This window comes from Trichogramma pretiosum, unplaced genomic scaffold, assembly GCF_000599845.2.
Source record: "Trichogramma pretiosum strain Unisexual culture from Peru unplaced genomic scaffold, Tpre_2.0 scaffold2, whole genome shotgun sequence".
Taxonomy (NCBI): domain Eukaryota; kingdom Metazoa; phylum Arthropoda; class Insecta; order Hymenoptera; family Trichogrammatidae; genus Trichogramma; species Trichogramma pretiosum.
Genome location: NW_019641687.1, coordinates 4,651,142 through 4,772,131, shown reverse-complemented (window position 1 = coordinate 4,772,131; position 120,990 = coordinate 4,651,142). Strand labels below are relative to the sequence as shown.

The 120,990-nt window shown below is 41.4% G+C and overlaps 9 protein-coding genes across 30 annotated transcripts; 6 read left to right on the top strand and 3 right to left on the bottom strand.

Annotated features, from left to right (window-relative positions):
- The first annotated feature begins 2,227 nt into the window (after positions 1-2,227).
- LOC106659086 (neither inactivation nor afterpotential protein C) lies at positions 2,228-14,723 on the top strand. Of its 10 annotated transcripts, none has more exons than XM_014381402.2 (20): positions 2,233-2,348; positions 2,440-2,585; positions 4,299-4,875; positions 6,134-6,238; positions 7,436-7,824; positions 7,896-7,989; positions 8,064-8,345; positions 8,420-9,366; positions 9,439-9,580; positions 9,651-10,148; positions 10,221-10,510; positions 10,569-10,849; positions 11,069-11,194; positions 11,360-11,544; positions 11,621-11,841; positions 12,017-12,114; positions 12,925-13,160; positions 13,239-13,405; positions 13,480-13,564; positions 13,624-14,723. In XM_014381402.2, the coding sequence occupies exons 3-20, from the start codon at positions 4,342-4,344 to the stop codon at positions 13,915-13,917; spliced, it is 4,974 nt and encodes a 1,657-aa protein (XP_014236888.1). In that variant the 5' UTR covers positions 2,233-2,348; positions 2,440-2,585; positions 4,299-4,341; the 3' UTR covers positions 13,918-14,723. The 10 variants fall into 10 exon arrangements, 9 of the variants coding, with proteins under 9 accessions (XP_023317077.1, XP_023317076.1, XP_023317075.1 ...); XM_014381400.2 differs by having other exon boundaries at positions 2,233-2,359; XM_023461304.1 differs by having other exon boundaries at positions 2,233-2,585; positions 4,303-4,875.
- LOC106659087 (elongation factor G, mitochondrial) lies at positions 14,533-17,835 on the bottom strand. Its single transcript, XM_014381407.2, has 9 exons — positions 17,655-17,835; positions 17,407-17,565; positions 16,838-17,336; positions 16,488-16,755; positions 16,245-16,416; positions 15,891-16,181; positions 15,606-15,809; positions 15,219-15,530; positions 14,533-15,138 (listed from the first exon to the last, which is right to left on the bottom strand). The coding sequence occupies exons 1-9, from the start codon at positions 17,727-17,729 to the stop codon at positions 14,872-14,874; spliced, it is 2,247 nt and encodes a 748-aa protein (XP_014236893.1). The 5' UTR covers positions 17,730-17,835; the 3' UTR covers positions 14,533-14,871.
- Positions 17,836-18,909: 1,074 nt separating this feature from the next.
- Positions 18,910-52,500, top strand: LOC106658987 (electroneutral sodium bicarbonate exchanger 1). 11 transcript variants are annotated; one of them, XM_014381227.2, is made up of 22 exons: positions 18,910-19,486; positions 22,007-22,306; positions 36,361-36,539; positions 38,095-38,229; positions 39,475-39,540; positions 40,418-40,556; positions 40,750-40,969; positions 41,031-41,154; positions 41,570-41,749; positions 42,984-43,082; positions 43,625-43,728; positions 43,807-43,992; positions 44,063-44,269; positions 44,724-45,302; positions 45,380-45,556; positions 45,627-45,776; positions 45,853-46,518; positions 46,580-46,687; positions 46,759-46,893; positions 48,830-49,008; positions 49,093-49,207; positions 50,178-52,500. In XM_014381227.2, the coding sequence occupies exons 3-22, from the start codon at positions 36,368-36,370 to the stop codon at positions 50,250-50,252; spliced, it is 3,816 nt and encodes a 1,271-aa protein (XP_014236713.1). In that variant the 5' UTR covers positions 18,910-19,486; positions 22,007-22,306; positions 36,361-36,367; the 3' UTR covers positions 50,253-52,500. The 11 variants fall into 11 exon arrangements, 10 of the variants coding, with proteins under 10 accessions (XP_014236713.1, XP_023317246.1, XP_014236716.1 ...); XM_023461478.1 differs by lacking the exons at positions 18,910-19,486; positions 22,007-22,306 and adding exons at positions 28,626-29,151; positions 42,201-42,263; XR_001339544.2 differs by lacking the exons at positions 18,910-19,486; positions 22,007-22,306 and adding an exon at positions 28,626-29,151 and having other exon boundaries at positions 49,093-49,363; positions 50,178-50,266.
- Positions 52,501-53,426: 926 nt separating this feature from the next.
- LOC106658544 lies at positions 53,427-54,687 on the top strand. Its single transcript, XM_014380548.1, has 2 exons — positions 53,427-54,539; positions 54,610-54,687. Exons 1-2 carry the CDS (start codon positions 53,427-53,429, stop codon positions 54,685-54,687), a joined length of 1,191 nt encoding a protein of 396 aa, XP_014236034.1.
- Positions 54,688-54,919: 232 nt separating this feature from the next.
- LOC106658546 lies at positions 54,920-56,332 on the top strand. The gene is made up of 3 exons (XM_014380549.2): positions 54,920-55,918; positions 55,999-56,085; positions 56,158-56,332. Exons 1-3 carry the CDS (start codon positions 54,920-54,922, stop codon positions 56,215-56,217), a joined length of 1,146 nt encoding a protein of 381 aa, XP_014236035.1. The 3' UTR covers positions 56,218-56,332.
- A 2,241-nt stretch (positions 56,333-58,573) lies between these two features.
- Positions 58,574-78,112, top strand: LOC106659142 (receptor-type guanylate cyclase gcy-3-like). Of its 3 annotated transcripts, none has more exons than XM_014381514.2 (11): positions 58,574-59,895; positions 71,977-72,080; positions 72,193-72,418; positions 72,498-73,935; positions 74,065-74,178; positions 74,263-74,661; positions 75,410-75,756; positions 75,825-76,349; positions 76,416-76,528; positions 76,604-76,811; positions 76,888-78,112. In XM_014381514.2, the coding sequence occupies exons 2-11, from the start codon at positions 71,990-71,992 to the stop codon at positions 77,426-77,428; spliced, it is 4,002 nt and encodes a 1,333-aa protein (XP_014237000.1). In that variant the 5' UTR covers positions 58,574-59,895; positions 71,977-71,989; the 3' UTR covers positions 77,429-78,112. The 3 variants fall into 3 exon arrangements, with proteins under 3 accessions (XP_014237000.1, XP_014237001.1, XP_023317070.1); XM_014381515.2 differs by lacking the exon at positions 58,574-59,895 and adding an exon at positions 71,684-71,750; XM_023461302.1 differs by lacking the exon at positions 58,574-59,895 and adding an exon at positions 71,762-71,915.
- Positions 78,113-95,898: 17,786 nt separating this feature from the next.
- LOC106658547 (vasoactive intestinal polypeptide receptor 1-like) lies at positions 95,899-97,788 on the bottom strand. Its single transcript, XM_014380550.1, has 8 exons — positions 97,689-97,788; positions 97,270-97,601; positions 97,111-97,205; positions 96,891-97,041; positions 96,676-96,829; positions 96,483-96,610; positions 96,188-96,415; positions 95,899-96,108 (listed from the first exon to the last, which is right to left on the bottom strand). The coding sequence occupies exons 1-8, from the start codon at positions 97,786-97,788 to the stop codon at positions 95,899-95,901; spliced, it is 1,398 nt and encodes a 465-aa protein (XP_014236036.1).
- A 2,686-nt stretch (positions 97,789-100,474) lies between these two features.
- Positions 100,475-103,072, bottom strand: LOC106658781 (UDP-glucuronosyltransferase 2C1). Its single transcript, XM_014380899.2, has 5 exons — positions 102,451-103,072; positions 101,792-102,211; positions 101,497-101,725; positions 101,204-101,432; positions 100,475-101,123 (listed from the first exon to the last, which is right to left on the bottom strand). The coding sequence occupies exons 1-5, from the start codon at positions 102,862-102,864 to the stop codon at positions 100,802-100,804; spliced, it is 1,614 nt and encodes a 537-aa protein (XP_014236385.2). The 5' UTR covers positions 102,865-103,072; the 3' UTR covers positions 100,475-100,801.
- Positions 103,073-103,702: 630 nt separating this feature from the next.
- Positions 103,703-104,677, top strand: LOC106658548. Its single transcript, XM_014380551.2, has 4 exons — positions 103,703-103,888; positions 103,962-104,141; positions 104,243-104,377; positions 104,474-104,677. Exons 2-4 carry the CDS (start codon positions 104,103-104,105, stop codon positions 104,675-104,677), a joined length of 378 nt encoding a protein of 125 aa, XP_014236037.1. The 5' UTR covers positions 103,703-103,888; positions 103,962-104,102.
- The last annotated feature ends 16,313 nt before the right edge of the window (positions 104,678-120,990 follow it).

The window sequence follows — 120,990 nt, the reverse complement described above, 5'->3', positions numbered from 1 at the left end:
TACTTATACATAGCTAGTGCTTATCTATCTCAATACATTGTTCAACTTCATCGTAGATGACATCCTTTTTTAATCGTATTATAATTGCCTTTGTACTATATTTATATAATACACACAATTACACATAAATATTACACACACCCATACACACACATGCACAGACACACAACAACACAGCACATATACATACACTTATTGGTGCCAAGTATTATATTATACACATTATAGTAAATATATGTCTAAGCGAATCTTCGAGATTTCGTACAATTTATACACTAACTAATTATCCAAACGTCAGTATTGAAAAAAAAGAAAAATAATGATAATAATGGAATATCAAAATAGTTGAAAATAATTATTATACATATTATACATATAGTTAATGATATAGAAACTAGGTGAAAAATAGTTAGATATCGAAAAAAAGGAATAAGAAAACAGAAGAAAATAAAAGATCGGCCGAGTGGATGATGATCTCTTATTTTGTTATCGCAGCTAATTCTTGGCTATTATTGTTGTAATAAATAAACAAAAGAAAAATTTTCTCAATCGAATTAACAATGAGCTAAATCAGCGAAAAATATCAATTTTGAATAAAATTAAATACCTACTTACACGACAGCTTGTCTATCTCTCTCTTTCTCAATGACATTCATTCTCTCAGACAAACAAAAATACCGTAAGTTTATATTTTTAGCCGAAGCTACAGCTACTACTGCAACTATTATACGTGAGAAAACGGATTATCCGTTAGTTATACAGAAAAAATCTGTTCTCGCGCGTGCGTATATATATTTATACATTTCCTAGAGTCGGAGGAGGCCGCCGCGCGACCTTATCGAACGCGTAATTCGCATTGTCCTGCTTTAAGATGGTATAAATTGAGCGACGCATAGCTCGCGGATGACAAATATCCTCCGTATACGTGCTACATACTAGAGGTGTACACCTGAGCGATCCGTACACGCATTCGTGGCTGCGAAATCCGTATGCATGTATTCGCGCAGCTCGCCTATGTAGGCGCGCTCTGCAACTTATTTATCCCGAAAGACGCGCGTACCACGGCCATCCGTCTTTTCCGTGTCTATACGTCGAGGAGTCGCGCAGACGACGACGAGCTGACAGCGACAGGATGGATGAACTGCACTCGAGCTGCGCTGCTGCCGTATATCGACGTCGTGTCTCGTCTCGGCGCGCTACTGCTAGAGGTGCCACCAGCTACATGTGTACCTATCACACAATGCCAATACGTCGCGCGCGCACTGTTGACCCAAGTATTTTTTTTTTTTTTTTTTTTNAGTTTTTTTTTTTTTTTTTTTTTGCTTGGCTATATAATAGAAGCCACATCGTTCGGGGATAAAAAAAAGAAGAGAGAAACAACAACGAATAATGTTTTTATCCGCGCGTATATGTACAATACGGCCCGGAGACGATCGGCTATAACATACTTAATTCGTGCGTCAGCCTAATCCCGTTCGACTGGCTAATCCAATCCCAAGGCGAACGACGAAATCAAAAGTCGCGGCGTAAAAAGATGTGCGTTTTGCCCGTGTGTACACGCGACGATCACAAAGTTTGCTTACGCCAAAATCGCGAGAGGCTATGGCAGAGCGCGAGTAAGCTCGAAATTGAGAACAAGCAGATTAACAATCGTAAGAGCGGATTAAATAAGCCGCGACTCGATCTCGCTTCGCGCGCGCAAAAAAAAATATGCGCAGGGGGCAAACGAGCGAGGGTGGAGAGTCGCGAACGGGGCGAAGAAGAAAAGTGAGAAGACGGTCAAGTTAAAAGGTGCATTGGCTCGCAAGTAGGCCACTGTAACGTAAAGCTCTGGCCGTACCAATACCGACGATAGAATACGAGAAGCAACTCGTGATAGTGCATAGGGCCAAGGGATACAGTTCGATTCGACGATCGTATGATCCAATCGAAATGGAACCTCGACTCGACCTATCCCGGGCGGGAATTTTCAAAACCGAAAGTGCATCTCTTCCGAGTAGTGTATAATGCACAATGCACGATATAGAGAGAGAGTCGTATAGAGTCTCGAGTCGCGAGAAATCAATGAGCTAACAGGCTTCCGAGTTAGCAGTTAGTTAATTAAGTCGCCTTTATTGGATCATAGAAGCCAACAACAGCGGTGCTGCTGCTGGCCATGCTTTCTCTCTCTCTTTCTCTCGGCCGTGTGCAAGCTCGGGCCGCGCAAGCTCGCTAGCGAGGGAGCCTCGTCGTCGTAGTCGTCAGTCAGCCAGTCAGTAAAGACACGGCGGTGGTGAGTAAGTGGTGTGTTGTGTGGACAAAAAAAAAAAGTAAAAAGAACTAAAAAGAGAAAAGACTCGACTCGAGAGGTAATATAATGGTAGGATCTTTTGGGGGCACGATTCATTCGGCGAGTCTCCTCCGCTTTTTCTTACTTTTTTTATTTTTCGTTGTGGCTAGAGCATGCACCGCGAAGTTAACTTTGTATCGTCGCACGCTGCAACGCGCCAACGCCAACTCGACAACGACACCATCGCCAGACGTCTTAATTAACGCGCAAGACGACGCGCAAGAATAAGAAGAGTAGCTAGCGGTGTATACACGAGGTAAGTTCAAACGACGCCGGCCTGTGCGCGCGCGCGCGCGCCGCTCTATGAAACAACGCCACCCCCATGCGTTTCTTGCCCCTTTTATCTTTTCGCTCGCGCGTGAATGTGCGTTGTGTCACAAAACACCTTACGGTATAAAGCTCCTGTGCGTGCGTGTGTGCGTGCGCGAGCCGTGGGGGGTGCAGGCGACTGCTGCAGCCACGCGCGTGGATCTTCCGATGCGCGCCACGACGACGACGACACACCACCATGTGAACTCGTGCACGTGCCTAAACGCGCGCTCTCTCTCTCGAGGCAGTTCGTTTGAAGTTGCATTGATTAACTAGACGACAAAAAGGAGGTGGGTGGAGAGAGGACAAAAAAAAAGCAACAACGACGACAACAACGATCGAGTCTGTAATTTCGTGTATATGTCCAACGCGCCGCGAGACTACAACTATACACGACAAATTCGAATGCTCCCGCCCCGTTAATCAGCTTATAACATTAACGAGCTTAAGGTGTAACGTTTAATGCGATTCAGCGGGGATTATTAGTAATCAAACGGCATGATATCATATACGCAATGTATGTATCGCGACACGCGATCTTTATACGAAAATCGCGCGCGTATAAATATTCATGGTCGCGCGTCACCGCTCGGAGGCAAGCACGAGAAACGAGAAAAAAGTGAAAACTTTTCTCTCTCTCTCACGAGGAAAAATTTTAATCGAATATAAACTTGTCGATGCTATGTACATTCATTATAAACGTTCGAGGCCGGGTGGTAGGAGGCAAAAAATAACCGCGATCACCATATTACAATGTATATATCGCTCTCGATATGCGATCGAAGTGATGGACGCGTATGGAACAAAAAAATGTACGCGGCTGCACATCGACACATCGTCGTTCCTTGCGTTTCTTACGTGCGCGCATCAATCGCTCGAGTATTCGAGGAACGCGAGATTTCAACACCGCGCGTGCGACAGCGTGACCAACGATGTATGAATGTGCACGCGCGGGTATAACAAAAAAGCCCATCGATATTCCAAACACCTATACGAGCACGATCGATGAACCTTATACATATAATACTCGGGCAATTGGAAAAAAAGCTCTCTATTCGATTGATTTAATTTATCCGGAATTGAGTTTTGCATATCGAGCACGTGCACGTTCTTTATATACCGATTTTTTCAAGTACCGAGCCAATCGTCCGTGCGATTTGAATATAAGCTCGCGACTTTCGTCGATGATACTCAACGAGCTGTCCAATTAATCAAAAACAAACGAGAATTTAAATGTAAAATTCGCGACGTCTGGGCAAAAGGAAATTTCCATTCGTTTGAATGTATCGCCCTCGTCAAGGGTCATAATAACTCGACGTAGGGCACGTATACATAACTGGAGTGCGACTATATTCGATGCTTATGCAATTCCGGAAATCCAATAAACTCGACGCGTACATATATATCGTGTACATGCGATGTACATGTGTACACATCGTGTGTGGGGGCAACCCCTCTCCATCTCCATCTCGATGAAGTCCTACAAGTGGTGTCCAACTTTCGTTTCTTGCGGTTAAGTAGGCCCTTCGTGTAGCTCTCGTCGTGTCGTAGTCGCGCAGTCCGCGTAATTCGTCGTCGGTATATTATATACATTCTTGTAGTTGTTGTTTCAGCTCGGAAGCGACCATTTTCCTAAATTTTCCGATACGAATTTCCACAGGTAGACTGGATCGAAGAACGAGAGAAGAGTCGAGGAAGCGAGAATGAGTTACCGAGGCGGAGGTGGTGGTGGCAGGCGAGGCCGAGACGACGAGGACGAGTACGAGGACGACTACGACAGGCGCGATCGTAGCCGCGACCGTGGCCGGGATCGCAGCGGTGGACGCGATGGCAGCGGCGATCGGGGCTACAACGATCGTCGCGACCGTAGCGGTGATCGGGGCGATCGCGATCGTGGCCGCGACAGGAGCGGTGGACGTGGTGGCGGCAGCGGCCAAGGGGGCGGAGGCCTGCAGCGACTCGACAGCATGCAGGACCCCGGGAAAAAGTTCAGCCTCAAGGAGTGCATAGGCCAGGGCGTGTGCGGCGACGTCTGGGAGGCCTACGACGAGGAGGCCAGTCGCAAGGTCGCCGTCAAGATACAGAAGCTCACGCCCGAGACGCAGCCACTGATCGTCGAGGAGTACCGAGTGCTGCGCGACTTCTCCAATCACCCGAACCTGCCGGACTTTTACGGCGTCTATCGGCGACGCTCCGGCAAGAAGACCGAGTACGATCAGATATGGTTCGTCATGGAGGTAAGCTTATATATACACAAAAGCTGCTTAATTTTCTTACTTTAGAGCTTGCTAGCTGTACACGACCTCGGAGGGGCAGTGGTATATACCGTGGCACTTGACTCTATACGCGCGATCAGCGTAACGTCACCGAAGCCGTCGTAACTCACTCGAATTGCGAAGGGGGCCGATTCGCGAGTAAAGAGCTGCACACGCGATACCTATGTATAGGTAAACGCACTGCACTCGCGAGCAATACGAGAAGTACTGCAACTTTCGGCCGCTAAATAATTTACGACGCGCATTCTCTTTTTCGGACCATTAAACAATCGTTACAACTCGTCCATTATTGTGCATAAATACATCATATAGAGCAGCGAGGCAGCAAATATCGAAAAGTGTACGAGCTATGAGCTCCCACGCGTCCGACGATAATTAATCGACACGCGGCTCCCGTGACGCGCGTCGAACAGGTGTATATCGATGGTAGCAGCAGCGGAATATTATAAATCGGCGCAGTGGCACACAATATAACGTTTATAAACACAGGCGCGTCTCATGACAAAATGCACATCGTTTCGCTCGCTCGCGCCTCTCTCCGACTATTATATACACGCGAAAGAACGCACGGGCCTCTCGATATGAAATATCGCCTCGGTCATAAATCTCCGACGCATTGTGTGTGTGTGTGCCGCGATTGACTTACAAAACGCGTCCCCATTATACGACGGCGGCGGCGGTGGGCTACCGCCGGTGCACACTGCAACTTTCTTTTCTCTTCTACCTGTGAGCTGCTATATAATATGCTATTCTACTCTTCTGTTTCTGCGGCGTGATTAATTGAAAAATATACAATTCGCTCTTTCTCGCGCCTGCGCGTGCGTTGATTGTTTTTAATCAACGCGAGACTCGACTCCGTTTCCAATTCTGCTCTGCTGCTGTGTAATTTAAATCTCGCGTGTCGTCGAAATAACGTATACGGGTGTTGTGAAACGTCGATTTATACTCGTTTGAAACGTTCCGTTATTGAAAGGATATTTACACTGTATCTTAGCGCATATAATACACTTATAAAGCACACCTTGGCATATAATAAATACGATATACATACATATAATATGATACAGGCGTGTATCTATATGTGCTTTTAAGTAAACAAGCCGCTTTTAATAGTTTCCTAACCACATCTAATGTGATTATCCTTGTGTGAGCATATATACACACACACACTAACGTACTGACACACACACGTACGCGCGTGTGTTCGTTTATTTTGCAGCTGTGCGAGGGCGGCCCTGTCATTGATCTCGTCAGAGGCTTAAAAATCAGCGACAAAAGAATGAGGGAAGAGCACACTGCTTACATATTGAGAGAAACCATTAAGGTACACCGATGCTTTAACCGCATTTTCAAACTTGAATTATTTGCGAGAAATGACTGTATAGTTAGAGCTACGCGCCTGCGCGTTAATTTTTGCCGTTTACGCGAATTAATTCGAAGCCAAGTATCAAAAAGAAAAAAATTTTTAATTCGATTAACGACGTAATCCGGTTATGCATCGCGCCTCGGTACAGCTTTGTCTGTTTCTTTTTTCGTACAGTTTGAGGGCAAAATTGGAGAAAAAAATATAGTCAGCGAGGCCTCCTCGAGATAGCGTCCTCGACCAAAATGTTGGAAATTACGATCGCTCGACGAAACCCGTCTCTGGCGCTTGGGGAGTACATCTCAATAATAAATTATTCAAACGCCGCAGCCAGCTCGCGACGAGTGGCTGGAGAGTAATTAAATCCTTTTTTTTTCTCCCTCGATCTCTTTCGGGGCATCTCGGGCTCGAGTCACGATTCTGCTGAGATCGACACAAAACACGCGCACTGTTTGTGTACGAAATACTTAATTTTTCACCTCTCGGCAACGCGTCATATTATACTCGGCAAGAATGCAACATCGTATATCACAATTTTTACTTGGCTTCTCCTCGGCATTTTTCGATTTATATTTATGGCCGCGTTCGCGAGCCAAGAGAAGAGAGAGAGAAAGAAAAAGCATTTCTTACTAAATCATCGATCGAGAAATGTGCTGCGCGCGCGCGCCCCTGACGCCTCGACCACCGAGCATTTGCTCTCGCGCAATTTTGCGCGATATTTTCCCCCCATTTTTTTTACCTCAGTCTCAATTTTCAAATATATGAATGTAAAAGTACGTAATATAACGACGATCAATTGTGCTCGATGCGCGTATTAACTTTAACGACGGCTCGTTAACCGACGCTAAATTATAAATCGTTCAATTTGCAGTAAATCTATAAAAGTGATTTCGGCGCGACGCGCTTTCATAAGGAGCTGCTGCTGTTGCTCTCTCTCAGCTTCTCTCTCTCTCTCTCTCTCCGACCACCGGACTAATGGAGAATTATATATTTACGCGCTAATAACTGCTGCGTCAGTACATATACGCGCGCACTAAGCTTTTTACGAGGCTTTCGGCCGGAATTCGAACTTACTCTTCGAGGATTTTTTCTCGAGAATGAAAAAAAAATTGCTTCTCTCTTTATTTTAAATTTTTTTCAACCTTCCCGACCGTATAGGCGGTCATGCATCTGCACGAGAACAACGTGCTTCACCGCGACATACGCGCCAGCAACATCATGCTGACGAAGGAGGGCGAGGTGAAGCTCGTGGATTTCGGCTTGGCGCGAGCCATCAAGGGCGAGCTCGGCAAACGCTTCACTTGCATCGGCTCGCCCAACTGGATGGCGCCCGAGACGGTGATGAGCAAGAGCGAGCAGAGCGCCGGTTACGGGAGTCGCGCCGACGTTTGGGCCATCGGGATCACCGCCATCGAGCTGGCCGACGGCGATCCGCCCTTTCAGGATATGCACCCCACCAGGGCTCTGTTTCAGATCGTGAGGAATCCACCGCCCACGGTTTACAGGCCTGCCAACTGGGGACAGCCTTTCAACGATTTCATCGCTGAGTTTAGTCATTTTACATATTTATTTATTGCATATGAGATTTCATATTACCTCGTATACTTTCCTCGTTTAGATGCTTGGAAAAGAATCCGGATAATCGACCATTCATGGCGGAGATAGTCGAACATCCATTTCTGTCGGAAGGATTACCGGAAAATGACTTTCCAGTTTGTATAAAATTTCAAATTACACAGTATCAGTAATCCACTCGAGCATAAAACGATATTCAATTTCCTTGCAGCTTACGCAAGAGATCAAGAGTTTGGTAATGAACTTCAGTGCCAAGGGGAAAAAACACCGAAAACCCGAGTCGATTGTACGCAAGGGATACCTAAAAACTCATCAGACTCAGATTCCTGAGCGTATGTATCAGGAAGATCTGGCAGGGCTGGAACAATTGACCGAGGATCGAGTTCTGGATGAATTGCAAGAGAGGCAGCGTCTTGGGCATTTTCATACCTTCGTCGGCGACGTATTGCTCATCATGAATCCGAACGAGGAGCAAGATATTTACGGACTACAAGTAAAGTCTCTTTTTCATAATGTCTGAAACGTTCCACGGGATTGGACCGTAAAATAATTGATAATCGTTTTCAGTACCACTGCAAGTATCAAAATAAATCTCGCTCGGACAATTCGCCCCACATCTACTCGGTCGCCGATAGCGCGTACCAAGACGTGCTGCATCACGAGGAGCCTCAGCACATCCTGTTCGCAGGCGAGAGCAATTCCGGCAAGACCACCAACATGATGCATCTCGTTCAGCACTTGATGTACCTGGGCAAGAGCATGAAGGACATCGGAGCCAGACTCATCAAGGCCATCAAGCTGCTGCAGGCCTTCACCAACGCCGCGACACCCTTGAATACCAATTCCACCAGGTGCGTCTTCCAGATCCAGACCACTTACGGATCGACGGGCAAAGCCTCGGGCGGCATATTCTGGGTCTATCAGCTGGAGAAGTTCCGCGTCTCGACCAGAGACAGGAACCAGTCCAACTTCCACATGTTCTACTACTTTTACGACGGTCTCGAGGCGTCGGGCAATCTGCGCCAGTATCTGCTGCCCCAGGGTCGTCGCATGCGCTACCTGCGAGTCTTCGACTCGGACTCGATGGGCGGCCGCAAGCGCTCCTTCAAGGTCCGCAACGATCCGCACGGCAACGCCAAGAAGTTCGAGTTCATCAAGGACTGCATCCGCGCCCTCGAGCTCGAGGAGCACTTCGAGACCATCTGGCGGGTGTTGGCTGCCATACTCAATCTCGGAGACGTGCGATTCATCGAGGGCAACGGCGGAGAGGCCGAGGTTCACAACATCGAGACGGCCAAGAGCGTCGCCGAACTCTTGAATCTCGATATCAAAAAGTTTACCTGGTCTCTGTGCAATTACTGCGTGATTAAAAAGGGTCAGGCGGTCAGGCGCCGTCACACTTGCGAAGAGGCCAAAGAGACCAGAGATGCTCTAGCCAATACCATTTACCAGAGACTCGTCGACTGGATCGTTAACAACATAAACGAGAAGCTCAGCGTGTCTCGAACACTATTGTGAGTTTTTGTTCATTTGGTTTACCTCAGCATTGATATAGAAGTTATAATTATTATCCAATTTTATTGCAGTGGAGACAAATTCTTGATTAGTATTCTGGACTTGTTCGGTTTCGAATGTTTCTCAAAGAATCGTCTCGAGCAACTTGCAGTCAATACCATGAACGAGCAGCTCCAGTGCCACTACAATCAGCGAATCTTTGTTTGGGAAATGGTAGGACCAACTTGCTTTAACTTTCTACAATTTAAACGCTCTATATTAACAATTTTGTTTTCGATTAAAGCAAGAACAAGAGGAGGAGGAGATCCCAATCGAGCGATTCCACTACTACGACAACAAAGCGGCGATCGACCAGTTGATGGGCAAGGAGGACGGTCTGTTCTACATCTTGGACGAGGCATCTCGTCAACTCCAGCAGACCAATTACATCTTCGAGCGGATAAATAATCGAAGAGTCGGCCACGGCACCAATCTCCACGTCAAGGTAGCCGGTGAAAAAGAGTTCAGCGTGGCCCATTACACCGGCAAACTGACCTACGACGCCAACGACATCGTCGAGAAGAATCGAGACTTCGTCTCGCCGGAAATGATCGAGACTCTGAGGCAGTCGACCGATCGATTGGTCAACCAGTTGTTCACCAACAAGCTCACCAAAGGCGGCGCTCTTACCATCCATTCGGACGAGAGCCTCAAGGCCAAGGATAAGCAGCCGAAAAAAACGACCGCCCGCAGCAAGTGGGGCGCGGCACTGCTGCAGTCCGAGCAGACCACCAATCTGCGCGTGAGTCGAGTCTTCCATTTGTCTTCGTGATGATTCTTGTGGATGACATACAAAGTTTTCTCTTCTTTTTAGAAATACAATACCGCTTCGAGAGGTCAGTACTCGCAAACGCGCAAGATGAGAACTTACGCCGCTACATTCCGTGCCTCGAGCCTTGAGATCTTGAAAAATCTCTCTGTCGGTGCTATCAACGGTGGTACACATTTTGTCAGGTGCATTAGGTCTGATTTGGAGGGTCAGCCTAGAGGCTTCTATCGAGAAGTCGTGAGACAGCAAATTCGTGCTCTGGGCATTGTCGACACGGCTAGAGCTAGAATGAGAGGATACTCGTCGAGAATTCCGTTCCAAGAATTTTTAAGAAGGTGATTTATTTAAAACTTAATTTACGCTGATTGAAAATAACGCTATTAATCACGGCAGATACAAGTTCTTGGCCTTTGATTTCGACGAGAACGTCGAGATGACCCAGGATAACTGTCGCCTTCTGCTGGTTAGATTGAAGATGGAAGGCTGGGTCATCGGTAAAACCAAAGTATTCCTCAGGTACTACAACGAGGAATATCTGTCGAGGCTTTACGAGACCCAAGTGAAGAAAATCGTCAAAGTCCAATGCATGATGAGGGCGTTCTTGGCTCGCAAGACCGTCGCGATGAAAACCACGAAGAACAAGTTCGCCGCTCGTAACGAGCAGAGGGAAGCTGGTAGGTACTTCCGGTACATCTCGAGCACCCACCGATCCCGCACCTACCCCCCGTGAATTTGAAAAGACAAGGCAATTTTTGTGGCTCGAAATATTTTGTTTTTCTCTCTTTTCCTGGCGCATGAAAATTTTTTGTCTATAATCATGTGCGAGCATCCAATGATCTTTTTTTTTGTCGCTTTTGAGTGTTTTTGCACGATGTTAAAGGGAAATGTTTCAGTGAAGAAAGGACCAATCAGAGAAGATACCACGAAGAAGTCCGAGTCCATAAAGAGGCAAGCTACCTTGCAGAGGCTAGCGAGTCGCGAAATGTCTCAAGACGAAGCAGCAGTAGTTTTGCAGAAAGGTAATACCGGTTTTTTCGGAAACGAACACACATTTTTTGACGCGTTTTATCATTTTTGGAGCCCAATTATTAAGATCCCTGATAGTCTAAAAAGTTGACGCACGATCCACTGGTCTCGTTCGAGAAGAAATTAAATCTTCGTTTTGTGGTTTCTCTCCCTCGCAGCTTACCGCGGCCGACAAGCTCGCAAAGAAGTAGGTCCCCTTCTCAGCAAGGATCTGAATCTGGATCCGGAAACGGAAGACATGATGAGGTATTTTTGCAACAAGTGGCGGTCGAAAAGCATATACCAAGTCCTCCTACATTACCGGGCAGCCCGGTATCACGACCTCGTCCAGTTTTCTCAGCAAGTCAGTACACGCTCCACAACATTTTCCCAACTCGAGTAAAATCGTTCTTTACCCCATCGAATTCTTCGAATTCCAGGTCCATCTATACAATCAGGCTGTAGTGGGAGCTTTGCAGATGAGCAATGAGCGCGTACCACTGGAACGAATTGACCACAATGACGACAATCCTGAAGCATTCTTAGGACCCCGAAAACCACCAACAGTTCATAAAATACCATTCGACATACACAGCGAACTGCCATTCTATGACACTACACACATGACAGATCCGAAGAGTCGTCCACGTAGAAGACAAGGGTGAGTCTCGTTCGAAGAGTTAACGCGACTTTCGATCAATATCACTATAATTTTATTTAATAAAAAATTATTTCGATCATCTCAACGTTTTTTTTTTTACATTTTTTTCATCTCGCGAAAATAATATTTAAAAAAAGGTAAGTCGTTTCACCCTGCGAAAATCTGCGTTCTACAGATCCGTAACGTCATCGGCGTCCGACGAAGATCAGGAGAATTGGGACGAGCCATTGAGAAGGCAAACGATTTGGGGCAATATTCGAAGAAACAAGAGAGGTGCTTATCATCATCATCATCATTATGTTTCATGATGATGGAGAATGACTGACACTCCACCAATAGAGCCTAACCGAAAAATTGCGATAAGCCATTTTTTCAAACATATTCATTTGCATTTGTCCACTTGTTTTTTTAGTAAAGTTTGCTTTTTTCTTAGATTTTTTAGCAATTTTTTACGTAATACTTAGCAGAGCTTCTTGTTCATTTCACTTTTTAATGTATAATTGCATGGCATTTTGCACCGACAAATTGTGTTGTCATTTTGATATCACTTTGCACATTTTGCGTGTTGTCATCACACCTTATCGTAAAAGATCTTTCTCAGTTATTTTCCAAGCATTGAAACCTCTTTTTCTTATACAAACTCAGGTTGACTCTGGTTTATACTTTTTTTTTGGATCATCGCATCTTCGCGTCAATTTTTTCGTATTATTACTCATCGATTTCATAATCAGATCTTATATAAGCTTTCAAAATTTCAGCAAAATAAAAACGCAGGATATTTTTTACCGAAACATGTTTTTGACGCGCATTAATGTGTGTAAATAAGTTTTGGATACATAAAGAAATAAAAGAGCCAGAGTCATGCCTTCAAGTAAAATGCACTAAATTATTATTATTTTTATTTGAAACACAGGTGAAATTGAAAGTAATGAATAATTATGATGAATTATTACAAGTTATTATTTTGATATTATACGATAAATTAACTAAAACTAGAAGTAGCTAACTACTGGGTAAGGGGAAAAATTGGGGATGCGAACCGATCGCCCTTCAAAACTGCAGAATCTGACTCTTTAATTTCAGATGTACAATGCCAAACGACCAACTCGCCCCACCGCGTTGTAAACGTCTCCCATACAGAGGGCCACAGTCTGATCAACACTCCGTTTTCCAGGGACCCAAATGTCCCAGTCCGCTGCCATCCACACGAAGCCCAAGCCCAGTCCAGAGGAATCTCCGGTTTTCAGGGCCGACCGCCTACAAGCGCTGAGAGCCACAGCTTACCCAGCAGACAGTTCAACGCTCATACTCCTCGCTCAGTGAGTTTCGTCGATTTGATTCCGTCGATCGCTACGTACCTGACGATTTTTAACCGATTTTTGTTCGTTTCGTTGCAGAATAACTACGATAGTAAAGGCTCGCTACGTTCTAGGAAAAAAGTACCACCACCCCCTCCACCAAGTATGCCAATGCAATCGCGTAGTAATTTCAATGACAATCGTGGTATGAATGGCTGGGCTTCGAACGACGACAGGAAGAATAAAAACACGTTCAACAATGATCGGTTAGTATATGATGAGTCCCAAGAACGCGTTGATACTTTAGAGAAATTCTTTTAACCCAAATGCATCTCAACAGGGCCAATCCGATCCATGAACTGCAGATGCTCGGACGAAGGAACAACAACAACGACAACGACGACGAGCCGCCTTTCAATTTCCAGGTAATGATTAATTATTTGTACACTAGAGCGCAGTTAACACCGATAACCCTATTTTCCAGGCGATGCTGCGTAAAACGGGTGTCCAGAGAAATTCCATGAAGCGTACGTACGACGGCGGTGGCGGCGGCTACGAGTCCAACTTCCGCGAGTCGAACGTCGTCTACCGCAGCGGCAACAACAGACGCTCGCCCTCGCCCGAGTGGAATCCCAACGAGATGGTCCGCATGTCCGAGCAGTACGGCCGCGAGTCGTCGGTCTTCGACGTCAGGCGCGGCGGCGGCAGGAACGACAACAGCAACATCACCGAGCTGGCGCCCGGCATAGTCGTTGAGGGCGAAGTCGCCGATCTTTAATCGGTTAACTGACCTGACTCTTTTTTACTTTTCGAGGCCAAAATGCCAACGCTGAAATTTAAAGTTAATTCGAATAATTTTGAAAAATTGAAAGTTCTTTCATTTGATCATTTATGATATAATATAAGCAGGATTAATTCGAATAATTCAATCATTTACGCGACGAACTTTCAGTTAACCGGTTAAGTCTATCGCTCGTCTGGCTTTGTAAAAAATCTAAATATCATCCGACTGTCTATAATATACTGTCAACTGCATCTATCACACAATATAACGCATCGCAGACATTTCTCATGCAGTTTTCATATTCGATTCGATGGATTGTATAAAATGTGGATCTAACATATTATAACTCTAACGATATATTGTTCCTGTTACCTGATTATTGTAATGTATGTTTTTTTTTCTTAAAACCGTGCACTTTTTCTTCCTCGGATCAAACATGCACGCGACGTGATGCAGCCCGAATGTATGAAACATAGTTGGCATTTCAATAGTATGCTTATAAATCCCGATTATCCCTCATTCGCGTTGAAAATTTGAAGAAAAAAAATTTTCAAATGCACTAACGAGTTTTGATTAGTATGTAAGAAATATGAATTATATTGATGCGAGTTTTATGAAAAACGAGTAAATAAGAGTTTATTGTTAGAGACTTTGTTTCGTCTAAAAAAAAACAACATCTCATATCGATAATGAAATCGATAAGTTTTAACTTTACAGGTTTTGTATTTACTCTTCAAGAGTAATACCATTAAAAGCTAAACTATTATTCTAACAGCAAATATATATGAGTACGATATTTACAATTCTTCAACATAATTTTCCTAGTTAATGATCCTTAAAAACATGATTCCTGTTTATAAACTGTCAATGATTTCATGACGTGCATCACAGAATGATCACGAACTTTCTTCTTTAGCGTCAATAAAGCACATGAAAACATTCTTCAAATTAATTCTTTTTCTTTTCTTTCTGCTCTATTCCCCGAGATTGCTCGTATTCCTGGATCAGACGCTCTTGTACTTCAGGGGTGGCCGGGCTGTACCTCGAGTACTCCATCGTGAATTCTCCCTTTCCTTGGGTCGACGATCGAAGTTCACTGGAATAACCAAACATATCGTTCAATGGTACTTCGGCGTAGATGGTGAACCACTGGTCGGCACTCTCCATGCCCATGATGATTCCTTTTCTTCGGGTCAATTGTCCCATCACCGTTCCCTAAAAAATTTAATCAAATTTTTAGCATATCATTTAATTGAATTGATACATTAACTACCAAAATAATTAATTTTTTTTACCTGAAATTCTTCAGGGCCTGTGATTTCAACTAACATAATAGGTTCCAGAACTTGCCAAACGCCGTTTTGGAAACAGTCCTTGATAGCTCCACAAGCAGCCAAATAAAATGAGTGCTCAGATGAATCAACAATATGATGAGCACCATCAAGTAATCTGAATTTCAAGCCAGCTAATTTATGGCCTGATAAAAGACCTTTTTCACTCATAGTTAAGAAACCTCGTTCTACACCAGGTACGAATGGCTTAGGTATATTTGTTCCAACAGTTTCGTCAGAAAATTCCAAACTGGTATTTTTGTGTGGTGGTAGAGGCTATTAAAATAAAATTTAGTTTTTTCGTTTTAACATTTGAAACAATACATTTAAAGAAGTTAAAAATCAAGTTACCTCCAAGATACCAATAACACGACCAAATTGGCCTGCACCTCCAGATTGTTTCTTATGTAAGTAATCAAATTCACAAGGTGCGACCAACGTTTCTCTGAATGCGACTTTTGGTTTACCAAGCGTAACAGGACAGTTATATTCACGCTCCATGCGCTGAGCATAAATTTCTAAGTGTAATTCACCCATACCAGAAACTATGCTTTCCTAAAATGTAATAATTTATGAAATGAAACGAATTTGATAGTTAAAATGTAGGAAGAGATATTTAAATCATGAAAATCTTACTCTGCTTTCTGGATCATACGTAAAACGATAGGTAGGATCTTCTTTTGTGAACCGACCAATAGCTTTTGCAAAATTGTCACGATCCTTTGAATTTTTTGGGGTAATAGACATAGATACAACAGGTTCTGGAACGTATATCGACTCCATAGAAATACCCATGTCGTTTTTAGTGACAAAAGTATCTCCAGATGCACAATCAACACCAAACAATGCAAATATGTCTCCAGCATACACTTCGTTTACATCTTCCATTGTATTTGAGTGAAGTCGAACAAGTCTTGCAACTCTCACCTAAGAAATCAGTTATTATGAGTTGAATTATTTCATATAGAAAAATAATCATTTCACACATACCTTTTTATTGGTTCTAGTGTTAAAAATATTATCTGCTTTTTTCAACATGCCTTGATAACATCTGAAGTAAGTCAGCTGTCCAAACTTACCAGCCTCTAGTTTGAAGGCCAATCCAACAAATGGATGATTAGCACTACGTTCTGGATTTAAAACAATTTCCTTGGGCTCCTCACTGTAATTAGTCATAAAATAATCATATAATTGAGCTCAAAATATTAATAAAAATAGGAAAATAATACATACTCTTTGCCTTGGTCAAGAAAAGCATAATTTGTAACTTCTCCTGGATTGGGCAAGTAGTCTAAAACAGCATCAAGCAGAGGCTGGACGCCTTTATTTTTTAGAGCTGTACCAAGCATGACAGGGGTGAATGTTCTGTTTAAACATGTCCTCCTCACGGCTTTTTTAATATCTTCTTCACTAATTGTATCTTCATTCAAAAACTTTTCACCAAGTTGTTCATCAGCATTGCTAAGATGTTCAATCAACTCTTGTCGTTTTGCTTCCATTTCTAATAAAACAAACAAAATTAAGTTATATTCTTTAATCTATATTTATCAAAGCTTTTGAATTTAATGAATCAATAATATTACCTGATTTAAAGTCTTGAGGTACTTCGTCTGGTCTAATTATTTCACCATAATCACCTTCAAAATACAAAGCTTTCCTATGGATTAAATCAATTACACCTTTCATATCACTTTCCAAACCAATAGGCAGTTGAAGAAAAGCAGCATTATGTTGCAATTTATTTCTCATTTGATCTAAAACTCTGTTAGGATTAGATCCCATTCTATCCAGTTTGTTGATAAATCCTAAGCAAGGAACACTATAGCGTTTCATTTGTCTATTAACTGTCAAAGTTTGTGATTGCACTCCACCAACTGCACATAGCACAAGTACAGCACCATCTAAAACACGGAGAGATCTTTCTACTTCTACTGTAAAATCGACGTGTCCAGGTGTATCAATAATATTGATATTATGGTCTTTCCATAGAGTATAAGTAGCTGCAGATTGAATTGTTATTCCACGCTGTCTTTCCAGTTCCATACTGTCCATCACAGCTCCAACATTATCTTTGCCTCTCACCTATGAAAAAATGTATCTTTTATTTTTACAAAGTTGACATAAGAAAATTCATAATCATTAATAGCTTTACCTCGTGCATCTGAGCTATACGACCAGTGTAAAAGAGAATTCGCTCAGTCAATGTTGTTTTACCGGAATCGATGTGAGCTGATATTCCAATATTTCTAATTTTTTCAATTGGTTTGTGTTCGGCAAACTTGGTGAAATTGGACATGTACTGTCCCTTCAACTGTACATAAGAACATTGACATAATTATTATAATTGCACAATTTCTTAAAATTGTATTTGGATAACCTATAGTAAGTAGTCATTATTACCTCAAAAACTAACGATGGAAGCCTCGACAACCTCGTAAGGTTGGCTTTGGAGTTAATTATCGATGCAATAGTCATATTGAATGTCTAACACTTTCGATAAAATAAACAAATCACTGACAAACTTAATTCGTCATAAGAGTAAAACTTTGCCGCACATCGAGAATTGAGATCAGCTGAAATAGGATCATGCGGCGGACTATCATACGTCTGCTATAGCGTTTGAAAGATAAGATGAAAGATGATCTGTAATCTGTCAGTCGATAAGGTAGTTCTGTAACTCTCCGACAACTAATTGGATAAATAAACTCCCCGGGTAATCGGTGCGCAAAATTTCAATCGAACTCTATAAATATTAGGCGCGAAAGATGATTTGCAAACTTACTTTGAAACGTCGGCCTTGTCAATTCCATACCAATGTCAAGTCAATAGGATGCTAAATTTTTTAAAACATTTACGCAGCTCGCAAGTGCATGAGCAATGTCAATTCCAACGAGGCAAGAAGTCAAATCGGTACGATTGTATTGATTCGCCGAGAGGGTTTAAGAATAACTACGCTAATTTGTAGCTGACAGTCCTTTCGCGCGAGGACCGGTGAGTTATTTTTGATCTAGGCCATTGCTCTCTGCCACGCCGCAGCAGCCAACGGGGTAAATTGCCGCTGATTGGCCAAATTTGGCATTAATTCTTTTAGCATCGATCCGTTTGACTTTTCGAGCGAAAATAAAAGCAAGCGATTATAATTTCGTTGGGTAAACAAAATCTTCGTAGAAACGACACGTCTCTGGAGACCAAAAAAAAAACAATTAAGTTATAGATAGATCAGACATGAAGAGCAAGCAGTTTTGGGATGAAATATCAAAATATATCAGCATCATAGTGGCGGAGAAGAAAAATATATCAGCAGCTGGGTATAGATTGCCCTCTCTCTCTCTCTCTCTCTCCGTCTGCTACTGTCTCCCTTCGAAAGTACGAAGCTCTCTCTCTCTCGCTTGAATGTATTGTGCGCGCTGCGAATCGTTGGCATATCGGTGAGACACACCCACACACTCTAGCTGCAGATAGTACAGGGGTAGTAGGTACATAGCTGCTGACTGGGGCGTCGCATGCGCGTATACGTACACACACACACACACACACACACACACACGTGTATGTATGCAGGGGCACACATGGATGGAACGACGTCGGCTAGGATCAATACCCAGGCGGGCAGGCAGAGCAGTAGGCAGCATCAGAGCCACCAGAGCTTTTCGCGATATGGTCAGCGTGTGCTGCCGTAGTAGCGCTGCTCCGTAGCTGGCACCAGCGCCGACGTCGTCGTCGTCGTCGTTTCCGCCACCGCCACCACCGCCAGCCAGCCAGCCAGCACACACCACCTCCGCCGCCTTCGCACTCGCAGAGTCGAGCCTCGACGGAACGACCGTAGTCTAGTCGCGTATCCGCTCGCAGGCACGCGCGCTCGCGGCCTCCTCCGGCGCACATCGTATTATATGTATCATCGTGTGATATCCGCGATATATATATGAAAATAAAATTCCGCTCGATTATATCGGGGAAACTCGACTCTCGAACCCAGTAAAGTGCGAGGATTAAACGAAAGTCACAGAGTTCGTTGTGTGCAGACCGGGCGCACAGACCCAGCGACCCATCGATCGTGTGTGCAGGCAGCAGCCGAATCAGCAGGAGCTGATTTTTCATGTGCTTTGCTCCGCTGACCTGCTTGTCGTCGGCTTCGATTAGCTGCTCGTCTGCGACTAGATCCACGTCGAGCTTTGTATCGCTTCTCTCCAGTCGGATCTCTGGGCTCCGGGGATAACACACAAGGACTGCCGGTTAGTTTTTTGCCCCCTTAGTCACACTCCTTGCCTCGGTTAATCTTGTAATGTATACGCGAGCTTGCAGCGATACACTTTCGTATGTATATGTGTGACTGAGTGCGTGCCCGAGTGTGTGCGTGTGCCTATATACAGTTATATCATCGCGTTCGCCCGATAGGTATATGTCGCGGTGGAAGCTGTACGCTTAGTTAGCGCAAAACACGTGGGATACTTTATGCAGGGCTGCGTATTCGCTCGTTATATATACAGGTATATGCGCGATGCATAACGACGTCGTCGTCGGCACTGCGTCACACGCATGATTTTTCCTTTCGCTCCAGTGCCGAACGCGAGCGCACATACACGAGAGCGCATATATATAGCTATCGCTGTACGATTTTTACGATGTGTCGGCGTGCGTCCGCTGCTACTGCATATGTATATATATGTGGAGCGCGTCTATAAACATTTTTCCTTGTCTTTGCACTCCCATAACACGTCAACTTATATATAACGTAACGTTATATATGTTTTATCGGGCCGCAGAGGGTGACATTTTTCTCTCTCTCGCATGCCTATACATACATATCGCCCGCGCGCGCGCGTATCACTTTGTAATACGGTCGTGTGCAGTGCGCGCCGCGGTTTCGACCGCTATGTAGTTTTCGAGAGATACGAGATAACACACCGCAACTCGCCTGAATATTTGAAACTGTTTGCGACACTCTTCATCTTTGACACGCGTGGAGCTCGAGTACGTGTGTGAACGAGAGCTCTTTTTTTGTGTCGCTGCTCCCTCGCTGCTTACGCAAGTTTATTAATATATTTTGGACATATTTAACGTATATAGCGAGATTTAGGTTCAAAATTATGATTGTAAATAACCGGAATTTGATTCCGTAACTTTGCACAATTTTATTCCCCCCTATCTCGCTCTCTCTCTCATGGCTCTCGGCTTTGCACAACGCGATATTATAATTCTATTTTTGCCGGAACAACCGCAAGCACACCGCTAGTTAGATTCGATCACTATATAATCCGTGCTTGGTCGTGGCTACTGTCGTCGCGAGCTTTTTTTTGCTTCCTCTCCTTCTCTCTTAGTTGATCGGTCGCCACGGTATAAATAAGCACTCGATGTAATAATAACAGCTTGCGCGCGCGAGAAAAAAACTTTATTTCCTCGGTGCGCACTCGAGCTTGCGAAGCGCGCGAAATACTTATCATTGGTCGTATATATAAATGCGACAGATTCCTCGTTGGCGCGGGCGTGGGTACCTATTGAAAAAGTTTTGCCTCCTCCGCGTGCTTCGATTGCCGTTGCACCTTTTCTTCGGAGACAAATGCCAGCGACGAACGCTTATATATAACGCACACACACACAGCTCGCAAAGGAGGAAAGAGAAGAAAAAAGCTCTCGACTAACTAAGCTTTGCAGAACGAAAGTAAGGTCGTGACATACTGATCGAAATAGAGACAACGAGGTAAAAAAGACTAACGTTTTCTCTCTTTTTTCCCCTCTTTCTTTTCCTCTCGTGCGTTTGAAAATTGCTGCGCAAATTTTTCGAGATCTTTTCCGTGTACTTTAATATAAAACTCTCGTGCACCGTCTTGAGTTGATAACAGGTGAGAAGTACCTCGAGGAGCTTTTCGCTGTTTATTTGGGCACAAACGTATACATTTGAATGTCTCGGGGTAGTAAGGGTCTGCGGGATCGGGTCAAGGGCTGCACATAGCTGTTGCATTTCAAAGAAAAAGCAAAAAAAAAAAGAGAGAGAAAAAGACAAAGCATAAAACGAGCTGCCTGTAAGAGAGAGAGACAGAGAGAGAGAGTCCCCTCAATGGACGAAGTCGTATAATTCCGCGATTAACTCGCGGCGAATCTCGTCGTGAATCGAGCTCGCCAAGGGAGAGGGTGTTGTTGTGTAGAGGCGCGAGTGCGAACTATAGCCGAGGCAGTGAGTAACTCAATATCAATGATCCCGATTTCTCAACATCATTCATCTGTATTGATTTTCGTAGGTGTCAGAGAGCTACGAGTACTGCAGGCCCCCCCCGGTAACGAACTATTTGAACCTTTAGAAAAACTCGGTCTTTCGGTCTTTACACACAGGCAGCTGAGAGATGTAAGGCTGGCTACCACTGGCGTATTCGTGTTCTACTTTCCTCGAATCATCTTATCGTGCCACAAACACACGCTCACGAGTGCACGCGGAGATACTCCTCTCGACTCTCGAGTAAATATATACATACAAATAGTCGTAGGGCAGATGCGACACGTGCACCTAGCCCTCCGCAAATACGTGTGCGTGTATCTATGCATCGTATAATTAATAAGCCTTCGTGTAATCGAACAATTTTCTTATGTATAATACACGATGCGTCGATTTCGATGTCAGGGTTGCTTTGTACTTCTCACCCACTCACCCACACATACACAAACACACTGCACCCCCGCGTCCACGAGTACACTTTCACATATTATATATGCCATAATAAAGCCAGAGCGATACACGCTGATATTTATCATTATTACAGGCAAAGCAGCAGCAGCAGAAGTAAAGCGACGAGGCAATGCTCGCGTCGAGGATAAAGTGCCGGTAGTCAGCGTTGAGCCTGCGCTTTGGGGGTCTTAACGTAACGACAATAGTCCGGCGTCGTCGTCCCACTGCGTGCGTGCGTGCGCTCGTAAAACGCACCCATATATACATGTATACGGACTGCTGACTGCTACTACTTGCGAGCGAGCGAGAGAGAACGCGCACGAGCCAAGAACAAGACGACGGAGGACACGAAGCTGTACGGAAGAGCCTCGTCCGTTACGAGATAGCTACAAGGGTGAGTCTATCATCCAATTCTTTCTCTCTCTCTCTCTCTCCCAGCTATATCTTTCCACTCTTTCGGTGCGGAGCGATTTTTTTTTCCTTTTCTCTCTCCGAAGGGGGGAAGATTAGCCTGTCTCTTGAAGGTGAAATCGAGGTTACTACATTCGCTTTTGTATGCGGGAAAACTTTGAAACACACATACGCGTACGCGCGACGGGCCAAGCGTGCGAACGAAGGGTGGATTTTCATAAAGGTTTTTCTGTGGGGATGAATAAATAATGTGTCTCGTGTATACGTCAAGACGAGCCCGACGCGTATTACACGAACGCGAATACGAGTCCGGCGAGAAACGAAAATAAAAATATACTGGTTTCAATTTTCGGAAATCTACCGGAGCTTTTGGGACGAAAATTGAGCTTTGTGTACGGAGTAACGCATACTGTTTACCGAGCTCAGTGAGATGACGTCGAGGAAAAATGATATTTACGAGCACATTTTGCGGGTGATTATTAGAGTGTTAAATGCAGGGTGTAAGTATGTAAATCATTAAAAATAAACTGCCTACGCAACGAGGTAACAAAAAAAAAAAGAGAGGAGACTCGTTGCATCGTTATGAACTTGCAGTGTCAGGGGACTGTACAGTACATAATACCCCTGCATGTTAGAAAGATAACAAAAAAAAGTTATGATGAAAATATGAACAAGGGATTTGAATAATAATTGCGGCGTGTTTTGAATTCTTAATAGCGGCATTTAAAAATAACTCATCGATTGGTAAACAATTTTTACCTCAATTATTAATTGAAGTCATCCTTACTTTTGCAAAAGAAATGAAATAATTGAACGCAGTAAATCGATAGCTCGAATTAATTTTTCACTCTATTGTCGTGACTTAAGTTTATATAAAAAAAACACTTATGACTGCTTCAGTTTTGCTTTTACCTGATGAATATCCGTGCATGTAAATGAAATGAAAGATCATCGAAAGCACGTGGAACATTTCAAGGATCTACCACAAAGGAAAATAAAATTTTAAAACGTGTTTTTTTTTACTTTCCTTGAGTTTTATTCCAATATGCTACCCGAAGACTTTCTTAGATACATTTCGCGCATGTTAATAGAATATTCAAAGGAAAAAAGTTTACCGCAGCGCAAAAAGCTGTGCAGAAAAAAATCTGTATTTCATATTTATTTTCGTGAAATAAGAGAATGAATAAGCTTTTTCAGAATATTTTTTACACTTATTTTCATTAAACGTATGCAAATTAACTCGAGGGTGTTATTATAAATAATTCATACTCCAATATAAATGCACCACTTCCATATTACTTTACGCGACTTTATCATTTGCCAAATGGCAATCGCACATGGACAGTTTGTTTACATTACACATCCCGGAATTCGTGTCGCAGTTGCCGCTTCCATTAAAGTTAAGCTTTCAATCACTTTTGATCCGGACCACCGCTAGATGGCGAGTACCATTATCTGTAAATCTGCAAGTGGTAAAGTGAAAATAAATGTATAATATGAGTATGAAAAAAATTTGAGTAATTTACCGGCCATTTTAATTTTCGCATTCGCAGAGAAAAATTTACAAAAGAATAATTTATGAACTTTATCTGTATTGGCCAAAGACTATCCATAAAATGTTGAGCATTACTACCAGTAATCTTATTTTCATTTTACAGTATCCAATACGGAAAGTAATATTTAATATTATATTTGAAATTTCACACCACAAAGCTCTGAAGTATAACTATACAACAACTTGGCCTCAGTTTATAAAAAAAAATATGAGAAAAAAACTTGAAACTTTTAAAAATAAATGGAAGGCAGATCTTATTAAATTTTTTACGATCTTCATAATTTAAAAAGATACTTGAAATTGTTCAATCTTATAGTAGCTTCGCTATATCCCTTTAATCGATTTCAATGGTCTTATATAATTTAATTACTCCAACGAAGTCTGGATTTATCGAAATAAATTTTCATCTAATACAATTTAATCTCTATTGCTTTCAATCCTTGGATTTAGCCTAAATTAATTTTTTTTCTCCATCGCATCGCGAACTCATTTCTTTTCAACTACGACCCGCATCCGTTTTTTATTACCTGCTCGACATTTTCACAAAGAATCAAATCGTTCGTGTACCGACCTGCGAAAACACCCGACCATTGTGAACCCTAAATTTTCCATCTCCGTCTGGCTGCAGATGTGTCAGAGAACCACAAGACTCGCACCCGCACACATTTGCTCGGCTCGATAAGATTAAAATCAACATTTCTCTCACCCACTCTCGCCGCGTATACACTCGTCGAGCTAGACGAAGCAATAAATGACTTAACAACGAGATTTCCCACTTCAGTGTGCAGTTTAGCGCGCAGACGAATGTAAAGGCGTCGAAAAAGCCTGTCAATTTGTATAATATCCATTCCGCGGAGCTAGTGTTGTCGGCTACGTGTGAATGTGCAGTGCTGATCGATTTTCAGGGTAGAAAAAAAAACTTCATCTCGGCCTTGTTGTCAGCAAATTGCATTCTTGCATATACATCGGGAAGCACACATATATATCGCTCGAGCTCTCAAGGTAAACAAAAGTACTACCGACACTTATTTAGATTGGCTTCTGTAATTTTTTTCTTCTTCAGTTTTTCACTTTTTTTCCCCTGCATCCAAGATCATTGCGTTATATTGTCGCTGTCCGCCTCGTGTGGCATCGTTGGAAAAGCGATAAAGCTCGATTTGATTAATCTTTAACAGAGTCGTATAATGAGCATCGCGTATCCAGTTTGAGCTAGCTCATCTCTCTCCGCAACGATTACGAGGCGCTTTTCACATTTATTTTCCTTTTTTTTGCCTATCCCATACATCTCTGCGAAAACATCAATAATATTGCTGAGAATTAGACGATGCATTTGAATTGATAATCAAACGACGGCATATACTGTTTTGTTACACTCGCATGCATGAATAATTCATGCGAACTTTTGTCGAGAGAGAGAGAGAAAAAAAAATACGGTCATCTGGATGCGTGTCGAACGAAAATAAAACAATTTTTATACATGTATATAAATTTTTATTGCATAAATCATGCTGGAATATAAACTTCTCCTGGCCAGAGCATGATGCGGGTGGAAATATTTTTGCGCATCGATAAGTTTATACATGCACTCGGCGAGCGTACTCGAGCTCGAGGCGCACGCACGTGCTACACCCCGGGTTCAATAGCTTTTCAAGTGCGAGAAAATAATTTTTGTTCAATTTTCAAGTACATGCATCAAAAGTTGTACTTCTGTAAATTGAATTTCCAACCTCTCCAGGGCTCTATCTCTCTCTCTCCGGGCGCGAAGTTGTAGAATAGAGAAAAATGCGCGCGCGTATACGTACGTACAGTATCCGACGTAAACAATGGAAACGGCGAGCTGCATTCGGAAAGTGCTTCCGAGTTTTCGTGCTTGAAAAAGTTTTAATATTTAGTATACGTGCTTATAGTTGTATGTTCAAAGAATATACCGTGCTTATATCGCCGAATATGTGGAACTGCATTGATCGACTGTTAAATATCAACGCTTCTATATAACGACTAATTGACATTCGTCAAGAAATTTGCCGAAACGAGAGATAAAAATAAATTTTTCAAATGAAAAGCTATGACACAATAAAAATAGATCCGATTAGTATGTGAATGCCATAAAAGCCGCAAAATAAAAATAAACTTTTTCCGGAGAATTCGACAAGATTAATACTTGTATCATGAAAACCGAGTAAATTGCGAAAAACGATGTCATCGATGGCACGCGCCGACCTACGAGCACAACCAAAAAATCGTTCAAGTACAACGGATAATAAAGCGCGAGATCGGATCGTTTCGAAAAGTCGAACTTAAAAAGTTATCATCGGCGGTGCGATTAGCTATCAATCACTGCCGAGATTACAGGGCATTGCTTATTGATTTTTGCCTTTTTCATCTTGCGTCGCGATCGCGCGTCGAGTGCATTGAAAACACAATCGTACATAATGTGTACACATCATAAGCTGCAGTTTATTAAGTCTCTATTACGCGAAAGGGGGGGTGCAGCGCGAGAAATACGTAAAGAAAATCGCCGCCGCCGCCGTCGAGGTGCAAAGACGATTGACCAGGTGAGACAGGCAGTAGTAAACCAGCTATCTCTGGTTACAAGCAGTTCCAAGCGGCGAATGCAGTCCGGCGGCAACGGCGATCTAGCCTCATGGAATTATTTTCTCGTAGCAGCAGCTTTGTATTATTTTCGCGAAATTCGCGCGTCTGTCAATGTTTACGTAATACGCCGAGTAATGATACGGAGTAATCGTCGGAAATGCATTTCCATATCATCAAAATGCGATGCACAACTGCATCTCGGACTTTTACATTCGAGTGCGCTTCGCTACAAATACATCGCGACTCGTCTACTTGAGGTATAATAATACAATAGAGCTACTTTGGCTCATACACACAAGTTCGCAAGCGCAATCCCTCTCGTATCACAACGTATACATCTTGCGATATGACAGAGCCGAGGAAAGTTGAAATTACGCCTTCGCACGTGAGGCACTCGTAGTGTAGATACACAACTCCCCTGTGTCCCTCTCAATCTCCCAGCAATAGAGTAAATTAAAAACTGCCGTGGAGCGTAAATAATATATCGCACAATCGCGAGCGCCTCTCTCGCTTCTCTGCAACGAGCCGTTGCCGCTATATTTTAAGACTCCTCTATATACCTCCGCGTATATGATCATCGCATGAGAGCCGCCTGCGTGTGTCGTACTCGTGTACGCGTATAATATGAAGAAGCAAAGCAAAAAAAAAAAAGGCCGCAGCTACTTTATATATCTCACAAAGCGGCTGACTCAATTTCGTTCTTCGCTCGCTGGCACGCATGTGAATCAGTGCCTTATATTATTCGCGCTACATACATATTATACATCTACGTGTTGTCACTGAGCACGCGTCGCTCGTTTTTTTTCTCCCTCGCGCGCGATTGATGCCTCGGACGCCCGCGTTTTCTTCGATATATATATATATGTCCCCGACTGTCCGCTTTAACGGCTCGACTTTGAAACTCGAAAAAAAGCACGATCGTCGTGCGGGTTTGTCGTGGTTTTAGTTTCATGTATAAATATAGGGCCATTTTTAAGTTATAAGTGTATAGCTTCCTGTTTCGCGCGAAAAACTCATGGAAATATATGAGAAATCAATTACCACAATTTTTGGAAGCGTAAAAATTGGGAGCGCGTGTTATTGCTGCTTTAACATAGATCTTATTGACGTAAGTTAACTCTTCCACGAAGGGTGGCGATCAATAATATAGCCATATCGCCAACATCGTCGTCGTCGTCGTCTTCGGACATCCAACCATTCTATACGTAACGTGGTAAAGCACCAAAGTTGGCTTTTTTACAGGCGATGCAGGCAGGCAATTAAATTGCTTCGACGGGGACATTCGGCGTAATGTCGTTAGCGCGCTCGGTAGTAGTACTTTTAAAGCGGCCTGCGGAATGTAGTTTTACGCAATTGCACGGTGGAAAAAGACGGAGAGAGGAAAAAAAAAGTAAGCGAGATGAAAAAATTAGCCTGCTTGGCAGTATTGGACTGAATAAGCCACCTCGTCGTCGTCGTTCGCGCAATGCCTTTTATTATTATATACGGATCAAGTTTGTACATAGACAGTCGTTACCTGAAATGATACAGCACGCGATTGGTATTAGTCGCGTGCCGTGTGTTTTATGCGCGCGTAATTGAGTAGCAATGCCTGCATCGGAGTTACATCAGAAGTTGGCCTCTCTCTCTCTCTCTCTCTCTCGCACGACATATTATCGATTAGAGATACTGCACTCGCGCGTGCCTTTTAATTTTTCGACTCAGGCGCGAGCTCGCCAATACATAATATACGTGAAATTTCGGGATATTACGAGAAAAATATTGAACTAACGTATATACGCGCGCGTCATCTGTTCGATCGTAAGCGAAATCCAGACTCTAACTTATCTCGGTATCCATGGTACAGTATTGCGAAAATTTCTCACGTACGAGAGAAAGAGAGAAAGAGGGACGGCCGTACCACTGTACGCTTATGTAGATATATGTAATAATTCCTTATCACTCGGTCTACCGGACGGCGCGAGTTTTCTCTCTCTTGCTCTCCCTGCGGATCTGTCTCTGTGTCTGGCCTCTCTCTTTCTCTCTCTCTCTCTCTTTCACTGATCGAGCGGTACGGAGCCGAGAGCTTTGAGCGTGTATATGTACACTACTGTGCTTAAGCCACGATGTGTTACGCGACGTAAACATAAAAGTCAGTTGGCGTTCGTCACGTCGCTGGGACGCACGTGCTCGTCGTCGTCGCCAGCCGCCACCACCGAGCTCGCGATCGACCGCCTCCATCAAAAGTTGTTAATCGCTTTTCTCGCGCGCGTGTGTATATGTGTGTGTCTGTCAGTCGCCCGACGCAAGCACAAAAATGCGTCCGCAGCCGCAGCCGGAGCAGCAGCAGCAGCGGAGCGCACATATTATCGTTTTTGCGTTACGACAAAATAATACCGCTCCGTACAGCCGTAGCCAGTAGTAGAGTCTGAGCCTTGGAGCACGCGATATATATTTATTATTATATATATTTTTGATTAAGCTCGAGCGCGCGAGTAACCTACTTATTATTTGTACATATGTAGCAGCAGAGGTGCGAGTGACATTTTTCGGAAAAACAAAAGTGCGTGTAGTGTGTTGTATCCCTCGTATCGTTCTCTTCTTCTTCTTTTTTCGTGAATATAATTATAGCCGAGTGGTGTGCGATCGAAGTGAAAACAAAGCCGCCCGACTATGGAACTAGAGTCGGGCTTGCCAAAGTAAGTTGAATTTGACGCTCATTCGCTCGTTTCATACGCTATATTATACCGCGCGGGCGAGGAACACGCGACAAGGCCGGCCCCGCGCGTTATATTTTTAATGCCCTCTGCAAAAAAAGATCATTGCTCTCTCTATCTTTGTCGCGGGGTAGCACGAGTGGCGACAACACGCGGGGGCACTGTGTCATATTTTATTTCCGAGACTCGCGTGGCGAAACTCTTCCTCTCTCTTTCTCTTTCTCTTTCTATATACGAAGCGAGCAGTCGCGTATCGCGCGCAGTCGGTTATATTTCGAAATCTCGTATATTATGCTAATTGCACAGCAGCGGCGAGTATAAAAAACTTTTGTTACAAAAGACCGGGCCTTAATAATAATTTTCTTTCGCAGCGCGAAAAACGAATAAAAGTTGATATTACCGGGGGAACGAGTGATAAACTCGAGTTTGTTAACTCTCTGATATCTCTCTCATTCGCTCTCTCAGTCTCTCTCTCTCTCTCTCTCTCTCTCTCTCTGTCTCTGTCAAAACAAGCGACGGTGCAGCGGCAGTGGCAGTGGTCGCGCAAAATTAAATAATCGCCCGAGAACAAAGCTTGTCCCGTGTACGTCTCGACTCGTCAATCTGGATAATTAAATGCAACTGCATAATGCTCGCTACGAACTATTTACATGAAATCATCATTCATAAGTATCGCTGCACGTTGCTATATCTCGTAAACATTTGTACGAGTCCATGCGCGCTCTATATGGTTGATTCTCTAGAAATGGACGAATTTCGACATGTAAATTCGAAAATATTATTATGAACTAGAGTGAATATTAATGCTCAGTTATGATTGAAAAATCATCTTTTTATCTAATACTGCAAAAATTAAAATTATTTTCATTATATTAATAACGTAATTTTCAATGCATATAAAACATGTGAAGTTGAACTGGGACCTTACAAAACTATTAAATTGATATCCAACATTTTCTCAGGTAAAAACGGTCAAAATTTGGTGACTTGTTTTTAGTCAATAAATTCTTTTCTCGGACTGGAAAGGGACATTCGAGCTAGACATAATCAAAAGACTTACAAAATTACCATTTAAACACACTTGCATAAAACGTTATCGTTAATAATATTCAAGAAATGATTCTGAGTACGTCTTAGGAAGATTTCAGTTAGTCTCATCATTATTGCTAGTTATTCATTTAAAACCAGGCTTTATGCAATCATTTTTACTTTTCTATTTGCAGATTTTCAGATAATGATCCTCGCCATCTAGCGGCGAAGGCTTAAAGTGCTATTTATGCTATTAAAGTTGATGAAAATTGATCTGAATTCTTTAAAATAATTAAATTTTTTTAGAGTTAGTTCATATGCCCTTAATATTTGTAATATAAATGTAATAGAAGCATCACCAAAAACAAGTAAACTAGTGGCAACCCCAGTTGCAGAATGCTGAGCAAATAGAAAATTTAAATTCAATATTGCAACCGAGTTGCTGACAGGACTGTTGCCTCGATTTTTCATTCAGATGAATACGCAGGATTATTTCCGTTAATTATTATTAATTAATAATATAATTAACAATATAATTAATAAAATAATATATTAATTATTATTAATTAATATTATATTATATTATTGATATTCTTATGAACAATATGCAAATTAATGGTAATTTAAAACATTTTAAATTAAAATTTTTTGTTCATTGAGCCTTGCCTTTATTGATATTCAAAATTTTTACTAGGATTGTTGAAACAAAGTTGATATTTAATACTCTGATTCCAACATCAAAGATCGAAAAGTCTGATTCAGTTACATTTGAAGTTTTTTTAACACTTATTTGAGCCAAGCAGGTAGTTAGCAATACTAATCTAAAATCCAAACTATAAATCGTGTTCTATGAATATATAATAAAAATGTTATCTATGAATTTCTTAGATCTCATTCATACCTACAAGACCTACCTGAGGTTCCTTAACTACTCTAGAAAAATAAAGCTCACGAGTTATCCTTTACTCAGAGAATTACCCATATATCGCGAAAAACGGACGGCCGCGAGAGAGCGTCAAAGCACATCAGTATCGAGTAACGAGTTTAAGCGCGACAAGTGTCGCGCGCACTGGTTTCGCGTTTCCTCGGCGAAGATTATTATTACTGCTTCGCGAGTATGTAGGGGCTGGTAGTGTACAATGTCCGCGTAATAAAGCATAGGTTTACGAGCATAAACGGAATATTAATTGCTTTCCAGCGATCTATTAGTGCGTTAACAAAAGGCAAGAGCTTTTTACGCCGATTTCCCGAGTGAAAGGCGCGCGCGCGCGTGCACACATTAAACAAGCTTTGCCGTGGAAAGGGAAAAGCACTTGGGAAAATAACTAGGACTGCGCCGCGGATGTCGGAATTTTCGCGAAAGCTCTCCGAGCAAAAACACATCACTTCTAGGGACTTGAGTGAAATACCCTGTTATATTGTTACATCGCAGGAAACTAGTATAAATTTGCAATTTCATAAAGTTTCAGCGAAATCTCGATTCGAATCTTTGTGACAGCGACTCGCTTCCGCGCGTATACTTACTTTATAACATTTTAATCCGCGCGTATATAACAGAAATTTTCTTACGCATAATAGATTGAATTTCACGCGTGTATTAGAAGTCGGTAATTTATTTAGGTGGCCATAAATACTAATCAGCTTGTTGAACGATCCCCCCGCGCTGGAGAGCCTATATAGCTGGCGGCGCTACTCATTTTTCGCTCTATTAATAAAGCACAAATCGCTTCGGGAGAGAAAGAGCCCCCGCGTCAACAATGTCGCTCGCGCGTTCGCGTTCGAATTTCCAACTCATTTTCTTGTCTTCGCCCGTGTCTAAATGCGTACGCGTCCCTATCGCAGCCACATCTAAACGTCATTGTCGCAATTACTAAGATTGCCGCTACGGCAGACGTGTGACGACGATTGTTCGAGCATATATATATAACGCATGCAACCTTCGCCCGCCCAAGAAAAATCGTCTCGATGCTCTTCTGGCCAATTTTTGTCCCGGTACGTATATATTCGTTCAAAGTGGGCATCACGTGAGACCCGTCAAAAGCTGCCGCGAGATTCGTGACAATATTTACAAGTCGTCTGCGGCTCGAGGCACACTCGTGATCGCGACGAGAGACACAGCTATACATAAGTCGAGTCCTCGATACGAGTCCTCACGTCGCTGACGCTGCCGTTTATTATATGCACACTCGAATAAATCAGCGCAGCAGCGGCAACGAGAGCACATGTGCACGTATTATTGTGCAGTTGCAGTTACGGTTTCTCGCGCTAGCTTTTGTGTTATAATAAAGCGCCGATATATAGCTCGCGTGTACACACTACTATGTGTAGAATACGATCGAGCACGTGCTTGGGCGAGCTCTCCTCGGTCACACAGGCACTCCAAGTAGTCGCGACGCGTGCACCAAGTGCACATTCACATACGGAGTGGCATCACACGCATGTGTGTGTGTGTCGGGTGCGTTTATAAACAAACACGCTTAATATCGCCGAGCCCGAGTGTCGCGTTTATACGTATACGTACAATAATGATGCATAGTACTCTGCATTATATGGACACGCGTGCGCGAAACAGACAATGGCAATGAAAAGCTCGCGCGAGCTCGCGGATACGTGGCGAATTTAATACGCCTATAGACACATATGAGCACGCACGATCGCATCGCAATGATCGTCGCGCGGCCTAATAGTTATCCAATTGTGTAATCGTCGTAACAGCGCCGCGAACTTGACATTCGACGATGTATATGTAACGTCACACTCGCTCGTATACGAAAAATTCGATCTACGAGAGTGTGTGTGTGCGTATTGTAGCGTCGACGAAAACAGACGAAAAAAAAGCTAGTATCATACGCGGAACTTATTAAGAGCGATCATCGAACGCAACTCGACGGATCGTCAATTGCATTTTAATGACGGATGCTATTTGCGCACGCGCGCAAGCGGCCAATTTCATAATTGCCCCCGGGACACAGAGAAAGCATTTGAGTGCCAACTATAAGGAGATATACATACATATAGCAACTTATTTATGCATTGGTTCAATGACTGAAAACGCGATTATATTTTGCTGCTTTCGAGCCTTTACCTGATACTCTCCGATGCATATTACGAACTCAACGTATTCCAATAAACACTTATACGATATTTACCGATTAGGAGAAGTTGATATTGAAAATACGGAGCCCCTTGTAGAAATGCTAAACATTTTATGGGCAGTTTTTGGTCCATCTTAAATCATGGATCAACTTGGCTTAATATATTACATAGGGAGTCAATCATACACTCATCGACTTATACAATCATTTTCACTTTACCACTTGCAGATTTACAGAAAAAGGTACTCGCCACCTAGTGGTGAAGACTTGCAGTAGTATAATCATTTCAAAGTTATTTCTGTAAAATAAATAGACACGCGAGATTAAATTTTTATCTACTACCTGATAATTATAATTCGTTGCGGATTTCTTAATTTAATTAACTGTTACCTCGACTTCGCTTAACGCGCAAATTACGCAACCGGCAAGTATAGAGTCTAAATTTTTTTCTCTTTTTTTTTCAAAAAATTTCCTAATTGCGATAATCTTTCAAACGACGCGGTCTGAAATGGGTAATAAGCGGTGTCTTCGTCCGCGATGAGTGCAGCTCGTGTGGCACACGCGTATCGCGTTTACATATGCATTGTGCGCGACGTTAATAAGCTCATTTGCTACATTGTTATTCAATGTATCGCTCGTTTGTCGAGGAGCGGGAATAATTTTTTTTTTTTCATTCGCATAAACATGTTTTGGGTTACATACATCGTCGCAAAATTTTGCTACGAGCTCACCGAGACATAGCCAAGTTTATTTAGACGATGAAAATTTGAATAAACGTCGCGCGCGCGCGTGGGGGCTGAAACTCGTAAAAAATCATTCCAGCTGCCGCTGCCGCGCTGCTAGAGATACTATGAAAAAATAACAATACTCGGCGAGTGTATGGATAAGTAGCTGACCTTGCAGCCTCGTAAATACGCGTAATTTTCATGTAAGCACGTTTAGAAGACGACTGCACGCATAAGGAGATGCTTCGCAAAGCGACTTTCACGATCGCATGCATATTAGAGGAGGTGCGTGTTATAGCGTAATAAAAGCGTTTAATTTTCGATGCAGAAATATACGCGGCAAAAACAGATGTACACTGCAGGCTTGTTTTGATAGTGTACGCGAGTGCACGCGACACGTTAGTTTATAAGCTGCTGCTGCAGCTGATGCGACTTCTGTTTACTTACCTGCAGGTGATTGCGTTTCATCAATAAACGTATACGGGATCGTTCGCGAATTTGTGTAAGAACACGTTTTGACCATATGTATTTATGAAAATTAAACGCGTGTCAATAAACGTATAAATATCGAAAGAATCGAGGGGATTTAATTTTCGATAAAATTGCGCGTTATATTGTATTTGCTCGGTATATTCGATCAATTTTCATCCCAAATACAAAGTGCGTCATAGGAGTTGTTTTGTTGGTCGTCGGCTCTATTCCACACAAATAGAGCTGAAAATTATTTTTGGAATCTAATCTTCGAACGATCTAGGGCTGGCTTATTTATTATTTTTCGATGAAAATTTTGGGCAACCGGCTTTGTGCACCAGTTGCCGCTGCAGCTCTTACACGGCGCGCACTGATTTGCATATCGTGTTGGTCCAAAGGATTAACTTTGCTCGCGCGAAAACACACACCCTCGCCTAGACTACGAATTGCCCAGGAATCATAATGCTTTTAGCGCTGAAAAATTAATGCCGACTTCACGTGAGCGCGCATAGGCGAGTTTCTTCATCAAGTATCCATATACGCGCGCCGAGAACGCGTACACATACCATCTGTGTTTGTTCTGGGCAAATATTATCAACCCAAAAGAGTATATAACTGCTCGTTTGCGCGATATATACGACGTAGCGAATAAACATTTCTATTAGTCAACTCGATAAATAATTTCGTAGGTGCAGAGATGAGAAAAATTGAATTTTTCCCTGCGACGCGAGAGAGAGAGAGACTTGGTTGGACGTTATTATTATCGTTAACCGGGATCGCAGACGCGGCTTATTTCGCAAAATTAGTCAATTCGCTTTGCGCAGTCGTATATATAATAGCAATCGAGCGGCGGCCAAGCGACAAATCTCAGGATTAAAACGTAACGCGCAGATTATGAGTTCTCATTTTTCTCGCTTACAAAAGCGCACCTATAGAGCCACGACGAGGCCTTCGGTTTATTACTTTGCGAATCGATCCCTCGCACGCGCACACAACGCACTGGCGTGAAAGCCGATCTCGTTCGACCTACCCCATTAAAGTTCCCCTCGCCGGGGCCGTATCGCGCGACCGAAGGCAAGATGAAAAATTTGGTACAATTGCACGCGTGGCGCGCCTATGTCACGCAGCTTGGCATTGCTGTAAAACAGGCCACGATCAGGCGCGTCCGGCAATTTATTATTATTAAAACGCCGTGCGCCGGACAAAAGGAAAATCCGAACGTGGGGGTAACCGTATACGTTGTTTGTAAAGTGTCCGGCGCGTTTTATACAGAGACAAAAACGACGGCATGTCTTCATTAAGTCATATACGTGCTGCACTTACTTTGTTAGCCGGCGCGAAAAATTGGTCAATTCCAAGAGAGAGAGAGACAGAGATGAGAATCGTGAAACATGATTAAAATTGCCTACTTGACTGACACAAGAAGGTGCGCGCGCGCGTAGACTAAAACGAGCATAATTAAATTTAATCAAGTGTAAAAAAAGTCACTCTCCGTATGCACGAAGAGCACTAGCGACTCGTAATTAGGAATGGCATGTAAAGCAGCTATAACGAAACGCGACAAATTTTGCTCGCGCACAAAACAGCAGTACAAAGGACAGGATTGTTACGGACGAGATAAAAAAAAAAGAGAGAGAGAGAGAGAAGAAAGATCGCGTGACTAGGTATCGTTGCACCGACCGTGGCACTAAGGCAAGCTTAAATCATTTCCAAGGAAATCGCGTGAGAGGCGCGACAAAACAAAAAATACATGCAGAATAAATAAACGAGAGCTGCTAGAATAAATAAGGAATTTCAATTTTAAATGGAATCTCGAATACGGAAGGAAAGTATATGAGAATAAATTTTTTTTTCTTTTCTCCTTTTTGCAGACCGTGGATGCAGTCGGGTGGAGGATCTGCTGGTGGCGGTGGCCATCAGCCGACGAGCGGCGGTGGCGGCCAAGCAGCTAACACCACCACCGGCGGCGGCGGCACGGGCGACGATGAAGCCCCTAAAGATCCGGGGGCTCGAATCACTCATCAGTCCTACACAGAGAGCGACTTTGAAGGTGTGTGTACAAGCGCAAGCGTAAAAAAGCCGGCTCGATTTCAATTTTCCTCGATGAAAATCTTTGATATCCCCGGGATCGAGCACCGATTGGATTCATCGATTAATATCGAAAAAAAAAATTACAAAAAAAAACAAATGAAATGTCCGTTTGAACATCGCAACTTGTAACGGCTCTAATGAAACAATCGACAGATGTATTTTAAAAAATTAATCCGAATCGTGATTGAGCCATGTAACTTTTATCCGTGCACCGGGGGAAGCGATTAAACTTGATATCGCGTTTATGAATAGGGAAAAAAGCTCACACAGAGAGCTAGGCGCGCAGCGGCGGCGGCGGTAACAAAAAAGCACGCGTTGATTGCCTTTATAGGTCAGTAACGAATCCGGCTTACGGCTTGCAAAAAAGAAAGAAGTGCTTCGAAAATCATTACACAAAGCGAGAGGCGTCACAGCGTGCGTGCGTACATATGCCCCTACACGTTATATACGTGCAGCTAGGTTCACCTAATTACTCAACGATCGCACACGTGTGTGCGATGTGTGCATGTATGTGTGCGGCTGTGTAGCTGTCGCGTTATAGAGTACAATCAATGTCGGCGTGCACGTACACGCGCGTACGAGCGGCAGAGATATAGACTGAGGCTCGCGGAGAGCAGCCCTTGAATGCATCGCTGCTGCTGCTGTTCACGCGCGCGAGCTGAAAGCTCATTGAGTGGGAAAATATAAAGAGTCGTTTAAATCGATTTCGCTAAGGTAAGGAGTATGCCCGCGCCGCCGCCGCGTCATAATGCATTGATTTATTTTCTATCGCTGCTGAACACAGAATGAGAGAGAGAGAGATAAATATAGCAATTTCTGATGGCTGAGCTTTTCGTTTGATCGTCGTGCGCGCAGAGGCTCGTTGATGTCGCGCGAGGTCACGAGCTGGCAACAATTTTTTCGCGCGCGCACACGCAACAACACAATGCAGCATTTTTCTCAACGAGCTCTAGCTGCTGCTGCTGCTGCTGCTGCTGCTCTCGAGTCAGCTTGTCAAGTATCAATCCCACGGACAAGTTTAAAAGCGAGTTTAGTTTTGATCACTGGAAAATTTCCTAGCTAATTATCGGGTGGATTTTCAATCGCAGAGTTTATGCCGCTGCGCGCTTGCAATTTATTTTCACGATCTCCGATGCAGATAGAGGGAACGAGAGAGAGAGATGAAAGTAAATGAGAATTCGTTTGATAATATTTCCTAATTGGACAGGTTGCGAAACATAATTTTTCCATCGAAAAATGTATAATTATCACGGATGTGGGTTATACAGCAGAGAGAGAGAGCTCGTACGAGATAGATAATAATAAAAAAAAAAATAACCAAATCACGCGGGGCCGAAGATTGATAGCAATCTAAAAAAGCTATAACATAGTTCGACGTCGTCGTCGCACAGCGGCCGCACACAGCTTCCGCATTAACTTGGGCCGCGTACACATACGATATTACGATAATGTATTAGCTAGGCCGCAGCGGCGGCGCAGAGCTTTCACAACAATAAACGCGGGCAAATTTGTAGGTCACCGAGCGCACACGGTCTTCGTGGGTGTTCATCTTCCGGGCGAGCGACGACACCGTCGACACCACAAGCATCACCACTCCCGGGGCAGCAACGGTTCCGCCGGCAAAGAGGAGCCCGACATCGACAGACCCAGTAAGTATCGCACCAAACGTATACATTCCCACGTGTGCTCCATATTAATGGCTATCTGGGTTTTATACACGCGTGAGATACATACCGATAATAAATCATATTTCTTGCAACCCGAAAATCAGCGTAGAGAGAGAGATTCATCAAGCTAGAACATTAGCGAGAGATTTGTTTTTAATCGGCATTCTTTGACTCACACGTATGCAAATAAGAAGAAGCATTATGGCCTCGTGCCAAGCCGCTTGAGTGCACACACACACAAACTTGTAATACACATAGTTTTTTTAGACGAGTGTCTCAGTTGCAAGCGGTTATTCCCCTGACGTTATTTTTTTTTTTTCATATTCTCTAAACGACGAGCGCACTTGTGCTCACTCTCGCGGTGCGTCTCATATATATTTCAGCGCGAGGTGCACGTAGCCAGCGCCTAAAATAAGATCATCGCTCGGCGTTTAACAATATCAAGTCCGCGCGAAATTCGCGCGGCTTCGTTATGCTGATAAACCTGGATGTAAATGCCTCTCGGATCAGCGCGAGGTCAAGGGTCAACGTCGAGCAATTAACTTCGTTTCTGCTGTTCGTATATATACAGTGTTCGCTTCTCGGGTTGCATAAATGTACGTATGTGTGTATGTGCGAGTGCAAATACACGTTTGCAAGCTCGGCAAGTCGAAAAATCCAATAAGATGAGGGAAAAAAAAATCATTATACATCGTGAGCGGAGCCGCTGACTCAGTGCGGCGGTACAAGCTCGGCTGGAAAATAACAACTTGCGTAACTTGGACGCGAAAAAGACTCGAGTCCCGACGACGTCGTTTTTCCAAGGGATCGAGGCTAAAAATGTGCGCCGCGCATAGGGCTGCTCTGCACACATCTGCCTAATCTCCGCTGTAACACGTATCCGAGTGCATTAGCCCACGAAAATCCGGCAATTTTGCAATTGTCGTGTATAATGCGCGCGCGAGGTCCCCTCGGCTGGTACGCGATAAAGCCTAGCAGCGGCGAGCGCCAGGCATTAGTGCAACGAGAGCTCGCGGATCGTCGCGAGTCGCAATTATTCCGTCTCTCTCGCTCTTCCTCTCTGTGTATATCTCGTTGTCTGCTTACAAACACAAACACACTCGTCCACTACACTCGTCGGTGTTGGTGGTGGTGGTGGTGCTCGTGATCCGATGAGCTGCCGCCGAGCGTTGGGCGAACGAGTAAGCCACCCCTGCGACTGTGAATTATGCGTGCTCGATATTGCAGGACAATTACTGATGGCACGCAGGGGTCGACTCGCTAGTATCTGCGATTCCGACGGCGAGTTGATATGTAAGCTATAGCTTTCCAGTCTCAGCTACTGCCTGATGTCGTTATATATTTACCTACTATCCTATATATATTTTTAATTAATGCACGACTCGTTCAATGTACTATATATATTTTGCCGCTGTCTGTTGTGTATGTGTCACAGTTGTATATTTGTAGGTGGACTAAATCCATAAAGTAGTTTGAATTATGTGCGCGAATTTCACACGCGTTTCTCGCACTTTACGGTCGTGCAAAATTTCATTCTTGGCATGTATTATTCTTCGACTCTTTCACTGCAACTTCATCATCATCTTCAAATTCATACATCGAGCTCGTAAGTCGTTAGTGCGTTAGTCACAAATTCATCTCATATTCTCTTCTTTTCGAGTCATCATAAATTTTCGCATTATGAAATTTTTCTCACTCTCATCATCTTTTTCCTCGCTATTATTACTCAATCATTATCGCTCTTTAATTACAAACGTACTTTGTACACTTCACGCTATTAGATTATTCATGATCATTCATCTCATCGCTTATTTCTTATTGGCAGCAAATTTTAGAAAAGCATTTCATGGCATCGAGTCCATTTGTAATTTATTCACTCATTTACTCATCAAGCCATTCTTTTGAACTTAATATTTTCAATCACGGATAGATATAGTGCTTTCATAATAAATAAAAAAAAATTCATTTTTATGAATAATTACATTCTGTGATCATACTTGATCACCACACTTACGGTCGCTACTTTGTAAAAGTTTTCATCAAATGTATGTCGATAGAATTCTATATGCGTAGTCAATGTTCCGTGCATCAAATGCTTCTGTTTGAGATACGATAATTGTGAAACTTTTTGATGGAATTAACGCGCTGAATCTGAATTTCTTATTTCCAGTCACACCACCTGCACAAAGGGTGCAATTCATTCTGGGAGAAGAAGTTGGCGACGATGCCCACGAGTCACATCCACTTTTCTCCGAGATGGAGGAACTCTGCCGGGATGGCGACGAGTTGGAGTGGAAAGAAACGGCCAGGTGATATTTTCTTTTTAGATTCTTAGCCGTCAACGTTTATTCGTGATTTATGTAACGACGCGTAGAGCTTTAATTAAAAATTCCGATCGATCGAAACATTTTGTTGTTGTGGACGTGTGCTGCAATGACACGCGGATAGTTTTAAGAGTTAATCAAATGCTATAGGTATTCTTACGCTCGATTTACTTCGTAGATGGATCAAGTTTGAGGAGGACGTGGAAGAAGGTGGAAATCGATGGAGCAAACCTCACGTAGCAACGCTATCTTTGCACTCGCTTTTCGAATTGAGAAGTCTACTACTCAACGGAACAGTCATACTCGATATGGAGGCCAGTGGCTTGGAACAAATAACGGATCTAGTTCTCGACAACATGGTCAGCAAAAATGACTTGTCGATCGACGTGAAGGATCAAGTGAGTTAGAGAACTCAAAATTCACCGACAACAGATTTAAATACATGGGTTCGTTTGACAGGTGCGCGAAATTCTCTTGGTCAGACATCGACATCAATTTGAAAGAAAAAAAGAGCACAACATGTCAAGATTGCCGATAATACGATCTCTCGCTGAAATCGGGCGCAATCATTCGTCATCGAAAAGTAAGTATGATCCTGGGTCTAGCTTTAAAAATTATGATTTTCTACGTATTAAAACTTCTAAATCCTAACAAAACAAATTATGCCTTGCCAACTGAACCAATCGACACTCAACCTCAAACGAAATTTTTCAACACGCAGGCCAAGAGATTGCATCTCAGGAACAAACCTTACAAGGAGTAACACACTATTAATTTGATTTTTTTTTATTATTTAACTTTTATTTGTATTTTAGTTTTGTTTTACTCTTTGATTTGATTATAATTTTATGATTTATTAATTTTTAATTGGTTGTTTTTCGTATGTTTTGGTTCAAGCCCATCGTCTCACGACGATGGCAGGATTTATTTTTTCTTTTAATACAAAAATAACTCACGACACTTACCCTAACACGCAAACGATTCCCAAAAACTTTCAGATTGTGGTTTCGCATGTGGTATACAATCCTTGTTGACAACAGATTTCCAGGAGCGACAAACAAATAACGGTGACGCTTATATGCCAGCCGTCCCTCGGAGTACTAGCTGTCCCAATTCGAATACAGCTTTGCTATCCAAAGAGGCGAAAGATCTTAAAGGCCCTTACCTATTGGTTCCAGGTATAAATCAGGCCACTTGTTAATCAAAAGGTGTCCCTCAAGGCTACTGTTGCTTTTCTAGGCTTCCGAGTCTTAAACTAAAATCCAGCATTGATCGGTTTTCAATCATAAAAGTGTCTGCATTGCCAGCATTTAGGACACAAGCTTTATTTTGTATTGCTTAGGCTTCATTCCTTCATTTGAAAAATTTAACAAATATTATAATATGCGCCCAATTCCAATGTAAGCCAAGTGTAAGCTAGTTTTGAGTGCTTAAAGCAGCGGTGATAGATGTAAGCTTGAAATATTAATATCATCAATTGATTTCGAAAATTCCATCGCCACTCTCCATTGTGAATAATATCCCACCAGCATTGAAAATGGTTATTATTTAAGAAATTATCTAAGAATATTCAAAAGATAATTCTGTGATATAAAAAAAGTAATGCACATGCAATACCTTATTTGATAGATGATATTGGGCCTCCCATCGTGGTCGGTTTCACAACGTGGTTCGCAATGTGTCCGTTGAAAGGTTAGGATTAATGTTCAAGAATTTCCAAATATTTTTCTGTGTTTCTATCTATTTTTTATCTCTTTATGGTATTTCACGTCAAAGGCCAATTATTATAGTAATTTTACCACGATAATCGTTGATTTTTAATTGATACTTTTTCATGATAAATAATATTATGAGGCATTGGTAAATATTTACTTTTTCTACAACTACATATTTTAGATAATAATCACCACCCTTTCGATTTTTGATTTAAAATTCTTCACCGAATGTATAATATATCATAATTTTCGTTATTTTTTTCACCATTTCAATAGAAAATACGCTTTTCAATTTTTTTATGAGCGGGTTGATCATAATGAGCAAAGCACATTCACATTACACACATTACGAATAATTTTATATGGAATTTCTTTTATTAATTTTAAATTATATTATTCTTCTATATTCGCTGTTTTTATTATCTTGATGTATCTGCATAAAAATGGTACTAAATTAAATTTCGTTCAATTCACAATTCTGCATTAATTTTCTATTTCAAATTAAAAAATTAATGCAAAATTATTGAAACTTTTCTTCTCGGTCTTCAAAAATTTAATTGAATTCAGTTTATCAAATTTTGTTTTTTTTTCTCACCAATAAAATTCCGAATTACAACATAAAAAATATCATTGAACGTATACGCAATGTGTAATTGAAAGAGGAATCATAAGCGGTCATGAATTTGGTGCTTTATAGTGGAAGAGTCGAACTCAGCACCAGCTATAGCTGCTACTGCGGCAGGTCAGGGTGGTGGTGCTGCACTTAATTCCAGCGGACGCTTTCTAACCATACCTGGTAATTTTGATGATTCGAAATAATACAGCTTATCCTATATCATTTAGCAAAGACATTGGCATTATCGTAACCTTTTAGAAGAATTTTAGATTCTTACATCAACCCGAAAACCCTCGATGTCAAATTATTGCTTCAAATGATTAATGTCCTAAAAATTTGAAGTACGACAAAAAATTGCTTCTTAACAACAACTTTGCCATTACATTAAAATTTAAATTTAATTCAAAACGAGTAATAACTACTTATCATAAAAATTAAAATTTTTATCTAAAAATAAGCTATATTTTTTATGTCGTGCTTCAACTTGCTATTAAAAATAAATTAGTAAATTGTATGCTACGCATTTCAAGTAAGCATTATTGAGTAAGAGCAATAGGTTAAAAATAAACAGGTACATTGCATGTTAGAAATAGCGCCAATACTCAGTGACTAGATCATTTTTGTTTCAAATTCAAATTAAAAAATATATATTCGTAAAATTACTTAATGTATGTATCAATGACTAACATCCATCAGTTGTCAATAAAATTACACCTTTTTAGGTCAAGAGCCGACGCAAACAGGTATGGATAGAAGTCCTAGTTCAGTTTCTATCAGCCGAAACCATAGTGCCAATGCTTTGGAAAATGGTGATGCAAACCATAAAGTAAGTTATTTATTATTTGCAACCAATCTACGGATGTCGAAATAAATTGTACTGAGATTTTTACCCTATTTTTTGTAGGGCAATGTTCATTTCATGCGTAAAATTCCACCAGGAGCAGAAGCTAGTAATATTTTAGTCGGTGAAGTAGAATTTCTCGACAAATCTATATCAGCGTTTATCCGTCTCAGCCAAGCGAATATAATGGGTGATTTAACGGAAGTTCCAGTACCGACGAGATTCATATTTATACTATTAGGACCTATGGTATATAAAATGTTAATTTTTATATGTTTTCGAAATGAAACACTTAATTTAACATGTTGCAATATTTCAGGGTGGAATAGCAAGTTTTCACGAAATTGGCCGTGCAATGGCCACCCTCATGTCTGATGAGGTCTTCCACGAAGTAGCGTACAAAGCAAAAAATAAAACTCATTTGTTATCAGGAATCGACGAGTTCCTCGACGCTGTTACCGTTTTACCGCCAGGAGAATGGGATCCTACCATAAGGATAGAGCCACCTGCTGCTATACCTTCTCAAGTGAGTATGCATAAAATAGGTGCAAAGCGTGCCACTGCGGCTTTTCTGCGACATAGTGTACATTTAAACCGAGTATGAGCATTAATTTTCAATACAACTTTGAATCTTGTTTATCTGATAAAAAAAACATTAAATGGTTAAGTTAAAAACAAAGAATGATAATGACAAATTCAACTCATTTTCGTTTTCATATTGTGCCTTCCTTTTATTTTACTTGGTAATTTTATATCATTTAGATACAAAAACTTGATAAAAAAAATCTTAATAAAAAAAGTATGAAATTGTTTCATATTTGCTGCAACCATATAGACACTAATGTATATAAAAAAGAGTGTTTTCTTATAGAATGCTCGTTCCCTACTTCGTTATTATTTACCGGAGTTCAAAAGTTTATTAAGAATATTAAACTTATTTTACATGATCTGAAAATTAAAATTTTATTTTTAAATTTAAGGAAATAAGAAAAAGGCCAAAGGATGAAAAAATTAAAGAAGAGGTAGACGAAGAAGCAGATGAACAAAAACTTCGAGAAGAATCAGGATTATCTAGAACCGGTAAATTATTTGGCGGTCTTGTCAACGACATAAAACGGAAAAAGCCGTTCTATCTATCTGATTTTAAAGACGCATGCTCTCTTCAATGCATTGCATCGTTCATTTTTCTTTACTTCGCCTGTCTTTCTCCAATAATAACATTTGGAGGCCTCCTTAGTGAGGCAACTGGTAAAAATATGGCTGCCATGGAATCTCTAGTTTCTGGTTTTGTTTGTGGAGAAGGATATGCATTATTCTCGGGTCAACCATTGACTATATTAGGATCTACGGGTCCTGTTTTAGTATTTGAATCGATAGTCTACGAATTCTGCCAAAAATGCGGTTGGCACTATATGTCATTCCGATTTTGGATTGGAACATGGATGGCTGTCATTTTAATTGTCCTTGTAGCAGTAGATGCAAGTGCATTAGTCTGTTTCATTACAAGATTTACCGAAGAAAATTTTGCCACATTGATAGCATTTATTTTTATTTATAAAGTAAGCTGAAACTCCGGAAATGACAAATAAAAAATTATTGCTTATGAAATAGTTTTAATAAAAATTATCATTTACAGGCTATCGAAAACGTTATGTCAATTCGTAAGAAATTTCCTGTTAGTACCGGTCAAAATCTTGGTAATTCCTCTTGTTTCTGTGGACCTCCCGGCACATCGTTAAACAGCAGTTATTCGACAACGAACAATCAATATTCAAATATCAATTGGGCATCTTTAGATAAATACGCATGTCAGGTATATAAAAAACTTTTGAAAAATAACTATACTTTAAACTGTTGTCTTAAGGTTTTTTGAAATTTTATAGGCTGCAAATGGCACAGTGATTGGAGAAAATTGTTTTTCACCACCTCCCGTACCTGATGTGTTCCTAATGTCAATTATTCTCTTCGCGGGTACATTTTTAATTTCAATTCACTTAAAAGATTTCAAAAATGCTCTTTTCTTCCCCGCAAAGGTAATTAAAGTTTAAAACTCATTTAAATTAAAATCCCCAAGAAATTGTCGAAATCATTCTCATACACTTATTTCAGGTTAGACAAATTATTAGTGATTTTGCTGTTATCATTGCTATCTTTTCAATGACGGCTCTCGATGCTTCCGTTGGTATCAACACACCCAAATTGGAAGTACCTTCTGAGTTCAAGCCTACTCTTGACGGACGTGGATGGATAATAATGCCGTTCAATCATAATCCATGGTGGAGTGCTGTTGTAGCAGTTTTACCAGCGTTGTTGGGGACTATTTTAGTTTTTATGGATCAACAGATTACTGCAGTTATTGTGAATAGAAAAGAAAATAAATTAAAAAAGGGTTGTGGTTATCACTTGGATTTGTTCGTATTGGCTCTACTCATTCAGCTATGTTCCTTCATGGGATTACCGTGGTTCGTAGCAGCCACAGTACTTTCGATTAACCACGTGAATTCTTTGAAGTTGGAATCTGAATGTGCGGCTCCTGGAGAAAAACCGCAGTTCTTGGGAGTTAGAGAACAGAGAGTCACAGCCATTTTAATATTTTTAATGATTGGTTGTTCTGTGCTGCTGACTCCCATGTTGAAGCACATACCGATGCCTGTACTATTCGGTGTGTTCCTATACATGGGAGTCGCGTCTTTGAAAGGATTACAATTTTTCGATAGGATACTCATTATATTCATGCCTCAAAAATACCAACCAGATTACATGTTCCTTCGGCAGGTAATGTCCATTATATGACAATTTTTATCCTTCGATTGATCGAAATGATTTTCTATTCAAGGTACCAATTAGGAAAGTTCATTTGTTTACTGCAATTCAACTTGCCTGCCTCATCTGCCTTTGGACCATCAAATCATTCAGTGTAACCTCGATATTTTTCCCATTAATGGTGCGTAAAAAATATCGCAATTTAATTATGTTATGAAGCGAGTCCTCACGAATTTTAATTACTGTTTTCAGCTGGTAGTCATGATTGGAATAAGAAAATCATTGGATTTAATTTTCACGCAACGAGATCTAAAAATTTTAGACGATGTGATGCCGGAATACCACAAAAAGCACGCCGACGACCTTCGCCAATTGGAAAATGGCGAGGTTAGCACAGCGACTAAAATACTAAGAGCCATCATTTGTAAATAGCATATGAGTAGTGACCCCAGGCCTAAACCATGCCCTGTGGTCACAGTAGCTCTATGCGATAAAGCAACGCTTTACGATGGGAACACTTAATTTTAGCACAACGATTTTTTCCGTTAATTTTCACTATAATTCTTTGCTATTATTATTCTATTTTTGGTGTACATTTTCTTTAGATTAATATATATATTCATATATAAAACACAAAAGAGAACGTTAACAACCATAAAAAGCACAATAAAAAAAGAAATTAATTAAACAATTTTCAAAATAAGAAAGAGAGTGTATAATTAATAAATACTAACGATGGATTTGTAATATTAACTTTCCAAGTGTCTGAGTACACATTCTATGCCAGATAATATTGATGTCTAGTAAAGACTCAATTTAAAAATATTAAACAGTATTAGAAATAATTGTTGAAAAATGATGATAGTAAATGACTTTGAAGTATGTAGCATTGGCTGTCATAGACGTTCATCTTTAAAATGTGCCAACAACAAATATTTTTGAGCTAATAAAACTATATTTATTAACTCAGTTCTGCTAGGAGAATGATTTTCGTAGCGCACGAGACAAGATTTGTAAAATTTTTAAACTAGCTAAATAATCAGTAAAGACAAAAGTGCTAATTGAAAATTATTCTGTTCGTGGGTGGATAAAGTATGACAGTATCGCGTTTTAACAAAACAGCTTTAAGGTAGAAATTTACTAAACTTTTTGAAATTAATATTTTTGAAACATATTTTGATGTTGCTATAGAATTTTATACTTCAGATTTATTGTAATTCTAGAGAAATTTTGATAAAGTAATTATATTGCACATTAAAAAAACAATTTGCTAGTTGGTATACATTTTTCCACTATAACGCGAAACTGTCATGATTAAGAATTTTTTAAAAACGCAATATTTCATTTTCTACTGAAAAATTGTAATTTGTTGATTTGAACGCAATGTGTTTAACGGAGGGAATGGGGTCGTGCATAATGAGCAAATAATTACACATGGATGTGTCATTCACCAAGATTATATACACACTTATACACAAGTATTTTTACATGCTCGTGTTATTTTTGTCATGTAAATACACTGTGAAGTTTATCACCCAACTGTATTTTCGATGTCAGTTCCTTTAAAATTTTGTAGCACCATTTTTCCTTATTAAGCATTCAATGGAATCATTGAGCTTGATAAATGCGAGTCATTTCCATAACAACAACATTTTCAACCAGAAGGCTTGAATTATTTGCTAATAGTTGATTTGAGTTTGTCAGCTAAATCGTTCCATTGAAACATATATGTGCGTTTCTCTAAGCTTTTCTCAAGTTGTGAACATAAACTTGCTACTACCAAATGACCTACTGTTGTTGGATCTGTCATATTTTGAGGTACGCATTTCTTATTTTTCTGATAATTTTTCTACGAGTTTTAGTTTTGTTATAATTACGCTCACAAACACGCACAGACACTTAAGAACACAAAAAATAGTTAGAAAAAAACTCGACAGAAATCATTCGAATAAAAAAAAATCATTCAGTAATCTTCATCGAAATCATGTATTTATAAAATCTCTATTGGGCATAAAAATAAGCCTACGATCACTGCACTTGTGTCACTGATGACAATAGCCTGTCAGAAGTTGAAAAAAAAAACATCACCGAGCAAGATGATTAGTCAATGCGATAATCAACCAATGCTCCTTCTAGCGTCAATCATTGGTATGTTAAGTAAGACAATGCACCTACCTTGTAGAGTACTTCATCTGTACTGGCATCGAACTACTTTGCATTTCGCCCTATTCGTCTCACAATGCATGGCCTTCAAATTAATCATTCTCCATCAACATTGAACGAACTTATCTAACCAGTCATGACTTCTTGGCTTCATTGTTAGGAACACAACGAATCGCTTGGATTTGCTTCTGCCGGTAACCTGCAGATTCCTTTGGTCAATGGAAATATAATGAAAATACCGCTTACGAGCATTAACATCAGTGAAGAAGTAAATAAAACAGGAATTTGGCAACAAGTGAATGAGGAAAATGACAAGTCCAAGCAACCAAAGATGAACAAGTGAGTTGTTCGATTGAGATATTGCAAGCAAAGACTATTTTAACAAAGTGTACGAAAAATTAATGTAAATAAAACAAATTATAGTGTAGGTAAGCAGAAGAAGCATTCGAAAAAAGACGCAGCCCTTGCGTCCGATGAGACTACAAGACTTACCACAATGACAGAAGAAGAAGAAGAGGACGGTGGAATATCGATCAAGGTGAAAAACGTTAGCAACTCTAAATTTTAAGAATCACCATCACTACTTATAACAACAACTACTACTACAACTACAACAACCAAGATTATTTACAATAACACGGCAAGAGCACCATACACCGGCATGCGACTAAACCCTATGTTATTTAACACGGCTGTGAGTAATAATTTCGCGAATCTGAGCGGAAGCTTAAAAACAACACATGGCAGCTACTTTTAATGATTGTTGTAGCTTTATTTACAGCTTTTTCCAAATGAAAATTTCTTTTTTTACTGCAATGATTGATAACATATTATTTTTGTGTTTAAAACAATTCATTTCTTTTATCCATTTGTTATTCAGTTTAATCCGCTTAACTTTCAATCCATTCAAAATTCCTTGTTAACCTTTTATTTAACATATGAGTTGATATAAAACAAAAGGAAAGTTGTTAAATCGTCGTTAAAGTCTTTTCGAATAAAGCTTAACTTGATGCCAATCGTTTATTATATTTTAAATGCGTCCATACTTACAGATACGTATAACAAAAATACGATATGTTTGTTTCGTCTAAAATACTTCAAAATAAATTTTACGTACGTTTTGGAGCTACATACTGTACATATTATTATTTGCGAATTAAATTATTGTTGCTTCGCTATTGTGTGTAGTTGCTTCAACTAAGTGTATATGTTAAAACGCACCAAAACACCCGTAATATATTACCAACCAAATTAGCAACTAGTCACTAGTTTCATAAAAAATCCATTTTTCGATCACGAAATTTCATGTGACATTAATCTTGAAATAGAATTCAGTAAATTGTATAAAAAAAAACCTATGTTACCAAGGTATATATTATTGTCATTGAAAATTTAGAAGACCAAAAGTTGATTAGATCACATTTTCATCATCTTCGCCAATTGTCAACATGAAGTATTTTAATCATTGTCATATGTACTAGTCAATAGGAAACGCTTTTTCATTCCAGGTTGATTTAATACGATCAAAAGATACTAGTCCTCACAAGGTAAATGGTACCACTTCCGCCGAGACTTCCGTCTAATTCGTAGCAAGCATCAAGTATAAAAAATAAGCAGTAGATTGAAATTTCTATAAAATATTAGATTATAAAAACTAAATGAGAAAATTAAAAAAAAAATGAAATTGATAGTACACGTATTTGACTTGATCTCCGAAGTCTTGTGAGATTTTATATGTAATTAAATATATTTGAAGAGTAATTTAAAACAATATAATGTTAGCATGGACTAGCAAAAAAGAACGAATGAAAAAAAAAATACTTAAAGACGTGTTGAAGAGATTATTTCAATTGTAGAATGTAGTTGAAAGCATCACACCTTTTTATTTTAGAATAAAATATTGGACTGAAAGCACTTAAGAAAAACATTAAAAATAGATATCCAAAAACACACATTTTTTATCAATAGATAATGTCACGTTTGAAGCATCGTCGTGCGTATGTGCATTTAAAAAAAAATTATTCGTAAAAATAATTTTACAATCATTTCACAATCCAAGTATTATTTTAGATAACCAATATTAATATCGTTAGACAAGTTATACTGTACCAAAAGTGAAAGTATATATCTGCTAATGTTTGAGAAAAAAATTGTACATAAAAAAAAGACCCTATAACTGAGGACATAATTTGTGCACCACGTAAAAAGCTAAAATTTTAATTTAAAAATAATACCCTCATTACATATTCAAAACAGTGAACTTGAAATCGTATTAAGTAATTTTAATACATGTTAGCGATGATTGAATAGTAGTCAATTTACATTGCATTTGACACAAAAACGCACATTTTTATCGACACTGCGCATGGATTTCACGCATTTATCTGAATAAAAGTACATAAGTTTAATAATATTGTATAATCTTATATTCGTTAAAATATATATTGTTGAATGTTTGTATTTAAATATGTTTTATTTTATTGTAAAATCAATATTATATTTGTCTAGTGAAAGAAGTGTCATACTCATTGATTGGAATTATATTCAATGTAATGCTTCGACACTGTGAAAATGTTTTTAGCAATAATATGTTGCAAAAGGAGCGTTGGAAATGACTCAACGTAATGCCAAAAAACCCCAAATATGTGCTTCCTTCATTAAAAAAATCTATTAATTATTTCATAGTTTGAAATGTCTTAGTATAATTGCATATACTGATACCACGAGTTAAAAATAGTACAGATCGTCAAGGGTTATTGAAACATATTTTGCCTCGAGTCATCTTGTGATTTTTTAGAAATTGAGTGATAGTGGTACTTCGAGCTGACAATATTAGTTACTTCAGAATTACTCGAAAATAAGTCACATAAAACATTAAGATTTTTCTAGAATTCAGTGTAAGTGACGAATAATTTATTGGGTGAATTTAAAGTGAAAAGAGCAGAAAAAAATGAAAAAATTGATGTAATACGATTTCATAAAGTTTTATCAAAGTGCAAGCGATACTCCAAAGATGAATGCTCATCATTAAAATTTTTTTATAAAAATTATTATATGAAAGAACACGTTTGTAACAATTGAAATTGTAGTATGCATCTAAGAATATCCGTACGTAATGAAACTTTTTGTTCGAAGTTTGGAAAAAATTGGAAATGAAGGAAATATGTAAATGAGGATGGAAATGAAGTTGTGATTGAGCTTCAATTTTTTGCATACTAAAGTAAAATATACCGTGCGATGTTCTGAGACACATATTTTTTAATTTTTACTAAAATTTTTTCTTGTTTTTTTTTTATACATTTAAGGCTATGCGCGTCTATTTGTAATTGATACGCAAAGCATTTGAACGTGCGTAATAGCTTGAGATACATAAAATACCATAAAGTATAACTTTTTTAAGGACACATCATGATTACAAGATTATAATTATCGCTAATACACCATTTTGAATTTGAGTTTTAGACAATATACATTTTAACATAAAAATAACGTTTGTAAATATCAGTTGCAACAGTTCAGTACGTACGCAACTAACATATAACTTGTTCAAATATGAGTAGGATATGCTATGAGAACAAGAAAAATGGATTATGAGAATAGGCAAATCCTTTACCCAAAGAGCTAAAAGAAGTTCCACTTCGAAATTGTGATCAATTGTGACCGCTGAAAACAAAAGCATTACCTTTGTTAATCATTTAATATTTGGCATAATGCATAATTTTCAAGTCTGATATGAGCTTGGCATTTTTGGTCATCTTGTGTCTATGTAAATAAAGTGAATGTATAGTTTAGATCACGAACAAGGTAAATGTAATAAAATTGATACAAGCTTAATAACATTATATTTTTTTCAATTCCCACTCCGTTACTTCGCTTCCTTTGAATTTGGCCCTATTGTAATACTAGTTTATGCTTTAGATAGCGGGTCGGTCACTTTCGCAACCGTGCATTTTGTGGTTTTCTTTAAAAAACTCAAGTATTGAATGAAAGAAAAATTATAATAACATCACGTAAAAGCTGCTTTAACCTTCCGAGTATAGAATACGTACGTTTCAAAGTCACTAAAAAATTATTTATAAAAAAAATTTTAAAAAGTTGTTTATTTTACTCAAGAAGGGTAATAATTCATGTAAATTTTCAAATAAATAGACAATTAAATTTAATTAATTAATTTTTTTTAAGGGTCTATAAAAATATTCCAGTAAAATGAATGATGTTACATTTTAAAAGCTTTGTCGGTACAATTAATTTTGAAAATTGATTTTTATTACATGGATATAATGATTTCAAAATTTATTTTTCTTTAAAACTATGAAGTTCTGAAGACAAATCAATAAATTACTATCAACAACACATACACAATATTTTATAACTCAAAGTATGTAATGTAATTTTATAAAAGCATTCAATCTATTGTTTTTATATTTTTTCATTCAAATGTTTTTTTCAATACATGTTTAGTTACTAATTTTTTTATAACTATCCCACTTCATTATCTTCAATTTTTTTTGTAGAAGAAGAGGAAGAAATATTCCTTAATTTTCGAGAATTCTCTTTATGATCTTTAAAATTATAAATGGAAATTTATAATGTAATAGACAAGGCTACGGTATCTGTTAAAACATCATTCGATGCATTAAGAATATTGAATATAAAATTGAAAAGTTGATGTGCTTTTATCAACGATGAAATCAATTAATCGAATACTTTCTATTTGTAGAGTGAAAATAAAGTTAAGTTCTTGATCAAAATTCACCATGAACAGTAGTTTTTTGAAGAATCTTAACTTTCCAAAAGTTAAAAGCTCTCAAGAATTATTAAAGCCTCTATTTTTTTTATACAAATGCCATGGAATGTTTCCCTATAAAATTCGAAAAGATCAGATCACAATATCCAAGTTTAATCTCGCTTACTCTTTATTAATTTCTATTGGCTCAATAATTTTGTATATCATAATAATGTATCAATGTCACGTTTCCAATGGCATAGAATTCGATACTGTCGAGGGGCTTTTACAATTTGATTCTTACTTTGCCTTGGCTACTTTCATTTTGATAGCAACGAGCTGCAAAAGCAAAAGTATGTTAACATTTTTGAAGAAATTTCTTGAAGTTTCATCGATGCTAAACGAAAATGATCTGAAACAATTGGCCATAATAATTTATTTGAAAGATGCAGTAGGATTTTTCTTTCTCATTGGACAAGTGCCAAATACGTATTCAAAAATACCTGCTCAAATGCTTGGTAAAATTTATGGAGAATTAATAACTCTTATAGTTTTTTTGAGTAACAGTCAATACAGCAACTATATATTGATATTAAAAAGATGCTTCAGTCGCATTAACAACGATTTAGAAAGTATAGTATACAGCAATAATTATGGCCATCTCGATCCAATCAAGTCGGTAATGAAACCGTTACAGGTGAAACATTTACAGCTGATTAAATTGAGAATAATTCAACAAAAACATCACAAGGTTTGTACCGTAATGAGACTTTTGAATTCGGTCTTTGCATTGCCCGTAATAGCCACGGTTATCATGACATTCGCCGAAACGACGTTTGGCTTGTACTTTTTTCTGCTGCTCAATCAAGGCAAAAAAAGCATCGATCTTGAAAAGCAAATATGGTACAATTATTTTCTAACGTCAGTCACTTATCACTTCCTCAAACTGACGATTTTAATCTGGATTTGTCAAGAAACTAAAAATGAAGCGTCAAAAACCGGGATTATCGTTCACAATATCATACTGCGCACCGATAACGAAGAGCTGCGCGCCGAGTTGAACATGTTTTCGCTACATCTGCTGCAATCGCCCAACGAATTTTCGTCAAAATGCATAAAGATGGATGCGCAACTCATAACTGCGGTGAGTCATTATCAATATATCGACAACATTTTCAGATAATTTTCATCGATTGACGGAGGTATTTGTTTAGGTCGTCAGCGGCATAACTACGTATTTGCTCATATTAATGCAATTTCTAAAGATGAAAGTCGAACCGCGCGCATCCTAAATTAATATTAGTTTGACGAATAAATTATAATTCATTTTTTAATAATATTTTTATTATTACATACGCACTTGGTGTGTATCGCGATGATCTACTTTTCATAAAGCAATGAAACGCAATCTCACTAATGTTCGGAAAATAACAAGTAAATCGATATTTAATACGAAAGTAAGTAGGTTACCGGGAGTCATAGAGTTGGCACGTTCAGCAAACGTAAACTTACTTCAGTCATAAAATGAGGAATTTGTGGAAGATCGAGAATTTTGCGGATGTTATGAAACCTTCTTTATTTATTTGTCGTTTGTACGGGCTCTTGCCGTATCGAATGGAGAACGAAAAGATCACGCGATCGAGACTGATAAATATTTACTGTATCGCGTTCACAACTTTATACTTAATATTCTCCATGCTGAATCTGTATATTTTGAATGCATCCTCTTACGTCAAGCGTATCAGCACGTGGATGCTGCAGAGCAATTGCTTTTACGCCTTGGCCAATTTCATTATCGTGTCCAACGCGGCGTTCGGCTCGCAAGTGATAACGATTCTGCGCACCCTCGAGAAAGTAACGAGAAAACTCCCGAAAAGCGAATTGGACAAAGTGGCCAAGTGGATCTGCATCAAGGACTTGATCGTTTACGCCCTGCTGATCGTCCACACGCCAACCCTGTTTTCCGGCGATATTTACAACTGGATAGCGAAAGTCATCGCCAGCTACTCGACGACGGTGATCTACTTGCTGGACTTGCAGTACAGCAGCTACGTCTACATCCTCGGCAGCTGCTTCAAGTTCATCAACGCGGAATTGGCGAGGCTGAAGGACAAGGCCTTCACCGAGAAGGCCCATCTGCTCAGGCGCGTCTATCACCATCGCTTCAATCCCACCTTGTTTGTGAAGCTGCGCCACTTGAAGCAGTGGCACTACGAGCTCAACGAAGCCATCAGAAAAATCAATCTGACGTTCAGTCTGCAGATAATCAGCACGCTAATACTGACTTTCACCGAGCTGACATTCGGTCTGTACTTCAATATTTACGATATGCGCCACAAAAACATTCGCAGTTTAAACAACGAGGTGTGGTACTGTTATTATTATACCCTGGTGGTGTATTACACGCTGAAGCTCTTCCTGCTGACCCTGACTTGTCAGTTTACCAACGACGAGAACGACAAATCTCACATTATCATCAATGAAATATTGATAAATACCGATGACAAGCTATTTAAAGAAGAAGTAATTCCTCCAACTTGTTAATTCTTGCGATTATATTTATTCATAATATTTACGTACGAATCGTCATTGTTGTTTTGCAGCTGTACTTGTTTTCGTTGCAATTGCTTCATACGAATAATACATTTATAGCCAAGGGCGTGAAAATCGATGCCACGCTTTTAACAGCGGTAAATATATATCATTTCAATATTTTTATGAGCTAAAAGCGTCGTATTTCACGCGGGTGGCTACTTTTCTAGATGGCCAAGGGGATCTTCACGTATCTCCTCATACTTATCCAGTTCTTAGTCTCGAGCTGATCCGTAATCCGCAGCCGTCGCCGCTCAGTCGTACGAGGGGTTGCCTACAGCACAGCGTATTTCAATTCACTCGCAGCAGCAGCAGCAATTGCGTCTGTGCATTGTGTAGACTTGTCAAAAGCCACTAAATAAAAACACACTCACGCACGGATCGTGCATCCCGCGCACGTTTCGAATAATTGTGAAATTCATTTATGCATAATCATCGATTGTTGTTTCCATCGTGCCTGTCGACGTGCGCACGCGATAACGCGGCCACGCGCCCATTCACAAACTCGCCGCGTGATTCTCGCGAAAAAAAACACTCTTTTTTACTCCAGATTTACGTAATCGGATTTCGGAATTACAATATCTATGCGCGAGCGGCGGAGCCCATGCGCGAACGCGTGTATTGTTCTTCGTGGAATTTTCGTATTACTCCAAGTGTCGGCAAAACAAATGAATAATAACGGCCTTTTTTTTTATTTTTTTATTATTCATTGTTATTATTTTAATCTCAGTGACTAAGAAGTGCAACAGGGAAGTAAATGCTGTACATACGTCGGCGTCGGCTGCGATCGCGAGCTATATAGCTCTGCAGCATTACTAGGCAAAAGATAATACACCGACGTTGTCACCCGCAACATGATGAATGATTGTAATAAATTGAATTCTCCAGTCGTGTGGCGTTCCTTCATTTTTGCGTAGCTGCTGCGTCGCGACCGATCGATACTACACGCTAGCTGCGAAGAGAGGAGCTCTTGGCGCTTACTCTGGTAACTTTTTTTTTCTCTCTTAATGTTATATCATCGTAAAATCGTCGGCCGTGTTGTTGTACAGAGTCGTCGTCGTCGTCGTCGTCGTCGTCGCTGTCGTAGTAGTCGTCAGCTGACTCCGAGTCTATAGTTCGGGCATCAGTCCAATGTCATTGTGCAAGTGGAGTAGATCTTCGCGTCTAGCGCGCCACACACAACGTACGCTATACGCAGCGGCGGGCGCGTGTAAGTGCGAGCGCGTATTTTCTAACAAACAACTTATAGTCTCGTGCGGGGAGCATAGAGCAACCCAATCGTCGTCGTTGTCGTCGTCGTCGTCGGCGGCGGCGGTGTACGTACGCGCTACCTCGAGCGTTCCGTATTATTATTGTATATATAGAGAGTCTCTAGGCGCCTTCGCACTCGGCTTTACGAGCGTCTGACTCGGCTCGGCTCTGGCAGTTGGGCGCCAGCCGCTGCGCCGTGAACGCGCGACCGACCGACCGACTCCGAGTCTCGTCGTTGTATTACTACCTATATAGATATATAAAATACAAACATACGTCCCCCACGCCAATACGCGCGTGGCTGCTGCTACTCGTGCGGCTCCGTATCATACATACTGATGTATCAGTGAGTACACAACAGACGAGCCAAGCCCGCAATTATTATTTCGTACACGCGTCAAAGATAAAACTTTGCCGATGCTCGGCCGAGTGTGAATAAAGAGAGAGAGAGAGAGGCGGCGCATCGATCGCGAGCAGAGTGCCGATTTTCTGTGAACAAAGATCGAACTTTATATAAATCGAGCAAAATAACACAGATCTGTGGAGATCGCGCGCTCGCGCGAGGTCGTGCACGTGGCTGTTGCACAACTCGCAAGCGGCGGCGCCGCGGCGCACATACATACATAATACCCAGAAACGGATCGATTTTGTTTACTTCCGATGTCGCAGCCGCATTCGCACCTCGATAATTAGAGCAAAGCTGCGACGACGTCTGTTTCTCGCCGATTGCCATAAAGATTAACGTCCAGAGCAGAAAGATATATTGGATGCGACGCGCAGTTATAATCAGTGTAAGTGCTCCTATAAGCAGTTGTTGTTGTCGTCGTCGTCGTCGCGCGACAACGCGATATATTTTCAAAAGTTCGCGCGCCGCCGCTCGAGCTCTTTATAAGCTTACTACGTCGTCATCCTAGACGCGAGTCTCACACGGGCCGTTTAAACTTGGCACATGAACCTTGTGTGCGCGCGCGCGCGTGTGTGTGTGTGTGTGTAGTAGAGGGAGCCGATCTACTACGTAACACCGGCGAGCGTAAATTGCACTACGCGAAAAACGTGTGACTCGCTCTCCGTATGACGTTATTATATTTTGCACGTGCCGCGACGTGCATCGTGTACTATAACACAACAACAACGACGCGCGACGTTACAGAGAGCACGCGGTTGGCGCTCTTTGCGCGTAATTAATATAGTACATCGGTAGACGCGACCGTTTGACTGCACGGCTGGCCACTGCACTGCACTCGCGCGTTTGACGCAGTTGGCTGCGCCACAGCAGCAGCGGCAGCAGCAGCAGAGTACAATGTATGCATGCATTATTTAAAAGTGCACACGCGAGTGACGCGTAAATTCGCTCGTAAAACTACTTTCGTCAGTGCAGCAGAGGCGAGGTATAAGGCGAGCAGCGATCGCCTGCGATCGTTAGAGGGAGAGAATATTTTACCGACTCATCATCGTCATCGCTCGCGTATATAGGAGCCGATCGACTCTGCGCCGCGCTCGCCCCCGCCTACCCCGCCCGCTCGTTCCGTCTTATAAATGTGTTTGTGTGCCGTATACGTAAACGTTCTTGTGCTTTTATAAAACGAGTATAGCTCCCACAAGTATATAGATACGCGTATAATCGTAGCGCGCGCGGACGTGTACAGTTTGTGTGGTGCGTGTTGCGCGCCGAGCACAGGTGAGAGGTGCCTCTGCAGCAGCAGCAGCAGCAGCAGCAACGTGTGTGCCGATTTTTGGGGGATCGCGAGCAGCAGCAGCAACAGTGTGCTCGAGGCAGAGCAGAGAGGAGTCGATTACCTTTCTCTCTGCGCGCCGTTTCGCGTTGTATAGCAGTAGAAAAAGACGAGCGTTAAGCGGAGCTGAAGCGGAGTCGAAGCTCCGAAGAGTATAGTCGCAACGAAATTGAGTCGCGGATCAGCCGCCGCGCGGCAATGACACACGCGGACGCGGACAACGACGTGCTGTGCTGCTGTCTGAGACTCCGCGTTGCCAAGACTACGCTCGTCGAAATTAAGCTGGCCGACAACAAAGTGTTTTTACGATAACAACGACGATCGTCAGTTTTTTCGTTCTCGGTAGCTATAGCTGCTATTGCTGGATTTATGTAATATAATTTAAACACGCGGGTGCGTGTGTTTGTGTGTGCGTTTGTCAGTGTTACGAGTGTAGATATATATCGGAAGCATGCGTCGTTGTATCGACAAGAGCCAGTCGAGTGACGCATTATTGTGCGATGATCGAACGCTGTTTACCGATCATTTACCATACTACTACAATTTTTTGTGACGATTGTGTCTTCATCCAAGTGCTTCTGACGCCGCCGCCACCGCCGCTACTGCCGAAGATAAGCGCGAGCTTGTCATTGAACTCGATCGCACTTGCAGCAGGAAGTAAACGTGCGCGAGCGTGCGTGCGCGTGTGTGTGTGTGTGCTCAGTGCGCGCGTCCTTGTTTGTCGCGCTAGTGAAAAGTTCCCAAGATAATACACGATATACTAAAAACGCAGCGAGTTTTGTGGAGCGCGAACACGCAAAAATAGGCGGAAGTAGATGCCTCCTCGCACTGCTGCGGCGGCTCCAACTACTGCAACTGCCTTTTTGAATTTCTCGCGTCGTCCCACGAGCGAGCGCCCCGAGAAAAACACGCTTGAACGCACAGGTGAGAGACGACGACGAACGAACGGCGATGTCGAAATCGAGTCGACCGTTGTGTTTTCATATATATGTATATAGCATCATCGATGCGCAGCAAAAAAGTGTAAACAGCTCGTCTCGAGCGATCTATAATGATTTCCTCGTTCGCTCGAGCTGTGCGCGCAAGCACTTGCCGCTAGGCTTTAAACGATCGTAGATAAAGTCGTATATTTATTAGCACTTGTTAAGTGTATTATTACACTTTGTTTACGAGTACTGTCCTGATGCTGCTGCTGCTGCCGTCGACGTCGAAGTCGACGGCGACGACGACATGTACACACGTTCCGTGTAAAGCACGGCTCTCGCTACACGGCGAGAGGAACGAAATCTAATCCGTCGGGGCGTTGCGCAACTCGTGTAATGCGATAAGTACAAAAGACACATCGGCGGCGAGTGTCAAAGCAATGTCTAGTTCAGCTGCAGCAGCTTCATCGCGCGTTGCGATGAATTACGATCTCGGGCGGGGGACGAGCTCTCCTCGGGAAAATTTTGAAAGATTTAACAAATAGCTCTTGCAGCGTCTCTTTGGAGTTTGGGCTATTTTTAACCTCGGACTGCAGGAATATGAATTCTCGTGAATTTTTCTTTTTAAATATAAACACACACACGAGCCACTGCGGCTGCTGCTGCTGCTGTTGGGTGTAAAAACTAAACGCTGCATCTCTCTTCGTCCGCGTTTATGTGTTTTCTTACGCGACAGATGTTAAAACCGGTAAAAATGTATATCAGTCACGGGCAGAGAGGCTCGACGAGCTAGTGAAAGAGAGGCGAAGAGCGATACTACATGGAAAACGTCAAGTATAATATCATCGCGGCTCTCGAGAGCAAATACGTAATAATATTGAAATGCTAAAAGTATTTGCAAACATGACACGAGAGAGAGAGAGAGAGAGAGAGGAGGAAAACCTGTATTCCATCACATAGGCGGTACATCAATATTAATGACGTTTTGTCTTTTTTTTTTATTCGTGCCTACGCGTACGCGCTATTTATCAAGGAAAGCAGAGATGAAGCTCTCGCTGCTATACATTTCCGACTCTGACACATTGAATAAGTCAGTGCACAGAGCGCACAAAGCACACATAAATGAATATATCGATCATAATCGCAAGATTTATGTCTCCGTTCGCTCGCTCGGGTCACAGTCAGACGACGAGAGACGTCTCCCGCATCCGAGGAATAGAATGCAAAGTTCAAATTGATTAACAAAGCGATTGGTTACGATTGCCTCGGATAAATTAGAATTGCGCGCGCGATAATAATTGCGCTTGATTAAGCACCGATTCGACCGGTAATAATACAGATAAATAGTGCACGTATGTAGGCGCGCGCGCGCACGGAGGCTGCGCGTAACATTGGCAATAATTCACTAAGCAGCGCGCATAAACATTTCTTTGGCGCAAGTTTCGGAGTAAAGTAAATTTTAAACAAGCATCTTTATTCATAGTGTTTGTTATTTGGAAATTTTCTGTGCGTGTGATGTTTCGCGCGCGCTATCGAAAACGACGCTCGAACGTAATCCATATCGTCGCGCAGCGCACATGCCGAGCGGAAGAAAACAGTTTGTGTTGATTCCAATGCAAAAGAGTAATTTCCTTATGTAATCAACGATCGATTTGCATAAAATCACTCCCGAAGTAAACACTTTTTCTGCGCCGTGGAACTTTTATTACTTTGCGGTTTTGTATATAGTGAAAGCTGCCGAGCGCGAATCGGCGGAATATAAAGTTTTCGAATTGTTTTTTGCGGGATCACGGAACCAGAGCGCGGAATTTCTTATCTTGTAAATAAAGGAAAAAGTAAAAAAAATATATATATACAAGGCGATCACCATTGCATTCTATAATGCAACGAGCGGAATCAATACGCAAAAAAATGTAAATAAGACAGATTAAACGATGCTATTTATCGCGATTGAGATCGGTATGCGCTTTCGTCATTTTTTAGCTCGGTGCAAGGCGCGCGCGCGCCACAACCTGTTATTCATTTTTGCCGGTGCGCCGCGGCAGTGTCCGCTGTATATATTGGTTTATAAATATTAACAATTGACCAGTGCCCAGAGCCAGACTATTCGCGGCTCTCTGATTTCAGGCGGATTAGAGACGCGAGGGATAGAAAGAGAGAGAGAGAGAGAAAGAGAAAGAGAGGTCGGGCACGTTTATTGGTATAACAACAACGACGGCGACTGCAGCATTGGCCGTTATCTGTTATCTCACGCTTCGAGAACTTGAGACTGCACACTCCGCGTGTGTGCATGTGCGCTCGTGTGCATGTATATGTGCACCGACTTTCATTTTCGGCTTTTATTATAATTATACATCCGGATAGTCGAAGTCTCGTCGTCGCCGGGTAGATATTATTATTTTGCATTGTTAGAGCCTTCGCGCGTGCACACACGACACGTATGATGTACGACGCTATCAGTCGCGTATACATACGAATTGTAGATCGTTTTACAAAATTATATAGCTTTCTCTCTGGGACGCCGCCACCGTCACCGCCGCCGACGTCGTCGTACAATTAATATCTCTCTTTCTCGCTCCCTCGCGCGAGCTCTAGCTAGTTTTTTTTTTTTTTTTTACTTCTATTTGCTTCTTGCAGTGACGCGCGAAGTAGAAAGCGCGAAAATGCTTGTACCGTTAATTTTTTTCTTCTTCTTTTATTTTCGAATAATTTGATATTTATTATCAATGGCTGATCTATGCGCCATGGAAAAAGATCGCGCGACGATGAAACGCGCAAAGAAATCGGTATGTATAGTTATTGACTCGCGGTACATGAATAACACTATGACATGCAACAAGTAGCTGCGCACATATATACCTCTTTCGGTCAGGAATGTTGTTATGGGCTTTTTGTCAGCGTCGTATTATAGCGAAGGCTCTAAAAAGACTTTTGTTCCCGAAGCGCGCGTATACAGGCACAGGTTCGTGTTATTTATGGAAAAAAGAAGGAAATAAGAAAAAGGCCATAAACGTCGAAATTCATTCTTGACTCGGGCAAATGCCTCGGCTCGTCTATACCACCTCTATAATGAAATCCTGTTCATTAAAATTAATGATTTACAATGTCTGCCGCTGCTGCCACGTTGCGCGCGAGACATAAAAGTAGATTAAATAATGATATTCGGGCGCGCAATTTCCTCACCGAAGACTGCGGCGAAATGAAACTCGGCCGGGTGAGCGCGCGGGGCCTATTTACATACGATTTTATGACCTTATTAACTTTTTATCATCGTCATCAGCGGCTTTCGGTCTGCTCGTGCACTTGCACACACACACACACACGCGCGCGCATGCATCAGCCGGCGTATAACGTACTGTATAATATTAACGTGTACATCAGACAATCTATTTTCAAAATTCGCCAACGTATAATCATCGTCTAACAATATCGTCGTCGACGAGTTCTTCGCGGTCGTTTCGCGTCTTTGTTTTGCCTCGTCGTCGTCTTTCGCATTTTATATACTTATATATCTGTCCGCGCCGTCCGTGGCGGCGAGTGGGTGGGTTGGAAAAACCACATCAGATTCGCACATGTACCTTGCGATGAGGATCATTAAGCTTTACATGCGCGCATCATGAGACGACGACGACGACGAGACCGAAGAGTCAGCAGCAGCCGCACATCATACGAAGCGAGACAGACGCGTGTAAACGCATAAGCGTACATCACGCACAGCGCACGCATTCACCGTGCTATTTGTGCAAGGGCGTTGCTCGGGCCGCGCGCGCGCGCGCGGGGACGAGCTTTTTTATTCTCCCGATGATGCACACGGCCTGCTGCTGCTGCTGCTCTGTGTGGCGCGCACTTTTATGACCGGATAGCTATATTTTCTATATATAAGCAGCGGGGGTATACGGACTCTCAGCTGTTGCATAAGTCGACCGCAGCTGCTGCTGGAAAATATTCGATTATCACCATGGGTAGATTCAATTTTCTAATTTACAATAAATATCGGCAGCTCGCTGTATGCCCGCACGCGTGCAGAATCAAAATTCCGATCCTCGAAGCTATATGCTGCTACTCCAGCGGAGTTCGACGCGGGACGAAATTCATTACGGTCATTAAAAGTCCGCGAGCTCAGACGGGCGCACGTGAACGGTATTATTAAGCTGCGCGCGCACAAAACTCTCTTTCGCGATTACGATCGCCGTTAATGAAAGATTGACGCGCAGAAGAGCAGCGGTACAGAAGAAGAGAAGAAGTAGGAGCGGGTGCCTGCAAAAAAGAATGTCTTTGTCCCTGACTTTTGTTGCTGCTGCTGCTGCAGTCAGGCTCGCTTATGCTCTATTGTTTTTGCTCCGCATACACATCGCGCAGACTCGCAACGAGTATCAGAATTTTTCCGAGTAATTATCATCGTCGATTCATTACATGTCCATCGTAACACGCCGTCTGGCCGCGTCGCGTATTCGTACCGATATAGAACGTACTTGACATTACACGTGTTATACATCGGCTCGAAATTCAACGCTACCATATAAATTGATCGCGAGCGCGCGCAAAAATACCGCACACGCAGCCGCCCGTGTGCCCGAACAGCTATATTAGCAGGAGGAACACACGCACGCGCGAATCCGAGAACGCGCTACTATACGTACGCGCGGCGTGCACCTGCGGCGCTGCGCGAGCCAAAAATAAATATTTTTTTGCCAGTCGTTATCAAACGAAAATAATATCGTTATCGCATCGTGTGTATAGCATATATTATACATGTATACAAGTCGCATGAGAGCTCGTGTAACCACAGGGGGGGAATTACGCGAGTCGCGCGTATACGAGCCGGCACATTTTGTAAAATTATTATCATCCAAAGGCAAAAAAAAAAACAACATCGAAGAGAGAATGAGGCGTACTATATTATATACCTATATATACCATAATAGCACGTAGCTCTCACGCGCCCGTGCACGCGATAAACCGCCGTAGTCGTCGTCGTCGTGGCCGTAATATAACTTTCGTTATTGCGCCGGAGATTTATACCGCACACAATTATGAACAATTGTGTGTGAATGCGCACGCATTATATCTCTCGGAATAAGGGACCGATCCACCGTTACCACCGCCGCGCTTTTTTCCCTGGGCTGCTTCGTGCTTGCGCGCACGAGAGATGATGAACGCAATCTAAAGCCTTTTCTTTTTCTCTTTTCTCTCTCTTCTTTCATATCTTACAAGATCGACTCCGCAGTCTCCGATCGACCTCTGAGATGTCGTGTATTATATCGAGGAAGCAGCTTACAAATAGCAAGTGCAGTCGGATAAAGAAATAACGAGGTTTCGCAATGCGCTATGTAGCTCGCTCGATGCACTCCATCGTACAATCAGTACGTCAGCAAATTCTCATTCTCTCCTCTCTTCTTCTCTCTCTCTCTCTCTGCTGTCAGCTCGTACATGTGTGTTGTGTATCTGCTACGCTATGTTATGTAGTAAAGTACACTTGACTCTCGCTTTACTCGGCTAAGAGAGCGATGACGAACACGATCAGCTTGAATTTTTAGTCGCTCGAGACTGTATAGTATTTTAAGGACCTTTGCTCGATTATTAATCGTCGATGACAATTGCGACGATCGCAATAATGTAAGAAGCTCGCGAGCACACGTATATGAAGTTTAATGATAAATCGATTATCGATTAAGCCCGAGCGTGTATACAATAATATAATATCGGAACTCGGAGCAAACGCAATTTATACAATGGCAAGATCGGCAATCATCGTTAAATCGCATACGTGTGTGTGTGTGTGTATATGTACCCGCATATAACACAATACGTCGAGGAGGACCCATAAAGCAGCCTTGAGCTAGTTATAGGAGAGAAAATCACCATGGATGTCGATTGCCACGATGCCGGGGCGGTGTGCGGCGGCCGCTTCTCAAGCGTGAATTTTTAAAAAAGTTCAGCGGGTCAAGAAACTTTGAGAATAACAAACACATAAAACCAAAGCACAGCACACTGGCCAAGGCGCACATATAATTTCCATTCCCACAGCTGGCGAAGCGAGAGAACAGCGCGCTTGAAAAAAAGAGAAGCAGCCAGCAGCAGCAGCAGCCAAGAGCTAGAGCTCGGGCGGCAGTTCACTACGCGCTCGCTTGCGCATATTATACACGGATACACACACCTACAACGCGACGATAATAAAAGTGAGTTGTTGTTCCGCGAAGGTTGTCTGGTCGATGAGCCCGAATAGCTCTCTAGCGAGCTAGCGAAGATGCTCCTCCTCCATAATACACGTATAGTACGATGCGCTGCGTGTGCAGAGAGAGCGTCGGGCTTTATAGATATATCTATAATATGCAGCTCCGCGTTCGCTGTACGTGCACGAGGCGCGCGGGTTATTATGCATTAAAATTGCCACACACACGCTCTCGCAATAACACACCTGCCGTCCCGCCAGGCGCGCGTCATTGGCCAGCAGCGCGTCATCGCGCCAGAATTTGGATACGCGTGCGATTTAACGCGTAGTAGTGGTAGTAGTATGCCGGGGCAGGAATTTTGACGACCGCACTCGAGAGTCGTCGACCGAGCGAGAGCCAAAAGGGACGCAGCGCGCGCGCGTGCATGTCAGAGATAAGATTAAGAATGCACACGAGTGCGCGAGAGTCCTTTCGACGCGACTCGACCTGTCCGCAGAGTCCTTATTATTATATATTATATACGTAGCCGCACGACAAAAATGAAAATTAGCCGCAGCTCTTATCTCTCTCTCTCGCTCTCCTTTATTTTCGTACTCACGACCGCAACAACATCTACCTGCCTCAAAGCTCAGTGGCTTCTTTTATTTATTCTTATTCCTTTTCAACTCGACTCAATTCAACTCGACTGTTTGTTTGTGGAGCTTGAATAATATCAAAAATGATTATCCAAGGGAGATTATTTTAATCGCTGGGGCTGCGGCGCGCGCGCGAGTTATTACGTGCATTCGTTTTCATCTTGTTTTCATCTTCATTTCTCTCTCTCTCTGCTGCGGTGGCGGTAGAGGTAACGGTGGAGGTGCTTAAAAACATCGTGTTCCTAAATTTAGACGCGCCACTATGATACTAGCATCATAGAGGAGTCTCAGCTCTTTCTTTCGCTCTCTTTCTCTCTCTCTCTCTCCAAAATTAGGAGTTAAAAATTTTCGTACGATGAATGAAGATTACTCGGAATCTGGAACGTAAATATTCGCTAACACTCGTAGCAACAGCAGCGGCACCACAGCTCGTATAACCGATGCGATGGTCGTTCTCGCGGTGGAGTCTGACGAAAATTACGTGCTATTCCTGTTATGACCTCATTTTCGCTTCGTAAACACACACACATGCACTAACGCACACTAACGCTCGCGCGCGCATGAGATCGAAAAACATGAATGGAAAGTATAAACGTGCGTGGCATCGCGTATATAGACAACAACACGGGAATGCGATGCCTGCACAAACTCGCATGAATTTTTTAAGCAGAGAAAGCTCACTCGCGCACACGGGTTTATATATAAGAGCCTAATTTCGTGCCTTTATTAATGATGTTTCTCTCGGTGACATACATGGAATGGGAGTGATTTTTTTCCACTTCGCGCGCAGACAAACGTTGTGTGCGCGCCTTGTTTTGCTATATATATTTCTCTCGCATACGACGTTTATTATGAAGTCAGATATGGCGTGCTCTCTCGTATACCCCGCACTGAGTTGAGTAAGATCTCCACATCTCTCTCTCTCTCCAATCTGGTTTAGCTCCATGTTCGATATACGCACAACTATGGATACATTTAATGTTGTTTTTTTCATTCTCGTACTTTCCTGCGTGCAATTTTTCACGTCTGTGTCATGCTTACTATTGCACTATTTTCTGCGCCCTATAGCATGCAGCACGCCCGTCCGCCCGCCTGCTCGTGTGTGTGTGTGCGCGCGTATTATGGCAATAAATAATTTTTTTCATGACTGGCGCGCATAGGCGTATTACAATATGGGCAAACATTTCAGGTCTCGGGTATTGTGTGCATGCGAATCATGTAATATCGCCAGTCGAGGGGATACACGTATGCAGCGAAAAAAATATTTGTAATGTAAATCATAAATGTACGCGAGAAGCGACGAGAGAGGAGGTATTTGCAGTACGCTTGCGTTCGGTCAATTAGCTGTTTCTACCTAATCACGAATTCCACGTAGAATCGTTAGATGGATTAGCAAAAGACGATTAAAATCAATTCAAATGCTAATGACTTCTTTATCGATTTTTTTTCCTTACGAAAACAAGAAAAGAATACAACAAGCGGATTCTCGAGAGAACAAAGTCAAAACCGTCGATCTTTTGTTTTTGAAAGAATAATCCGTTGAATCTTTAAGCATATGCTCTTATTTTCGGCCATGTCCTTGTATAATTAATAAGGGTTGATAATTAATATTAACAATTGTACATAAAACAATATTTAAAATTGGTTGGCTGGGATAGAGGCCACTGTCCAGTTCCACAACATCGTGCTTTGACTTACATGTTGCTTATACAATTATTTTGACTTTACTACTTGCAGATTTACAGATAAAGATACTCGCCATCTAGTGGTAAAAAGTGGCATTAATTATGATTGAATTTTCATGAATTCTTAAGCACTTTCAATCCAAATATTTAATTTGAGTATAGAACTTCATCTTTTTCATTTAGTTTTGCACTGAAAATAATGTTAATCATTGCATTTTCACGAATTTGTTGTAGTTTATGATTTTTCTAATTTTTTTTTCTAATTTTTTTCTTTTAAATAAATTTTTTTTTATACTTTGCTGGCTAGGTGCTACCGCACCTCTTGATTTTATGTGAAAGTACCTTAATTTGAATGTTTTGATGTAAAGTGAATCTGCAAGGTTTTTTTTAAAGATGTAGTTATACTGAATGCTCTTAAAAATTATTCTCACTTGAAAAAAAAAAAAAAACAATAACACACACAAGAGCGATGAAAAGACGTTCCAACGAGTGGCATTAGCGAAAAAGTGTGTAAAAAATCGCGAGCAGCAGCAGAAGCAACTCATCGTCGCACGAGCGCGCGAAGATACGAAAACAACAAGCGCAGCGATCGCACGCGCATCTGACGCGTGACGCACTCACTTGCTAGAATTACATTTTTAAATCCTCGACTACTCTCGCGTATTAATATGCAACACGAGAGAGAGAAAGAAAGAGTGAGAGAGAGGGAGATATTGCAAACGAGCGACAGGCATGGCCATTGTTCGGGCCTCGAGGCAGCTCGACACGGAGTGAGTGACGATTTTTTTGTGTATTCGAAAGCACATGTGCTCGCCGCCGCCGCCGACCGACGCGTCGTCGTCTTGGTCGTGTATCTGCTTTTTTGGGCTTAACAACCAGCCAACGGAATCGGACACGTTGAAATATATTGCGCGAATTTTCAAATGCCACACACGCTTTCGAGTTTCCTGGTGAACGCCACGCGTGTAAATGGCTATATATGTGCGCGAGCTTCGCGGTTCCTTCTTTTGTTATTTGCCAATGCATGACCGGCTCGAGCTCGGGGGGCCTCGGGCAAGGTTATTCTAATGAGTCTTGACGTCATGATGCATCGCAACTCATCTCTTATTTTTCATCTTTTTTTTTCCTTCAATTCTATCGGTGCAGCGATTGAAACTCTTATTTTAATTGCATCTATTATTGCAATTCTAATGATTCCGAGTGAGCACAGCAGTCTTCGAGCGTTATGTCGAGTTTTTTTTTGCTATATATCGAATTCGAGTTCCGTTTCAATAGTGTCATTTATCGCTCGAGCATAACTATATGATTATAATTTTACGATGATTACAGAGATAACGATTTTGTCTTGTAAAAAGAGCCTCGAGATTAAGATGTTTGTGCAAAATATACAGCCACTCGTGTACCGCCGCAATAATGGAGGCCAAACAAACGAGCTCGATGATTGCGGGCTTTTTTTTTCTTCATTCCGAAAGTCGTTATTGTTTCGCAAGTAAAAGCTCGGGCAGAGGGAGAATCGCGGAAACCCAAGGCGGAAATGCGGTTAACTGCCGGCAACAATAAACTGCTGAATATCCCACTATAATATTGATTAGAAAATATTTTCTCCCCCTCGTGTGCTCGTACGCTCTCGAGTAATCGAAAATCCAGCATCGTGCACGTGACGCAATATATAGCGCGTAGCGCTATTAAAAAATAAAGCAAAAATACACACGCGGGATAAATTGCGATCGTGTGCGTATTAAAAAAAAAAGAAAAAGAGAGAGAAGAAAAAAAAACTCGTTGGAGTTATATTGATAGTCACGCCGCGAGGAAAAAACAATTTTTAATCGCGCTATATTACAAAATAATAATTATGCCCGAGAGCTAGCTGCACTAGCCGAGCTTGATCGCTTCGAGCGCGCAAACGTGTACAGTGCAGTGGTAGCATACAAAACGCGGAAACGCAGCACACACACACACATGCACCGAATCCTCGATTGCCAAGGTACGCATACGAAGTGCGCCGCTGCGAGCGAATATATACTTTTTTAATTCATTATGTAGGTCGCTGGCTTGTGTGTGCGCCGCGTCTGCTCTCGGCAGTCCAAAGTAATTTTGCAAACGCATATATACGCACGCGGCTGCTCGTGCTTGTGTGTGTGTGTGTGTGTGCGGCGCGCGCGAGGTAGAAGAATCTAAGAATAGTAACGAGCAACTAGATAGTGTCGCAAACTGCGACTGCACGAGCGAGAGCGAAGGCATATAATATACAAGAGAGATGCGCTGCTGCTACAGCTCGTTTGTCGCTATTGTAAACAAACACGCGACGATATGCGCTCACGCATAGCGTGTACATCACGCACTGTACACGCGAGACGACGAAATTCACGGAATCGCGCGACTGCCTTAGCTGCGACGGCAGCGGTGCAGTGCGCAACGAAGATTAATTATCCCGAGCGAATGATGATATCGATCGGCTCTCTCTCTCTCTCGCTCTCGAGCGCGTATAACGCGACTTTAAATATATATTGAAAAACGTTAGGCGAGCTCTGAAAATGCTCGAGTGTACGATGCACTGCAAGCGTGCGCCTAGTACTTATATGCGGCGCACGGAAATTCCGTCGATTAAATCTGCATGCGGGGTACTGCGGCACGGCGCGAGCTGACGGATCGGTAACAGCCACCGGCGGTGCGGAAGGCGGCTCGAGATATCGTATACACTGCGTTCATTAATTCGATACACACAACGTATATACGTATAATTTTGCCCTCACGAAACCAGAGTCGAAAAAGCAGCTCTCTGCGCCGATCGCGAACCAGAGAGAGAACGCTCGTTTCATGATCAGAAACGACGCGCTAACTAGGCTGATCGAATAGAAAATATACTCACAGACACACACAGACACACATTGGCAGTGCGTAGTATACGTACGTCGTGTGATCGTTGCCGAGCGTATTAGCGTATATCTCCGCCGATGGGCGTTTAATTTAATCATCACTGTCCAAGTGCGTACGCGCGCGCGAGAGAGAGGAAGAGAGTGCGAAAAAATTCTCGCGCGCTTAATTTTTTTATTTTTATTTTTATCGCCGCCTGCAGCAGCGGCAGGCAGCTGCACACGTTGAGCTCGCTCGCTCGGCTCGCATGCTGTTTTAACACGCTATTAATCGAAAATGAAATTATATTACTGCTTATTGATCTGTTATACAGATTTAAATTATATTGAAATTGCGACGCGGGCGCGCGCGTTTATAAATGTTGTGTATATATCTGTTTCTCGCACTCGGCAGATAGCGGCTCTCGTGAGCGCGCGCCTTCGGTATTTCATGTATATACAAGAAAACTTTCATTTATAAGTTTCCGAGTCATTAAGTACGAACGACTTGGTAATTTGTCACTGTCAAATTTTAGCATTATAGAGAACCACTACTCGTCGCTCTAGAGAGATTTTCTCGCTACTTCGTAGAGGTGTAGAGCGCGAGGTGGCACCTATCATTGTCAACGATCGTCGTATTTTAACAATCGCGTCTGCTCGCTTATTAAATATACATGTACATGTATTTGACGCACGAGCGATTATTCAAGACACTTTTTTTTCTGCTTTCGTTACAGATAGGCCTCGAAGATGCGGGTGCGCCACGTAATAATCGGCCTGCTCGTACTCGTGTGCGCGGTCAATACCGCGCACTCGAACAAGTGTCTGACTATGCTCGAAGGTTGGTGGTACTTTGTTTTTTTTTCTTGTCGCTTGGTGTTTTTATTTCGATGCACGAACCGGTTATTTCGGTCGCGACGCGGGCTTAATTGACTGGAAATGTCTTTTTGCAGAAGTCAATCCGAAGAGGATTGTTCGCTTCGAGAACGAGCCGTTCAATATAAAATTTGAAGCGTCGACGCGAGTGACGCACCGCTTGGTGACCAAAATCATGAAGATATACTTGCAAGAGGTGCTCGGTTATTCCGACATAACGATCGTCGATGTGGAGGACGATTTCAATATTACGGCCAATTTCGCCAGGCTCTCGGAAAATTTGACCAATTCTCGAAAGTCGATGTGAGTTTTAATTGAATCAAAAGTTGAAATTAAAAATTTTGCGACGCTCGAATCGTTAATTTCATTTTCATAATCGCAGTATTCCGGAATCGATGGTCAACATGGAGGTGTGGATACCGCCTCACTTGGACACCACTCCGCTGTTGGATAAGCACGACGTCCTCGAGTTGGGCTCGGTCGGTCCGCCCGGTCACTTCGGCTGGTTCATACCCGTCGGACTGTCGCGACTCAACGACAGCTGGATCACGTTCACCAAGCAGGAGACGGCGGCGCGATTCGACGTCAGCGAAGTCGACTGGAGAAAGATCGCCAACGCCACCATCAAATCGGAGACGGAGTTCTATTGCAAGGAGTCGTTCTGCCAAGACGGAATGTACGTGCCGACTCAGTGCCAAGCCAACAAACTCCAGTCTCAGCCGTGCGCCATGCTCTTGGCCGACTACTCCAGTCCCACGAAGTTCATCAAGGATCACATCGACCATTACAAGTTGTACGTGAAAGTCGCTTGGGTCGGACCGAACTTGAAGCATCTCATCAAATACCTGACCAAGGAGTACTTGCAGTCGTCGAACAACGAAAAATCCCTGGTCGTCCTGCATTACACCCCCAGCAGCGTGATTCCCAACGAGAGCGAGTACGTGAACGTGGACTTTCCCAGATGCGGCTCGAGGGGCTCGCACGAGGGCTGCCTCTACGAGACGAGAAAATTGGAGAAGCTCGTGTGGAATCGGCTCGAGCCCATAGCCAAGCTGGCCTTCGAGGCCATCAATCGGGTCAAGTACACCGAGGAGATGTACGAGGCTCTGATCGACAAGTACAACGAGAAGCTGGTCGGCGGCACGTCCTACTCGAAGCTGTCGGCGATCGAGAACGAGGTGGCCTGCGACTGGCTGCGGGACAATTTGCGCTTCGCCCTGACGCACTGGATGCCCAACGACGAGGACAAGAACACCCTGATCGTCGGGGGCATCTTTCCCATGACCGGCTCGTTTTACACGGCCAAGTCGATCGTGCTGGCCGCGCAGATGGCCAAGCAGTCGATCAATCACAACAAGACGATCCTGCGCGACTACAATCTCAAGATGCTGATCAACGACGGCCAGTGCAAGTCCGACCTGGTGATGAAGTCCTTCATCGACTACATACTGCACAACTACTACAGCAAGCTGATCGGCGTCCTCGGGCCGGCCTGCTCCGAGACCATCGAGCCGCTCGCCGGCGTCTCCAAGCACTTCTACACGGTCATCATGAGCTACGGCGCCGAGGGCTCGAGCTTCAGCGACCGCAGCCGCTATCCCTACTTCTTCCGGACGATCGGCGAGAATCGCCAGTACCAGTACGTCTATCTGCAGCTGCTGCAGAAGTTCGGCTGGCATCGGGTCGCCGCCTTCTCCGAGGACGGCCTCAAGTACACGGAATACATTTCCTACATGCAAGACATGCTCAGGGACAACGGCATCGAGTTCGTGGTTAATATTAAATTTCCTCGAGAATGGGAGCCGGAAGTTTTGACAAAGGTAATTAGCGATCGCGTTATGTATCTCGGTAGAGTAGCAAAAACTAGCGAGAGAAGTCCAAGCGTCTCAATGTCGATGTGTGTTGATTTTTCTTTTTTCATCGTTTTTTTCTCTCTCTCTCTCGTGTAGTATTTGGAAGAACTGAAGCAGAAACGCGCGAGAATCATTATAGCCGATGTTTACGACCAAGTGGCCCGACTGGTTATGTGCGAGGCTTACAGACACGAGATGACGGCTAAACAGGTACATAGCATTTTTTCTCGCTGATGTAATAATTAATAGCGCGCGCGCGTGTGACGATAATCAAATTCGCATATCCGCTCGCAGAATTACGTGTGGTTTCTGCCGATCTGGCTGAGGTCCAACTGGTTCGACACGGACTACTACAACTCGGCCCAGGGCGAGAGCACCCCCTGCAGCACCGCCGAGATGAAGATGGCCATCAACGGCCACCTCGGCATCTCGCACGCGACTTACGCGCCCGACGACAGCATCATGCAGGAGGGCATCACGGTGCGCGACTGGCGCGACAGGTACGAGCGCTACTGCAGCTCCCAGAAGGAGGTCACCTCGCCCTACGCCGGCTACGCCTACGACGCCATGTGGACCTACGCCTACGCCGTCGACGCCCTGCTCAAGGAGAACTCGAGCTACATCTTCGATCTGCACTCCGAGCACACCGTGTCGAGGTTCACCGATATCATCTCCAAGACCGACTTCAATGGGGTGAGTTACTCGAGATAGACATTAATTTTTTGTAAATGTTATCTTGAATTTGTCATTTCTAAGAACGATTACTTTTATCTCGACTAAAATAATTTCTCTGTATTTTTAACTCGCAAAACATCGTCGAAAACAAAAAAAAATTAAAAACAAAAATTTTCGGCGAAAACAATGAATGATTAAATAAAAATTCGCAATAATAAGAGGAAATATATCAAAGTTTTATGGAGGAAATCAAGCATGAATTTTAAATATACAAAAAAAACCCAATATTCGAATACAAATTTCACTAATTGAAAGATTTTAATTTTTAAAATTTTCAGCGCTAGTAAAATCAAAACTATAATAAACAGTTTAATAGTTTACATTTAAAAAACTGTGATATTTTAGATTGATCCTTACCTTTAAAATTTTTCGTGCGATATTTCTTAATCATTGACACGTGTATTCGCCAACCGCGATCGCATCGAAAATCTAGTTTTTGCAACGCTATATAGCACAATCTTGTGTTTATAATTTATTTTTGGATTTTATAATAATGTGGATATTAATTCACCGGCTTGAACAGGTTATCGGACGTTTGACTTAATAACTTCAAGTTTAATAGCCTGCAACAGATAGTTTTTAAGGATTCTCCAATTTGCGAAATACGTAAATATAGCTTATATATATACGATCGGGTTTTTACGCTCTCGCTTATCACCGAGTTTGATAATGCTGCAATCTAACGAAAAATTTTACGCTCGCATAGGTATCCGGAAGGATTAAATTCGTGGGTGGCCCCTCGAGGTTTCCTGTTATAAATATATACCAGCACATCGATGGCGAAATGAGCATCGTCGGAGATTTTCATCCCAATATTTCCGAAGAAACCAGCCTAGTGTCCGGAGGAACTCTGAACCTGAACATGTCGTCGATCGTCTGGCTCTCGGGAAAGATGCCCGACGACGGTAAGGAGCTACCCGCAAGTTGTCTTTTTCCTCTGATAGCGCAAGTCTTTGGCGTATCCTGCTTTTACGCGCTGATCATTTTCAACGTATTTATATTCGTCCTTCTTATAATCGGAATCATCATCACGGTTTTATTCATAAAAAAGAGGTAAGCTTTATAAATTGGCTGCAGATTGCAGCGACGGTGATATTTAATATCGTAATTATACGTTACAGCTACGAGAGGAGAGTGAAAAGAACCGAGTACTTTATCCAATCCTTGGGCTTGGACCTGCACAATATGAACAATATCTGTCTCGACCGATGGGAAATGTCTCGCAACGACATCGTGATGAACAGGAAAATCGGCGAGGGCGCTTTCGGCACGGTCTATGGTGGTGAGGCTAGATTTCCGGAAAAGGGAGGGGCCTGGGTGTCCGTGGCCGTGAAGACCCTGAAGCAGGGCAGCACGGCCGAGGACAAGTACAACTTCTTCGCCGAGGCCAACGTGATGAAGAGATTCGATCATCAGAACATCGTCAAGCTGCTGGGCGTTCACATGGCGACCGAGCCGGCCCTCGCCGTCATGGAGTTCATGCTCTACGGAGATCTGAAGACTTACCTGCTGGCCAGAAGGGGCTTCGTGAACGAGCGCGTGCCCACTTACGACTACGACGAGATTTCCGATCTCAGGCTGACCTCGATGGCCCTCGACGTCTCGAGAGCTCTGGCTTATCTGGCGGAAAACAACTACGTTCACAGGTAAATGACTATATTAAATTTTGCTTATCGATTCGAGTGGATTACTCAAATATTGTTGTTTTGCAGGGATATCGCATCTCGAAATTGTTTGTTGAATGCTCAGAGGCAAGTGAAACTTGGGGATTTCGGCATGACGAGATATTTATACAACGACGAATGTTATCATTTTAATAGAAAAGGTGAGCAATCGTTGGGTGAAGCATCTGAGATAAACGTATGAATCTCTATATCGTGTATCTCTTATTTTTTTTTAGGTATGCTCCCTGTAAGGTGGATGTCTCCTGAAGCTATTCGAACAGGCAATTTCACATTGGCCTCTGACGTCTGGGCGTACGGCGTTTTAGTATTCGAGATTATCACTTTTGGTAATTTTCCATACCAAGGTATGAGCAATAATCAAGTCATCACTTACGTCGAAGGTGGAAATACTATAAGCATACCCAAAGAAGTTGATCCGAAATTGTAAGCAATTAAAAACAGTTTTTTTATCATTTGAAAAAAATCCAGCATTCTTTTAATATAAAAACAAAAATTACAGAAAAGATTTGCTGTTAAAATGCTGGTCGTTCGTTCCGGCCGAGCGTCCGGCGGCCAAGGAAATCGTCGATTTTCTCGGTAATAATTCGCGAATCATCTCTCCGTGCCTCGACGCGCCGGTAGCCAGCGTCCAACTGGAGCACACCGGCGAGATGGAGATGCACATGAACAATCCTCCCAACGACCGGAAGCCCTCGTTCCCCCGCTGGCCGGCAGCACAGCAGAACAACGCCAACAAGACGACGTCGACGACCATTACTCCGGCCACGGCGAAGATCATGGAGACGATCGAGCTCAACGGCATCAACGCGAACGGCGGCATAGTCGCGGAGACGCCGAGCGTGATCGAGCTGCCGCCGGATCTCCAGCTCGAGAGCTCGCAGCCGCTCCTGAGCAACGACGACCCGCTCAACGATTATTGCGAGAACGAGTCCGCGGAGAACCAGTCGAATCGCTACGTCAACATGAAGCCCGGCGTGACGGTGGACATCAGGCTCGAGGACTCGGTCACCTACATACCGAACGGAAGGCCGTTCTCGTGATAGGCGCGGCTGACGCCTATTTTCACTTTTCTTTTCACTGTGATATCATGTCAACGCGAGATCGATTGACTGAATGCTTTAATTTTGAGACTGATTACCAGGGAACATAGTCGTATTTATACTTATACATACGAATATCGGTATGAATCGCTACGATTATATATTCTTTAGAGATTACTTCTTATTATAGTATACGAATAATTTACTATATTTTACTATTTTACGATACGATTTATGAACAATTTTAAGAAAAAATTGACTCGCGGAATAAAAGCGACTCGAGGCACGAAAAACCATGACAATACTTTGAGCAAAATATTGTTTACTGAGTGTTTTATTACATTGTCAAGACTATTAGTCGGTAAAAATCATCTAACCAAAAATGATTTCCTTGTACAATGAGATGTACGATTTTAAGTATACGTATCTGTTAAGGAACAAACTTTTTTTTATAAGTAATAGAGAGATATTATTTTAGCCGTAAGAAATTACTGTGATACTAGACATATGTAATTGCCTACGAGCATCACTAAATATTATTTTATAAAAAAGCGTTTCCAATTATACATTCAGTTTTGTACGTAAATTATATGAAATTTATTTTTGGATTGTTTGTATCTTCCGATCCGATAATCGCAATAATAAGCATATGCGTGCTAACAATAAAAAATGATTTTTATATTATGTTGTGCAAATAAAATTATGATAATAATGATGCAACATTTTTTAAAGAAGAAATGCCTCAATAATTAGTATCTTGTTTTTCGATGAAGCTCATTGCTTTTTATATTTTCATTGATATATCAAATGATAAGCTTCCCTTTAATTTTAATTTATCAAGGTCAACATTTTTTGCAGCTAATTGAACGTTCGAATTCATTAACCGATCTTTGAGAGGTATGTGTATATTTCTATGATACCCACTAAAGATACAAAGAACGGCACTCTCAAAGCTTATGAATATGACGAAAATACTTATGTATAATCTTTCTTGTTGCGGACGACATTTCTGGAGATACGACGAAGACGAATGGGTTTAAAGCTGACTTTGTAGATGTGGCTGAGCTTATTTTGGAGTCAACACGACGAAAACAAAATGAAAAAGTTCTCAAATAAGAAATCATCACTTAAAGTCAGTGAGAGAACTGATATAAACGTTCGGTGATTTAAACAGATAAAGAAAGAAGCTTTTTATTCGAAGATTAGTTCATTCAATGAATTCCAAAAATAGTTTGATGGAGAAATTAATATTTAAAAAGATGAGGGTAAACTACTCAACTTTATTATAAATCAGAAAAATAGAATGGCACACACATAAAATTTACTATAAATAGAGTAAAATCATCCCCGGTAGAAATTTTAAACATTTATAATGGGCTTATTACCAAAAATATAATTATTAAAAAAAATTGTTTAAAATATTCATTTTTGATTGATACTGATTGACTTGTTTTTGGAAATTTCTCTGTTATAATTTAAGCGCATTTTAAATGACCTGACGATTGAACTGTTATAAAAAACTTAGGTCAGTTTTCAACCACTCTAAATATGGTAATATCACTTTAAGCCTCCGCCACTAGATGGCGAATACCTTTATCTGTAAATTCACAAATGGCAAAGTGAAAATAATTGTATAAGTCGAAGCACGGTTACGGACCACCAGCCACAATGGATATGGCTTTTTTCAAAAAATGTTTATTTTTTCCATAATCTCAAAATAATATCAACAATGTACATATATTCAAAAACTAGCCACAGCAATGCTAAAGCAAATATACACCAACAATTACGGCTAGTGGAAACATGGGCGCCTACATTATCTACAAAAATTTTGTACAGTGCTTTAAGACGTGCTGAGCACGCAAATGTATTACACCATCATAATAAAAACATATAAAAACTGAAAAACTGACCACCAGCAACTGCATTTAAACACTCTTCTGTAGATTTCTAACAATAATGAATCACTCTAAAAATTGATGAGCGCCTCTACCATTTCATTATGGACAATATAATGCAGTTTCCGTTTTTATCAACTAAATAAAAGTATACACCAATCATATAGTGCAATTAAATTAAATTAAATATTATGATTGAAAGGACTGAAAGGGTAATAAAATTTTTTATTTAACTTACATGAATAAGCTTACTCGCGGTTGATATAATAGATTTCTTCAATTTGAAAAAGCCTGTTTTTATTAGCACGAATACAGTTACCGCAGAGAGATAAAAAGTAAGTCGACATTATTTAAAGATTGTAACTAAAAAAATCGATGTTTACTTACAGGACATCGCATTATTATTTATATAGAAATATATTAATTTTTATAGAAATAGTTACTTTTTATTTTCAAACTAATTTTTCTGACGATCTCTCATACATCGTGTCCAAGTAAGTTACGATACATTAATAATAATAAATAACGTCTCAATTGTAAGAACCGTTACGCGCCAATAGATATTAGAAAACTGCGTTGAGTTTCAAAAGAACGACGCAATACAGGCAAGATAAGAATACGCGCACAACAATCGCTAGCGCACAACAAGAAAAGTGTCAGTGTGTAAAATGCAATTCTCATCGAAATTTATGGTTCAGTTATGCGGCAGTGCGCGCGCGCGTTTCAGTGTTAAATAAAATACCTTCGACCGATAGCACGCGCGGCGCGATGTGTTATGAATAAATGCGTAGGTTCGAGGTAAAGAGCCGGAGAGCTCGGCCGAGGCGTAATAATTCCTTTAAGGTAATGAGTTTTGTTTTATTCATACAGGCGCAAGCCCGGTGACACCTTCTTAAAGGCCGTGAATCATCGGGTCGCTCGAGGTGTCGACGATAAGCTCGCTCTCCTCACGCTCTCTCGCGCACCTATGCGCACGCACGTATTTTCTTATTTTTCGTCGCCCGCGTCGTCGTCTCGAAGCGCCAGCATCTTACACACATACACGGCCAGTTATATTTTAACAACTTTAAATTATCTAGACTTGCGGGTAGAAAAAGAGTTTATTTCGCGTGCGCGCACTCTTTTTTAGCCCCATCATTTTAAGCACTTTGTGCGCCTCGTGTGTGCATTTATAAGCTCTAAAAGTCGGCGTGTCAATGATTACGCACCTTGCGTGAGCGCGGACGCGCATTGAATATTCATCGGGCGCTCGCGGAGTGCGTCAACTTCGCACAGGGTCCAGCAGCAGCTCGATCCCTTGGAGCACGGCGAATATTATAATTATTCCGCGCTGCGCCGGCTGGACTACTACGGCCTGCTAAGAGAACTAAATTGCCTTATCAACGGGTCGTTTAAATAACTTTTAAGTGGTGAGCATGTTTTCTGCGATACCGAATTCACTTGTGCGCGAGCGCGTGATGTGTTTGCCGCTTTTTTTGGAATACAAAAGTGATACTTCAAACCCAAGAGTAAGATGTTGCTTTGAATGCCAAGTGGAATTTCTTAATCGACGAGGGGAGAGCCGCAAAAAGCAAATACTTTATTGAAAATTTCATGCATGTATTTCATGCACAAGGCGAGAGCGCCTACTCTATGCAGCTTGTATATTTTAGAGCACTTTCGAGCGAGCCGGGTTGCAGTTGGTAGGGGCGCCTTGCGTATGGTTCGGATAATTATCGAATATATTTTGTAGCACTCAGATTTGTCTTATAATACAGAAGTTTGATTTTACAAAATTAGTTATTCATTAAGATTCAACAATAGCTCATGCTCTTTTTAATTGTCATATTTTTCATTGTTTTTTATTGATAAGTTTTGGAAAAATTCTAAAAACTCATTCCCAGCTCCAATTTTCTTAGCTCTTATACGGATTTTTCATATTATTATTAATTTTTTCTGTAAGCTTAAATAAAGCAAAATTACTTGTTGAACCAAATGATATTTATGAGATTTTAATCTCTTTGATTTAAGAGCATATTTCCAGAAAATCTTGAATCGCGTGATTCTAATATGATGTAGAGCTTTGCGCGAAGAGAAAATTAAGGGTTTTTCCATAACTAAAATGTATGAAAATGCACACAACACACAACCGGCTTAGAGTCATGAATGAATGTGGCGCCAAGTAAATGGCGCGGCAAAGTCGCGTTTTGCCTACGCACTTTTTGCGCCTCGCATGTATCAAACGGATACACGAGCGTGTATGCATACGCGTTCACTTGACACTTAGAAGAGACAGAGAGTGACTAATTTGTCTGCAAGTTTAGAATCTCTTATTGTTCTTGATCTGTCAACTGCGGCTTGCTCTCTCTTTCGCTGCTTTGCTTGTTCTACTCGAGCTTACACTTATCATACACAAACTCTCTTTGCGTGTGTAACGTCAAAAGTATAATATACGTTTATGCGTGTTAAGCATCATAAAAGAAAGTATTGATTTTTCATTTTCATTTTCATGATAATCATTTATGTTACAGAGGCTTAAATTTTACATAAATTATTTGTTTCTATCTAATTTAGTAATGTTTAGTGGAACAAAAAAGCGTCATTTATAGAAGTATTCGATGAAAAAAGAAATAAAATCAGGGTAAATCGCTTTGACTAATTTAGAAATTTTGAATAAATATAGCTTTGAAAATAAAAAGTACAAGATGGAATAAATTGTATAATTCTTTTATTTATCCAAGGGTATTATTTTCTTTTCTCTATTATGCCTCCACTCAATTTCCACGCGTGTTGTTGTCTCTAAATTAGCTGCTCAAAATTCGGTGTGAGTACACTCTCGGCCACTGTTACGGGTGACGATATGCACCCTCGATAAATATCAATTTGTACTTGCGTTTTACGTACATTCGCGCCAGATACACAATTTAATTTTATGAATACAGTATTGTACTTTAACGATACTGCAGGTAAATAGTGTCGTTACGTTAATCAGTTATAAGGGGGACCTCTTATTTCGCAGGAGAAATTAAGTCGCACAATCTTATTATATATCTCAGACAAATAGAACATCGTATTGAATGGGTTGTTTATTTTACGAGAAGTATCGTAACAGGGCCCAAATTAATGATATGACCAATATTTCGTCATTAGGCAACTGGCTCTTTAATTTCTCAAAAATTATTGTTAGTGTTGCACGTTCAATTATAATTTTAACCGAACATAACATAAATACTGCTTATGATCATTTTACAGAAGCATTTGTATGAGTTATCACTGCACATAATTATTAAAAAATGGGCGAATGAAGGAAAAACATAGCAAGATATACATAAAAACAATATAAAAAGTATACAATTTTTATTCCAAATATAATTTTCCATGTAACAATAAATGGAACAAAAATTAATTATTTCTTTAACTGTAAAAAGTAATATTGAAAATTAACGCTCCAGAACTGATAATTTTTTCCCCGAAACTGCATTAAAATTGGATGAAATTTCCATCGTAAATGAAGCTGATTGCAACCGCTAGGTGGCGAATATCATGAAACATATAATTCTGCAAGTGGCAAGTTACAGACGATTATCCAATAAATTTAAATATATACATGAATCGAATACGATCGAAGAAGCTACGCTTAGGTGTCTGATAATCGATACGATCAGAGAATTCATTTTCATGAACCCTTGCCATTTTGGAACATTCATCAAAATATTTTTTCTCTGAATAAAGTGTTGAGATGGGATTGAAAAAATTGAAATCCATTTTTTGGATTATATTTGTAAAATAATTTACAACTTATTTATATAAATGATATTTATAACAATAGAAAAATTTTTAAATTAAATTATGTCCTAAGACGCGCAAAGTACAATCAAAAGTCGCTTATATATAATATGAAACAATTGAAATGACCAATTTTTTCGCTTTGTAAAAAGGAAGCCCTTAAAAGTTTACATGAAAAATTGAGGCGTCCATTTTGCACCCAAGTAATTACATTTTAAATTATATATACCTCACTGTTAAGCATTATTATATGCGCCGGGTGCGTGCCGAGCCGCACATTTAATTTATGTGACACGTTTCATTGCAAACGCTTAATTGTTTGACTAATGTGCAGCCGCAAGGGGCAGTAGTAGTGGTTTGTCCGTAGCATCGTGGCGAGCAAGATTGTCTTCGAGTGAAATTGAAAATATTACTTTTCTTTGATTAAAATTTCTGCCTCGTACGGAAGTGTAGAAAAAAACTCGACGTCTCGTGGACGAGGCTTATTTTATTTTTTATGAAATCATCGAGCAGTTACAAAGCAGTTAAAGCGACAGGCTCGTCAAATGATTGATACTCTTTTCGATTTACAATAAACGTTTCCTCGTTTCGTGCGTTAATCATCCACGTCCTGCCGAAATGATCGAGCTTGGCGCTTGGCGCTAGTCGCGCAGTTTTAACACCTGCCAATTTTAAAATCACAACAGTGGCGTACAACCGATCGGTTAAATATTGACTTTGGCATACACACACGCGTATAATACATTTACGCGTATGCGTTTTGGCGAGCATAGACGAAACGAGGGAGAAAAAGAGAAGCCGCAGCACCTGCTTTTTTCAAAGCGTGACTTGACGGAAATTCAACGTTGCTGCTTTGGCACGTCGCAGCGCAGAACGAATTATTTTTCAAAGTACACATGCGCGCGCGCACACATAAATACTTTACGAAAAATAATTCGAGACCGTAAAAAATTTCTTTCTGCGCGCCGTTCGTCATTCATTACCAGCGTTTTCTGATGAAAGAAGAAGGCGTAAAAAGCGATCGCGCTCCGACTCCAAGAGCTCTGGAATATGTAAAACATCGCCGCCGCCGCAGCAGCAGCAGCAGCAGCAGCAGCAGCAGCAAACGTCGCGTGATTTTGCAATTGGCACGACAGGTGAGGTTGTGTAGGACGATCGCGTTGTTTATGGCAATGCTGCACGTACGCACTCAAAACGCCTCGCCCATACAAACGAAAAGGATTCGAATGTGTGTTTTTGCGTCTGCGAGCTGCGTCCGTGAGCGTAGGAAACTCGATTCGCGCTCGGTTATTAATGTCCCTTTGAGTCTCGAAAATGGAGAAAGAGAGAGAAGAAAAAAGCTGCGACATCTCGAGTAGTGAAAGCTCATAAAGCGAGGATATGGCCTGCTGTAATTTTCTTACACAAAGATTCGCTGTTCTTGACTTGCGCGCGGTATTGTTTTTCGATTTTTGCGTGCTTGCCGCACCGGCGCGACATTTTGGGTGTGGTTGTTTGACGCTCGTCATTAATAATGAAGCGTATGTATATGGACTGACGATCGATAACCGATTCTGATGTTTCAATTTCTGACGCATGTATGTGCACTCGGTCTGTACATGCGAAATTTCTTCGTGGAAATAATTTTTTTAAATATTTCAGCAGTTATGAAAGTGATGGATTTGTGACAGGTTATTAATTACAATGACTAGATACCAAATCGAAGACCTAACTTTTATCGCACATGTTACACTTTGTTTACTTTTTATGAATTAAAACACAAATCTTCATAAATATAGGTAAATACATATTAATACATTGATGGGTACTTGAGGTATATACTGGCACTTTTCCCATTGCGTGCAGTGGCGGAATATGTGGCACGCCAAGCACAGCATAACGTGGGGGCGGAAAATTTTGGAATGAAATTGTACATGTGCAATAGTAGATTTTCTTACAAGGGGGAGAAATTAAACTTCCGCATGATAATGGCGCCGAGGTGGAGCCGAGGCGTCATATCACGAGTATGAGGGTGTTTCATTTTTCACCCGTGTAAGAAATAGTATTTTTTTTCCATCCCCGCGCAAAAGTTTTCATAAAATTATTCAAATAAATTCAAAATATAAAAATAAATTCAAGATCTCAATGCACATAAGGACTTGCATTTGTTTTTTATTTCGTATCGAGGTCTTGATTTGCCGTCTGATTGTGCAGAAAACAAAGCGGTTATGGTTATAATTGACTTTGACATGAAATCAGTTACATGTGCTGCGACTTTTTTTCCTTTACTTTTAGCATTGTGAGCGTAGCGAGTCATACTAAACTTTAACATATGACTCTGTAATTAAACTTCGAATTTTGATGCTCGCCCCGACATTAGCATCACTCGCTTCGCTCGTGATGCTGGTCGGGGGGGGGGNGGGGCGAGCATCAATAACATTAATATAAAAAACATTTTTTCATTTTGATTTGTAACAAGTTACACACAACATTCTTTCTCGTCCGTAGACATACCATCATGCGCGAATGATATTTCAGGACTTTGCATAATTCTTATCACGTAATTATTATAACACGTATTGATCTCTACGTATTGATGTGTCTTCGACCAATTGTACGCTAAGTGATATGGCCGATAAAATTATAAATATTAAGTTGTTAGGCTGAACTGGCCATAGCAACCGCTGCATCTGTCGGGCGCGCAGAAGTGGGCAAATGTCCTTCTTTTTCTAGGCTACGCGTACGGCGAAAGTATAGTAGATTTTCTTACAAGGGGGAGAAATGAAACGTCCGCATGCCGAAGCGAAGCCGAGGCGTCATATCACGTGTATGAGGGTGTTTCATTTTTCACCCGTGTAAGAAATAGTATTTTTCTCAAATTATGTACTTTTGAAGAGTACATTGAAAAGTGAAAACCCTGAAAGTTTCAGCTCTCTAGGTCCAACCCTATTGGATTTTCAGGGTCTTAAAGTTGAATTTTCTTTTTCTGCTGATATTTTGCTTGCAATTCTGATTTTCTTGGGTTAATATGAAAAAATTGTTGAATCATGGTTTTTAATGTAAAATTTGATGTATAATTCAAATTTGTACTTAAAAATCATAATCATAAGTTGAATTCCCACTAAAATTACATTTTCATGCATTAATCATATAACTGTACAAAAATAAACATGTTCGTATCCTTCGATTAGGTCAATAATGAATTCTGTTTGTCTGCCGATAACCAAAATTTATCAGAAGTTGTATTTGGTGTATCGATGAACATATTACAATATGGGCATAATCGAAGGATACGAACATGTTTATTTTAGTACAGTTATATGATTAATGCATGCAAATTTCATTTTAGTGGGAATTAAACTTATGATTATGATTTTTAAGTACAAATTTGAATTCTACATCAAATTTTACATTAAATTTTACATTAAATTTTATATTAAAAACATTAAAAACATTCAACAATTTTTTCATATTAACCCAAGAAAATCAGAATTGCAAGCAAAATATCAGCAGAAAAAGAAAATTCAACCTTAAGACCCTGAAAATCCAATAGGGTTGAACCTAGAGGGCTGAAACTTTCAGGATTTTCACTTTTCAATGTACTCTTCAAAAGTACATAATTTGAGAAAAAAAATTTTTTTGGCCATCACGCTAACTATGGCTTAGCCCATAAACAGATAAATCGGTAACTTAATTGTAAACAATATGATAATAAACGAATTTGACACCGTACTCTCGGCACGCTGGTCATGTTTATAGTAAACATGAATTAGTTTGAATCTTGTCTTTTTCAATTTAATTAAACAAGACATAATACCGTAAGATAAATTTTACTCGTATGATTTCTGTGGCACTAAATAGAATCCATCGTTTAATTTAAGTACCATCATGGATAAAAGTGAGAATAAATCCGAGGAAGTGGTCTCGAAAGACAATGTAAGTAAACATGACGTTGTTGTTTCAGACGACAAAAAATACATTTGTGATATTTGCCAGAAGGCATTTACCCAAGAATTAAGCATGATAGCACACCGAAATACAATTCACAATAAACAAAACGATTTTGCATGCGTCAATTGCGAACAGAAATTTGAGTTCCGAAGTCATCTAAGTAGACACCTAATATCAATGCACAAAAGCCACAAAGATTTTGCATGTGATAAGTGTGAGAAGAAATTTGTGAAAAAATCGAGCTTGCTTACGCACCAAAAATTAGTACATGAAAATCGCGATGATTTCACATGCAACAAGTGCGAGAGGAAATTTGAAAACAAATCAACTTTACTCAAACACAGAAGAATATTCCACGAAGTTTTCAAAGATTACTTATGTGAAAAGTGCGCGAAAAGATTTGTAAATAAACAGAGTTTGCTTTTACACATAAAGACAGTTCACGAGGGTCGCAAAGATTACGCATGCGATAAGTGCGAAAAAAAATTTAGACGAAAATTGGATTTTTTAAAGCACCAAAGGACAGTACATGAAAATCAAAAATATTTCGCATGCGACAAGTGCGAAAGGAAATTTACAACGAAACAGAGTGTGTTCATACACATACAGACAGTTCACGAAGGCCGGAAAGATTTTGCATGCGATAAGTGCGAAAAAAAATTTAGACGAAAATTGGATTTTTTAAAGCACCAAAGGACAGTACACGAAAATCAAATAGATTTCGCATGCTACAAGTGCGAAAAGAAATTTACAACAAAACAGAGTATGTTCATACACATACAGACAGTTCACGAAGGTCGGAAAGATTTTGCATGTGACAAGTGCGAGAAGAAATTCGGGGATCCAAGCACTTTGATCAGACACAAAAAAACAGTCCATGAAGGTCGAAAAGATTTCGCATGCGACAAGTGCGAAAAGAAATTTACAACAAAACATAGTATGTTCATACACATACAGACAGTTCACGAAGGTCGGAAAGATTTTGCATGTGACAAGTGCGAGAAGAAATTCGGGGATCCAAGCACTTTGATCAGACACAAAAAAACAGTCCATGAAGGTCTCAAAGATTTCGCATGCGACAAGTGCGAAAAGAAATTTACAACAAAAAAGATTGTGTTCATACACATACAGACAGTTCACGAAGGTCGGAAAGATTTTGCATGTAACAAGTGTGAGAAGAAATTTACGAATAAAATGAGCTTAATTTACCACAAAATGATAGTACACGACAGTCGCAAAGATTACTCATGTGAAAAATGCGAAAAAAAATTTATACTAAAATCAGATTTGTTTAAGCACCAGAAGACAGCTCGTGAAAATCACAAGGATTACGGATGTGACAAATGCGAGAAAAAATTTTGTACAAAATCAAATTTGCTCTTTCATCAGAGGACAGTGCATGAAAGTCGGAGAGATTACGCATGCGACAGGTGCGAGAAGGTATTCGGGCAAAAAGGGCATTTGATATTCCATCAAAGGGCAGTCCATGAAGTTCTCAAAGATTTCGCATGCGACAAGTGCGAAAAGAAATTTGGACGAAAATCGAATTTGCTTTGCCATCTAAAGACAATCCATGAAGGTCGGAAAGATTTCGTATGCGACTGGTGCGAGAAGAAATTTGCACAAAAAGCACATTTGCTCAAACACCAAAAAATTATCCACGAAAGTCGCAAAGATTTTGCTTGCCATAAATAGAAGATGAAGAAATAATTATTGACAATTGTAAATATACATACACTCTAAACCCAAAAGAGTAACTTTCGAACCTCAAAAGTTACTTTTTTGGGTTTAGAGTGTATGTTTTCCTAAAATTTCAATAAAAATCATGCCTTTATGATTATGCATTTCTTGAGCTTCGAGCGTTCAATTATCATTACAGATTTATACACTGACGTTGTGAATAATTACTCTTAATAAATTTTTTGGCTATTTGGTTTTTGAAGCTCTTATAATATAAACTGTGAATAAGGTCAAGCATTCAGTACTGGATTTTTAATAAACCTTAAGAAATTATAAGCGGCACCGAATTTATTAAACACGCGTTAGTGAAAGATTCAGATAAATTTGCTGAGAGATTGATTATTTTCTCTACGAGAGAGGTGATAGTTACTAACAATATGTTCTATCAGAAAAAATCATTCAATAATTTATTTATCGAACCATTTAATAATTTAATTTGCGCAAAAAAATGTTTTCTAAATTTCATTAAAACTAGTTAAACCTTTAGAATTACCTAAGTAATAAATGAAATTTTGCGTGGGGGTGGCACTTTTTCCAATCTGCCACTAATTGAGTGTGAACCAAACATATCCTCATTGAAGGACGAATAACGCCTTGGGTTTTTTAAGATGACCCGATCAGGTCATCACTTTTTTGAGAGAGGATTTTATATCAATATTAAAGGTTGTATGTTTGATTATGAGCTTTATGTTTTCATCGACAGATGGAGTATCGTAAATCCCCAAGTGGCAAAAAAATTGTTGTAGGGTATATAAAATTGGATTCTGAATGCTAAAAATAAATGCCAATTCACTTCTAACAATTCATAACTATACAATTATTTTCCGATGATATTATATTTTTAATATACTTCCAATGATCAAGCATTTAAAATAGCCTACAAAATGTCCAGAGTTTCAACAATTATGTTTGATAGTCTGTTTGTGTAAAATGTGTAAAAATATTCTCCTCAAACTCGGCACGTCGCAACAAAGCTCCCGAACCCATCTCGTAAAGAGTGACCAGCAGCAGTCGCAGTAACAGCAGCTGGTTTCGCAAAAAGGAGTCATTCGAAACCTTTGATTGCGCTGAACATGTAACAGCCGTGCGCTCGCTCGCTCGCGCGTTTTGTTTTTGACGCAAAAATAAGAGAGTAAAACATTAAACGCGCTCGATTTGCAATGCACATATACTTACGCACAAGTTAAGGTTTCATTTATATAAACTCGAGTTACACTCGTTGGGCGCGCTCGGGCCACGTGCGAGCATCATCTCTCTCTCTCTCTGCAGCGGAGAAAGAGATTAAATCGAATGTCGCTTACTCTGCATTCCGCTGCAGCTCCTACACCGCACATATATGCGTGTACTGCACACTTACCGAAAGAAATAAGAGACATACTGGGGCTGCATTTGGCCATCCTCAGAAGTGTGACCTTGTTTTATAAATATTAACAATACGCCTTGTAATCGCCTCTTTTTCCTCTCGCGACCGCGAATTATGTAAATATTATTTTTTAATTCTGGTTAGCTCTATTGAGTCGTATTACCCGGTATTTTGTTTAAACATTCGTGTTTCTAGATGCAACAATTCAACATACGTACACGAGATAAAATAAAACTTTGATATGGAAGTAAAATAGACGAAGAAAAAATCGTATCATTACTGTTTCACTCTGTCTTTGGTGCTGCAAATGATGTTTCTTTTAAAACGAAGAAAAACTGAGGCACCAACTGCAGGTTTCATTTTTCACAGTCATGTATAATTGTTTTGGTTTTATATTGCTTCTAAAGCACACATCATCATTCCAAGATTATCGACGCTGTACACATGTCAATTGAAACCAAAAACATGTTGAAACATGCACTATTAGTATCCATACATGTAATTCCATAGCCATACATGTGTCGTTGTATATAATTTGAAGAAGCGAATCTTATTAGACCACTCAAAATGACATAATGACCGCCAGTCGTCGTATCTCGAATCAATCTATTGTCAATAGGAGACCGCACCGACGTTAAGACATGTGCGCATTCTCTTCCTCCCGCGTTGAGATGTCTTCCTTTTCACTCGTGTACACTGTCCGGACGTCGGTGGCGCGGTGCATGGAATAGAACGTCCGCCGATACTGCTGCTGCTGCTGCTGCTGCCGCCCACGCGCAAGACTAGATCAACAATCTGACACGTGAGCTTTTCCGGGATATTCGTATTCCCGTTAGATCGCAGGTGTAGCGACGGATCGGCGGCGATGTATCGAATGGCAAGTGACGGGATACGTATCGTGAAAAAAGAGTTTTTCGGCCTGTCTCGTCTCCAAACTTCTTCGTCAATAGAGTTCGCTCGTAGCACTGTTAGGATTATTTCGATTTATCAGGTGAAATGTGTGATTTATGCGATCGCAACCGTTTGCACCTTTTGCTTTCACTTGACTGTGCGCAACGTATATATACGCATATACACGTGTATTATACATTTAACGCCGCGTGGAGCAACGGTGTACGTCCGTGCGTTATTGAGCGAGAAATAGAAATGTATACATTATAAAAGCGCAGCTGCATATTATATAGGATATAGGTTTGATATGTCAATGTCTCTCGGTATGTTTAAATATTAGTTCAAACAGGACATTGCTTATCGATTTAATTTTTATTGTGTATACACTCGATGCAGCGCGCACGCAATATTATATGTATATTAGAGAAAATGATGGATTCGGACGTTTTCAAAACTCGTGTCCCGATGATTATATTCAGCGTTTATATATTATGTATGTACGCGAGATCGCAAGTAATTGACTCCGCATATATATTCGAATTGGCTGGCAATATAGCTCGGCGCACCGATCGAGCCGCGTTTATAAAAGGTTTATATATATCCTGTGGTCACTTCACGACGAATTGAATCGGCCATATATCAATCAATCATATCCACACCTTGAATTTTCTTACAAAATCGCGCGAATATACGTGTACACAAGCTCGAGCTAAGAGCCGAGCTGTCGCGACGTTTGTCGAGGCACTCTTTGATTGGGCGGAGCTTGCGAGCCGATTGGTTGACGCGATAGGCCGTAATTATCTCTCTCTCTCTCTCTCTCTCTCTCTCTCTCTCGATAAATACGCTTGCGTATGTGTCACTGTGTGTGTGCAACGCCGCAGCAGTACTGTCTCTTTCGCGCAGAAAACTTGTCCCTCTCCTTTGAGCGACACATAACGACAGGTATTATATCCAATCGGCGGTAAATGTGTATGACGGAAAACGTGCCGCGAATGACTAAGTTGCACCGGCGCACGAGCACCGCAGTATATATACAGCTTCGTAGCTGTATACAGATATATCGTCAATTATCAATAGTATATAACTTATTTATATCGGCTGCTCGCGCGGGACAATGAATCATTTTTTATTTTTATTTTGTAAACTCCGGTTATAGGCGCGATAAGTTTGTGGGAATGCGGTGAGAATCGATCGATATCGTAATAAAACACATATTTCAGGTTCCGTGTAACTGTGCGTCCTCGCGGATAATGTATAATATAATATAAAAATAACTGAATGCACCGAAATTCTCAGCTTCCTGTGTGTATACAGAAAAAACTCGGTCACATCCTGCACGAAAATCACGAAAATACCTGTCGATGCTTCTCAAAAATTTAGATGCGACGACGACGACGACGGGTAAAAGTTTCCGTTAAGAGTTGAAAGACACCCCCGCATCGCCGATCGATCAGATAGCAATCGTATAAAAACGCTCGTTTCCGTTACCGATGCTAAACAAAATTCACGTCTATATGCATCCATGTATGCAATATTGTCAATATTAACCTGCGTATTTTCTAAATGGGATAAATATGATTTGATCGAGCGCTGTTAGGCGACCTAATTTCATACGTTTTTGTATATAAACATACAGTCCCGTTCGGTGAAATCTTTTCGTGGGCGGATAAATATATACCGTATAGCGCCGAGCATAAACGCGAAGGGCTCAATCTGCGCGCGAGCTTCCTCTTATGTACACATATTATAGGAGAGCTGCGCACTGAATCATCGTCGTGAATATACATAAATGAAAGCGCGGCACGAAACAGCAGAGGGAAAAAAACGTTTATGAAAATTCGACCGCACAATTCACTTGCGCGACGGAAAAATTGTTTACTTAGGCTAATGCAAATTAGAGCACTTGCGAACCGTTGCCGGCGACCGCAACTAAAAAAAAAAAAAGAAAGAAACAACGAGACGGAATCAATTTCGCTGGACTGCGCTCACTACTGCAGCCATTATAAACGAGACTATATATGAAACAGTTCGCCGACCCTCTCGGTTGTATTAGCCGCGTACATACGTTTTACCGCGTAACGAGCTGGGCTCGTGTGCGTGGGTGGCAGATGCGCCAGCACACGATTGTGTAATTTGATTTCAACTTGTGGTGAGTGCCGTGCACGTTCGTCCTCTTCTTTACTATCGGTCGGCTCGAGCCGACAGACAAAAATTATGGATCACATTGATTTTAATCAATTATTGGTTCGATCGGCGCGTTGTAGGCCTATACCAGGAGGGTGACCCTTCGTATATCGCAAGCTTAGCACCTTATTCATTTTTCATTAGCAGCTTCGCAAAGGGTCGTTAATTCTAAGAATTATCTGCTAGCCGCCGCTGCTGCTGCTGATCTTTTTTTCTATGGGAGGTGTTGCGCGTTGCAGGTGTTGGAGCGAGCAGCGTTATTTTTTAGTTCCGACTAAAAAAGTTTGTTCACCCTCGAAACTACGAACTGTTTCAACCAAAAATCGATGCTAAGCTTCGCGACATTCGTCTCGGCTCATTAATCACGTCAAAACTAAACAGAAGAGAAAAATGCGACTGTTAACGATTTGTAATTAAACCGTAAAAATGCGCAAAGATCCGAATCTCCCCGTGGGGCGCGTGTAACAAATGGTTCGGCAAATCGAAAAATTGATTCAGTCGTGCGCGTGACATTAATTAAAGCGCGTGTATAAATATCGATAAAAATTTAAGCCGACTAGTTTCTGCACAATAATCCGTATGGCAGTATAAAGGCTCGCGTATCAAAGTCCAAGAGGCCGGCGCGTGATATGCTCAGCGAAACGGGTGTGATTGATCAATCAATAGAGAGACTGGCGCCGCACTAACGGACACACACGCGCGCGCGCAAATACGCAGGCTCGCACACATTCGCGTTGTCTGATGTATCCAGCACAGTGACGATTAAGAATAATATATATAGGGTCGACAAAGGACTCCGCGTCGAGAGGAGAGTTTCACAATATCGTGAGCAAAAGTCGGGGCTAAAAGCCAAGAAAAATCGTGATTTGTCGTTTGATATACCTGACAATCGAAAGTAAGTGTGTCAATGCTGTGGCATTTTTGCACCTAAACGCGTAAACTGAATGTGGAATTGTCGTCGTCGTCGTCGTGCGAAAACAAAAATCATCGCGCGATTTAATTGACTTATATTTCCGGGGCGACGATCGAGCGTGCGAATTTCGATCGCGCCGCGCGGCCCTTTGTAGGAAAAGCGTAAACACAACAATAAACTTACACAATATGAGCCACCGATGATCCCGAGAAAATCGAAGGCAGTGCCGCCGCGAAAATTTCGGCGAATCGATACAGGAAGGAAAAAAGAGACGAATAATCGAGGCGCAAGAGGCCAACTTATACTATTAAACACGCCGCAAACAACAGCTATTTTTTGGCCACACGCGCACGTCCGAAAAAGAGAGCCTCCTCGATCGTGCCGCTGCTGCTGTCTACTTGTTTGCGCGTCTGTCTGTGCAAGTGTATGTGTGTGCTTGTGTGCAAACATAATGACGGGGTAGCACGCGACGCGGCTCGATATATAGGTGTATACAAGCAAGGTCGGGGGCCTCTTTTAATGATTTTCACTTCACATTTTTGCGAGCGTGACGCGCTTTTTTGGCCTATTACTCGAGACAGATGCGCACGTATGTGTGTGTGTGTGTAGTGTGTTTTAGTTTGTACGCGGTGCGGACTTGGAAGAAACACCCTTCTCGTGCGCGTGTCAAGTAATAATTATTAGAAGGTGTTTCTCTCAACGTTAAAAGATAGATCGAACTCGTCTTATTTTACAATAAACCTGAAAACAATTTAAATCTTAAGTGGCCTCTGTGTATACGCCTGGAAAGGATTATTAAAGGCGCACTACGCGTGACTCGTAAAGGTGTTAAAGTGACGATGTCGATGCTCGTTTTTTTTAATACTTCTACGAGCAGTTACGAGTTTTTAATCGCTATCTAGACAGCTCCGAATAAAACGAGCGAAAAATATGAATCGCGCATAGAAAATTTATAATCGTCCATTATTTCGTAGCAGCGCGTGATGGGTGTCAAGCGGAATGCGAACAATAAACGAAAATTCGAACGCATCGGACAGCAGCGGCGACGAGCTGCCGAACTCGTACTTGCGCAATATCGTAATAATATGAAAAGCTTCTGGCGCGCGCGTGGACTCATTATCTGCATCATATTGCGCATTACATTATTACAGGATTATCGTGGTCGAGCGATCGCTTACACCACGTATTCATTTGGGGGTTAGTGTATACGAGCGTAGGCTAGAGAACGCGCACTAATACTACTCCACTATATATGCAGCGCCAATAATACACCCGAAAAAGGCCGGCGCATAATAACAGCGTCAGTGGCAGTGGCATCGGTAGCGGTGCGCGGCTCTGAAACGACATCGACAGGCCTTTTTTGTGTGGCTGTATATGTATATAGCGCAGTGCACACGAGGCACTGCAACGCAGCATTATACTTGCTCGCAAACACGCAATTACTTGTTGCTTGCGCTCGATTTCTTGCATAGTATACGTGTGCTGCGCCGCACCACACGATTGTGGCCAAAAGAATATAATCTCTGTATATATTGCGGTTGCTTTGTAACTTCTAAAAGCGAGCATAATCTTGCCTATCACATACTGGTTTTCTGCCGCTGCGTATAGCCTCGCGTACCGTATGTACAACGCGCTTATGGTATATGCGACACGTCGCAAATTAACCAAATTAATATGAGAGGATTATATGCGAATAATGGACGCGATTCCGGACTTTTTTCTTCTTTTTAATGGACGTTATACAGTGCTCGCAGATCAATTTACATAGATTATGTGGCAATGGGCTTTAGATGTAAGTGTCCAAAATTGAATCGGAAGAATTGAATCTCGAAACTGTGATCGTCTCCCGGGACGAGTGAAGCACGTCCTCCGTACTGCGGCCGAGCCGAGACTTGCGCAAAATTTCTCGCTCTATCTTCCAGTTGTTCCAGAATCGTTCCAGCTCGACGCGCACGTGGTGATTCGTGAAGCAGTACAGAGTCGACACTATGCATCCCTGCAATTATTTTTTATAACGCATTGTGATAAAAATAAATTTAATAGCTCAAAGTAAAGTGGCGAAACAAAATTGTTACCTGAAAAGCGCATATGAATCGAGCCAATGACAGAAATATCAATCTTATCAGGAGATTTTTAAACCACGGCCAAATTGCGTAAAATATATTGTAAGAGCCAAAAAGAGGTACGAGCATCATCGATGCCTTGATCCATTTCCAGTACATCATTCTCGTTGCGTTGCAGTAAGTTTTTTTCATTTGAAAGTACATAAATCTTACATTGTAGAGAAAAAGACCGCATTCCATCTAAAATAATATGACGATTTTTTATGCAAATGTAGTAACGAAGATAAGTCAAAAATATTAGTTTTACCATAATGATTAGCAATATTGGTACAGCAATGTAGAAAATATGTTCGTCGCTGTCGATCCAACAATAATTCTGGGTTGTGTTGAGCAAGTAAGTGATGAACCATGGCATGAGGGAAAAGATTGGCAATCCTGTAAAAAATCCAAAACTAAATTACCATTTTTATGAATTAAATGAGAATCGAGGAAAATGTTACCCCAGCCAATCCAGTAGTAGCCCCGCATCGAAATGCTATCGAAGGGAGAACGAGATATGTAAGAGTAGAAGTACCAGCCCTCGAGAAAGAGCCAAGTGTAGATCGAGATTTCCGTGTAATGACCCATGGTTACCAGTGCGCGGCAAAAGTTTGACTGGAAAATCCAACGAATTAATTGCGATGCGTGAGTCATTGATAAGAAATTGTATAATTACATATTCGTGGGTTGATTCAGACGAGCCGAAGAGCAGCAGATAAAAAACTTCGCAGGTGTAGAGGCTATTTTGTACGAGAGCCGCAACGCTACGTAGGAGCATGGCGACAAAAAGATTCGCGTGTATCTTCACTCGGTCTTCTCGAAGGTGCCTGTAAACGTAAATAAAATTTTTTGTATGAAAAATCAATTATCGCGGAGGCAATGTTCTGTATACTCACTTGAATCTGAAGAAAATGAAAAGAGCTACCAGCAAGAAAAATGTCGATAGCGCATACCCTACTTGATCGAGTATCGACAGATAAACATACGTATTCTGAAAACAAAAAATCAATAAACAAAGCGTTCGAAAATTAGGAACTTCGCTCCAAATTACTCACGTCGACTCCAAAGTCTTCGGGATTGTGATGAACCAGTCCAAAGAGATAGAGCGCGTCGTTTCCATTGCGCGCAGCCTCGGATTTCAACACGGCGCAGTCGTGATTGACGGGCACCGACCACAAGGCGCGCATCAAATGCAACTGGTCGTCGGCCGTGTCGTTGTGCATCGTCGCCGCCGCCACCGTCGAGGAGGGCATGCACTCGCGAGTCAACGTTCTGTTGGCGTAATACGGTATGGGGCACGGCAGCTTGGCCGCACTGTCGATCGGAGTCGACGGCCAGCAGTGCTTACCGTCGAAATGCGGCGGACACTCGTTCCGGTTGCTTTTGACTTGAGGCACACCAGAGCGTTAGCGAAAAAATTAGTCTATCGAACTTAAGCAAAAGTTTGGATTTACTTTTGTTATATTGTACTTACAGATGCTGGTGAGTTCGGAGCATTTTTTCTTTTGCTCTCGAACGTGCAGGCTGAAATTGGTCATCATTGAAACGCAGACGGCCCAACCTAGTTGTCCCATTTTACGAAATTACAATCCACACCATCGAGTCGAAGGATTTCAGAGACACTGTCGAAAAATTGAATGAAGAGCAATCGAGAAGCGATCGATTGGGAAAAATCGCGCTGGACAGGAGGGCGCAAGCGTGAGGGGCTTATCAATCGCCGAAAAAACAAATCATCGCGATATTCTTTTTTCGATTACGAAAAACCCAATAACACTTGGAAATCGAGTCCAAGCGCGTCTGCCGGGCATTTTTGATAAGCGCGTCTGCTAGCCTCGTTTTACGTTTTATTATCCACCCATAAATAGACCATCATTCACGCATTTTTGTTCCCTTTCTGACGATTTTTAACTCTTAATTCTGAGCGAGGTGCATTAACGCAGCAGCGACGCACGGTACACTTAGTAGAGCTCGTCAATGGGTGCCTCGCGCTCGAGCGAAGAGGGAAAATTAGCATTTCCATCGTCTTAATATGCGTTCGCGCGCGCGGAGGAGACGCATAAATTCGCGACGCGAGGCGAGCTGCAGCCTGCACGCAGACTCGGCTATATCGGAATAACATTAACACTTGAGTCTCGTGACGACGACGACGACACGATGACGATGGCCAAAGGTGTTCGCGCGCGAAAAAGTCTGATATATTGCCACGCACGCTTAGGAGACACCACATATACAAACGCACACGCATACACACTTTCACGCAGGTATATATGTGTGCAAAGGTACATGTATATAAGCTCAATTGCTCGCTCGCGCGCGCGGCACGTGGGTTGCGCGGCGAAAGATAGCATCGTTTTCATTCGCGTGTGTCGCTTTTTTCTTCCTTCTCTCCTCTCCTGCTCTCGGCTGATGTGCTCGATAGACTATACAAACGATACATTATAATCATATACACACACGGGCGCGCGGCGAAACGATCGAGGATAGCGCAACGCACGTGCACCGATGTGTATACTTATAAGCGAGTTAATATAATGTTCCCAAAGATAAACACCTCCTTGTCTCTCTCTCTCTCTCTCTCTCCCTCTCATTCTCTCTTATTCTGTCTCTGTATATCTTCACTTGCGTTTAATGCGATATACCTGTGAGCATGCAAATATTTAATGGATTTCGCCTTTGACAATTGACGACGTGTTTTTTTCTTCCTTTTCGGCTGGAGCATTAATGTATGCCACGTAATGTGCACTTGTATGCTAATTAATTACTCTCGCCCTTTGTGCACGCATCGTACTACGTACAACGACGCGCATATATGGGGGCCCTTGAAAGTCATCGCCATAATAATCTTCGTTTGTTCTCGTCTAAGCGTTTAAAAGCAGTTTTAAATCATTTTCTTCGTCGTCGTCGTCGTCGTCGCAGGCGCGCGAGATACTCGCGCCTATTTAAATAAATAATAACGTTGGGATTTACGCTGCGTCGCGCGCGCACGAGTACGGAAATATATACGCGCAACTCGCCTCGATAAGGGATGAAACTTACGGCACCAACGGCCAGTCGGAATAAATCTCCCGGGGCTTTTACACGTGTGCAGCTATATACACGCGTGTATATAGGTTTTTGAAGAGCACAAGTGGCGTATACGTATAAGGCGCGCGTATCACCTTTTAAAAGCAGTTCTCTCTCTCTCTCTCTCTCTCTCTCTCTCTCGCGTATGTATAAACGCACGTACATATATATAAAATAATATACACCGTGTGTCTTCGAGCCGTCGAGATGTGTGTATACGCACATTGCACGCGTCTTTTATAGTCTCGTGCATATAAGCGTATAACATAAGTGATAAGTGCGCACGCCGGAGAGCACCTAAACGTCGTAATTAGCGAATGCTTAAACTTGCATTTCTCGTGTGTATTATATCGTTTATGGGGGGATTTTTATTTGCTCTCTCAGCTCGAGAGACAGAACCGATACATCCGATCGGCCGATGGAAGCTGCAGCAGCCGACGAAAAAAAAAGGTGCTATACGCAAGCGATGCCGATAGTAAACACTGGTTACCCGGGTTATTTACGAGTTTATACCTATGTGCGCGAGGCGTGTTAAACAGTTAGTTTATTTTCAATTCGATAATTAGAAAGCACCTACTGTAGGCAGGCGCGAACATAAGGTAAATAATTATATAGTCTAGAAGGCACATGCCTATACGTGTGTGCCTGTGTGCGCGCGCGTACGCGAGTGCAGCGTGCAGAGGCATAAAAATCCGTCGCTCGATACGTTGCGAGCACTCGGAGCGATCCGCAGCGATGCTTTTATGGCTCAATTTGACATTGTAGCAAAAGAGTATACACATTGCGGACGGATAGTCGTTGGGAGCTCGTAAATTTTTGCCCAGCTCAGCGCGCAAAAATGTCGTTATTCAATGCCTTTTTTTATTCTTTTTTTCATTCTTATTTTTACTCGAGTGCAGTGTCGAGCAGCGTGAATCAGCGCCGTGCCACTGCTCTCGCGAATATTTCTGAGAAAAACCGCGCACCGAACACAATAATTAATGCAAGCTTCGAAGTTGCATTATGTAGTATACACGTATTATTGGCTGCACTGAGAAAAATAATTGTAAATTTGACTAGAGCGTCACAGTAGATTCTACCATAGTAGAAAAGTAGTGTATGTAAACCCTTGAATCGACTTATATTTGCCGCCTAGGCTTACTCCATTTTTTTTCTTTTACTTTCTTGATTGGGATAAATGATTAAATCAAGAAATAATAAATTTGAAAAAATATTTCTACTTTATTTACTTTAACATATTCTTTAGAACACTTTAAATAATTTACAAGGCTACCTACTTATCGTTATAATTTGCTATGAGCGATTCTACGTCAAGCTTGATATCCAAAAAAATCTTGAGAAAAACTTTTAAAAAGAAAACTCAACTTTGAGCATCTGTTGAACCATGAGAAATAGACTTAGAAGGCTCAATTTCTGTCAGTTTCATTTATCTATGCCATTTTTAAGAGTATCTACATAGTTTTATTCCTTTTTTAATTTATCATGCTTGACGAGAAATAACCCTATTACATATACTCTATCTAATCATTTGATTTTTTTTGACAAATTTCTAGATGAAGTTCTATGCTTAATACTAATGCGATTTTTAATGAAATTGACAACAGCTAAAAATAAATTAACTGAATTACATAAGAAAAAGCACAAGAAAAGATTTGCTACGATAAAACAGATAAGTAAAAAAACATATACATCGAGCATTGATAATTGCCACCAAGTCAGCTCTAAAGCAGGAGATTTCAAAGGACCAGCCCCGTAACGAATAACGTACTTGATCCAGTACTCTGCTGTATCCAGTGGACTCATCGGCCTGTCCTTGAATAATCTCGAATTGTATTCTGCTCTTTCTCTAAAAAACAAAACATTGAAATTGATAACCATTAATACTGCTTACTTTTTTTTATTATAATTTGAAAATAAAAATCGTACTTGTAAACTTCATAATTTGTAAACATTTCATTTAAAGCCCAATCTAGAGAACTAGATGTCAAATTGTCAAACTCTATTTTTACAGACATTTTCATTTGAACAAATTTATCCACATTTATCGGTTGATCTCCGAACAGTGGAATACCTATCATTGGCACACCATAATATAAAGCTTCTTGGGACCCCATCAATCCACCATGTGTTATAAATAGCTTGACATTTTTATGCTCTAAATATTTAAAACCAGTTATTGCAATGTAAAAGTAAAAAAAATTAATAATTATGATACATACTTAATACAGCTTGTTGAGGAATCCATGGGGATGTTAATACATTTTCTGGTAGGTTTGGCGGTAATTTTGCTGGGTCAGCTATTTTCAATAACACTCTTTGGTTTAATTTTCTTAATGAATCATAAATTCCGAGAAGCTGATGTTCTGGTAGAGTTTCAATTAATACCATTGATCCAAAAGTAAAATATACAACACCTGATTTACTCTCATCAAGCCATTTTTGTAAATCCTAAAAGAATGAATTTTAGATTTTATTAAAAGTTCTTTTAAAGTAAAATACTAATGTTGAACTTACCGCTGGAAGTTTTGGGTCTTTCTCTATGTGTAAAGCACTGAGTTCTACCAAAGATGGAACCAATGGCTTTACCCCAAATATTACTGGATGCCTATTAACAAAAGTTAAAGCGACATCTTTTTCAATTTCTCTTACATTGGGCATATCAGGGCTCAAATATTTTCTCATTAGCTCCGTTTGGATTTTTTCAGTTTTTGATTGGAAACGATATTTTTGAGAGTGATAATGTAAAAAATTCATCAATCTATCCCAAAACTTAGTTTTGTCAAAATATGTTGAAGAACAGGATGGAACGTAAGCTAAATTATCATCGTTACCGATGAAATCGCTTATCCAAGGAAATTCTATCAATGTTGAAATTCCAACAACTGGTACTTTCAAAAGGCGGCCAAAACCAATGTAACAGCTTGATCCGAACACCTAAAAAAATTAGTTTAATTTGAGTATTAAAACAATTTTTGATTTATTGTTCATCAATTTCAACAGATTTATTATTATACTGTTGATAAGTGTTGGAGGAAACGTTCAACACATTTTTGTGGCAAAAAATTCGTTAATCGATGTTCAACTCGTTTACAACCAACAAAACATGGATTGAACAATTTTTTACATTATTAATAATAATGTTTAACATCAGTGATAAACAATAAGAGACTTACTTCCATAACGACGAGATCATAAAGCTTTTCTTTACTACTTTTGATTTTTTTTATTAACTTTTGAAATTCTGGCAAATTCATGTAGTGGCAAAGATCACTACCATAACGATCTGACACCGCGGTAGTGACGTCTTCAGCTATCGTTTTGGCATAATCAATGTGAAAACTGTTTATTATGGGTGGCTCAGTACCATTCAAATTCACAACGACTTTGTACGTGTCAGGTGGATTTTTTAAAGGATAATGCGTCACAACATCCACTTGGTGTTTACGCTCAGCTAAACCTTTCGCAAATGCAGACAACATATTATCATGACTTTTGGCATGGAATGGAAATATTACCAAAATTCTATAGGCTCTGCTGATTGAAAAATTAATTAATAATACTGTTATAATTATCTTGAAGCCCTTCATTGTTTTTGTTAGAAATTGAAATGAAACAAAATATTCACTACAATATTCACTACAAATAGTCACTGCAGATCACAATTACGATGAATTAAAGAATCAAAGTTATCGCGTGAATGTTTCGAATGCAACTGTCTTGATACTACCTAGTATACGACTTTATAAATGCTTTTTATACGTTCAAACGATTAATAGATAAGGCTTATCTTGGAGCACATGTGAATGATACAAAATTAAAATTTCGGTTAGTATTATGCAGATGTTCTCGTGCGTACTCTAAATAGTATTGATTTTAATCAGACACTTCATTAAAAAATTATATATAAAAAAAAGATTGCATGATGTGGCTTAATAAGATGTCATTTTTCTATTATCAGTTATTTCATTGTTGCAAATTATTGAGTAAACTTTTGCAATAGTGTGATAATTTAAAAGTCTAATATTACAGTAGTACGAATAACATTGATTACAATTGATTTGAAATAATCATAGTTTGAATGCAGCTTATTTTTTCAATGTTGCTAAATATATTCAATATTTTTTACTTATAATGCACACAAATAGTGTCAATAAATAACTTGAAAACTCTCTAAAAATTTTACGACTTAATTCGTTCAAAATCCAACATGTACACATGGACTGCAAAAACTAATTGTAATAAAATTCAAAGAAATCTCAATTAAGTAAATAGTCTTATGAATGTAAAATATTTAGAAATTTGAGACTCCCCACCTCAGGTCCTTTCGGATGTAAACATCAAAGTTCTTATTCTAGTCTTGGATACTGTCAAATTTAAATATCTTACAAATTGACGAGGACGCGGAGATGCTGCACGAGATGGGCATCGTCGACGAGCACGAGAACGCCGAAAAATGCTCGGATTACGATGACGAGACCAACGACGCCCTGCTCAGAGCCGTGCTGGCGAGTTTGAAGCTCAACAACATTGGCAACTACGACCACTAGATGCGGGCGGTCAGGAGGATTTTCAAAGACTTTCAGAGGATTTTCTCAAGTCAATTCTCATTGGGTACGCGACGCACGCGAGTGTGCGAACGAAAGATGCATTCTCTTTATAAAATTCAATTATTTTCCATTTACAGTTCGAGTTGTTGCCCCAAAAAAATTCGCTCATCTGTTATTCTGCCGAGGTCAAATGTTTCACTCTCTCTTAATATTCCTCCTTGATCAATCACGATTGCTTCAATAATTTTGCGCTGGCCATCGGAAAAGGCGGAAAATTGATGGCTTACGCGGTAACTCCGATAAAGAAAAATGAGCAGGTACTCTACCATGACTATGATTACTTTCTTATTTCTCGGTCCTGCAGTCTCGTTCATACACATCGATCGGTGTGACACTTTTTTTTGTTCATAATATTTAGATAACAATTAGCTACTCGCACATGATGAACTTAATCCTGGATGCTCGTACCAGAAGGCTCCACTTAGCCCAGGAGAGAAAGTTTATCTGCCACTGCCGGGGCTGCGTCGACGAGTGGTTGCCCATGAACCCAAGGGTGAGTTGAAAGTCGACGTGGTTCCAGAAGGTTGCGCCACTAAATTTTTTTTTACAACGATTCGACTCGTGCTTTGATTTTTTTACATTCAACCAGTGGCAGACTTTTGCCGAAACATTGCCGCCCAATAATCTTCAAGCCACCTCGATAGACCCCACGTTCAGTGGCAACAATTGGTACTTGACCACGCAGCAAATTATCAATAATAAAATCATTATCGAACTCGTCTATAAACATATGTATGAATCTTCGCCAGCGCCGCGGCCTTTTGCGATACACATCTTTGTAGGAAGTTTATAAATTTGGCTTACTACATGATGTACGGAGTCGAATGGAGAATACCAGAAGAGTGCGATTTTGATTGAGCTTGAAGTGTTAAAAAACAAACAAAGTAACATAATATATACAAGAAATTTTAAATGTATTATGACACGTCTTTGATTTGTATACAACTTTTGTACATTTTAATCATTACAAGTATCATTTTGTAAACTTTAAAGAACTGTATTTTTATTGTTATTATTTGTGGGATTACAACTCTTTCAAATTCATCATCGTTCTACGTTTTCAATTCTTGCAACGCAAGATCTCATGAAGTAAGTACATCCGGGGTTACATAAAACCTCTGATAAGTAGCATTCTAACATCAATTGTATCATCATTTTTTTAAAAAGAGTCGAGCAAAATTTAAATTGGCCTACAAGCGGACTTATGATAATTACTCTCGATGTTTCATTCGCGTTGGAAATATGAGTAAAAAAACTCTCCATTAAATGAATATGTGTACGGGAATCTAATTCGAGTTTGAGCTAGCCAAAAGCGCTGGGCAAAAAGTAGAACGAGGTCTCTGTCGATATCGGCGACGGCGGCGGCAGTGCACAGCGCCAGTGGCAGAGAGTAAGGAAAAGGAGGCTCCCTGTGGAGGCGGTAAAGTATATAATATCGTTTCTCTCTCTCTCTCTCTCTCTTTCTTGGCGCGCGCGCGCGTACCGAGAGAACAGGTTTTCCAGATTAACCTACACGTCGTCGTCGTCGTCGTCGACGTTGTCTCGCGGCTCGATTTTTTTTTCTTTACCTGACAACCTAAGCAATGCAGCTGCCCCTGAGTTAGTCTCTCTCTCTCTCTCTCTCTCTCTCTCTCGATATATATACATGTATAAATATACCTGCAACCGCAGTGGTAGTTGGCGATATTGATAAAAGAATCGATCTACGGCCGTTGTTAGTTTCATTGACCCTTTTTTTATTGACATTGTTTTACTCTACTCGCGGGCGCAGGATGTATACGCGTACGCAACAGGTTGGACGTATAAAATTGCCAAACCAGTTGTTCTCTTGCATATAGGTATATCTTACAGTACGGCGTGCCGCGCAGACCGCAAAAATCTCGGCTTTTGAATTCGCGAACAAAGCCATAGCTGCTGCTCGGCGATCAACCGCTTATATACGTACGCGCGATATATCGTTCACTCGCGCGCACAATTGAGCCCGCCTATAATATAAATATACATAAACGATTATATCGATCGCTTAATTTTACATTTTTGCATACGGGCGTGCGCGTGCGTGTATGGCTCGGGGCAGCTATTGTCACTCCCGCGCCGCACGAACTTGCCACGCAGCTGCGTATTCGTACTTTTATATTTGTACACTGAAATTGAATATAGGAATGCATTCTTTTGTTTTTGGCTAATCAGCGTGATTTGAAATGTTTGTCACTGCTCTATGTGCTCTCGTGGCAATGACGGATTATTCGGCTCGATAAGACCTGTCAAATATGTGTCGCATTTTGATATGGCTGTGTATACCGAATAGAAAGATCAAAAGGTTCTCCGAGAGAGCCGAGATGTAGCACGTCTAATCACCTTCTTCAATACCGATAAAAAGGCGTACTATTTTTTAATTTTTGACCAATTTTTTCTTTATTAATACGCTTAATCTGACAGCTCTCTCAGTTTACACGTGAACTCTGGTAAATAAGCGCAGCAGGTATAAACAGGAAGCGTGCCAGTATAATACCAAAAAAAAACACCTTGTGTACCAAAAAGCTTATCTAAAGGCGGCACTTTTGGCGTCCTTTTTCAAATATAAACCGAAGCGCAGTATAGTGCCGTGCGCAGCGAATTCTGTTACGTAATGTACACGCGGGGCAGTGTGTACAAGCCGCGACGACGGCCATCGCAAGCGACCCGATATATAATGGATTTATGAACCACCGAGTTTTGTCAGTGCATTCCGCGAATAGCACTGTGCAGTGCACGTGCAGATGCAGCGGTGGCGGCGGCGGCAACGGGGAACACACTTTTACGCGAAAATTGCCGCTGCAAAAGCCGACGCGCGCGCGCGTGTGTATACGGGATGCGTAAAAGGAAATCGATGCTTATACGACGCATTTTTTGAGCGCGGACAACATCGCGCGAGATTCACATCGCTTATATACGAACGTATAAAAGAAAACAACAAAGTATCGCTGAATTTTCAATGTCACACAGTCTCTCTCTCGGGAGGATAGCTCGGAGAGCAATGAAATTAATGCGAGCGCGAATATTACTCGAGCGGCAGCAGCGAAAGAAAAAAAAAGGCGACTCATGCGATAGATAAGTGCCTCGGCCTAATGTATAATTGCCGTCGATTTTCATAAATCACCCTACTCTATCCTTCTTCTCTCTCTCGGCGCGCAGCGCAACGTGCTACATAATGCGTGCGACTGCTTTGCATTGAATTCGCACTTGGCTCGGCCCCGACACTGCCTCGGCTCAGGCGCCTATATCTTAGCCCGCAAAGATTAATTTCTCGCGATCCCTCCCACACGTTCCCCACCTATATAGCTCTAGCTCTGGCTCGCTCGCTTGATGCTCCTTTTTTTTTTTTTTTGCTCGCTGCTTCTTTTCCTTGTGCAGCTGTTAAATCGTATATATTATCTCGGGATGAACCTTGCGGCTACGCACAGCTCCGTCGAGCGCGCGCAAGGTTTCATCTCGGAAGCCTCTTTAAATAATTTTTCCATGTCACGCGCAAAGGTATAATATTAATGACCGGCCGCAAATGGAATATTGTATTACCGAGGGCATAAATTATTATGAAGATAAATGCGGACGAATTCGCATGAAAAAGCGGCCCGCTCGGATTGATTATGGAAGGTAAAACAATCGATTAGCGACTAGAAAATGCGACGGAGTTGAGGGTACTGCACCGCACTGCGTTTAACATTGTCGTTGCAACATTTCAATTTTCCACGCTGGGTGCACCCACTACGTAACAAAATATATCGTAAGGTACCCCGCGCTGCCCGGTCGATTATGCGCACTCCGAGACACGCGCGCTCAGGGACAAATTGTCAAAAATTCATTGCGCAGTGGCGACGGCGGCGGCGACCCGTAAGAAGCATATTATAATATTGCATATAGGCTGAATTAATACGTCAACGCGGAGATTATGATTTCGTGTATGTACGGCAGCATCGGAGACACACACACACACATATCGTCGAGGCGAATCTAATCTTATCGGCTCATTATACGCAGCTCCGCGGCGGATCGAAGGAAAGAAAAAGGCATCGATGGTAATAAGGTACGCATACAAGTCTCGAGATTATTATAATCATTAGTTGAGCGGGTGTATATCGCGTTTACAGCAGTGTGTCAGCGTGAGGTATAATATGTAAATACTGTATACGCGCACGGGGATAGCTGGACACGCGGTTAAAACTCAGCAAAGTCGTCAAATTATTATTCATAAATTCCGCAATGAGCAGGAGGCCGCGGAGCAGCGTGAATTTTCCAAAACAGCTTTTCCAACTGCCTGACACATTGTTTATGTTGCTGCACATACGCGAGTGTGCTGCAGCTGGCTAATGAACTCGCGCTCGGCAACGGCTCGTTAAACGGCACCTATGCAAGAAGAAGAAGAAGAAGAAAAGGACGTGCGTGTGCTACTCGAACCTTATAAGATTATCAAGCTGTTATTATACTACGCCACCGTTGCCGGTGTGACTCCCGCTGCTCTACGTACCTGCGCACACATATATAATACCATTTTCCATATAATATACAATATATACGGGGGACGAGGTGTTGCGGAGTGCACCTTATACGAGGGGCGAATTTACGACCGTCCGTGCATAAATTGTTCTTAAAACTCGATGAAAATTTGCATCCGCTGCTGCTCTCGGTGCGCGCATTCCTCGTCGATATTTAACGTATACGCGAAAATTATATATGCGGGTGTAATCAGGCGCGCGTGCGATGTTTACTGCTATATGTATGCTGCACCGCCTGGGTGAAAATATATCCGGAAGCGCAGCAGAGGAGCAGCAGCAGCAGTAGCATCGGAGGAGCTGCAGCTCAAGGAGGGCACACACATACGCGCTGCGCGCACTTATAATTTCACCTCCCGCGGCGAAGGCTATCATCGTGTGTGTGTGTGTGTGTGGAGCAGCGGCAGCCCCCGCGCTCGTAGTATAAGTTGCACCGCGCGGCGCACAAAAAATCATCATCGTGCCGGGAGAAAGATGCAGATCGAGCCGCGCGGTACGTATAATGTCCGAGTCTCGCGCGCTTACGTAAGACTGGGATGTATCACTACTACTTCTACGGCGTTTACCAAGTGCGCCGCGTCCAACTGGTTTAGGCTCGAGCATATATACCTGTGGCGTATAATACGTCAGAGCATCGAGTATAACTAGTTTGCTCTCGCGAGAGCATATTACGCGGTGCAACAGCAGCAGCAGAGGCTTATTTTTTTTACGAGAGAGAGAGAGAGAGAAGACGTTTTGTGACCCATACGCCCATCACGTGGGAAAATCTCCACGTGTTTTTCAAGGCATGGTGACTTTTAAGTACTCGCGGTGGTAATTGCTGCGCCGCTGCTGAGTTGCTAAGGTGTGTGTGCTCGCAGGTACCGTTTTTTCTCTGTTTTTCGGGAAACAAGTGTAATCCCGTCGCGCGTCTTGTGTAATATAAAGGCTCGAAATGAACCCTAAAAAGTCTCTCCGTCGCAATTATACTTTTTCCCCATAGGCCAGGGCGTCTCTCGAATTATAATTCCGCGCGATATCGCGGCGCACTCGCGTATAATAGCACAATCTGTTATTTCGCGTTATACGTACACGTGCTAAAGCAAGAGTTGATATCGATCGGGCCAGCTCCGCTTTATAAATCTCCGAGCTATGTGTGTACTCCTATACTGCACAGCCAAAGGCGCGCACGTATTTATATGTTACATATATATATGAACGCAGAGCAGATGCAATTAACCAATGAGATAAGCGAGCAGCCAGATTTTGTATTTATCAAACTCACCTTATTAAAAGCGAGACGAGGGAAAGATATACGCGCGCGGAGGGTAAGTTTCGCGGCGCACACGTGAGAGAAATGATGAATTATCGCTTGAGAAATTGTCGTATTTAATGTAGAGCTGTGTGGTGGCTATAATTGCCAGGCGCGCGAAACGACGCGTGAAAAAAGCTGCAATCGTAAAAGATTTTCCGCGTTTGCAGCAGCAGCAGCAACAGGAGTTATATATAACGACGTCGAAATACAGAGTGTGTCTTTATGGCGAGTTTCGGAAAAGTGTCTCTAACGAAGTAAACGCGCGGAGACGAAAAGGAACAAAACAATCTTTGTACACACACGCTTATTCACACACATGATATAAGAACAACTAAAAGCTTTGGTAATTAAATTTATATCCTCATCGAGCAGGTATACGCTAATATCCGTATAATTCACCGGTCGCGCTTTTAAACTTTCTCCCGCGCTTATATTATGTGCGTTTTATCCACCTTCCAAGTGGCAAAGTGTACGTGTGTTATTATTGTTTGTTTTCCAATCGTAAGCTCGAGTGAAAAATAATGTCTATAGGGTAAAAATATATACGCGCAGAAATGCGAGGAGGAAAAAGAATTGGGCGTCAAGAGATTCCGTATACTTATAAAAGTTTTAGAAATCTTATCCATTATAGCGATCGTAAGCTTTCAGACTTGCGCAAAATAACTCGAGCTCGATAAGCCTCGCGGCAGCGGCAGCAGCAGCAGCTCACACACGTATACACACGTATGTATCGAATACACACATAAACAAAAGAAAAGGCTCGAAAAGTAAAGTGCAGCCGGATATGGTATTAGCCATCGTCGAACAATCGTTTTCATTCTCTCTAACTATACTATTTGCTCGGCTCGCGTGCGGGCGAGGCTGCGGTCTCTCTCGCTCGCTAAAGGAAAAAAGGCCCCCGCGCGCGCTCACTCGCAGCAGATAAACAATAAAAGGCGCCGATCGAACAGGTATGAATAAAGTACGATTCGTTGTCGATCACCTTTTTTTTGCGCCCTCCACACACACACTAGCTGCGGCGCGAGAGCTGGATTCATTAGTCGGCAGCGCTCGAGAGCTGCTGCGGGCATTCAACAGCTGGCCTCGCGCATTTTGTCAATGGTTGCACTTGCCGATCGACCGCCGGGCAAAAATCCATATTATTATAATCGAACGATATTGCCACGTATATGTAGCCGCGCACGATGATAGATAAATCTGTATATTGGCTGCAGCTCGAGCGCAGGTTGTTGCTAACCATGCGTGCGTGTGCGCGCGGACTTTTCAACAATGGAATATAGCGCGCGGGCGAGAAAGTTTCGCGCTCGGCGCGTGCGCCCATGGATATAGGTGCAATAATATTGTATGCCTAGTGCACATGCACACACGCGCGGGTGAGAGCGTGCAAACAGGTGTTGTGCCGCGGCTGCTGCGCAGAGAGGCCGCGATTAAATTGTTTTTAATTCTATTTCGCCTGCGTACGTGCACCGACTTTCTCGTTTATTGTTACATCGAATTTAACGATCGAGCCGTATAATGTACAGGTATCGCCGATTTTTTTACCGAAGATGATACGGGGATACACATCGCTTCCCTTTTCTCTTGTTTTTTTCCACTTCACCCGCTTGTAAAAATCGCGAATCGAGTTTACGTAATGCATAAAGATCCGTAATCATTGCGAAATGTTTGGAAAGAACGAAAAAGAAGGAGCGCGCGAGCTCGACAACCAGAAACAGAGAGAGACCGGGTATTATCGCTTTCAATTTTCCGGACAAGCGCAAGCCAGTGAAAGTCCGACACACAATGACATATCTCCTCTCTCTGTCTTAGATGCAGCTACATCGATGCGATTTCAATGAAATGTACAGTAATACACCCACTGGGCGCCCACTTTATTTATGCACCGCGGCGTATAGTGCGTCGTCGAGCGAGCGAGCGCGAGAGAAAACACGCGTGAGAGATTATAGACGGAGATTTGTGTGTCCCGAAAAACTTGCCGGCAAATCGGGAAAATTAATTGAAATCACGTGGCGGTGCGATTGCTAATTGAGAATCTCGACGAGGCGACCCATTATTCAGACGCCCACGCTACTTGTACACTCGTAACTTGCGAAATTGACTACCTTTTTTTATTCTTTCTTTGAGCATTTAAACCATTATCATTTGTCGTACGATTCACACTTACGACAATTTGTATGAGTATTTTGACTTTGCCACTTGCAGATTTACAGATAAAGATACTCGCCATCTAGCGGTGGAGGCTGGTCTTACTTATGATAAAATTTTCATGAATTTTTTAAGCATTTTCAATCAAAATATTTGAATTCTAGTATTAAATTGTTATATGATTCTTTATTGCCGCATTAAAAAAATGTATTTGATTGTCATTTCAGGCATTTTTGTGCAGTTTATTTAAAAAAACAAATCATTACTGGTACGTTAATTTTCAATAAATAGTTTGTTTAATGGTACGCTGAATAAAATACAGTATTGGTTACTTTACTCTTAATGCTGATTATTTATAACATTTGTATTTAAGGTTTTTTCGTCAGTATACGATTAAATATATCTTTTCGTTCTTTTCAGTCTCAGTTCAGACTTAGACGAAAAACATATTCTTTCAAGACAAACGAGGATCTAATTCGTCGATGAAGAAACTACGAAAAAAAACCTGCATTACTTGCAAAATAAAAATACACGCGTATTCGCGTTCACACACGGTAGTATTATCGATGATGCCGAGTTTTCGCCCGGCTCGACGAGATCATACGCTACATGGCAAAGTGCGAATATATCTCATTAACGAACTCGTCGTATATGTACGTAACGATCGTAATACGCGTGTCAAGAGTCGCGATCGCTGACGAAAGAGCCGCAACGCGGGGCGCTGCGTCGAATAATACAATATGTCTTCGACCGAACGCGCTGCTCGCGCGCGTTTTGCTTCTAAATGGTGCGAAATACACTCGCGGCTCGCATTATATACAATTCATCAATCACTGTGGCGATTCTGCCGCGGACAGACGTACGTACGTACGTACACACACACACACACACACACACACATAGACACAAATATGGGCGCGCAATGAGCGCGCTTTAATGGCGCGAAACTGCACGCGTTTAGAAAACTCGAACGCACACTTCACTTTTTTTTCTGTGTGTCTGGCTGGCTTCCAAGCGCGCATTAATGTTGATAAAATTACCGGCGCATTTTTCGATCCAATAAATTCCAGAAATTATAAGAGCACGTTGTCTGATGGCGAGCGCAAAACAGCTCCAATTATGTAATTCGCGATACTCGATATACGCGCTAAAAGTGTAAAATCATACATTCTCACCGAGAGCATAGCTGCGAAATAATACACGAGGGAGTCGTTTGTACGTGTGTGTGTGTGCGTTTCGCGATCCTTTTTTTTCTGCGCTGCGATCGGAGCATTTATAACCGTGTATATATGTAATATGTACGAGTGCAAGCGTCGGACGGAAAATTGATATTTTTTACTCGGGTAAAATTTACATAACCGCGTGTATTATAAATTTATTAAAATCCCATACAAGTCGATACGATTGTATTAAAAGGGATATATACGCGTGTCTCGAGCTATTATCCTTTATAATGAAAGAGTCGAAACTAAGTAAGTATCGTGTATATGTGCGTCGAAACGTGGAAGTGGAAATATGAATGGTCAGCAATTAATAATCAGGAGTATACACATTGCTCTCAACTTATGGCTCGTGTGTATGTCTGTGTGTGTGTATGTGTGTGTGTGAGTAAGTGTGCGGGGGCTGATTATATCTATCTCGAAACATTTGCAACTTTTAAGGCTCAGACGTTGATTTATAACATAATTATCGATAGATAAAAGAAGTTTTGCCTTTTACATCGCAACTAAATAGTAATTACTTCTTCTAGCAGTACCAACAACAATACCCATGTGGCCGCCGCCACTGCCATTCATTTGTTACGATCGGACGGATTTTTTTTCGCCAAAGTATTAAACGTAATTGGGAAAGTGTATACGTGTGTGTATCCATATACACGAGCGCGAGCAAATCATTTTTCCACGTGTATATAATGTTTGAGCCTAGGATATCGCGGGCGCAAGCATAAGTACGCGCACACTTGCATTATTATAGCACATTTCGTCGCTGGAGCCAATTATATGTATATGTATGGGGCTTTCAATCAAGTCCGAGCTTTTTTCATCGTGCATGTATATAGGATAGGTGCGTACGGCCGGCACATAATAATAATCGCGGAGAATAATTGAATAATGCTCACCATTATGCGGAAAGTCGAGGTAAGAAAAGTCAAACGATATTTTGATATAATTTATAAACGATAATGTTGCAAGTTTGCGCAACTTATATCTCCGGCCATTAATAACACACAAGAGCTGCTGCTGCTGCTGCTGCTGCCGCCTGCAAACGAATAGATCAGGCCCGGTAACGTCGAGGTTGCACATCTTTGTATCTATACGTACGTGTGTGTATCGTCGCGCGAACTCGCGGATAAGATCGCATTATGTTATATATAAACCTGCGCGCGAGCGAGCCGAGATATAGTTACATATAACTCATCGTTGCCAATTACACCGTAATACGAATCTCGTTACGCCAATGAATTGTGAACTTTCATTATGATTTTTTGCCACATCTATATTCTTCTATTAATGTGCGAAGTCATTTTCCGCTCTTTGACTCACTTATTATTATATTGTGATCGTTGAACGAAGAGCGACGCGATGTACGTAACGTCGTAGCTGAAAAATTGTTAAATCGAGACGAGCGCGAGTGCGAAAGAGCGATGAAAGCTCGTTAAATTCGACGCACTTGGTGTAGTGGGGATTCGTATTTTAGTGCTTATTATTTCAAGATGTTTGCTAATACGCACTTGATAATGATCTGGAAAGGTCCAGATCGTCAATAAAAATTTTTGAAAAAAATTTGGAAAAAATTAATTATTTATACAGTTTAACTATCTTTATAGCATTTTTTCATTATTTTTATCTCACTTGACGCTGATAAAAGTTAAAGATAAAAGTCACAAAACCTGCAATTTATCGGCTTTGATGCTTCATATTTTTGCTACTTATAAAATTATTTTCACTTTGCCACTTATAGATTTATAGGAAAATTGGTACTCGCCATCTGGCGGAGGTTTCAAGTATTATTACTTTAGAGGGTTTCAAAATTAGTCTAAACGTTTTGAAACAATTATATTATCATTGTTGAACCAATTTGTAAATATAATTGTACAACAAAAATGGTCGAATACAAAAATTTAATAGGGAAGTAATTTAAAATATTTTAAATAGTATTAATTAAACGTTTTGAGAATTTTACCAGGGATCCAGTGAGTAAATTAGAATAATTCTAATAAATTTTTATCAATATTTATACGTAATAGTGAATTTATTAGGAGAGGTAAAATACATACACTGGCATTGATATCACTTCAATTATAATATCGAGTAAATATCTCCATAGATTTAACTTCGAACAAACTTGAAACGTGAGTAAGTGCTTTTTGAACGCGATCGTAAATGTTCAAAATCACAATATAGTTAGTTTAAAGCCTCGAAAGGCACTGATGTTTTATTTAACGATTATACAAAAAAGATTTAGTACAATTCTCGGGGCATATAAATATTTATAACGGGAATATATGCTGGCTGCGAGGAGCAGCAGTAGCAACAACAACGTCTCCTATCCCCCAACGTTGATGGGAGGCATCGACATTGACGAATTATAACGGGTGTGCGTACCTGTATATAGACTCGTATATAGTACGTATCAAAAAGGGTTTCATGTAATTCAGCGCACTTGGCGTGGGCGGGCTGGCGCGCGGCGCGCTCAACTTTCATTATGCACAGCGCCGGGCCCCCGACGTTACCGTAGCAGTACCGTTGGAAAATAGAGACGAGAGAGAGAGATTTCGCTTCGTCAGGTGGAGGCTCCTGCGTACACTATTGCAGAGAGAGAGAGAGAGAGAGAGTTAGAGATGTGCAACTATAATACCCATCCTAGGCTCGGCGCGCATGTGTAGCCGCAATCAAGGGCGAACGGAAATAATACGGCGCGAGGAGCCGCTGCTCACAGCGAGTACATAGGCAAAATGTGCGCGGACAAGTGAGCGGCAGTCGGTGTGCTATATCATAATAGGCGGGGTTATAAGGAGGTGCGATGATGGTTTTCCGAAGAATACGGCAAGAATCACTCACGCACGAGATATACACAGAGGTAAGTGCTGAAACGAGGAGTAGTCGCCGCGCAAGTATATATCAATATACGATATGATTTTCCTCCGCGGGCGAAAAGGGCAGTCCGCATAATGCTGCAGCACCGGATACGATTAGCATAATTTTCGATTTATTTCACTCAACGCGCGTGCGTGCGTGCGCGCGCTCGCTCAACGCTGACAAAGAGCTCGCACATTTATATTTCATATTCTCGCGCGCGCGCGCCGCGTCTAAGAAAACGAATTGAGAACTAAACGATACCCATGCGCCCCCTGGTGGATCAGTGGGGAATTGAGGCAGATGAGTAAATTTTAAAAAATAACATGTAAAAATGGGAAAAACTGTAAATAAAAAATGCTAGCGATAACAATGTTCATGTTTATCATTCTTAAAACGAAGATCAGACCCTCACATAATATTAGAAACAATAAAATTCTTGAAAAGTTTGATCTGCGGGTCTTGAATAGTAAAATGAATGTAGCAAAATTTCGCGGGAGTTGCCGTCGCCACCGCAAGTTGATTGATATTTGCGATTCTTTTGTTTTTTATTTATCCATTATTCTACTACATTGTGTTCACGCTCATCATATCATAAATATATTATCGAGATATAAGCTAAAAATGAGTAATATAGAATTAGAAATAAGCTTTGAAGATATTTATACGATATTAGGGGATTCAAAGCGACCTATAGTCGAAGGTATAGCCGTTTTATTAGCCGATCACATTTTATTGTGCGTACTATAAAAATAATTATGCAAATGTTAATTAGATAAGCATTTAATGATTGATCTTCAAAAAGGATTTGATACAAACCTGGTAAAAAATCTTCAGGTAAAAAGTGATGGTTACATATACGAGCATGCACTGATAAATTTTTTACTTTCAGAGCCAGTAGCCACTTAATTCTGAACGATCTTTTGGTGGTTTATGGAAACTAATACAGTCTTCGTGTGCCTTTTTTTGTACATCCCTGTACACTGCAATACACTGGTTTTTTAAGTTTATCTATGTCAAATATAAAAAAATTTAGTGAATCTTGGCAATGTCAACAAACGAACGGCAAATGCTCAGCAGACACCAGTAGGGTGCTACTTATGCTGTTTTCGAAACTGCTGTCAGTCGTGACTTTTAATTAGTGTTATTTTAAAAATGTGACAATTTTTCAAGAATGTTATTGTTCCTAAAATTATGTGAGGGGTTGATCTTTGTTTTAAGAATGATAAACATCCACATTGTTATCGCTGGCATTTTTTATTCACAGTTTTTCCCATTTTTACATGTTATTTTTTAAAATTTACTCATCTGCCTCAATTCCCCACTGATCCTCCAGGGGGCGCATGGGTATCGTTTAGTTCTCAATTCATCGCGCCGCGCTGTATATCAAAATGCAAAAGGCGCATTATCATCATCATCATCATCATTATCATTAAGCGCGCTATAGATATATGTGTGCGCGAGCCGAGCATGTGTTTGGCACAGATCTTTGCAGGCGCTCGAGCTCGCGCGTAATAACAAAGTAGAGAAAACGGCGATCGCTTGCGCAAGTGCGAACTCTCTTCTCTCTCGCTCTCGAGCGCGCCGCATAGCTTTAATACACACACATGTATACGGTGCATATATACTGTTTCCGCATTACACAGATCAATCATCAGAAGAGATCCTTTTGAAGAGTGAACTCTTCTATATACCTCTCTCGCGCGCGCGAGTTGATACGTTTAAATCATTCGTCGGTCGTTACACCGTGCGCTGCGCTGCAATCTATCTATATAGCTATATGTGTGTGTGTGTGTGTGTGTATACGCGAGAATGTGTTGTAACGATTGATCTGCCATTACCTCACCGTATTATGTCTGCGTGTCGCGTACACACACACTGCGTCTACCGCACCGCGTACATACACTGCACACAGCGCGCGTGCGAACATTCATAATGGCGCATTAGAGATAGATGATTGACTTTGCGCGCGCGCGCGGCGCTGAGCGAGCGCGATGAAAAAGAGGGAAAAAAACAGCGGCAGCGGCATTTTCTTATGGCACTCTTTATTTGCGCCTGACGTTTCGCCAATCATCGATCATTATTCGTTACAATTTTATCATCGCGGCCAGCGACTTTTACGCTTTATCTCTTCTCACGCTCTTGTATAGCGATCGGCTATAGTCGCGTTGTTTATATAGTTAGGAAATCGATGCCATTTAGGCGCGCAAATACTTTATAACAATATACGTCGCTCGTTGAAGAGTCGCCGCTTCGATAATTAGTCGATAATTTGGGATGTACTTGCGAGCACTTCTGCTTCGTAGCGTGTGAGCTAATTTCATAAACGATTCTTTAACAATTGAAAAGCTTTACACCCCATGCCCGATGATTTTCAATCGGTCCATTTTCGATATAATAAATCGTCGTGTGGTGCGTGTCGCGTGCGTGCACCATTACGGCCGTGTGCGGCATTATATATACACACGCAGTTCGACGATCACGAGCGTTTGCCGAAGCGACAAGCACTCAATCGTCTAGAAATCCTCTTCTGTGCGTGACGCATATCCTCCTTCGGGCAAAAAGCTCGCAGCAGCGCGCACAGTGCCACGCGTAATATAGACATCGCTACGAGCTCGTGCGCCGATCGACGGAAGTTCCGCACGTCAACCCCTCGTGCCAATGACGAATTGACTTTAATTCAGCAGGTCGCACACGCAGGAAGTTGGAATTACACTTACCGATATATACGTATATAGGCTTGATCAAGCTGCTGCTGCTGCTCTTCGAGGCTCGACTCTTCTGTCATTATCCTCGCGCGCTCCAAGTGCATACGCTGCGAGCTTTTGTTCGAGCTCGTGCTTCTGCCTCGTTTACGGAGCGGCGGCGGCGGCGACGAGAAAGAAAAAAAAGAGAATGACGCGTGCCACGCTCGTCATTTTTCTGATGCTCGAGTGTCTTGGATGGTAAAACAAACAGTACACGGGATCGGAACTTTTCCGATGAATTGCGATTTTCGCGTTACAATAAACAGTCTCGCGTCTGCGAAATTCGAGAGCAGGTCGAGACACGCCGCTCGAGCTAAGTATATTATACACATAAACAGGGCACGTGTCTCGGGACGAGATCCGCGCATAATACTTATAAATGCTTACTACTATACGAAGAAGAAGAAGCCCAGGCCATCGCTCTAATTGGCAGCGATATTTATTGCCGCATCGAGACTCGTCATTATGCTCGTTGTTGCGTTTGCGGATTAATTTTACACGTTCGCCTTGGACGGTACACATTGTAGTATAAGAGAAGAGGAGCACGGTTACACGCGCGTGCACCTTTTAACGATGCCCCGTTTATAATATAATCATCGTCACTTGGACGTACGAGCACGGCGCACGCAGGGGCTTTTGTGCTTGTGTGTCGGAGCTTAAAGGCAACGACAACAACAAGTTGCCCGCTCAGCAATACGCAAGCATCAAAGCTCTTTAATTCAACAACGCGGCGGCTGCGATGGCGGCTACGGCAGTCATCCCTCGAAGATTACGTACAAACACACACACACGCGGGCGTTTTCGTAAGAGGGAGCTGACGAATCATCGGTTGTTCGAGACAGGTTCCGATTCGACGATGGGGGTGCAGCGATCGCAGCCACTACCGACACGTGACCCTGCTGCCCTGTACCGTACCCGTGCGTGCGCCCTACAGCGTGGGATATTCGCAGCGAAGAGCTAGCTCGAGTGAGAGAGAGAGAGAGAGACGCAACTTCGTTAATGGTGCAACAATCGGCTACACCGTATATATACGCGCGATATAATATATACGCAACGGCCAAAGCACCGGCGCACAAGGCATATTGTTTCGCGTTCTTATAACCCCGGGACTTGCTGCTGCTGCCTGCGTTGGACGTTATGCCACTTGGCAGCAGCTACCATACATATATGCAGGCGGTGGCGGATATACTGCACGCTAGCTAGCTATAGCTGGACCGATGGGAGCGCTGCGCAAAATCACTACACCCCAATATATATAATAATGTATATAAGGGTCGATCCGATCGTGCAAATTATCGCGTGCCTACGTGCGTGTGCGTTGGCCCAGCTATCTCTGCTGCCCCCCTTTTTTTATGCCTGCGCGCGATGCCGCGCTACGATATACCCACACGGATTTATGGTCTGGCTCGTTTGTGCCTGGCTATACGAGCGGCACGAGAAAGTGATTTTTTGCGATTTTGATTTACAGATTAAGGATGGTTGATTAAGTGATTTTCATTACGCACATCAACGAGTGAATCTTTTAAAGCGAGAATTAGTAAGCCATTTCGAGAAATGTATACAGTAAACTCGGCAAAGTCATCGCGTGTGTGGAAAAAGCTCATCGCTTTTGATTCTTCACGAGCAAGTTTTACGAAATCTTGACTCGTATATGTATGAACAATTGTAGAACTCCTAGACGCATATCGTATTATAATATCGTCATATCAAAATTCGTGCTTTTTATTGCCGACCTAGCTCTAATAAAGCGCATATCGCTCGTCTAGTATAACACGAAGCTCAATAAGTTACGGGCTCGAATTAAAACGTTGGCTCGATGCGAGCTTTAGTGTCCCAGAGGGCATGCTTAGCGCTGCCGTATACCGGGGTGTTTATTACGTGACGATAGGGTGACTGCTGGCAGATCCACACTCGCATCCACAAACGGACAGAGGATCGCATTGTGAGAACGGATAATGAGCTCGACAATCTGTATCGCGTGTAAGTGTGAGAAAGACATATACATCGAGATCATAGCGAGACTTCAATTAAACTCGTACGAATTGGCAAGTTTGTTTCTATGACGCATCGATACTCGGAGCAGCTCTTTTATACGGTATTTCAAGTAGCATCTTTGGTCTTTCAACGATTCGTTTTAAATTATACGCAGAAAGCTGTACGGCCGGAGCGAATGCAACAAATTGAAATTCGACGCGGCGCAATCTCCATGGCCGTATACGTACATTTTTCTCCGCAACGACGAAGCTTTTCACGTGCGCGCACAAACGCACTCTCGTTCTTTATTGCTCCAGCGCGTATATATCGTAGCGATACAA

Excerpts from the sequence above, each read along its gene's own strand:
- LOC106659087 (XM_014381407.2), bottom strand. The coding sequence starts at position 17,729 with ATGACTATTGCATCGATAATTAACTCCAAAGCCAACCTTACGAGGTTG. Across the intron at positions 15,810-15,890 it reads CGTATGATCCAGAAAGCAGA|GAAAGCATAGTTTCTGGTAT; the intron begins GTAAGATTTTCA and ends ATTACATTTTAG. Across the intron at positions 15,531-15,605 it reads GTGTTATTGGTATCTTGGAG|CCTCTACCACCACACAAAAA; the intron begins GTAACTTGATTT and ends TTATTTTAATAG.
- LOC106658987 (XM_023461478.1), top strand. The coding sequence starts at position 29,126 with ATGGAACTAGAGTCGGGCTTGCCAAA. Across the intron at positions 40,557-40,749 it reads GAGTGGAAAGAAACGGCCAG|ATGGATCAAGTTTGAGGAGG; the intron begins GTGATATTTTCT and ends TTTACTTCGTAG. Across the intron at positions 43,993-44,062 it reads TTATACTATTAGGACCTATG|GGTGGAATAGCAAGTTTTCA; the intron begins GTATATAAAATG and ends GCAATATTTCAG.
- LOC106659086 (XM_014381402.2), top strand. The coding sequence starts at position 4,342 with ATGAGTTACCGAGGCGGAGGTGGTGGTGGCAGGCGAGGCCGAGACGAC. Across the intron at positions 10,511-10,568 it reads TTCCAAGAATTTTTAAGAAG|ATACAAGTTCTTGGCCTTTG; the intron begins GTGATTTATTTA and ends TAATCACGGCAG. Across the intron at positions 13,161-13,238 it reads ACGCTCATACTCCTCGCTCA|AATAACTACGATAGTAAAGG; the intron begins GTGAGTTTCGTC and ends GTTTCGTTGCAG.
- LOC106658548 (XM_014380551.2), top strand. The coding sequence starts at position 104,103 with ATGGCTTACGCGGTAACTCCGATAAAGAAAAATGAGCAG. Across the intron at positions 104,142-104,242 it reads CGATAAAGAAAAATGAGCAG|ATAACAATTAGCTACTCGCA; the intron begins GTACTCTACCAT and ends CATAATATTTAG. Across the intron at positions 104,378-104,473 it reads GGTTGCCCATGAACCCAAGG|TGGCAGACTTTTGCCGAAAC; the intron begins GTGAGTTGAAAG and ends ACATTCAACCAG.
- LOC106658547 (XM_014380550.1), bottom strand. The coding sequence starts at position 97,788 with ATGGGACAACTAGGTTGGGCCGTCTGCGTTTCAATGATGACCAATTTC. Across the intron at positions 96,611-96,675 it reads CTACTACTGGATTGGCTGGG|GATTGCCAATCTTTTCCCTC; the intron begins GTAACATTTTCC and ends GATTTTTTACAG. Across the intron at positions 96,109-96,187 it reads GATTCATATGCGCTTTTCAG|GGATGCATAGTGTCGACTCT; the intron begins GTAACAATTTTG and ends AAATAATTGCAG.
- LOC106658781 (XM_014380899.2), bottom strand. The coding sequence starts at position 102,864 with ATGAAGGGCTTCAAGATAATTATAACAGTATTATTAATTAATTTTTCA. Across the intron at positions 101,433-101,496 it reads TCCTCAACAAGCTGTATTAA|AGCATAAAAATGTCAAGCTA; the intron begins GTATGTATCATA and ends TTAAATATTTAG. Across the intron at positions 101,124-101,203 it reads ACAAATTATGAAGTTTACAA|AGAAAGAGCAGAATACAATT; the intron begins GTACGATTTTTA and ends TTTGTTTTTTAG.
- LOC106658544 (XM_014380548.1), top strand. The coding sequence starts at position 53,427 with ATGAACAGTAGTTTTTTGAAGAATCTTAACTTTCCAAAAGTTAAAAGC. Across the intron at positions 54,540-54,609 it reads ATGCGCAACTCATAACTGCG|GTCGTCAGCGGCATAACTAC; the intron begins GTGAGTCATTAT and ends GTATTTGTTTAG.
- LOC106658546 (XM_014380549.2), top strand. The coding sequence starts at position 54,920 with ATGAGGAATTTGTGGAAGATCGAGAATTTTGCGGATGTTATGAAACCT. Across the intron at positions 55,919-55,998 it reads ACAAGCTATTTAAAGAAGAA|CTGTACTTGTTTTCGTTGCA; the intron begins GTAATTCCTCCA and ends GTTGTTTTGCAG. Across the intron at positions 56,086-56,157 it reads ATGCCACGCTTTTAACAGCG|ATGGCCAAGGGGATCTTCAC; the intron begins GTAAATATATAT and ends CTACTTTTCTAG.
- LOC106659142 (XM_014381514.2), top strand. The coding sequence starts at position 71,990 with ATGCGGGTGCGCCACGTAATAATCGGCCTGCTCGTACTCGTGTGCGCG. Across the intron at positions 72,081-72,192 it reads GTGTCTGACTATGCTCGAAG|AAGTCAATCCGAAGAGGATT; the intron begins GTTGGTGGTACT and ends GTCTTTTTGCAG. Across the intron at positions 73,936-74,064 it reads AGCCGGAAGTTTTGACAAAG|TATTTGGAAGAACTGAAGCA; the intron begins GTAATTAGCGAT and ends TCTCTCGTGTAG.